This window comes from Cibotium barometz, chromosome 5 (assembly GCF_041138505.1).
Source record: "Cibotium barometz isolate CiBa-2024 chromosome 5, ASM4113850v1, whole genome shotgun sequence".
Classification (NCBI taxonomy): Eukaryota; Viridiplantae; Streptophyta; class Polypodiopsida; order Cyatheales; family Cibotiaceae; genus Cibotium; species Cibotium barometz.
Window position 1 is genome coordinate 39,650,736 of NC_141050.1, and position 128,496 is coordinate 39,779,231.

The window sequence follows — 128,496 nt, forward strand, 5'->3', positions numbered from 1 at the left end:
GCAACAATCTAATTGGAGTACTCTCTATGTTAAGAGAAGAAAAAAAAAAATTTTGCAACAGTCCAATTGAGAGAACTCTCTATGTAAAGAGGAGTAAAGATTGTTTTTTGGTCATTGTTTTATACATTGATACATTGGAGTACTCTCTATGTTAAGAGAAGAAAATATTTTTTTTGCAACAGTCCAATTGAGAGAACTCTCTATGTAAAGAGGAGTAAAGATTTTTTTTTAGTCATTGTTTTATACATTGATACATGCTGCACATAGACCCTAATGAGGAGAAAATTTCATTCTTCAAGGCTAAATTACATGTGCCATTTGAGATGATATATTTGGGCTTGTTGTATTATTATATTATAGCATTTATATGATAGTGATGTGTGGACATAATCTAATAATGGGTTGGGCCACTTTTTTCCTCTTTAGGAGGTTTTTTCCCCTGAGTATATATACGCACTCTTATGAGTGTGTAAGTGACCTTATCATGTCACTTTACTTGTACTTCATTTATTCTCATCAATCTACTTTGAGTGTTCTACTTCCATCTATCTCTCCTTGTTTGTTGCATCTATGTGTATGTTGCTACATTGGTCTCCACTCTAACAAAGTCTTCCAACCATTGATTATTAAATTGAAGACTTTTTGGCTTTGGGAGTGTAATGAGACAATATCTAAGTCTAAGTTGTTGGAATTATCAAAGTCTCAGTGGTGTAAGGGATGTCTAGGTCTTGTTGTGTATTTCCTCCTATTAAGAGACAAAAGATAAGGCCTTATGCCTATAAAAGAATTGTACATGGTGGATGTTTTTCACTCATAATTCTATCATTATGTTGTTGTGCAACCTTGCGTTCTCTTGTGTGTTGTCCTATCCTTTTCTCTTCCACTCACTCTTGGGCACCATGGTTTCTAACATGGTATCAGAGCTAGGATAATAGCCATCACCATGATTCCCTCATCTCTATCACCCCTACATTTCTACTTTGCTACACCACCCTTTTTCTTTCTGTTGATCTCTACATCATGCACCCATGTTCTTCCTACACCACCTTTTGCTTTGTGTTGATCTCTACACCATGCACCCTGTTCTTCCTGTATTTTTTGGTGCCACTGCAAAATGATCCATAGTGTTTTCTGATGCCCTATTTTGAATTGCACTACCACTTGTGCATTTTCTCTTCTCCATGTGACCTTATGATGGAGCATGTAGTTGGCCTGAGCCACCTCCCTTTCTAGCTTTGCCTCACCTTCTCCCCATTTAGCTACCTCTTCTATGCCTCTCCCACCACCTACTCAACTCAAGCAGCACAACCCCAGGCTGCTGATCAACATAAGTAAAGGCAACCAATTTTATGTGTCTTCAGTACCTCTCTTGCCACTTGCTGAGCTCAAGTAGCACAACCCCAAGGCTCCTAGTTAGCGTAAGCAAAGGCCGTCAATTTATGTGAGTCTTCAGTGGCTCTTCTACCCCTGCTAAGCTCCAATCACCATGCAACATGTGTGCTAACTTCTTCTCTACTCTACCAACCAACCACCACATGAGGTAGCCATTATGAGGATCAAGGCATACCCACATGGGGTTGGTCTTAGGAGGCATCCTATTATTAGAGGCACATGTGGAGGAGTATTAGGGACTTTTATGAGAGGTCATGGGATAGCCATGGGCTCAAATAGGTGCCTCCTACATGCATGAATCTATATAGGAAACACTCCTCTATCTCATCCACACATGACTTAAGGCTTGTACTTGTGATTGCTACTTATTTCCCTAATGAAACAATAAGCTTAGTGCTTATCTCTTTGTGAGCGTATCACTCATTCATTTCTTGCATTGGGTATTATCACTCGTTAATTGTGTCTAGGCATGCTTGTTAAGTCTCTAACCAACAAATGGTATTATAGCTATTGTTGGTGTACTAGATTAATCTAACTATGTGCATGCTTAAAATGAGATCCAGAGAGATTAGGTGTTGAGGGATTGTTTGCTTTGTGCAAGCTTAGTAATCCTTGATACTAATAATTTTACAAGACTAATTAAGAGTTTAGAGAGAGGAGAATCTCTGATTTTAATGTTATCATTTTTCTTGGGAGTGATTTTGTGAGGCATTCATTGGGATAGAGAGGTGAGATTTGTGAGAGATTCATTTTGGTGCTGGCCCAAATGGAGTGGTGATAATTAAGTTGCAGAGGTGTGGGCATATCATTGGAAGCTCAAGGTGCTAAACTTGAAGTGGTGAGCAACTACGAAGGCTCGATCAACACTCATATACCCTACATCAAACCTAGTGCAAGCAATGAAGAGCATTCAACATGAAATGGTGGTTACAAATGGTGCTAAACTTGAAGTGGTGAGCAACTACGAAGGCTCGATCAACACTCATATACCCTACATCAAACCTAGTGCAAGCAACGAAGAGCATTCAACATGAAATGGTGGTTACAAATGGTAAACTATGCAAATGCTTCTAATTGAGGTGATAAAATCAATGGCTTTGAAGGGCTGGGAGTGTCTCCAAAGTGATCAAAAGTGGATTCACAAACACATATGTTCAACTCATTATCTAATGTTGATGAATGGCATTAGCAGGAAGGCTTGAACTCAAAACAGTGAGTTATGTTTTTTTGGTATAGTCAAAATGCTCCTAAGAATGCATGGAATCACAAAGATAGAGGCATTCAGAGCTTGAATAACTTATGTGCAAGATGTTTGAAAACAGTCCATATGCATAGAAGTTGATTAAGGTCACTAATTAAAGCACTAGTCAAAGGTAAAAATCTACAGTCAGAACAGGGTATGTTTTTCAGCTTGGTCTAGCCATTCTAGAGCAAAAAAAAAGGCACATTAAAGAACATGGGCATCTTCACAGGCTCAGAGTGCAACATGCAGCTAGCTCAATTGCTACAAATTGCTGAGGTTGTGTCGATTTAATCACCTATTACTCGTTGCTTAAATAGAAGTTACAGAGCCTTGGTAAGAAAAATGTCACGCATCTAACAATCTGACAGAGAGATGAGAAGCTTTAAGGTTGTGGAATGATGGTGGGGGTGTAGGCAAGTTACTCCAATATGGAAAACAAAAGCATAAATGGTTCACTAACCCAATTGGGAGATAATTTACGAAGCGTTCAAAAGTCAACGTTCACTTTTCGGGTATCCATTAATAGTGTATTAATATTTGAGGGCAATTTTGCTCATTTATAAGTGGGGGCAACCAAGTGGGAGAATTTAGATTCCAAGGCATTATACATGGTTTACCTAACACTCAAATACACCAAGTGGCTAACTAAAAGTCTTCAAATAAGGCTTAGGTTAGACTTAGAGGAGTATTTGGTCAAGTTATGCAGCAACACATCTTTTTCTTCGAAAGAAACTTTATAGGATGGACATGGGCAAAGTTGACACAATATCTAATCATGTGAATAATATTAGATGTGTGATCAACTAGTTAAGTGGTGCAAGTGTGGTCATAGAAGAGGAGGAAATAGTTTTTATCCTACTTTCCTCTTTGCCAGCACAGTATGATCAAGTGGTAGGGGTCATTGCAAATTAAGCTAACACTTCTTTCAGTAGTAGCATCTCTTGTAATGGAAGAGACAAGACTTGTGGTAGCTAATGGCTTAATCAATGGAGAAAGTGTTGACAAACCAAGTGTCTACTTCAAAGGCTTTCTCAATAGAAGAAACAAAGAAGAAGAAGAAATCCCTTAAGTTTTACTACTACTGCAACACAAAGAAGGGGCACTTAATGAAGGATTGCTTTAAATGGAAGGAAGATGAAGAGAAGATAAAGGGATCAAAGAAGAAATGTGAGGACAATGCTAATCAGGCTTCGATTAACTTTGGCTATGCCTTTTAAAGACTAATGGGTCTTATTTTGCACATACTTTTTTACTTTGTGTGTTGTGTGTTGTGAGTACATTCTCACTTGATGAGAACATAGTTTTTTTCTTTGTATGTTGTGTGTTGTGAGTACATTCTCACTTGATGAGAGCATGCCTTGTGTGGTGGTTGCTAATAAATCAACAGGGGGAATGTCAGATATATTGATCTATCAACCTTAGTGCCTTAGTGGGGGGCACTATTAATATTTATAGGCTTTTAGCCTAAGGTACATATTAGGAATGTAGAGGGGGCATACCCACATGGGGTTGGTCCTAGGTGGCATCATATTGTTAGAGGCATCCACATGAGGTTGGTCCTAGGTGGCATCCTATTGAGAGGCACATGAGGTTGGTCCTAGGTGGCATCCTATTGAGAGGCACATGTGGGGGAGTCTTAGGAGCTTTTATGAGAGCTCATGGGGTGGCCATAAGCTAGAATAGGTGCCTCCTTCATGCATGAATCCATATAGGAAACACTCCTCTATTTCATCCACACACTTGAGGCTTGTACTTATGATAGTTGTTACCCTAATAAAACAATAACTCATTGGTCTCTTGTGTTGAGTATTCTCACTCTTTACTAGAATTTAGTCATGCTTGTTAAGCTCTAGCTCTAACAAACATGATGCAAATCCAAGATCCAAACTAGTCAAAATTATGGCGATAATGAAATGAGAGAACTATTACTCTTATCGGACTCAGCCTTCAAGACTCGCTTGTGTATCATATCGACTTCAAGTATACTTCTAAGAAGATTTGAGTGAAGGTAGAACCAATCTTTGGTAATCGTATCACTAACTCTAAAGTTTTCCTCAAGCTCAAATTTTATGATATGAAGATAAATGAGAATGAAGAGCTAAGTGATCATTTGGGTCATTAGTGCAATAGCTTACAAGCTTGAATTGTGAGCTCGATGATGCCGATAAAATGGTTGTGCTCATCAAGAGCATGCAGTTTCCAAAAAACTCTAGAGGTTTTACATCTTGTTGCTGTACCTTTGATGATATGGTATCACTCTTAATTAAAAAAGATAGGAGGAACAAAGAGGGACAAGCCAACATTGATGTTGATCAAGCCTTCATAAGCACAAATAGAAATTGGAAGAACAACAACAAGATTCTATGCAGATTCTATAAGTGGTTTGTTTTAAGAAGAAAGAGTAGGAACAAGTATGACATCATGGAAATCTCCTTGAAGAAGATGTTCTAGACTCTTCTCAAGAATATGGGGCTGATAAAAAAGAAATTCATGCTAGAACGCCCCCCCTTCTAGCCCCACCTCTCTCTCTCCCCTTCTAGCCTCCTTTGAGCCCCACCTCTCTCTCCCCCTTCTAGAATGCCCCCCCTTCTAGCCTCCTTTGAGCCCCACCTCTCTCTCCCCTCCCCCTTCTAGAACGCTCCCCCTTCTAGCCTCCTTTGAGCCCCACCTCTCTCTCCCCTCCCCCTCCCTTGACTCCTCTAATTACGAGAGGCCAACATCCCTCCCCCCTCCCCCGCCGTCATCCTTCGACCCCCTCCTCGTGCCTGTAAGAAACAACATACATGCCTCCAGTTCATGCTACTCGAATATGAGGACGATAATAGGCAATATTCAAGCCAAAGAGAGATCACAATTGATGCCTCATTTTTTTGCTCCATTTGCAATGGCCACAGTTTTGTGACCCACGAGAGAGAGAGAGAGAGAGAGTGAGATTTGCATGACAAAAGAGAGGGGGGAGAGAGATACATAACAAGATCCTTTGAAGTATGAAAGAGAGAGAGAGAGAGAGAGAGAGAGAGAGAGAGAGAAATTTCTTACTTAATACTACAAAAGGGAGCCGCTATGAAGATTTTTCTTCTTCTTTTTTTTTGGGATATTACATCATGAAAGAAAGGATGGTCAAGATTTTTTCTTCTATCGTTGTACATTTGTTAACAATTGCTAATTAAAAGAAGACTTGTCAAAAGTTGCTGAGAAGAAAGATGGCTTTGGAGAAGTTAGAACTGTAAGAGATAGTTGGGAGGAGTGCAAATATGAGGTAGGTGGCGATCAATGTTCTCATGTGTCTGTGCATGCAGTAGTACCATGATCTTTTGCCACAAGTGCATGCTTGGTGCATGCATGTAGCAAAAGTATGGTTGGCGCGACGATGCGCGACTGGGATCAACTAGAAGAGACTGTAGAGGGGGATGGGGAGAATGGGACTCAAAAGATGAAATGAAGAGAGAAAGAGAAGACAAAGGAGATGAAGGGGTAGCGAAGAGGTGACAGCCATATTGGATTGCCTCCCATCTGAATGCTCAGCAATGCTAAGAGAACTTGCGCAGTAGTAACATATGTATTAACATCTTATTGGAGTTAGTCAAAAGGCAAGTTGTTTTGTTCTCCATGAGTAGCGCAATATTGTTTTGCTCCAGGAAATTGCCTAGTAAAGCAGAGATGGGTAGATGACTTCAAGACGAAGTATTTCATGATAGGGTTGTCTCCCAAGTCTATTATCTCTCAAGAAAAAGTTTTTCAACGTGTTGTTTGTTAAAGGGCAGATGGCAATTGATTTGTTTGCAAAAGCTCCATTATTTATAGGGTCAAATTTGATACATGCTATACCTTTTGATCCCACATTTGACGTGAATTGGAACCTCAGGGAATAGTGCCCAGTCTGGATTGATATATTTATGGGATCAAAGTTGATACATGCTATACCTTTTGATCCCACATTTGAATCGGAGACTCGAGGAATCGTGCCCAGTTTGGGTTGATATATTAGACCTCCCCCCTGACTGAGATCGGATTTGAAGGAACTGGAAAGTGCTCTTGGCAGTGTATTGTTTGTGCCTAATGATGAAGACAATAGTCACCACTCTAACAAAGTCTGTGTATCTTGGAATACAATGGTTGAAACTCTGAAATCACTTGAAATGGACCTAGGGGAACTAGGGAAAATGGAGCTGAAGTTGAAGTTTGGAAACTTCCCAGGAGCTTGTTTCATATGTGGGAACTTTGGTCATATTGCTAGGAATTGTGGATTGGGCAATAATATGAAAATAAATAAAGAAGGGAATAAGGAAGAGGGGTCAGTTGGGGGAAGCAAAGTTGAAAATCCAGGTATACAGGTTAACAAAGGTGAAAATGTAGGTATACAGGTTGACAAAGGTGATAGAGGAAAAAAGAAGATGAGTATGGAGGAAAAAGAAACTGAGAATCATGGATGGACTAGGGTTAGGGACAGATCCAAGGGGAGGAACAACCTTAGACAAATCAAAGGGGGAGCTAGAAACAATCAACTTAAAATGGGAGGGAAAGGGGTAGAAGTAGGCAAGTATGTGGAAGGGCTCAATCCTCCTATATATTTTAATCCTTTTAGCCCTCTTGGGGAGGATAGTGAGACCTCCTCCATGGGAAGGTTAAATTTGCAAGTGGATACCAATTGGAGTGAGCTTCAAACATGGGCTGGGTAGCTGAGGATAGAGACAGGAGGGGAAGAAGGGCTGGAGATAAAGATGGTTCCTATTATTGATTTAGAATGAATAAGGGAAGCAAGATTAGGGGATGCACTTGGAATGTTAAAGGGTTGAAGGACAATAAAAAAATGCAACCTTTTGGGGGGGGACGAAAGATTGGAATCTGTCCATAATGGCTATCCAAGAACATAATCTAGTTGATACTAAAGGGGGGAGGAGAGAAAGCTTCAGAGATTGGGTAGTATTGTATGGGGGGGTAAAATCAAGGTTTGGTGGGGTTCTGTCTATCATTAAGAAAGATTTAAATCCTATTACCATTGCCAACCATTCCAATGGCAGGATATTAATTGTGGAGATTCAGTTAGATGGAGAGAAGCTATGGGTAATCAACATATATGGGGCTCATAATCACAAAATCAGGGGGGAAATATGGGAGTGGGTCTGTAAATTGGACATCCACCAATGCCCTTGTATTCTGATGGGGGATTTCAATGTGGTTGAGAAGCAACTAGACAGATGTGAAGGAAGCACAGTCATGATGGGACAAGAGAAGAAGAAATGGGATAATCTTAGAGGAAAACTAGGGTTGACTGATGAATGGAAACTAGGACCTTGGGGCTCTGACTTGGGACACACCTACTTCAGTCTTCAGTATTTGGGGTCATCTTCTAGACTAGATAGAGTTTTCTTTATCCATTAGGCTTCATGGGTGCCTCTTACACAGTTTCTCTCAAAGTGGAAACCTCTTATGTGCATTCTGATCATATGCCTTTAATGTGGGACTGGCAACTAACTCAATGGGGGGAGGACAAACTAAGAAACTTTCCAGTGAGAAAGCTGAGGGTGAACAACCATTTTCTTAAGGATGATCTATGCATTCTCCTTTTACAAAAGAGGCTATTAATAGGTTGAAGAGCAAGGGAGAGACAAGGGGGTCCTGAAGAAAGTTTTCAAATGAGATGCATGGCATCATCAGAAGGGTAGGTAAATTGAGAGGTCATCAGAAAAGACAGGAAAGGCAATATTGGGGGAATATGTTGGATGTATTACAAAAGAAGAGGCAGTTAAATGGCTTGTCTAGGATGGAGATGTTGGAATGTCAAACTCACCTAAGGGAGGAAGATGACAAATTTGCTAGAGAAAGAGAAAAAGTGGATAGATGGATAGTCTATAACAGTAGGAGAAAAACAACCAAATACTTGTTTGGGCTAGCCAAAGAAAGAGGGAGTAGAGAATTGCAAGGACAAATTAGAGATGAGAATGGTTAGGAATTAGGGGATATTCAACAAATTGCTTTGATGAAGTGGGTAGAGTTTTTGGGTACTACTCTAAGTCTTAAGGAAGATACCTCTCAAGAAAGGTTTCAGGAAGAAACCAAATTTTTAGACTTGGTCAACAAAAGCATTAAAGCTAATAGATCTAGATGGCTAGATAGAGATATTGAGATTAAGGAATGTTGGGAAGCCTTGAATAAATTGGGCAAGGAGAAATCCCCAGTTTGGGATGGGCTTCAAGTTTAAATTTTTATGGCCTTCTGGACTCTTTGAAAGACTGGATATGGACTACTTGTAAAAAGGCCTAGGGAAGGGATGATAAAGTTAATACTTATTTTAACCATTGGAGGCCTATTACCTTACTCAAAATGATTTACAAGACCTTGGCAATGGTCAAAGCTCTGAGAATTAGCCCAGCTCTACAAGAGGTGATCTCTAAAATAAACAATATGGGTTCATCAAAGATAGATCTATCTATCATAACATATTTGTAGCAATGATAGGTAAAGATATAACTCAGAGGATAGGCCAGGAATGTGTTATCTTCCAACTGAGGGCTTATGATCAAATACATTGGTCCTTTGAGGCAAGAGTGATGAAGAAGCTGGGATTTGGTTACAAGATTGCTTCTTATATTTATGCTCTTACAGTTGGAGCACACTCTAAGTTGTTATTAAATAGGAGACTAGTTGGGGGTTTCAAAATCAGAAGATCTGTAAGACAAGGCTGTCCTCTAGCTCCATTGCTATTTGCTATGGCCTCTCATCCTCTGTTTAGTAGCCTTAGAAGATGCTAGTGGCCTCAGTCTCAAAAATGAAACTTAAAAATGGAGAACAACTAATTATCCAATGCTTTGCTGATGACTGCTTGTTATTTTTGAACGCTGACAAATGAGAATGTGAGAAATGCTCTGCAATTAGTACAGTTGTTTGCTAAAGCTTATGGATCTAAGTGCAACATTCATAAATCTAGAATCATAAGCTTGACTGAGGAGGATAATTTTGATATGGAAAGATGGGGCTGTGATGTCATAAAAAAGGGAAGGATTATTACACCTAGGTTTCCTCTTGGGGTGGGAGTGAGCAACAAGGACCTGACAAAGTGGGCTATTGAAAGATTTTGTGCTAAGCTTAGGAAATGGGAAGGGGTCAGAGTGTCCTTTCATGATAGGATTGCTATTGTAAATACAATCCTTAATGCTATTGTAAATACAATAGGATTGCTATTGTAAATACAATCCTTAATGCTTATATTTTGTTTATCTACCCTATAAATAGAGTTTAAGAAATGTCATTGGAAAAGAATTATTGCTCCTATCAGAGACTTTCTGTGGAGGAATGGTAATAATGGAAAAAATACTCCTTCTTGGCTGGCCTGGGATAAGGTTGCCCTCTCAAAAACTTGGTTTTTTGGGGATATTGCACCTACCTACTTATGTTAAGGCCAGAGCAATAGTTAGTCTCCCCAAATTCCTTCAATAAGAAAGAATATGGACTAAGATACTAAGAGAGTAGATAGAAGATGCAGAAGTGTAGCTTAGAGGAAAATCTAGACTAGATTGGAAGGAAAATGGTCTGGACTAGATTGGAAGGAGAAATTAGTATCATTTCCCCCCTCAAAAATGATGAATTCTTCCTTTTGTAAATTCGTATGCTCAAATTGGAAAGAATCAATGGGCCTAATTAGCTGAAATGGGTGTACCAAAGCTTCAAGGAATTCCTCATTAAACCCAAACATCTAGTGGACTCATAAGTTTAAACCCCCTATATCCCTCCTTGATACAACGATCTCCAGAAGATTAACATAGGTTTAAGGAAACTAGGGGACATTTGAGACTTCTCCCAAGCTGGCTGGAAAGAACTACAACAAGTTGAGAGGGAGTTCAAATTACAACATAGAAGCATCTTGGTTTCAGGATTGGACCTATTCAATGGAGCCAAACTAGATAGAATCAATACTAAGAAACTGTATGAAGAGATGTGTAAGGGTGAAATTAATGTTAAATATTGTAATAAAGTCTGGATAGTCAATTGGGGCTTGAACACCTGGAGGAAGAGGTGGAATCTGATTTAGGAATCATTGATCCCAATGAAAGCTCAAACTTTTATGTTGAGAGTATGTTTGTTAGTTCTACCTCTTGGGTTTAAACTTCTTCAAAGGAATTTCATTGTTGGTACATGCCCCAAATGCAAAACAACAATTGAAGAGGAGAGACATATAAGAATATGGCACAGCGGAAGGAGATATCAAGACAAAGCACAATAGACAATGCAATAGATACACAATGGAGAGAATTTAATATTCTGATTATACCAAAGAGGTACAAGTGATGGTGCTGTCCACCCATGCACTCTCAAGTAGAGCTTAGATGGCGATCTAAACAGACTCTGGATGGAGGATGTATGAAGTGTAGAAGGGGGTGGATACTCACAAGCATTGGATGCCTTAGCTTATGGCAACCATGTCCATATTTAGTACTATAGGCGGTGTGATAGACGCGTATACAATGAGGGCAGTTACACTGCATAGACATGGTTACTGCTCGCGTATCAAGAACACGGCCCACCAAACACCGCCCACTAATGATGGACCTCGTATCCGAGGGAATATTCCTCATACTGTTACCTCGAGGGCTAACACTCATACCCTTGACCATCTCCTAACCATCATCAATGGTCACAATAATGACCCCATCGGCGTCTAAGCCGGGTTCCCACTAAAGACATTTCGACCATGGCTACTCCTCATAATGGGGGCCTAACAAATGTGCATTATACATCAAAGTGAGATACATGCTAAGATGCGGGCATTGAGTGTATACTAACAAGACATGCCTTTTGGGACTGTCCTATATTAAGGAGGTTCTGGGGGGAAATAGGTAAATGGGTAGAAGGCAACTTAGGGGTTAGGGGATATTAGGGGGATTGGCTACTACTGGGGAGATTAGCTAAGGAGGCAAATGAGATTAATCTAATATTTTATATTATATGATACTGTTGCTTGTGGGAGATTTGGGTTTCTAGAAATATGTTGATATTTAACAAAGGGGCCAATCATGGGGTGGACGTGATAGAAATGATAGAAATGATGTTCAAATGTGTGCACTTTTGCTAGTCTGTATACTATATTGATAAGATGAATAATAATATGTATGCTGAGTGTTTCTCACTAATTTCCCTCTCAGCACAGAATGGCAAGACAGCGGTCTAAGGTAACAGACCAGTCAAGCAATGCCATGGGAGGCATGTAGCCACCCACCAGAGCTTCTAGATTCAAACACCAACTCTAGAGTGGTCATGGGCACACTCAGGACAGCGCTCCACTTGTGAACTCCACACACTCTCACTCCGCTACGTACCTCTCTCACTCTCTTTCACGTGCACAACATGTTTATTAAAACAAAGACATAGCACTCTTATTCAACACATAGCAGAGTGTACACAGAGATATAATGAATGGCAACATTTCTCTTTGTTTAATGTATTACTTCCAAAATTAGTATAGGTTCACTACAGAGCAACTACTCGACACAAGGCTACGACTTCCTAAGAACTATGACTATGTAAGGCTTCACATCACTGGCTGTCAACTACTAGCTGTTGTGAGCTAATTGCAGCATGCAACCTTTAATCTCGTGCATCTTGCTAACCTTGTAGTAGTGACTAGCCATCCTTTTAAGCTTAGACTTCTTGATCTTAGCAACGGCTACTTTGGTGGTTACAGCCCACCACCTTCACACATGCAGTACCGAGGTGGTGCTCACAACGTGGAAGGTGGTTCGACTGAGTGCTCTCTCGCCACTGAGCCGATGGGCGCAACACCTGGTAGGTCCGGTGTTGGAGCTTCTACTCCAGAATCGTTCCCTTGACAAATTTTTCTTAAAACTTGATGAACATCTCTGGAGGAGTGCAATCCGGAATGTACACATTATCTGAGTACGTGGCATATTTCTGCATCCTCTTCAGTTTTGTTGCCTACTCTTCTGAGCACCCAAGACCTTTGTGTCAGTCTACGGAGTCTACAGGTCAAAAACTCTTACCACTGGTCGGAGTGGGGTATGCCTTGGAATTTCCTTTTTTGCCATGTGGATAAGCCTCCACTCCACCTGTGCGGCTTCTTCGTATTCTGGTCGGATATTCTGGAAGTGGGCTTTGTGTCTTTTTCGCATCTAGATCTTCGGTGCCCCGCTTCCAGACATCAGCATGGTTAGTGGTTGCATCCTTGGTGGGAGCACCTTCCTTCCCTCCAAAGTCTGAGAGAACAAGTACTAAGAGCATGGATGCTCCGGAAGGAAGGGGTTTCTTGGTCAGTATGGACCTTATTCTATCTCCATTTTTGAAAGTATGGTGGCAGCTCCTTGTAAGCCTTCAACAGTTCTGAGAACATTACATGTGAGCCTTCAAAGAATGGATTATCTGTGCTGGTCCATCGGGCTATTGAGCTGTTGGCTAGTCTATCTTTCAGGTACTCATTTTCTTTGTTTAGAGCTTGGTTGGCATCCTGCAACTTTTGGACCTCAACTAGCAGCTGGTCCATCGGGCTATTGAGCTGTTGGCTAGTCTATCTTTCAGGTACTCATTTTCTTTGTTTAGAGCTTGGCCACTTCTGCAGCTACTACTGTGAATAGGTTGGTATCTGGGAGTTGGTCATCCACTCCATCTAGGGAAGGTTCAACAGAATCCAATCTAGAGAGAAAGTCCACCACCGCATTCTCTTTTCCGTGCGTGTGTTGGATGGTGAACTCAAACTCTTGCAGTAGAAGCATCCATCTTGCCATCTTCCCCACAAGAAAGGCTTTGTTCACCAGATAAATCAGGACTTGATGGTCCACATGGAAGACGAACTTGTTTCCCAAGAGATAGTGTTGGAACTTGTTCACATCATAAATCATTGAGAGAGCTTCTCGGTTTGTTGTGCTGTAGTTCCTTTCCGTTCTTGTGAGAGCTTTGCTAGCATAATGAATGGGTTACATATACCCCTCTTGCTTCTCCTGCATCAGTGCCATGCCCACTGCTTTGTCTGAAGCATCTACATACACATGGAACATTTTCATTCCAGTCTGGGGTGGTTACCACTAGTGCAGTTGACACCATTCTCTTTAGTCATTGGAATTCTTTTTGACATTTCGGTTTCCATTCATACTTTGCATCTTTCTTGGTAAGTGCATACAATGGGTTAGCCACTTGTGCTAAATATTTTAAAAATCTAGCATGCCACTTAACCTTACCAAGGAACCTCTCTAGTTGCTTAATGTTCTTTTAGGAGTAGACATTCTGTATATGGTCTCCGCTTTGGCAGGATCTATGGCCAAACCTTGGGCTCACACTATGTGTCGTAATAGTGTTCCTGATCTTACTGCAAATGCACACTTGGCTGGATTTAGCTTAAGCCTTGTATCTCTGCAGACACAGCCTCAAATGATCGATGTGCTTTGCCTTATCTTCAGACACGCTGAAGTTATCTATAAAAGATTTCATGAAGTCTGTCATAGAAGGTCTCTTGCACCATCCTTGGAAAAGTGGTAGGCGCATTCTTCAAGCCAAACATGATGATAGTCTCGCCACCACGAAGACACCCCACTCAGTGATGAAGGTTGTTTTCTCCCGGTCTTTTGGCACCATTTTACCTGGTTGTACCCACTGAATCCATCCAGAAATGAGTACATTTCCTTTCCAACTACCTTATCTAGCAAAGAGTCTGTAACCGAGAGTGGAAAGGGATCCAAGGTAGTTGTAGCATTCAGCTTGTGCAGTCCACACAAATTCTGATCTTCATGTTCTTTTTGGGAACTACCACAATTGGGGATATCCAAGCAGCTTTCTCTACCAGTTGGCACAATGAAACCTACTCTTAGTAGTTTGTTAATTTCTTCTTTGACTTGTTTGGCATAGTTTGGGTTCATTTTGTATCTTTGATGTCTGACTGGTATGGCTCCTTCTCTTAAATTGATGTTGTGCTGGAAAAATTTAGGGTCAATGCCCATACGACCAAGCAAAGACATCTTGGTATTCTTTCAGTAAGGACACCAACTCTTGCTTGAATTCTTCTTCCAGTTCCAGACTAATCTTCACAGGCTTTTCTTCTTTTTCATCTTCTAGATTCACCTCTTGTAGTCTGCCTGGCCTAAGTTACTTTTGCGGCATTTTCCATTTGGTTCTCTTTTTGCTTCTACACCCAATCACAGATCTCTTGAATTTCTTCCTCTTGCTCCAGATTTCAGGCCCATTCAATCTCTTCCAAGGCTTTCTCTTGCATGGTTTTGCTCAATTTTGTTCTCCTTGAGCCCTCTGGTTTTGCGGAATCTAATTCTTTTTTCTTCATTTCTTTGGCTACTTCTTCCTCGTTTTCATCTTTTGCCTCCGCGTAGTGCCCCATTCATCCACATGTAGCATGTATAAGGGCAGTAGGTCGGGATGTTCACAGAGTATTATGTCTTCTTCATCATCATCAAAGCCTTCTGAAATATTGAATGTCTCCACATGAACTGGCCTTTGAGGAGCAGGTGCTATTGATCCCTTACATTGAAAAGATCAACATGGACTTTCCACTTCCGCTTTCTAATATAGATTCTATTTCTACCCCAGTCCTACTTTACTTTGCCATGTCTCAACCAGGGCCTTCCCAATAATACCTAGTAAGTCCCAATGTGGTTTTCAGTGGTTAATGACCACCAAGTTGACCTTGGTGGTTAATGACCACCAAGTTGACCTTGAAGTCTACTTGTTTGATCTTCATTTGGACATATTTGATAATTCCTTTAGGAACAACCATTCGATTATCTGTCATTCTTATGTTGCATGGAATGGGCTCCCATTTGAGACCCAATCCCAATGTAGTTTCCTTAGTAATACTCTGGATCCACCATTTAGTACTACATCATTGATGATGAGCACGTTGTCCATTTGGATTGTGACTTTGGCCACTTCATCATCTCTGGATGCTGGGGGTTCCTCAACTTGCATTCTATTGCATTTTGGGGTTTCTTCTTCTTTTGAGTGTTTCAATTCCTTGCTTAGTCCTTCAATGCCTGCCATTAAGATTTTGGCCTTGAATCTTGGACATAAGTCCATCACTTGTCTCAACAGAACCTGTCTATCCAGTAGCATTGATACTATATTGGTTTGCAACCAATCAGCATCCTTCTTGTTTTCTTCCAAGCAAATTTCATTATTGTGCTCTCTTGTGCAGATTTTCGGTTGCTTCCGAGAGATTTGCGATGACTTCGCATGAGCCATCCATCCTTTTGCTTGCCTTGCCTTTTTTCTATTTCCTTAGTGATTTGAATCCTCACCTTCTCCTGCTATTCCTAGTCCATAGCTGCCTTCTTGCAAGCTTTGGATGAGTCATGATTATCTAGCATAGTTATTACTACACTATATTCTTTTGCTTTTGCCCTTGTGACTGCCAAGATGTCTTGAACCTCCATCTGTATGTCATCCGCCTACATCATGTTGGCACTTGGCGGATTTTCTTTGAGTTGCATCAATTCCGCCTGCCTTTCTTCATCATCTTTCTTCTTCATGACACATTCCACCTTGGTGTGCCCAGGCTGTTGACAATAGTAGCATGTGAAGGTTTTAGAACCATCGACATGTCTTTGGCTTCTTTTTCCTGAGTAATTTCCACGGCCTCTGCTCCCATACCTTCCCATTCTTGGGGGGTCTTCTTTCTACTCCTCCCATGCTATTCGCCATGGGAGCAATGTTTTCCATGTTGTACCTGCAGTTCCATGTACTATGATTGTACATGTTACAAATGGTACACATTGGTGGCACTGTGCATTCTTGAGGTGGCCTTCTTGTTTTGCATTGAGAGAAGAACACATTTTTGCGAAATTCTGAGCTTTTTCTCTTTTTCATCTCTTGCATTAGTTGCTTCACCTGCAGCACAAGTTCTCCAGGGCTCATTTTTGCCTTCGCGGTTTTCTTCTTTTTGTCCTTCCTTTCCTTTACTGCCCCACTGGAGTGTCCTGTGAGGTGTCACTTGAATCATCCTCCTTAGTTGTGACACTTTTCTTGGGCTTCCTCTTTTGTCTTATTTCTTGGCTTCTTTTTTCTACCATGTTGGCGAGCTCAACTAGTTCCTCAAACTTCTCTTTCGTTTCTGGTTGCTTTGTGCTGACTGCTGCATGGATGTCCGGCTTAAGCCCTTGGACAAACCAATCTGTAACTATTTGCATTGAGGGTCGGGTTTGTTCCACCACTCTCTACCTCAAACTTAGCAGTTTTGTTGCATAGGCCTCTACATCCATGTCTTCTTGTCAAAGTTCTCTCGTTTGATCATATAGTTGAGTTGCAGATTGTGTCTTGCGGAATCTCCCCAGAAAAGTAGTCATGACCTCTTCATAAGTTTGGAAATGGTTGTCTTGGTATCTTGACACCCACTCCATGGCTCTATCTTTGAAGGTGTTCATAAAAGCATCTTTGGGGATTTCACTCAACTCTGGTTCTTCCACATCCCGAGGTCTAGCCCACTTTCGAGTACTGCTCAAACCTCCTTCATGCAGATCTGCATCTTCCCCTTTCTCTCCTGAGAACACTGAGAAATTTTTGGCTAATGACGCCATGGATTCCTTGAACCTTTTCCGAGGGTTTTGTTGTTTTGTGGTTGTTCTTCCTGGTTTTGTTGCTCCACCCTTCTTGGGCTTTCTGGACCTGGACTGTGGATACTTCTAGCTCTTGGCACTCCTTTTCTTGATCCAAATTGTGCTTGAAACCTGACGCTCCCTCTTGCTCGTGTACTATCTTCCTGGTTGGAACGGTGCGAGACACTCCTAGTTGCGAGCTTCCTAGAGGGTTTCTTGGAAGGCATACTTCTCTCCATTCTCAGGTTTACAATCATCCGGAAGGCATGCTTGACTCCATTTTTGCTGGTTGGGTTGTGTGGTGGTGGAAAGCATGCTTAACTCCACTTTTGCTGGTTAGGTTGTGTGGTGGAAGGTTCTCCACACTTGCCCAAAAAAGCCCCTCCATGCTATGGCTTCTCCGCATACTTATTTCAAGGATCTAATTCTAGCAAGATCAGCTTGTGCGGAACCAAAACTCTCTTTTTCAGAGTTTCCTTTGCCTGAAGATATAGAATGCTAATCAACGGAGACTTTTTGCTCCACCGCAGTTTCCCAAAAGAATTTCGGCTTAGTGCGGTAGAGGTTTCCCTCAACAGGAAGTTTTTATAGTGGAGTTGCGGTAGAGTTTTTTCCAATAGGAAGTTTTCTAGCAGAGTTGCAATAGAGTTTTTTCTAGTAGGAAGTTTTCTAGTGGAGTTGCAGTAGAGTTCCCTAGTAAGAAGTTTCCCAATGGAGTCGCAGTAGAGTTTTCCACGGAGTTACAGTAGAGTTCCCCACAGTAGGATCGCCAGGTGTTTCTCATCGATTTCCCTCTCAACGGAATGGCAAGACAGCAGTCTGAGGTAACAGACCAGTCAAGCAATGCCGTGGGAGTGTAGCCACCCACTAGAGCTTTTGGATTCAAACACCAACTTTAGAGTGGTCATGGGGACACTCAGGACACTGCTTCGCTTGTGAACTCCACACACTCTCACTCTGCTCTCACTCCGCTACGTAACTCTCTCACTCTCTTTCACGTGCATAACATGTTTATTAAAACAGAGACACAACACTCTTATTCAACACATAACAGAGTGTACACAGAGATATAATGAATGGCAACATTTCTCTTTGTTTAATGTATTACTTCCAAAATGAGTATAGGTTCACTACAGAGCAACTGCTCGACATAGGGCTACGACTTCCTAAGAACTATGACTATCTTAGGCTTCACATGACTGGCTGTGTCAACTACTAGTTGTGAGCTAATTGTAGCATGCAACCACTGCAACCTTCAAACTCGTGCATCCTGCTAACCTTGCAGTAGGACCAACCATCCTTTTAAGCTTAAACTTCTTAACCTTGGCAATGGCTACTTTGGTGGTTACAGCCTGCCACCTTCACACGTGCAGTACCAAGGTGGTGCTCATGACATGGAAGGTGGTCCGATTGAGCGCTCTGTCGCCATTGAGCCATTGGGCCGCGCAACACTGAGGCAGTTCAGGTATTATAGTCAGGGATTAGGTGATTCAAACCCTTGATGATGAGATGTTAGTACATACTTGGATATCCTAATGTTTCTTGACTGTTGGCAGGTTTATACTTGGGATGATGTCAGAACCAAATACCCTAAATTTGGGCCCAGATCTAAAATGTGGTATCTGAAGGAAAAGCAGCTAGTGGAGATATTTATGGCCTTGATTGAAAACCCCCTGGGAAGAAGACCAGTGGTGGTGAAGATATGGACAAAAGGGGAGTACTTTGAAGAACAATCACCCAAGGGTTTCATTTCTGAAGTGTTGTTGACTGCTTGTATGCAGTTGGGTTTTCATTTTTCTTGGGAAAGATCCTCCTTTGTATGGGAAGATGAGATGTGGGATATGTTATGTGATCTTCTTAATGGGAATTGGGACTAGAGGGAGTATACAAGGAGAAAGCTTTTTGTAAAAGCCTGTGAAGATAAAGTTGTAGATATTAATATATTGATAAATTATTGTTCCAAACAAAAAAAGCTTTGGATTTTACGTTTTTTCCAACAACGAAACCGAAGGGAAAAAAACAATGTGAATGACTCAGGAGGGCATATTCTCAACAAATAGATTGAAAAACCTATGTAACTAAAAATCTATCCCTTTACATAAAATCAGAGGTACCTCAGGTGGTAGTAGACCTGGCCGATTTTATACTGCACAGCCCGAGTCGGTGAAGTCCTTCGGAAGGGTTGCGGTCCCTTTTGCCCTCGGTTTGCAATGCTTCATCCGAGCTACGCACAGGTCAGTTCATTGCTTGGTTTGCTTTCTTGTTAGCTGATGCTGTCAAACACATAATTTATGCCGCCCCAACATACACGCATCTCCATCGCCCATTGATGAATGCATGCACCCCACCTTCCACCCCCCTTAATCACTGCTCCAATAAATCAGGGAGGGAGGGATGTATGGGTGTTTGAGAGCGTTTGACTAGTACAAACCTAGCTGTCCGTTTATAATGTTACGAGAGAGAGAGAGAGAGAGAGAGAGAGAGAGAGAGAGAGAGAGAGAGAGTAATCAAGCCAGTAGACCCTACAGCAGTGTAGCTCATTTTTGCAAGTCGTGGGCTGGTTGGGACCTGTTCAAGCGGGCCGACCCGTTAAATGGGTCCAAAAGTGCCCTATAAAAGGGACCAGCCCCTTGCTTCATTTCTCATTTCTCAAGCATTGAAGCACAAGCAGGTACTGACTCAAGGAGCAACATAGATCACCACAGGACCTGATCCTACTTTTGTACTTCATTTACATATATCCAACAATGCAAGCAAACACACCGCAAGGTGGGGGCTCTTAAGTGGGTTAGTTGGGACCCATCAAGCGCACCTCTTGCACTCTCTCCTCTCTTCAATCAAAGCTAATTGCACCAAAGGATAACATCAACAAGCATGCCTTAATTTGCAGACTTCTCACGTTGCTTAGGCTTTGATAGGGCTGTGCAAGGCAGAGGTGCAGTAGTTTTTTTTTAAATGGATGGTTTGTAAGAGCTCTGGGATTTCTGTAAGAGTGGCCCACTAGGAGTAACCAAGAATAGACCATTGCATCAGACGAGACCTTTTGAACATCACATCTAATGGAGTTCATAGTGATAGCCCCCAGTTCCACACCAGCTATGCCCCAAAAGGATCCATGATTCTTTGGATGACGTAGCTCCTGGAGACCCAAAAGGGTTCATGAGATTAAGTAGATGCAAAGTTCACGGGGAGGAGTGGCAATGCAATGCCGAGGTTGCTAGACGTGCGTATGTGTAACATGCGGAAGCATGATGAATAAGATTGGTACTTCAATGGACAGAATTCAGCATTCTTTTGTGACGAAGATAACGCACAAGAGAGAGAGAGAGAGAGAGAGAGAGAGAGAGAGAGAGAGAGAGAGAGAGAGAGAGAGGGTATTGCCCTCTGTAGGGCCCCCACCATAAATGGTGTATTTGCTTTATTAGAATGATGAACAAGTAACGCAAATATCTGGAGATCTGATGATCTGATTCTTGACCTTCAACCTTCACCCTGGCTGTAGTTTTCCCCTTGGCAGTCCTGATCGGTGGGTAGATGCAACAGCTGGCCTGTTTATTAATATCCCCACATGACCTGTTCTGAATGCCTTTTTCAGGCGCCTCTTTGCTGTTTGTGCTGGCCGCCCTTTCCATGCTGTCCAGCCTGGCTGCTAGCAGCCACTATGCCCTGGCTGCCTGCTGGACTGCCTGTGGGGTTTGCCGACAGGCTGTCCAGGCCACCTAGGCCTGGTCCAGGCCATCGAGGCCTGGCTGCCCTGCCTGCCCAGCCATGCTTGGCTGTTGGGCAATGACCATGGGCACCAAGGCCCCCAAGATAGCCCACAAGGGTGGCCTAAGGACTACCCTTCTCTAAGTAAAAGGATGTAAACCCCTTTCTGGGGTAGCCCAAGGGCTGCCCCCCTTCTTCTGCATGCAACTACAGGCGTCCTACACAGATGCCTGGTATCTGGCTAAACCTGTCCCGTCGTCCTCAAGTTGTAGCTTGATACGGATGAACTCTCCAATCTTCTCAACCATGTTATTGGACTCATTGATTGTAAGCTTCTCTAGATGTAACTTCAGATTGGCAATCTTCACTGTCGAAACTCTCCCATACCCCCTCGGGATCTCCGTCCACATCTGATGAGCGTTACTCCAAGTAGAGAAAAACTAGGCCTGTATAGACGGAGTCATGCAATGGATGATGATAAGACGGGTCCGAGCATCCAATATGCTTATCAAAGCAGGGTCCGCCAAGTGAGGTGTGGAGATGGACATCCACACACCGGCTTCTTCTAGCAATAACTGAGTGTAGAAAGACTAAGTATGATAGTTGGTTGCTTTAAGCTTCGTGGAGTCACTAACTTGGGGAGGATTGTAGGATGGTAAATGGGTAGGGGTGGGAGCAAGACCTGGAGGAGAGAAACTTAGAGAAGAAAGATTGGGAAGAGGAGCCACTTGGGGAGCGGGAGTAGGGGATCCAGGCAGTGAAGGTGCTAGAGTATCATCTGGAGAAGGAGCAGCGGTAGAGAAATATCTTGAAGCCATGTCCTTTGACAAGAAACCTTCTCTGAATCAAGAGGGCTGTAAAAAATAGCAAATTAGCCTCCTCTCAAGCTGTGCATAGCAAGAGGAGAGAAAGAAGAAAGGGAGGGAGGGTGGGAAAAGAGAAATAAAGAAAGCAAATCTCTAAGGAACCCTGTCCTCAGCACCTAGAAGAGAGCTTCAGCCTCCAAGAGAAAAAACACAGTAGTCTCAAGGGACAGATGTAGAAAACGCAGCAAGTTGATGAAGCCTCCGCTCCAATCAGAAAAACACAGCACCTTCTGCCTGCACATCAGCTTTTGGCTCTGATACCATGAAAGAAAGAGCAAACACAGGTTGTAGGCCCAAAGCACATAATGTAGAAGGTTGGGAACAATTGATTATCGCTGAAAATGAGCACGAGGGAAGCCCGTAGGTGTTTACAAGCATAAGAGACTGTTTCTACAGCCAATGACCTCTAGCAGATATGCAAGAATGAGATGAAAAATGAGGTGAAGGGTGTGATCCCTTATATACCTTCAATATGTGCTAGTTGGCCAGTTGTAGCATGCCTACAGCAGTCGTGATCATAAATATGCCATAAGTAGCATAAAAAAGCTCATAAAATGTTAGAAAAAAACTTAAATAATGTCATGTGCATGGTCAATGCCATGGACAATCTTCAGACGCTGATCCAGAAAAGGCAGCCAGATAAAGACTTTGAAGAACCAGAAGTGGAGCAAGGAGTGCTGTTTGGTGGTATTGGAGCATGGCAAGGATGAGGCAGTCGGCTGCAGGAGGTTGTCAGCTGAATCTGATCCAGAGGCGGCGGCCGTTGCTCAGGAGAGTAGTCGGCTGCTGCAGGCACTCCAGAGGACAATGCGGCGATTGACACCTAATGAGCAAAGATAAGTTCACCAGTCGGGCAGCGCAAAAAAAGGGACATTTAAAGCATTTAAAGTATACAAGACTGGCCGACCAGTAGTCGGCCAGTACACCAAAGTGTCCAAGACTACTATAAATAGGCTAGGAGGCTCATAGTTGTATTCATTCAATCCTCTAGGGATTGGGTCTTAGGGGTCCAAGTAGGGACCAGATTTAGGGGTATTCACCACCTTTTATGAAGGCAGCCTAGGGCTGTAGCAAAGTACCCTTTTTGTACTATATGAAATATACTGAATTTCCAACATCTCTCTCTCTCTCTCTCTCTCTCTCTCTCTACTCTCTCTCTATATCTGTGTTTTGCATCTCTCTCTCTCTACTCTCTCTCTATATTTGCGTTTTGCATTAGCATGTTGCGAGTAGTGTTTAGGGCTTAAAGAAGACTCCCAAAGCTTCCGCGTGTTACATTGGTATCAGAGCATCTCGCTCAGCAAAGCTAGACACTGAATCAGTCCCATTTGATGGTGTACAGGTCCAAGGTACAAGAAAGTACACGGATACGAAGCCCAAGGCAAGGAACACAGATCGGGAAGAGCTCCCAGGAGGTTTGTTGGTGGTGTTCCACAAAGCCAAAGGACTAGGTTCTCAGGCAACGGTCCCAAGGGAGGTTTATCCTCCAAGGGTGATGTGAGAGTGCCAGACTCATTTCTCAGGAAGTTTAGAGTCAGGGCAAGAATGGATTGTGGACTAGAGGAAACAAATGCATAGATCTACGTCTGAGACAGAGTGGTTTGGAGAATAGGTTGGGCTTTCAGAGAAAAGGGTTGCGAGGGATGGATGCATGACAGAGGGACTTCGGGAAAAGGATTGGGATGATGACAGTCATCCAAGAGGAAGTTGGATTCCTGTCATCAAGTTTAGCAGAGGGGGATGTCATGTGCATGGTCAATGCCATGGACAATCTTCAGATGCTGATCTAGAAAAGGCAGCCAGATAAAGACTTTGAAGAACCAGAAGTGGAGCAAGGAGTGCTGTTTGGTGGTATTGGAGCATGGCAAGGATGAGGTAGTCGGTTGCAGGAGGTTGTCAGCTGAATCTGATCCAGAGGCGGCGGCTATTGCTCAGGAGAGTAGTCGGCTACAGGCACTCCAGAGGACAAGGCGGCGATTGACACCTAATGAGCAAAGATAAGTTCACCAGTCGGGCAGCGCAAAAAAAGAGACATTTAAAGCATTTAAAGTATACAAGATTGGTCGACCAGTCTTGTATACTAGACTACTGGCCGACTGGCCAGTACACCAAAGTGTCCAAGACTACTATAAATAGGTTAGGAGACTCATAGTTGTATTCATTCAATCCTCTAGGGATTGGGTCTTAGGGGTCCAAGTAGGGACCAGATTTAGGGGTATTCACCACCTTTTATGAAGGCAGCCTAGGGCTGTAGCAAAGTACCCTTTTTGTACTATATGAAATATACTGAATTTCCAGCATCTCTCTCTCTCTCTCTCTCTCTATATTTGCGTTTTGCATCAGCATGTTGCCAGTAGTGTTTAGGGCTGAAAGAAGACTCCCAGAGCTTCCGCGTGTTACAAATAATGCTAAAATATGCTAATGCAACGCCTCATAAAATGACTAGTACAAGCATGAAAAGGTACATGTAGACCCTTTGGAGATGATATATATTCCAACACTTAGAACACCTGACATCATTCCAGAGGGTGACTCACAGTATGGAATGGTAGTGCTTCATGTGTGGGACTCACACATGACCAAGACCATGTAAAGGACTTGTACACCTAGACGCTTAGAGTGGAACCTTGGCTGATTCGTCCTAGATTGGGGCTCACATGGGACTAGTTTCCACTCCAAGTCCTGCACATGTTGTAAAGATATGTCCACGTGGCATCCAAGTGCGGGATGCACGTGACATCCCCTCTTGCTTAACTTGACGGAAGCTGCTGACATCCCTTTTGCTTAACTTGACGGAAGTTATTTGTCAAGCCAAACCGCTGTGTGTGTCCCTCGGGCTTGAAACTTAGTGAGGAACTGCCTTTGTCTTTGGCTAGAGCTGTGCTTGAAGCGGTGCAGAAGGATCTGCTCACGAACCATCAATTTAGTTGCATCGGCTAGCTCGGAGGTAACTTCAATTGCATCGAGATTCGACACCTTGTTGATCTTTCTCTGCTTCGAAAAGGGTTAGAAGCTTCTGAAAGATAACTTTGAGCATCGCTTGCCCACCTGTTTCAGCCAGTGCTTCATTATCTGAAGATATACCCAATCTTCTTCCAAGAACTTCGCATCTCTTCTGTCTTTATTGGCGTGTCCAGTGTAAGCCTCTTGTGCTTTAGCCTGCATGTCTTTGACTAATTCCAAGATCTCTTGGTAAGACTTCGTCAATCTGTTCGCTTCAGGGACTGAAGATGAGGTTTTGGTCAATAGCGACTGGAATGGTCTTCCAAACGTTGCTTCATAAGGAGTCCTGTCAATAGTTGAATAAAATGAATTATTCAAAACTGCTTGAACTAAAGGCAAATAAGATTCCCACTTACCTTGTTAATCGTCAACATAACACTTCAGCACATCAAAGGCTAATGGGTTGTAAATCTCTTCTGTGGGTGAAACGCATTGGAAAAGTTCAATTTAGTATCAAAATTATCAAACAATGCCATCAAAAAGGACTGGTAAACTTGGCATCATGGTCTGACACTATGGTCCTAGGAATCCTACCAATCGGGTACCAATGCCGAATGAACAAATGGGCAATATCCTCGGCGGTCACATTGGTCTTGCATGGAATAAGCATAACAAATTTGCTAAATCTATGAACAATAGTTAAACATTGCGTGTTATGCTCACCCAGATTGGGCGGCAAATTTGTCACAAAATCCATGGATATATCTTGGAAAGGTCCCTCGGTAATAGCCAGTGGTTGAAAAAACCCTGCTTTCTGATAGAATGTGCAGCGGAAGAAGGGAAAGTGGAAACACAGGAGGGAGAGAGAGAGAGAAAGATGGAGAGGAAACACAGGTGAGAACGTGCTCTCAATATCATCATCAAAAGGAATACATGTCCCGAGCAAGAGGGGAGAATCTCGTAAGTGAGGGACTGCAGCTAGACATGCTAGGCAAGCAATGCAAGCAGTAAAATATGAGGGAGGCATGCCGGCTATATATACCTCTACATGAAGGCAGCCGACTAGTGATAAATACCTCCACGACTGGGGAAAATCCCAAGACCATAAAATGGGAAATAAATATGGGTAAAATATGAGTGAGGGGTGACCAGCCCCTCTGACTAACATGGTCAGCCCTAGAGGCTAAAATAGGACACCAAATAGGAAGCCAGCAAGTAGGGGATGATGTCTAACACCCCCTCTCAGCACCGGATGCTGAGCAAACTCCAAGAAGCCAGAGACGCCGTCCTCGATCAAAGATGAAAGACTGCAGAAACAGGTACCAAGAAAAGTCCACAAGCAATCTCCTCAGCAACTCAGCTACAAAAGCAACAGAACAAGCTGGCAGGTACACCATTCCTCTGGAAGAAAACAACCATATAGGCTGCGACGTGCTGCTCCAAATAATGGTTCCAAACCCAAGTGTAAGAACACTCCCCGAAGTCGAATGTCGTGTATCCAGCCTAGAGAAGGTATGAAAAACCTCATAACCAACCAAGATCAGATCCTGTATATAACCAATCCTAGGAGAAGCAAACTGCTCCTCATTGGAACCCTCAAAAGAAATAGAGTCAATCTGCTCCAACTCTGTACCAAGAGTAGCCAAATGCTGTATAATAGCACCCTTCTCGAAGGTCGGCATCGCCAGATGTAAGAACTCAACTGTAGAGGGGTCCATCTGCTCAAACTCCATAACATGAGTTGCCCAATGCTGTACATAAGTACACGCCACTGAGGTGGGCATCGCACGATGAAAGGACTCCCAATCCCCCTTTGAAAAAAGATATCGTCGGACTGGTACAAGCCCAACCTGATTCTGATCCAAATCCAAAAAAAACTCTGAAAGTACCACTGTGCCCCAGGCACGGTTAGCAACCACAGATCCAAAGCATCCCACCGGGTCCAAAAAACCATCCTCCAAAACAACAAGCCATCAGAACTGGCAGGGAGAGGGGCATCCTCAGAAGCATCACAAAGAGAGGCAGAGGTAGACTCCTCACAATGAGGAAGGGAAGCAGGAATATAAACTGCAGTGGCAACAAAGTCCTCAAAAGCATCACGGATAGCAGAAGACTGTTCCAGAAGTAGAACCAGATCCCAAGAATCAGCAACAGATAAAAGATCCATGTGAAAGGATCAGACCGCAAAGGGCAAAACACCCTCCTTGTTCTGCAAATACTGCAAAGAACACAAGCTCGGACAAAATAAGCTCTGCTCAGTATCTTTGAAAAGATCACTGTTCTCCTCCAAATAACTGTAAACTCTTGTCAAAGAAGAATGTCTCCACAGATACAACACAGCTCCCGAAACTAATCCTCAAGTGAAGTAGCTGGAGAAAGGCCCCCTTTGAGTGTAGAAAACTCCTGTGGGAAGCAAAACGCAGCCAAAACACTGCTATCCAGCAAAAATAGCACTCCACCGCCAACAGAAGGCAAGGAACATGTAGAAACCGGGAAACTGTGTAGGCCAGGAACAAAACACAAGTATAGATGCTCCAAAATCAGCAAAACACTGACTGAAATCAGAAATTCAGAATCCTCCTCAAGTACCAAACTGCCTCCAAAGCCACAATCCAATCAAGAAACCCCCTCTGCAAGTGATCTGTGTCCACTGGAGAAGAAAACGCAGCCAAACAAGGGCTACAAACCTGAAAATTCAGGCCAACCAGTGTCCACACCTCCTATGAGGAAAAACGCAAGGTACCTTCGGGTCCAACAGATGAAGCCCAGTTGAAGGTAGAGCTACCAGCAAGATCGGTTCAGAAAAAACGCAGCAACCATGGCTGCAAATCTGAAAACGCAGAGGTATAAGGGGCTGAATATGGAAACGCTGAAGAAATAGGTACACCCAAGCCTCAGATCAGCAAATCAGCATCAGAAACCTGTAGAAGAAAAAAACGCAGCAAATATGCTGCTACTGGCCTGTACAAAACAGGCGACCAGCACTAAGGGGGGGGTATGAATGCTGAGAACTACTGCAAACTGCTGTAGACAGCCACCTGAAGAAAAACGCAGCAACCTATGTGCTGTTGTCCTTGCTGAAAACGCAAAAACGCAGGTCTGTCCAGGGGTGGAAAAAACGCAGATACGAAGAGGTATAGGAGGGAGCATCCAACGCTGAAAATCACCGGCGCTCTGATACCATGATAGAATGTGCAGCGGAAGAAGGGAAAGTGGAAACACAGGAGGGAGAGAGAGAGAGAGAAAGATGGAGAGGAAACACAGGTGAGAACCTGCTCTCAATATCATCATCAAAAGGAATACATGTCCCGAGCAAGAGGGGAGAACCTCGTAAGTGAGGGACTGCAGCTAGACATGCTAGGCAAGCAATGCAAGCAGTAAAATATGAGGGAGGCATGCCGGCTATATATACCTCTACATGAAGGCAGCCGACTAATGATAAATACCTCCACGACTGGGGAAAATCCCAAGACCATAAAATGGGGAATAAATATGGGTAAAATATGAGTGAGGGGTGACCAGCCCCTCTGACTAACATGGTCAGCCCTAGAGGCTAAAATAGGACACCAAATAGGAAGCCAGCAAGTAGGGGATGATGTCTAACACTTTCTTCCTATGAGACGCTTTCACTTTCTGACAAATCTCATAGTGTTGCACATGAGTGAACACATCTCGCCTCATTCTTGGCCGATAGTACTGCCTTTCTATCTTCTCCAAAGTCGAGTGTATGCTCTTGTGACCACCGGTGATGGCATCATGGGCATCATGGAGAAGAGCCATCCTGAACGACTTCATGACACAAAGGTAGCCTTTGTAGAAAAGCCATTCATCTCGTATCAAAAAGTGGCATAGTCCTGTGGCGTCCAATGCCTGTTTCCACTGAGTACCAGATTCCTCGGAATCCGCATACGTGTGCTTTATATCATCTAGTCCTGTACCAACAAGGTGTAGTCTAGTGGTCTGAATCATAGTCACTGTTCCTTTTCTGCTCAAAGTATCGGTCACTGGATTGGCCTTTCCTGGAAGGTAATCGATCATGCTACCAAATTGGTAGAAAATTTGGCTGTAGTGGTCACTCCATTGTGCACTTGGCATCGTCTGAATCCAACGCAATGCCTGATGGTCAGTACGAACCTCAAAGTCTCGTCTATAAAGGAAATGCTTCCAATGTTTCAGGGCCTAAATCATTGTGAGGAGTTCGCGATCATAGACTGAGTAATTCTTTTCTGCGGGTAGCAACTTACGAGACATGTAAGCTGTTGGAATGAATTCTTGCCCTCCACTTCTGACACGGCCGATTAATGGTTGTCTTTCGTGTGTTGCGCCTCCATTCACTTGGTGCTCCGCGTTCCGCGTTTATTCATGGTATTAGAGCATCGTCGACTCTTGCTGCTCGGCTTTGGGCATTGCATCCTTGGGGTGTTGGAATGAATTCTTGCCCTCTGCTTCTCACATTGCCATGTGGCAGTCTATTATCCCACAGTGGGTTGGGGTCAACTTAACCCCTTTATATAGGGCAAAATGTCCCTTGGTTTCCCTTCATCCCTCACCTTTATTGGTGGTCTCATGGGACGTTTTGGGGGGGGGGGGGGACTTGGCCAGTTAATGGCCGTCTTCTGCGTGTTGCGCATCCGTTCGCTCGGTGCTCCGCGTTCTTTCATAAGCTATTGGATAGCCATTCTGTTGTAAAACAACTCCAATCGCGATGTTACTCGCATCGGTGATTACTTGGAACGGCTGATCCGATGAGGCTAGCGCTAGACAAGGAGCCTCTGACAAGGCCACCTTAGGTTCTTGAATGCCTCCAAAGCTCATAGAGTCATTCGGATCTGTTGCCTTCTAGTCTTGACACCCTTGAGTAGATAAGATCCGTCGAGAGGGCAGAGAATCTGTCGATGTGGGTGGAATATGCTTGGCATATACCCACAAATGATCGGATATCATAAGCTGTCTGCAGTATCTACCAATTGACTATCTCGGCCACCTTGGCCAGGTCAAGTTGGATGTCCTTGGCACTAAAAATGTATCTAAGGTTGTAACTTGGTTGAACACAATGCTAATCAATACACTTAAATACACTAAGATTTGATGGACACTTGCTCAAATACAAGAAGTAAATTGCCGAATTGACAAGAGACATACAATGAGCCGGAACGGCCGACCCCTCCCTCATAAAGTATATTGATCTTGGGAGAATCAAGTACATAGTGTCATGGGCATTTTTGACGAGATTTCCATACCAATGCATATGAATACAATATTGCAAACAAGTGGTTGTCGATGTAGACTTGCAATCCACACTACTCTCTCAAGTGCCCATGTTCCCTACCATCTACTCTCTATTGTTCCACCAACACATGGTAGCAACAATTTGCGAGAGAGCACGTAGGACAAGAGAACACTACACAAGGCACTTATAAATTAGTGCTAACTCCTAAGGCTAGGTTTATGACCAATACTTACCACTTGTCACATGCCACATAACCATGTCAGCAGACAGTTTCACACGCACGGTTCGCGAACGGGCGTCCCCTTACCCGGAACTACACATTGGTCAAGCAAGTATGAAAATAGCATGCAATTTCAATTGCAAGCAAGCAGATAAAGATGCTATGCAATGCAGCATTGGTATGGACAATCCCCATTCATGAGACTATACCAAAATAGACGTACTCCAGGTAAGTACACGAAGTACCAGACCCAATGGAACACCAATCCACCAGGCATGTACACAGAGGCACAAGTCCCAACAGAAAGCCAAGTCCACAGTATCACATGAGTGGCATCAATTCCCGGCATATACAACTGCCATGGACACCAGTCCAATGTACATTCATGATGAGAAAGCACGGGTGGACCAATTGGGTGGCCAAATGGTGACGAAGGTAGTGAACCTCGAACAGATAAAACTCTGACTTTTTCTCATTGACATAGAGCTCGTTTCTTTCCAGCAACTTCAAAACTTTCTCTACATCAATGTCATGCTACTCGACTGCAACTAAAAATACAAGGGTGTGAGTACACACCCCTTTGCGTTAGCAAGTCCTTGGCTGTCCTGGCCCTTGATTGCCTTAGCTCTTGGTGAATTATGAGATAACACAATGGGTTGGGGCCTCCACTATTTATACTACCAATAAAAGGCAGTCGGCTGGCTATTATCCAGGCGCCTAGTGCCTAGCCATCAAGGGAGTGATGCGCAGCTTTTATTTGATTTTATTCAGCATTTATTGCTGTTTATTCCAGTCGTGGGCAGAAATATTAATGTCACATACGGAAGCTTCTGTGGCCAGATCATTATTCAACGGAAACACAACACTCCCACTGGATGCTTGATGCACAAAGAACTGGAGAAAACGTGAGAGAAAGCAGTTTCCTAAACTACTCAAAAATCTTATTTATATGCTTGTCTGTTACAATGTCATGATGGAAGCTGAGCTTCCCTTGAAAAGGTAACTTGTAATTCTACCTAATGACCCAAGTCCCAAGTGGGCACTTGAATGATTGACTAAAAGACCTGGCCCTCTTTATATAGGCCCTTGTAAATCTGGCCGACTGGACCAAATCTGGCCGACCAACATTTAATGCTGTCGACCAGCACATTCCTGGCGTTTTCCTCTTGTCGGGTTGCTGCTGGCTGTCTACCGACTGCACGCTGTACTACTGAATGCTCCACGCTGCCCTTCACAGCCTTGTGAGGCTGACACTTGGTCCACGCCTTATTGGTCCCACTCAGCCCTAAAAAGGTGTCTGAACCTGTCCTAGTGCTTGTCCAGATCAAAAGAAGCATGTCCACGTGGCATGCACGTGACATTTTACGTACTTGATTTTTATACGAGATCATGTTGAGGAAAATAATATACATGTAAACACTCTTAGTAATGATAGGTTGAAATTTTTGCAAGAGCACAATGATTGTTTTGCTGATGAGTTACCAAATGAGTTGCCACCCGTACGACTAGATCATCACATTGATCTTGTGCCGGGTAGCTTACCACCTAATAGGCTAGCCTATCGTGTAAGTGCATCCCAAAAAGAGGAGATCATGAAGCAGGTGAATGAGCTTCTTGAGAAGGGTTTGGTTCAGCCAAGCTCTTCCCCATATTGTTCACCCGTCCTCTTGGTTCAAAAGAAGGATGGATCCTTTCGTATGTGTGTGGATTATAGAGCTTTGAATAAGGTTACCATCAAGAATTGGTTTCCGATTCCATGCATAGACGACATCCTTGACAAGTTGGATGGATCGGCATGCTTTAGCCGAATTGATCTCAAGAGTGGATATCATCAAGTGCGTGTAGTGCCTGAAGATGTACACAAAATTGCTTTCAGGACAGCATTTGGGCTTTATGAGTATCTTGTTATGCCTTTTGGTCTTACGAATGCCCCGGCTACATTCAATAGAATGATGGATCGCATATTACGTGGGTACAAGAAATTTACAGGTGTCTTTTTTCATGACATCCTAGTCTTCTCGAAGACTGAAGAAGAGCATAAGGCTCATTTGGCCATTGTTTTTGAAGAACTCCATAAGCATAAACTCTTCATAAATGCAAAGAAGAGTGAGTTCTTCTTGTCAGAGATACATTATCTTGGGCATATTGAAAGAGTGCACAGAGCGGAAGCAGAGTGGCACTAGAATGTGCTGAACAGAGAGTGCAAGAGAGAGAGAGAGAGATATGGAGCAAACTATGCTGAATATACTGAAGCAAAACAGTCCCAAGCAAGAGACACAGATAGTCTCATAAGTGAGGGAGCATGAAACCGATCCCGTCAGGTGGGAAAGACTCCATTGGACATCCACACTCTTAATAGCACAACTTCAAAATCACAAATTTGAAATGGACAACTTAATACAACTTGAAATTTAAATGAAATGAAATGGAAAGATGGACACCAGCACTGGGGCCGGAACGGGCCGACCCCCCCCTCAATATATGATATATTTATTGGGAGTATTTAATGAATACAATGCTCCATGGGTTCCAAGAACCAGATGATGTCCATGTACATATGAAAACAGTACCAAACAAATAGGCTCGAAGTCGAATTTCGATGTAGAAGCTCGAATCAGAACGACCACTAGTGTGGTCCAATCTCTACGGTCCTGTGCTTTCACTGGACTCCGCGGAGAGCGCCTCACTGGTGTTCGGAGACCACGCACAAACAGGCGCTCTCGTACTAACGCCTGGCTCTCCCGATCTCAGCACCTTTGGACCGAGGTTCGCCAATATAGCTTGGACAACCCGGCACCGAACGGGTGTTGGCCGTATAGGGAGTCGGGAATCCCTTACCAGATTTAAACACAAAATTCTTTATTTAAATCTGAAATTCACTTACTTGTGGATAGCTGATAGAGAACCAATACCCGTGGTATGATGAAGCCACCCAGGAGATGCGAAGTCCCCTTGTAGAACGCCAGTGGAAAAGATGTAGCCACCCTTGTTGAAGAAACAGTTGCCTCGTGGTGAACCACCAAGACAAGTACCACCACAAAGGGCACAGCCGCCTTCTGTGAGAGAAGAAGCATCCACTTGCAAGGGAGGAGATGCCTGGCTGCAGTGTGGAGGAGCTCAAGCAGAGTCGCCTGAGGGCAGTGTTCTACTGGCTGGAACACAAGCGCACAGCCACAGCCGCCTGTAGGGGCATGCGTAGCTTGGAGAGGTGCAGCCGGTAGAGGATGGGCAGCCAGCAGGTACTGTCGCCTGGGGAAGTAGCCGCCTGTAGGAAGGGAGATGAAAGGAGAGAACACACGCAGCTGCCTGCAAGAAAACAGGCGCAGCCACCTGTATGGGAGGAAGTGCAGCCGCTGTGCAGGGGAGGCAGCCGCCTGTTGGAGAAGCAGCTTGCTGGAGGATACGTGCAGCCTGATGAACACCGCCTGGTTGCCTTGGTTGGTTAAGGCTCAGCTGCCGCCTGTAGGCTGAAACGCAGCCTGCTGAATGTGGCAGGCGCAGCCTGTAGAGAAGCAAAAGAAGTCGCCTGCTGGAGATAGCAAGCGCCTGGTTGAGGAGGGAGAAGCAGCCGTACAGCAGCATGCGCAGCCTGTATGGAGGAGGCAGCAGCGAAGAGATGGTCGCTGGTTCCCCCACGCAAGAAGGTGATCGCCCGGTTGATCTCACGTAAAAGGGTGGAAGCGATGATGTCTACGCTTGATGGAGAGAGTCTTTTTTATAAAAATTAAGGTGTAGTTTACTCTACGCTTGCATGTGGGTGGGGAGTATGGGTAGGTGACCATGCCCACCCCCACACTCACTTAAGTGGGGCTCCCCACCTTGGCCCCTAAGTGGGTGCCCAAAGGGGGTGCCCACATTTAAGTGAATGTGAACACTTAACCTTATAAAACTAAAGGTTAGAAATAAAATAATAAAAACAACATGTGCGATATACTTACCACCTGTTCACATGCACTAAAGCTCGTCAGAATACAAAGCAGACTTCACTCACTGGCAGGCGTCCCCGCTCAGTAAGTAACACGTCAAGCAGGCAAACACACAAATACATGTCATGCGAAAACAGTTTCAAACATGCAAAATATGTGTGCATGTGCAAATAGTAACATGGACATATCTCCCGTTCATGGAACAAGTACAAAATATCTGTCGGCACAAAATTGGCACGACATAAAAACATAAAAACCTGGTCTTCCTATGGAGTGACAGTCCCATAGGTAAGACACAGTTCCAGGCACGAGTCTCCCTATGGTGTGACAGTCCCATAGGCAAAACACGGCACGAATACTGGTTCTTCCATGGCGTGACAATCCCATGGGTCGAACACAGTCCAGGTCATACACGGGTGGCATTGGTCTGGCTCCCGTCCATACGACACCATCCTGCTAACACACGGGTGGCACCAGTCTGGCTCCCGTCCATGTCAGCAAAATACTGGCCTCTTCACACGAGACACCGGCCTGGCCTCAAGTGAACGAGACGCAAAAACTGGAGATGGACCAAATGGTCGGTCAATTGGTGACATCCCCCTGGGCTTCTAAAGAGTTGACCTCAACTGAAAAGCCTCAAGATATGCCTGCAACAATTGCGGATAATTTGCAAAATAATCCTCATTTACCCACTTGGCATCAATAGGCAAATAATTCTTAAACTTCACAAGGTATCTCCTGGAAAGCTTTCCTGCAGGTAGCTTTCTCTCCTTGTGAAAAACAATCTGTTCTGGCTGGAGGATTTCCTCAAGCTCTTCAATCTCTGGCGGATCTTCTGTGACAGGCTCATCAGGATCTGGCCCCACATATTTCCGAAATAGACTCACATGAAAAGCATTGTGAATCTTCCAATGACTAGGTAAAGCAAGCCTGTAGGACACTTCATTGATCTTCTGAATCACCTTGAAGGGTCCATAATAGCGAGAAGAAAGCTTAGGATATGATCCTTCTCGTCCTGGCCTCTTCCAAAGCCTAGCCTTCTCAAATTTCAGCAATACCCAATCACCTTCTTTGACTTCCATGTCCCTTCTATGCTTGTCAGCAGCCATTTTATGCTTATCCTGAGATCTTGCAATGGCTGTCCGCACCTGACCAAAGGCAACATCCAAGTCGCGAACATATTCATCAGCTGCAAAAATCTCATCCTTAGTACGAAGGATGGGTGGCAATACCACTCTGCCATAGAGAATCTCAAACGGAGCCTTTCCCGTGGAAGCATGGATCGTATTGTTGTAGGCAAACTCAACAAGTGGAAGATCCTTCTCCCATGCACTCTTTTGATCTGCCACATAACACTTCAATAAATCCAACACGGCTGAATTTGCAGCTTCACTTTGGCCATCCGTTTGGGGATGATAAGCTGATGAAAACTCAAGTTTAGTATCCATATTATCAAACAAAGCCCTCCAAAATAGGCTTGTAGTCCTGGGATCTCTATCCCCAACAATGGATTTAGGCATACCATGATGCTTGAAAATATTAGCAAGAAAAAGCTTTACCATATGATCAGCTTTGATGGTTTTCTTGACGGGCAAGAAATGAGCTTGCTTGCTAAACCTGTCCACAATAGTCCAAATAGCATCATTCCCATGCTGGGATCTAGGCAAGTCCATAATAAAATCCATAGTGATACTTTTCCAAGGTTGCGAGGGAATAGGCAATGGCTGAAGCAAACCTGGAGACTTTTGCCTGTCAAATTTCACCTTTTGGCAAGTAATACATGCACGCACATAGGTCTCAATGTCTTTACGCATGCTCGGCCAAAAGAAATACCTCTGAATCATGCGTGTAGTAGGCATAATACCTCTATGACCAGCATAAGGTGGAGCGTGACATTCGTCCATAACCTTTGGACGCAAATCCTTTACCACACATAAGCAATTATCCTTCATGAGATAACCCTCGTTGATAACATAAGAGGCATGTGAATGACCAGCCATCAAATCAGTCCATGTATGGCAAAAATCAGCATCCAAATGATACAAATCTCTCATAGCAGATAAGTCTCCATAAGAGGCTACTGAGACTGCAGCAACATAAGGCCTCCTAGATAATGCATCGGCCACCACATTTTTCTTTCCTGGAGTATGCACAATCTGAAAATGAAACATGGAAAGAAAATTTGCCATTCTCATCTACTTCTCTGAAAGCTTGGTTTGAGATAGAAAGTATCTCAAGCTTTGATGATCTGTCTTGACTACAAATTCAGCCCCAAGAAGATAATGTTTCCATATCTTTAAGGCATGAATTACAGCCAAGAGCTCTTTCTCATAGATATCCATATGAAGTTCAGCATCATGCAAACGACGGCTTTAGTATGCAACTGCATGCCCTTCTTGATTTAGGACAGCTCCTATGCAATCACCACAAGCATCACATTCAACCACGAATGACTTGTGCAAGTCGGGAACAATCAATACTGGACCACATATGATCGCATGCTTGAGCTGCAAGAAAGCATCCTGTTCCTTTGAAGTCCATTTGAAAGCAGTTTTCTTCTTCGTGAGATCATGTAGAGGAGTGGCAATCATAGCAAAATGCCTTGTGAAATGCCTGTAGTACGAACATAATCCCAGAAAACTATGTACTTTATGTACGTTTTGCAATTCGGGCCAATTCCGAATAGTCTCTATCTTTGCAGGATCCATTGTAACTCCATCTTTGGATACAATATGACCCAGATAATGAATCTCTGAAAGGAAAAACTCACTTTTCTTGGCATTGACGAAAAGTTTATGCTTCCGCAACTCTTCGAACACTGTGATCAAATGAGTTCTGTGTTCCTGCTCATTCTTGGAGAAAACCAAGATATCATCAAAGAAGACTCCTGTGAACTTGCAATGGGGTCGGAATATCCTATCCATCATACGATTAAAAGTAGCAGGAGCATTGGTGAGACCAAAAGGCATTACCAAGAATTCATATAGTCCGAAGGCTGTCTTGAAAGCAGTTTTATGGACATCTTGTGGCACCACTCTTATCTGGTGATAACCACTCTTCAAATCAAGTCTGCTAAAACAAGCTGAGCCATCAAGCTTATCTAAAATATCATCAATTCACGGAATTGGGAATCTGTTCTTGATGGTAAGCTTGTTTAAAGCTCTATAGTCCACACACATACGGAATGATCCGTCCTTCTTTTGAACAAGAAGCACAGGAGAGCAGTAAGGTGAGGAATTGGGCTGAACCAAACCTTTCTCTAAAAGCTCGTTTACCTGCTTCATGATTTCTTCTTGTTGTGCAGCACTCACTCGGTATGTGGGTTTGTTAGGTGGAGAACTACCTGGCACAAGATCTATGCGGTGATCTTCGGGCCTTTGGGGAGGTAATTCACCTGGCAACGAGTCAGCAAAACAGTCGTTGAATGCATTACGAAAATTCAGCCTATCATTAGACATAGCATCCACATTTTGATGATTTGGCACAAGACTATCACACACAAAAACCAAGTACGCTGAAAGACTCTTTTTCATTGCTTTATTAATTTGGATGTGTGATACAAGTGGGATGGAATCCCCTTCTTTGCCAGCATCAATAAAATGCATGCGGCCTTTATGCATAAAAGAAATCATATTGGACTTGTAGTCTTTGCGGGGCTCAAGCCTATGGTGCCATGGCTTGCCCAACAATACATCACATCCATTCAGTGGAGCAACTAAGAAATGCTCATTGTCAAGGTAGCCCTGGATATGGATGCGCAACTTCCCTATCAAAGGGGTAACCTGCACCTCTTTACCAATAAATGCAGCTTCGGCTTCAATCTGAGGTCCCATGTTTTCAACCTCAATACCCAATGCAGCTGCCATTTGCATAGAGATGAAATTGTCAGTTGCACAGTCATCAAACATGAAGAGTGCGGGCTGATCCTTGATTTGCTCCCAAGCCTTGCAAACCATACGCTCTTTTGCATCATGACGTGTTTTTCCTTGCACATCAGGAACTGCATGTACATTAGCTTTGGTGTGCTTGTCCTCGTGCTTTGATTTGCGATCTGGGCATTGTCGAAACATGTGGTCTTTGCTACCACAAGAAAAGCATTTTCCATCCTTGGCATATTGCTCTCTTTGCTCCGGGGTTAATCCAAATTTGTTCTTCCTTGGGCCCTGTTCTTTAGATGTGTTATTTTCAGCTTTACCACCCTTGTAGGGCTCCCGGAAGTTCTTTTTAGGTGGCTGTCCATCCTTTTGCTGATTTGGGACAGCCTTGTCCTTTCCCTTGAAACCTCCTTGATCCTGCTTAATCTTGAGCACCAATTGCTCCGTAGCAAGAGCAGAAGCTGTGAGTTGTTGCAACGTATGTTTTGGGTGCAATTCAATGCCCGATCGATATGCTGGTTGCAGTCCAGAACGAAACTTCCTCTTTCTTTCATCCTCAGTGATTTGCATAAAGGGAGTCACTTCCAGCAACACTTTCCAGAATTTGTTAACATACTGTTGCACACTTTCATTATCTCTTTGTTCCAGCCTGTCCCACTTTTGAGTGAGAGTTTGCTCTGCATTTGGTGGCAAGAACTGAGCATAAAATCTATCCTTGAATTCCTTGCAAGTAGAAATGGGATCCTTGGTGATCTTTTCAGTGATCCACCAATGAGCAGCAGTCCCTTTCAAAAACATGCTAGCATGACGCACCTTTGACTTTTCTGTGAAATCCTCATCGCTAAAAGCAATGTCGAACTGTGCCACAAATGCTAACACCTTAGAAGCATCATGTTCACCATGAAAAGCATCAAATTTAACGGATTTGTCACCTGCTTTGAATTCCTTGAGCTTCCTGGCATGAGGCTCATGGTCTTCTCTTTTTCTTTTCCCCTTATCCAACGGGGTAGCCCTGTCTGCATGGGCTCCATGGGCCGTCTTAGAAATTTCATGGGGCACGGTGGCATGTGCTCCACGAACTTGAAACTCAGATGCATGTGACTTACCTGCATATGGCAATGTCTCTCCATGAGATAGCTTAGAAGGCAAAATTTTTCTGGAAGCAGACCTGTCACCATGAGATACATGTCTTGCATGCATGTGACTTTCATGCCCTCCATGAGCACTGGCATACATATATCTGTCAGGCTTAGTGCCTTGTGGAGAAGATGCATGTCGAGAGGTGACTGTCACCTCTTCCTTATGCATAAAAGATTTCAGCCTTTGAGATGCGGGATCTCCATGCTTCAAACGAGGTGGATTTCTGAATTTCAGCTCTCCGTCATCCCCCTCTTTGATATCACCTTTGCGAAGGAGATAGGCAAGTGCCAACTCCCTTGGTTTCTTGCCCACTTCACGAGCCATTGATTCAAAAGTTACATCCACCATTGCGTCAGCCTTCCTGGCTTCAATAGCACTTTGCAGATGGGGATCTTCATGCAAAAACTTTAACTCTTGCTCTTGAGCCTGCAAAAGTTTTCTCATATGTTCCATTTCAGCCCTCATAGCATCAGGCTCTTGTTCAAGCATAACTGTCTTTCTTGGAGACAGTTGACCCTTGGATTCACTATCAATAACCCTTTCAAGGGGCTTGTGTCTACCTCGCAAGGCATCAGACCCACGAGAGGCACTAGATGGACCCCTCGAATTTGGCACTTCCAAAGGGTTGCCTTGGCTGTCCATTGTGTTTTAAGTTTGCTGAAAGCGGGATGTCCAGTACACAGGTTCGTTTCCCCACTAGGAAGAGGGAAACAACCGTGCTCTGATACCAATGAAACCGATCCTGTCAGGTGGGAAAGACTCCGTTGGACATCCACACTCTTAATAGCACAACTTTAAAATCACAAATTTGAAATGGACAACTTAATACAACTTGAAATTTAAATGAAATGAAATGGAAAGATGGACACCAGCACTGGGACCGGAACGGGCCGACCCCCCCCTCAATATATGATATATTTATTGGGAGTATTTAATGAATACAATGCTCCATGGGTTACAAAAACCAGATGATGTCCATGTACATATGAAAACAATACCAAACAGATAGGCTCGAAGTCGAATTTCGATGTAGAAGCTCGAATCAGAACGACCACTAGTGTGGTCCAATCTCTACGGTCCTGTGCTTTCACTGGACTCCGCGGAGAGCGCCTCACTGGTGTTCGGAGACCACGCACAAACAGGCGCTCTCGTACTAACGCCTGGCTCTCCCGATCTCAGCACCTTTGGACCGAGGTTCGCCAATATAGCTTGGACAACCCGGCACCGAACGGGTGTTGGCCGTATAGGGAGTCGGGAATCCCTTACCAGATTTAAACACAAAATTCTTTACTTAAATCTGAAATTCACTTACTTGTGGATAGCTGATAGAGAACCAATACCCGTGGTATGATGAAGCCACCCAAGAGATGCGAAGTCCCCTTGTAGAACGCCAGTGGAAAAGATGTAGCCACCCTTGTTGAAGAAACAGTTGCCTCGTGGTGAACCACCAAGACAAGTACCACCACAAAGGGCACAGCCGCCTGCTGTGAGAGAAGAAGCATCCACTTGCAAGGGAGGAGATGCCTGGCTGCAGTGTGGAGGAGCTCAAGCAGAGTCGCCTGAGGGCAGTGTTCTACTGGCTGGAACACAAGCGCACAGCCACAGCCGCCTGTAGGGGCATGCGTAGCTTGGAGAGGTGCAGCCGGTAGAGGATGGGCAGCCAGCAGGTATTGTCGCCTGGGGAAGTAGCCGCCTGTAGGAAGGGAGATGAAAGGAGAGAACACACGCAGCTGCCTGCAAGAAAACAGGCGCAGCCACCTGTATGGGAGGAAGTGCAGCCGCTGTGCAGGGGAGGCAGCCGCCTGTTGGAGAAGCAGCTTGCTGGAGGATACGTGCAGCCTGATGAACACCGCCTGGTTGCCTTGGTTGGTTAAGGCTCAGCTGCCGCCTGTAGGCTGAAACGCAGCCTGCTGAATGTGGCAGGCGCAGCCTGTAGAGAAGCAAAAGAAGTCGCCTGCTGGAGATAGCAAGCGCCTGGTTGAGGAGGGAGAAGCAGCCGTACAGCAGCATGCGCAGCCTGTATGGAGGAGGCAGGAGCGAAGAGATGGTCGCCGGTTCCTCCACGCAAGAAGGTGATCGTCCGGTTGATCTCACGTAAAAGGGTGGAAGCGATGATGTCTACGCTTGATGGAGAGAGTCTTTTTTATAAAAATTAAGGTGTAGTTTACTCTACGCTTGCATGTGGGTGGGGAGTATGGGTAGGTGACCATGCCCACCCCCACACTCACTTAAGTGGGGCTCCCCACCTTGGCCCCTAAGTGGGTGTCCAAAGGGGGTGCCCACATTTAAGTGAATGTGAACACTTAACCTTATAAAACTAAAGGTTAGAAATAAAATAATAAAAACAACATGTGCGATATACTTACCACCTGTTCACATGCACTAAAGCTCGTCAGAATACAGAGTAGACTTCACGACTCACTGGCAGGCGTCCCCGCTCAGTAAGTAACACGTCAAGCAGGCAAACACACAAATACATGTCATGCGAAAACAGTTTCAAACATGCAAAATATGTGTGCATGTGCAAATAGTAACATGGACATATCTCCCGTTCATGGAACAAGTACAAAATATTTGTCAGCACAAAACTGGCACGACATAAAAACATAAAAACCTGGTCTTCCTATGGAGTGACAGTCCCATAGGTAAGACACAGTTCCAGGCACGAGTCTCCCTATGGTGTGATAGTCCCATAGGCAAAACACAGCACGAATACTGGCTCTTCCATGGCGTGACAATCCCATGGGTCGAACACAGTCCAGGTCATACACGGGTGGCACTGGTCTGGCTCCCGTCCATACGACACCATCCTGCTAACACACGAGTGGCACCAGTCTGGCTCCCGTCCATGTCAGCAAAATATTGACCTCTTCACACGAGACACCGGCTTGGCCTGAAGTGAACGAGACGCAAAAACTGGAGATGGACCAAATGGTCGGCCAATTGGTAACAGAGCAAAATATGTACAAGACTGAATGAAACAAGAGAGGCCAGCACCCACTATTTATAGTGAGGGAATGCTAGCCGACTGGAGCTGATGGACATGGCCGACTGGTAAATGCCAGAAAGGCTGGGAAAAATCCCGGAAAAATAGTAAAAAAGGGGTGGCCAACCCACAAGCAAGGGCCATGCAAAAGGGGACCAAATGGGTACCATAAAAGAGCAGAATCTGGGAATGAATGTCCTAACACCCCCTCTCAGCACCAGATGCTGAACAAACTCCGAGAATCCGAAGATGAGGAGCCAAGGATGCCTGAACCGGCTTGGTGAACAAATCTGCAGCATTCTCCGCGGAAGGACAATACTCCAAACGCAAATCTCCAGCAAGAACCCGTTCACGAACATAGGGATACTGAATCTCAATGTGTTTCGTACGAGCATGAAACACAGGGTTCTTGGCGATGGCGATGCAACTCTGATTGTCACACCAAAGAAGAGTAGATCCGGTAGGAGGACAGCCGAGCTCCTCCAATAATCTCCGCAACCATATCGCCTCACATGCAGCATAACAAACTGCACGGTACTCCGCCTCGGTAGAGGAAAGCGCCACAGTAGGCTGCTTTTTACTGCTGCAAGAAATGGCTCCAGACCCAAGTGAAAAAACACAACCAGTGGTCGAACACCGTGTATCTGGATCTCCAGCCCAGTTTGAGTTAGACCATCCAACAAGAGTGCGTCCTTGGCCATAAAAGATGCCAAAATCCTGAGTGCCATGCAAGTATCGAAGAACTCTAAGAGCACACCGCCAATGCTGTTGATGGGGCTTGGATGAGAAGGAACTCAATAAATTGACTGTGAAGCATATGTCCAATCGGAAGTAGGTCAACCATACCAAACAACCGACGAGAACCCGATACTGTCCCTGATTAGTCCCTGGAGAAGCATCAAGTGAAGAAAGCTTCTCATCAATATCCATAGGAGAAGATACTGGTTTGCACCCAGTTATCTGAAATCTGTCGAGAATCTCCCGAGTGTACTTCTGCTGAGAGAAGAAAATGCCTTTCGAGGTCTGCCAAATCTCAAAGCCAAGAAAATAATGCAAGAGGCCAAGATCCGTCATCTCAAACTCTGTCTCCAAAGCATCCATAACAGAACGGATCCGCATAGAATAAGAACCTGTAAAGATGTGGTCATCAACATAGACCACGATGATAACAATCAACCCCCTCTCAAGGAGGATATAAAGGTTCGAATCTGCATGAGAACGGCGCAGGCCGAGCTTCTGAAAGAACTCATCAATCCGTTGGTACCAAGCCCGCGGAGCCTGCTTTAGACCATATAAAGCCTTCTTCAGCCGGTACACATGATCCTGTTTGCTCGGAACAACAAATCCTGGTGGTTGATCAATATAAACCTCCTGTGTAAGCTCTCCATTCAGGAAAGCCGACTTGACGTCCGTTTGGAAAACAGGCCATCTATGATGTCGTGCAAGTGCATGAACGGTATGAATGGTAGTCATCCGGGCCGTCGAAGCGAAGGTCTCATCAAAGTTGACACCAGGGCGCTGAGCATAACCCTTGGCAACCAACCTTGTCTTGTGCTTGTCCAAGCTGCCATCAGCTTGGAACTTTGATTTGCAAATCCAACGCACACCAATCACCTTACGCTGCTGCAGAGGCCGAGGAACCAAAATCCAAGTGCCATTCCGTTCGATAGCATCGAGCTTTGCCTGCATAGCATGATGCCAAGGCTCATGTGAAAGAGCCTCGTCTACAGAAGTGGAATCAGAAGGACCATCAATGATTGTAGACATAAGAGCATAATTAACAAACATGTTGCCCTCATGAATTTGTTTCCCTGTAACTCTGGAAGAACGCCGAAGAGAACCAGGAGGAGGAGTAGAAGGGAGCTCACGCAACCCAGAATCACGAACTGTCTGATAATACCAACCAGGTACAGATCTGCTCGAACTCGCCGGAGGAGGAGCAGGGTCATCATCATCTGACTGAGTATCCTCAGCTGGAGGTGTAACAGAAACAGCGGGAGCAGGGGGAGGAGGAGGAGGTGGAGACGGAGGTGAAGGAAGCAGAAGCTCCCCACCCCCCATGAAGATGTAGGAGTCTCGTCGAACACCACATCACGGCTCACAACTTCTTTACTGGCCTGAGGATCATAAAGATGATATGCCTTGGACACGGTGCTGTATCCGAGAAAAGTCATGCGCTGAGACTTCGAGTCCAACTTGGAGCGGTGCTCCTTAGGCACATGAACATACGCCGTATACCCAAATATCCGGAAATGAACAACGGAGGGCTTATCACCATGGAAAGCCTCATATGGAGTTTTGTTGGGAAGAGCAGCAGTAGGAGACCTATTCTGAATGTAGACAGCAGTGGAAGCCGCCTCAGCCCAGAAACGTTGAGGTAATGAAGAATGCTAAAGCATAGCACGGGCCATCTCCATGATGGTCCTATTCTTCCTCTTGGCAACTTCATTCTGTGAGGGAGTATATGATGTAGTAAGCTGTCTCCGAATGCCATGTGTCTTGCAATATTGCTGAAACTCCTGGGATGTGAACTCACCCCCTCCGTCGGTCCTGAGAGCCTTGACCGAGTGACCGGTCTCTTTTTTCCACCTCAGCTTTCCAATCATAGTAGTGATGAAAAGTCTTATCCTTGGTCTTCAAGAAGAAAACCCAAGTATATCTGGTAAAATCATCCACCATCACGAGCATGTACAACGCCTTACTCAAAGACGCGGTACTCATAGGACCACATAAGTCTGCATGAATGAGAGCAAGTGATGTCGAAGATCTGTGTGTCGCCTCCTTCAGAAAGGCGGCTCAGTGTTCTTCCCCTGTAAACAAGAGGAACAAGCAGAAGACGGAGCCTTGATGGTCGGTAATCCCTCAACCAACCCATCCTTCGAGGCTCGCTGCAGAAGCTGATAGCTCAAATGGCCAAACCGAGCATGCCAAAGAGCAGAAGCACAACAAGTATACGCCAAGTACCTGCTAAGAGAAGAATGCCATCATCCTTCTTGGGTTGAGACACCGCTGTTGAGGAAGAGTTCTTTGTTGCTTCATCACGCTTCTTCTTGTGACATTGGGGTGACTTGTGACTGAGAAGTCACAAGAGCAAGTATACGCCAAGTACCTGCTAAGAGAAGAATGCCATCATCCTTCTTGGGTTGAGACACCGCCGTTGAGGAAGAGTTCTTTGCTGCTTCATCACGCTTCTTCTTGTGACATTGGGGTGACTTGTGACCCTTCTTGCCACAATAATGACATTCAATGTCCTTATTCTTTGAAGATTTGTTGTCTTTATCCTTGTCAGAATCCTTGGAGTTCTTGTCAAAACCCCCTTTTCCTTTCTTTTGTTGAGTCTTCCCTTTATCTCGTGCTGCCAAAGCTCCATCAGGGCCACTGGAGGTGCCAGTCCGCTCCTCAAAGCGAGACTCAATCTGCATAACGGAGGAGAGAACTTCCTCCCAAGTAATTGGAACAGGACGAGGAGAAGAAACCAGAGACTGAAAGTATGCATCAAACCTCTTTGGAAGTTTGGAGAGCAGCCGAATAGCCATATCCTTTGTGGAGATGTCCTTGCCACAAACAGCAAGCTCGTCTCGGAGATCTTTCATCTTCGTGATGAAAGCAGATAAAGATGGAAACGCAGAAACTGATAAGTTCATAAGTTGCTTTTCCAACGCCAAAATCCGACCCGGAGACTTAATCTCATAGAGATCTGCAAAAGCCTTCCAAACTTCATGTGCAACATCTGCTGTACGCACATGAGAGAGAACAGCATCCTGATAGTTCAACATCAGAAAGGAGAAAACGTGTCGATCATTCGCACCACCGGAAGCAAGGGTGGGAGGGGTGGCATTGGCCGGTGTAACAAGCCAATCCCATAGATCCACGCCACGCAAGGCCGATTTCACCTTCACCTTCCATAGGGTGTAGTCGGAACCATCCAACTTGGGAGACTTAGCAAACATATGAAGAGAAGTCGATGCAGCCATCACAAAAGCTTGGGCTCAATCTAAAAAAAAACGCACAAACTCTGAAGAAGAGGTGTCCTCCATAGGTACCAAGAGTGCCACCAAAGCCTGCAACACCACAAGCCCCCTCTGCAAAGGGAAAGGGCCACTGGAGAGGAAAACACAGCAAAGAAAGGCTGCTGTCCTGTAGAAAACAGGCCGCCTATTGTCCAATCTCCAAGTGGGAAAGAAAACGCTGGTCAACAAGTACCTGATGGCTGAATTGATGAAGCCAATCCAAAGAAAAAGCGACCAGCAGGGTGCTGTCCAGAAAACTTAGCAGCAAAGGCTATGGATCTGGAAGAAAACGCAGAGGAGAAGGTGCTGAAAACAGGGCTGAATCTGGGGAAGCAAAGCGGTTGCTAGACCGGGAGCGATGATACCATGAAAGAGTGCACAGAGCGGAACCAGGAGTGGCACTAGAATGTGCTGAACAGAGAGTGCAAGAGAGAGAGAGATATGGAGCAAACTATGCTGAATATACTGAAGCAAAACAGTCCCAAGCAAGAGACATAGATAGTCTCATAAGTGAGGGAGCAAAATATGTACAAGACTGAATGAAACAAGAGAGGCCAGCACACCCACTATTTATAGTGAGGGAATGCTGGCCGACTGGAGCTGATAAACAGGCCGACTGGAGCTGATGGACATGGCCGACTGGTAAATGCCAGAAAGGTTGGGAAAAATCCCAGAAAAATAGTAAAAAAGGGTGGCCAGCTCACAAGCAAGGGCCATGCAAAAGGGGACCAAATCTGCACCATAAAAGAGCAGAATCTGGGGATGAATGTGCTAACACATATTGTGTCCAAAGATGGAGTGCGGATGGATCTTGCAAAGATTGATACAATTCGGCCCGAATTGAGTTCGGTGCATGAGATCAGTTTTCTTGGATTATGCTCTTACTACCGCAGCTTCATTCGGCACTTTGCATGGATTGCTTCTGCTTTGCATGATTTGACAAAGAAGAAGGCCGTGTTCAAATGGACTAATGTAGAGAGGGATGCATTCCTCAAATTGAAAGATGCAACTACTCATGGTTCAGTGTTGATTATTCCGGATTTGCAAAAGTCTTTTAGTGTGGAATGTGATGCATCTGGAAATTGCATAGGAGCTGTCCTTAATCAAGAGGGACATGCCGTGGCTTATGAGGTCGTAGATTGCATGATGCAGAGCTATCTCTTGGCATTTATGAGAAAGAGCTCTTGGCTGTAATTCATGCACTTACTATATGGAAACATTACCTTCTTGGGGCTGATTTCACTGTGAAGACAGATAACCAGAGTTTGAGGTATTTTCTTACCCAAACTAAGTTGTCAGAGAAGCATGTGAGGATGGCCAATTTTCTCCCTATGTTTCATTTTCAGATCTTGTACACCCCAGGAAAGAAGAATGTAGTGGCAGATGCATTGTCACAAAAGCCGTATGTAGCAGCTATCTCGGTTGCCTCTCATGGGGACTTGTCTGCCATACATGATTGATATCATACGGATGCTGATTTTGCCACTATTTGGGCTGATTTGATGGCTGGTCATGCACATGTCTCATATGTGATCAAAGAGGGTTATCTCATGAAAGATAATTGCCTATGTGTGGTATCTGACATGAGGCAAAAGGTTTTGGATGAGTGCCATGCTCCTCCATATGCTGGTCATAGAGGCATAATGCCTACTACGCACATGATTGAGCGGTATTTTTTTTGGCCAGGTATGTGGAAGGACATAGAGGCACATGTACGTGCATGTATCACCTGTCAAAAGGTGAAATTTGATAGGCAAAAGGCACTAGGTTTGCTACAGCCATTGCCTACATGGGATAGTATTACAATGGATTTCATTATGGACTTGCCACGCACCCAACAGGGTAATGATGCAATTTGGACAATTGTGGACAGGTTTAGCAAGCAAGCTCATTTCTTGCTGGTCAAAAAGACCATCAAAGCTGAGCATATGGTTAAAATATATCTTGCACAAGTGTTCAAGCTTCATGGAATGCCGAAGTCCATTGTGGGGGATAGAGATCCCAGGACTACAAGTCTCTTTTGGCGGGCCTTATTTGATAATATGGGCACCAAATTGGACTTTTCACAGCTTATCACCCTCAAACGGATGGACAAAGTGAGGCTGCAAATTCAGCCGTGTTGGATCTCTTGAAATTTTATGTGGCAGATCAGAAGTCTTCTTGGGAGAAGTACTTACCGCTTGTGGAATTTGCATACAACAACACGGTGCATGCATCTACGGGAAAGGCTCCATTTGAGATTGTTTGGTAAGGTGGTTTTACCACCCATCCTTCGCACAAAGGATGAGATATTTGCAGCTGATGAGTATGTAAGAGACTTGGATATTTCTTTTGCTCGAGTGCGGACAGCCATTCCAAGGTCACAAGACAAGCATAAAAAGGCTGCCGATAAGCATAGAAGGCAATTGGATGTTAAAGAGAATGATTGGGTATTGCTGAAATTTGAGAAAGCAAGACTTGCAAAGAGGCCTGGCAAAGAGGGTGCATATCCTAGCTTGCAACCAAGTACTATGGGCCTTTTTGAGTGATCGAGAAGATCAATGAAGTGGCTTTTAGATTGGCATTACCTAGTCATTGGCACATACACAATGCGTTTCATGTGAGTCTCCTTCGCAAGTATGTAGGGCAAGAGCCCAGTGAAACGGTCATTGAGGATTCACCAGAAGTGGATGAGTTTGAGGAGATCTTGCAGCCAGAGCAGATTGTGTATCACAAGGAACGCAAGCTTGCTGCTGCCTCCGAGAGTTGGAGACGCTCCATGAGCAGCTGGTTCTGAGCTCTAAGAAAAGCTATGGTGTCTGCGGTAGTCGGAAGAGCAAGGTCTCCTTTGGGGGAGACGTCTTCCGGCTGATGAGTACTCTCTTCTGTAGACATGATGCTGAAGTCGGTGGTCGTGTCTGAACGCAATCTGACCATCCAAGGATGCCCTCACACTAGGATACGGTGTGTGTGGACAAGATGAATCTGATACCAATGTAACATGCAGCGGAAGTATTCGTATTGGAGGATCCTGTCACACAAATGCTCACACCGGCTTCTGTATCCTAAGTTTCGCGAGTTTAGCAATACTTTAAGACTTCAAACTTTAAAGAGATATGAGAGAGAGAGAGATGAGAACTGTATACCGTATGGGGTCCCGAACTACCCATTGAAGGGCCCCCTATCCTGTTACCGAGATAGTACTTGCTTTATTATCTTTAAAGAGACTGATGGTGTGATTGACGATAAGCCAAACGCAAGACCTCTGTAGACCAAGTGATGGGTTGAACTGTACACTGTTGTAGAAACACCAAAGATGTCCAATCTCGAGCCTATGCACTCTCCCCAATGGAATGAGGGAGGGATGCAAAGCTAGGGCTGAGAGAGGGGCTGTTTGGGACTGTTCTAGACTAAGTATGAATGCTGCGTTTTTACCTTCACCAAGTGGCTGGAGCAAAACGATGATGAGATGAATGCTGAAAACTGTATGGATGCAGAAAACGCAAGGTGGATTGAAGGTTGAATGCTGAACTGATTCGTTTTGCTGATGCAAGATGGCTGAATGCTCATGCGTTGAGGCGCCTACTGCTGTAGGAGGAAAACGCTGAGAGAAGGAGGCTGAGAACTGCAATCGCTTTGCTCCTTGTGCTGAAGATGCTAAGCGCTTGAATGCTCCTTGGCTGAATACGATTGAATGAATGAATGATGATGCAAGGATTCTATTTATATGGACTCATGGAGCCAGTCGGCCAGCTACTGAGCTGGACGACTGCTCATGTCCAATAATAAATGCATAAATGTGTATAAAATGCTAAAAATGATGGGAAAAATACGAGAAAATTCCAATATCCTGATAAATATTGGATGATATCTGGGGTTCCTGCAATGGTCTAGATGCTATGCATGAATGATGTGCAATATGTAGGATGCTTTCTGATGCAAACCCTAAGGTTTCTACTGACTGTATATGCATGAATGCGTCTCTTTAAGTGGGTTAAGGGACGTAGACTGACTGACTGACTGACTTACTATGGCTAAGAATGACCTACGTAGCTCGTGCATGACTTATCCTAGATTGAGGATTACAATGGGGTCACGGCGTACGACAAATATCATCCTGAATGAAACTAATAGTGTTACAATGTTGCAATGATGATGATGAGCCGGTTCGGCGCTCACGATCGTTAGTTGATTGTATCTAACAAGCGGGAGGGAGGAGGATGCAGGCGGGAGAAAAAAAGGGGGGATGGGAGGGGCGGGGCGGGGCGCACAGCGGGGGAGAGAAGGGGGGGGGGGGAGCTACAACGTATGCTAGGGCAGCGAAGGGGCGCATAGGTGGGGAGGCGAGGGGGACAGCACCGTTCGAGGGAGCAGCTCGGCTCTCACGATCGTTAGCTGACTGTATCTAACAATTCTCCACTAGGAAGATTATCGTGTCCAGAGATGTCATCTTTGATGAATATGCATCTCAACCCATGCTTTCATGTAGGCTACAACCATCAATTGATGCCCAGATGACTTTGATACATTGTTGCCATTATTTGGTACGTGTGTTGAACCTATTGAGCATGCTTTGGCTCCAAATCAGCCTCCTGTTGTTGCGGTTGAAAACCAGCAGCCCAACATTCCCCATATTGCTCTAGATCCTGTTTCTACTCCTATGAAACCAGCCTTACGACTTTTACTTGAGGACTCTTCCGAGGCATTTGATGTTGCCACCTACCAGCAGGCTGTGGGATGCCCTATTTACCTATGCTCTACCCGTCTTGATATTCAGCATGCAGTTGCCTTGGCACTAGGCAATGGCAAGAAGTGAAGCATGTCTTTCGTTATCTTAAAGGCACTCAAGACTTTTGCATTGTTTTATGGCAATGTGTCTTCCTTATGCTTGACCGCCTACACTGATAATGACTGGCGGGATGTTATGACACTAGGGTGTCAACTAGTGGTAAATGTTTCCTTCTTGGAAGTTCATGCATTTCATGGCTGAGCAAGAAGTAGCCCGACAGTGGCCACTTCTAGTTGTGAGGCTGAGTACAAGGCAACATTCACTGCTATTGTGGAGTGTGTATGGCTTCGCCATCTATTGGCAGAACTTGGTATTAGATAGCCGTCTTCTACCACCATTTTTACTGACAGCCAGAGTGTATTGGCAGTGGCGCGAAATCCGATTTTTCATGCATGGACAAAGCACATTGAGGTGCATTATCATTATGTCAGGGAGAGGCACCATGAAGGAGAGAGAACCTTGACTTATGTGCCTACACATGCCAATGTGGCAGATGGGTTTACCAAGTCTCTTTCGAGAGAGAAGTGAAGGGGATTCAGCTGTTAGGGTTAGGGTTTGGAAGGTACTTCAGCAAGAGGCGTGAGAGACAGAGAGAGGAACACGACTTCTCTTGTATATTGAGAGTGATAAAATGAAGTACAATAGCCACATAAAGAAGTGACCTAAAAGGTGTGTTCACATGGTCCGGCCATAAAGTGTGCCAGGTGGACCAAATCACTTATAAACTATTATAAGTGGAACTAAGCTAAAACTGGGGGAAAAAACCTCCACTAACTGAAGTAAAAAGTGCCCCAGTAACCTACTGATGATCACTAGCACTCCTCTGGGTGCATACACAGCATAAAAACCCAACAAACCCCCCTGGAGTGATATGTGATCACTGTACATCATCCACCAAAAGGAAACAAATTCAAAGCAGTGCGGAATGCTTCGAATTTTGGACGTGGTAATGCCTTGGTGAAGATGTCTGCCACATTCTGATCTGTAGGACAGTAGATCAGACTGATATCACCTGCCTGGAGTCTCTCCCGAACAAAATGACAGTGAATCTCAATGTGTTTCGTGCGAGCATGAAACACAGGATTCCTGGCCACGGCAATGGCACTCTGACTATCAGTATAGATAGGTGTAGGCTCCTCCACTGAAATATCCATATCAGTCATGAGACGACGCAGCCAGACACACTCAACGGTAGTAGTGTAGGCTGCTCTGTACTCTGCCTCACAAGACGAAGTGGCCACTGTGGTCTGTTTCTTGCTTAGCCAAGAAATACATGAAGAGCCAAGAAAGAAACAATTTCCACTAGTGGAATGTCTGGTATCAAAATCACCAGCCCAATCTGAATCGCTGCAAGCATATAACTGCATGTCACCCCCCTCGGGATAAAGCAATCCTAGAGACAAGGTACCCTGCAAATACCGAAATACACGCTTCACAGCTTGCCAATGTGACAATCGCGGGCTGTGCATGAATCTGCTCAACTAAGATACGGCATACTAAATATCTGGCCGTGTAGTACACAAGTAAATAAAGCACCCAACAGCCTGAGCATATGTAGTGGCATCATATAAAATACTGTCATCTTGTAGTGACAGTTTTATTCCAGGCTCCATAGGAGTGCTGATAGGCTTGCAATCCTGAAATTTAAACTTCTCCAGAAGTTTAGCAACATATCGAGATTGCAACAACCCAATGCCTCTGTTAACCTGCACAAACTGTATGCCCAAATAGTAGTGTACGAGCCCCAAATCAGACATGTCAAATGTCTGTTCCAGTATCTCTTTAAAAGCTGCAATTTTGTCATCATTTGATCCCATGAGCAAAAGATCATCTACATAAAGGCTGATGACCAGCAAATCTTTCTCTTCTTTCTTTACATACAAAGTGGCTTCTGATGGACTGTTCACAAAGCCTTGAGTGAGCAAGAAAGCATCTATTTTTGCATACCAAGCTCGTGGAGCTTGTTTCAAACCATACAAGGCCTTTTTCAACCCGCATACTTTCCCTTCATGACCATGTTCTGCAAAACCTATGGGCTGATATACATAAACTTCCTCCTCAAGGTCCCCATGTAGGAAAGCAGTCTTGATGTCCAACTGGTGAACAACCCAACCACGATGTGCAGCCAATGCAATGACACACCTAAGTGTCGACATACGGGATGTAGGAGCAAATGTCTCCTCATAATCAATGCCCTTCTTCTGTGCATAGCCCTTTGCAACTAGACGGGCTTTGTACCTGTCAATGGATCCATCTGCATGTCTTTTCAACTTATAGACCCACTTAGTACCAATGGCTTTCTTGCCTTTGGGCAAATCAACCAAATCCCATGTTTGATTCTTTTTAATAGAATCAAGCTCATCCTGCATGGCTTTGTTCCAATGCACATTGTCTCATGCATCCACAAATGAATCAGGCTCATCATCATCTTGTAAACTGGCTGCCATAACCATATTTAAATCCATGATGTGTGCATGCTCATTGGTCCGTGTCTCCCTACGAGTACGACCAGCAAGAGCACCCTCTAGATGGCTGTCCTGTAATGTCCTCAAATACCATCTAGGTATGTGTCTGACCAGTGGAGCCTGCTGCCCCATATTTGGCTCAACTTCTGGCTTAATAGCCTGCTGAATTTCTGCACCATCTTCATGGTTAGCTGGCTGTCCTATACCCTCATGGGTTGGATCACCAACTGTGGAATGAAACTCCATAGGTAGTAGACCTTCAAACACATCATTTTCAGCCTGATTTGCATCATAACCAGCCATGGATATTTCTGATTTTTCATCAAAAATCACATCCCGACTAGTGAATATCTTCTTGGATAGTGGGTCATATAACCGGTAGCCCTTGCTCTCACGGCTATACCCAACAAAAATGCATTTTGTGGCTTTATCATCCAACTTCCTCCTCAACTCTTTGGGTATGTGTGCATATGCAAGACACCCAAAAGTACGAAAATGTGATACGGAAGGCTTGCGGCCATGCTAAGCCTCAAAAGGAGTAATGGAAACCAATGCCTTTGTGGGACATCGATTCAAAATATGACAAGCACACATTACAGCTTCCACCCAAAAGATATGTGGTAGCTTCTTTGCCTTTAACATACATCTGGCCATCTCCATGAGTGACCGATTCTTCCTTTCTGCAACCCCATTCTGCTGTGGAGTATAAGGAGTAGCATACTGATGTTTGATACCTCTACTCTCAAGAAAGGAATTCAACATGTGTGACACATATTCCCCCCCTCGGTCAGAATGGAGAGTTTTAACCTTGCATCCTGACTCTGTTTCAGCAAGTGCTACAAAGGCCAAAAATGCATCATATACCTGTAATTTCTGTGTCAATGGATAGACCCAGCATATACGAGAGAAGTCATCAATAAATGTAGCAAAATAGAAGCAACCTCCTAATGACTTCGTCTGCATGGGACCACAAAGATCACTGTGTATAAGCTGCAACTTTGCAGTCGCTCGTAGAGCCTGATCACGTGGGAAGGAAAACCGATGCATTTTTCCCAAAATACATCCTTCACATATGTGATCTGGAGGCTTCTCCATAAGAGGTAGGTCTGTCAACATGTTATGTCGCTGGATAAGCATAAGACTATCAAAATTTACATGCCCCATGCGAGCATGCCATAACTCCACATCAACCATAGATGGAGTAAGAGTGAATGCATTATAAGCAGACTGATCCACGGGCTGAAATGCATCCAACTGATAAAGTCCATGACATAATGTACGAGTAAGCATCAAGGTCAAAGCATTAGCTTTGTCTTTGACCATGCATTTGTCATCATCAAAGTGGACTTGCATACCACACTGCAAGGTTGCTGCCGTACGTACGTACGGATTCGTACAGTACGGTACAACCGTATTGTACGGTACGGTACAGTACCGTGCTGTACGAATCCGTACGGTACAACCGTACAGTATGGTACGGTGCCGTGCTGTACGGATCCGTACGGAATCATTTAAAAAAAAATAAAAAAGTGGCGTGTGTGGCGATCAGGCGATTGTAGATAAGCGACGAAAATTTGGGCATTTTGTGTGTACTTGCAAAATCGAGTGTCCTGTGTGTACCTGCAAAACTTTGCAGAGCAAATTTCCTCGCTCTCTCTCCCGCCTAGACTTCATCATGCCGCGCAAGACTAACCCGAACTGGGCAATACACACCAATGTCCTGAGGGTTGTTAACACCCCTTCTCAGCAAGGGTCAGGTACTCGGCTATGGGCATGCAAGTATTGCGGGGAGCAGTACACTAGCACCATAACTCGCGTCATCAAGCACATGACAGGTATCGGGTGCACCACAAGCTTTGAGGGACCAATTGATTGCGGAGAATTGTCCTGCAACGGGTGGTGCAAGCAGTGTTAGAGGTGGTGAAAGTACGCAAGATGCTCTCCATGATGCTTTTATTGGAGATGTTACAGGTTCAGGTACACTAGATGAGGGTGAAAGTCTTTTGGCTTCAGCCCAATCCACCACAGGCAGGAAGAGGGCACGTATTGCCGATGATGAGGACCTCCTGCCACAAGATGCGAGAGGTACAGGGGAGGCATCAAAGCAATCCACTCTGCGTTCTTGTATCTCATCACAAGCTTGGGTAAAGGAGCGGCAAAGGGTGGCAGAAATGGATATTTGTCGTACTCTTATTGAGTGTAATATATCCTTCAATGTGTTAAGGACAGACCAATGGAAAAGAATGGTGAAAGCAATTGCGCAGGTAGGGCCTACTGAGACGTGGATAGGTCTTGAGTATACGAAGATGCGTACATCCATGTTGGATGAGCAGAAGGCCTTGATAGACAAGGCGCTCACTCCTGTGAAAGCAGGTTGGCAGGAGTTTGGATGCACTATTATTTCAGATGGGTGGGCAGACATTCGCAAGAGGCACATAATCAATATCCTTGTGTCATCTTGCTTGGGCACCTATTTCTTGCGTGCCGTGGATGCAGGGAGAGCAGGAGACAGGATCACATGGGAGTTCATTTATGGCCACATTCGACAGGCTATCCTTGAGGTTGGGGAGGACAATGTTGTGCAGGTGGTGACCGACAACGCCTCTAACTGCAAGGCAATGGGTCAAATGGTCGAGGCAGAGTTTCCACATATAGTGTGGATTCCATGTGCTGCCCATTGTCTTGATTTACTTATGGAAGACATTGGGAAGCTTGTTTGGGTGCAGCCCATTGTTGCAGATGCTGTAAAGATCACCACCTTCTTCCGCAAGAAGCATCAGGCTCTTGCCATCTTTCGGAGCCATAGCCCTTTGGATATGGTGAGACCCTCCAAGACCAGGTTTGCCTACATATTCTTGGTCTTGGATAGGCTCTACAAGATAAGAGATTCATTATCATCAACAGTTGTAGATCCAAGGTGGCGACAGATGCATCATTCAGAGGATGAGCGTACAAAATACTTGCAGAGGCGGATCCTGGATGATGATTTTTGGCAACAAGTTCATAGCCTTTCAGTTGCACTTAAGCCCGTGTATGTCCTTCTCCGACTTACAGACATGGAGGGCTCAACTTTGGGGCTGGTCTTTCATTTGTTTATGCAAATGAAAGACCATGTTGCTCAGTGCTCCATGATGACTGCTCAACGGTAAGCAATAGTTCTAATTTCTTCCTCTTTCTTTGATTTTTATGACTTCTCGATTCTCGATTCTCATGACATGTCAGGACTGACATGTGTACACTTAGCACTATAACCTAAGACATGTATTTTCAATCTCTCATTTTCAGCCGAGGTGAGATCTTGGACATTGTAGACAAACGGTGGACATTCATGAGCCGGCGATGGCTGCCATGCTCCATCCTCTCTACAGGTCGCCAGAGCTATGGAATAATACTGCTTTGAGCATGAAGCAGTCAGAGTATGTTGGAAGGATGTTCTCAGAGGAGGAGCAACTTCAGATCAATAGAGAGTTCACCACGTACATGAGTGGTATTGGTGCTTCATTTGCGAGACCTGTGTCATTGAGGAAGGAAGCCATGAAATTCCCTTTGACATGGTGGCACTCTTATGGAAGGGTTGGTCTTCCAAACCTTTCACGCTTTGCTCTTCGTGTTCTATCTCAAGTAACTTGTAATTAATCTCTAAAGTATAGTCTTCGGAAGTGAAGCTTGACGTTTTAGCATTAAAAGATTTACAAATTTGCTCGCATTGCACTCATTTTTGCACAGGATTGCTCAGCTGGAGCATGTGAGCGGAACTGGAGCTCATACGCTCTTATACACACCAAGATTCGGAATCGCCTTAGTACTTCTCAATTAGAGAAGTTGGTGTACTGCAGAGCTAACATGAGGCTCGTGCGAAGCTACCATGCTTTGGGGTCACCGAAGCAGGTATAAATTGGAATTTGGAAAGAAGAACTTAGAAGTAGAAATTTTTTTCTAGTTCAATGAATATCAATATGCAATTTGTGGCATGTTATCCAGAGCTTTACATAGAGAGCTTGAGAGCGTGGATCGTTGTGTGACCCGCTCACGTGCACGATCTCTCAGCATTCCTCTACGCCAGGCAGCTCCAGATCCAGGCTCTGCGAGACGAGAGAGCATTCGCAGGGGAAAGCTTCCAGTTCGTCGCACCCAGCAGAGGCGTGCAAATGAGGCTGTCGAACTCATTCACACTCAGATTCCCGAGGCACATGACGAGGATGCACTGGAGCTTGTTGTTACTGAGCCAGAGTTCGATGAAGAGGGCAATGGTATCAATGATGGAGGCATGCTCTCTTCAGAAGACTCATCATCTTCATCTGATGATGAGATTTGAGACTCTTGCGTCTAGACTCTAGAGTCTAGACAACTGTAGTGTTTCATTGTTTAGCTTTTTGCACTTGTGGACCAGGACATGTGCTGTAGACATGTTATTTGTACTCTCTTTTATCATCTATGACTTTCATGGTTCTTGCTTATATCACTATGACTGTTGACATGAGGTATTGTGTAATGGGCTTGGTAACTGATAATTGATTTAAACTTTAAGTAATGAGGTTCAGTCTTTATTTTAAGTATTTTGGTTGCTATGTCTACAAAATATTCAGGTTTCTAGGACTGTTTACAAATGGTACGTATTGTTTACGTACCTTAAAATTTGTTCCGTACAGAAGTACGTTCCGTACGTACTGATAGCGTGCCGTACACTACGTACCTTTCCACCTTGCCACACTGTGCTAAAGAAGAAATGGACAACAAAATCTTCTTTATCCCTGGTACATATAAGGCATCTGTAAGGCGAAGAATAGAGCCATCAATGGCTATGACTTGAATCTCCCCAATGCCACGAACTGGATATGAAGCATTATTGGCACACTGAACGGTTTTGCCAACAGGGGCAAGGCCTACATGACAAAACAAATCCTTGCGAGATGTAATATGCTTTGAAGCACCACTATCAAAATACTAAGTACATGCATGCTCTATCACACTGAGTGCCTGTGAAGACCAAGAGGCATCATAGCTGCATGTGTAGAAACAGTAATCCCTGTCCTCAACAAAAGAAGCAGTCTCCGGAGGAGCTTCAGAGGCATCATTTACAGACATCCTAGATTCCTTTGTCTTCTCTTTGGCAATCCTCTTCCTACACTCTGTGATGTAGTGACCTTGCTTCTTACAGTAATGGCATTTGCCCTTCTTCTTGGGCTGTCCATCACCTTTCTTGGTATCCTGAGATGAACCTGTCAGAATATGCAGCGGAAATGATATCCAAACTTGGGTAGACAAGAGCAAGTAGACTGCAGAAAATAATCAGCACAAGAAACACAGAGAGATGTGTGTAAACTCTTCTCTATACACAAGATCCCGAAGATACTGAATGAGAAAGTGGAGGAGGATGGGGGGCAATATATACAAGCCCATGAGGGCAGTCGGCCAGCACTGGAAAGGGCCCACGACTGAGCAAAACTCCCACGACTGCTGAATATAGCAGTCGGCCAGCATCTGATGCCCCACGCCTGGACAGAACAAGTCGGCCAGCACTCAGACAGCCCACGACTGATACAGATGCAGTCGGCCAGCTTCAGAGTGCTCCTGGCATCAACTGGCAGCCCTCCAGCCACTAGGAAAAAATGGGAAAAATAGGGAAAAAATACGGGGAGTGTGGAAAAATGATATACGGGCGGGCACACCCACAACAGAGGCCCTGGTGTATACAAATAGACAGGAGATGACTTCTAACACCCCCTCTCAGCTTCTGGCTGTGTAACCAACCCCAGGGAGCTGGAGTGCCGCCTGAGCGTAGCCTGAGGTAGAGACTTCGTGAAGAGGTCCGCCGCATTGTCCTCCGTCGAACAATAAAGTAGCAAGATGTCACCCGCCAAGATCTTCTCACGAACAAAGTGATACTGTATCTCTATATGCTTGGTCCGGGCATGGAAAACCGGGTTCCGAGCAATAGCTATACAACTCTGGTTATCACACTGGATGACTGTGGGCTCCCTCTGTGGAAGCCCCATCTCGCCAAGCAGCCTCCGCAGCCATACAACCTCACAAGCAGCACCACAAGCAGCCCGATACTCTGCCTCTGTCGAAGAAAGGGCAATAGTCGGCTGCTTCTTGCTGCTCCAAGAAACCGCTCCTGAGCCGAGGGTAAAAGTGTATCCTGAAGTAGATCTCCTCGTGTCTGGATCTCCTCCCCAATCTGAGTCACTCCAACCTTGGAGCTTGACTCCATTCCCTCCTGTGTAAAAGAGTCCCAGATCCTTCGTACTCTGCAGATACCGCAAGATCCTCAATCCTGCGTCCCAATGAGTCTTCAATGGCGTCTGCATAAAAGAGCTCAACAGCCCCACGGAGAAGCTCAAGTCCAATCTGGTGTTTAGCAACCAGATCAATGAACCAACCAGCTTCCGGTACTGCGAGGCATCAACTGGCTCACTAGGATCTGTAACGGTTAACTTTGTGTTCGGGTCCATCGGCGAAGTAATAGGCTTGCAGTTCTCCATCCCAAAGGCCTCAAGCAACTCATGAACATACCGCTGCTGAGAGACGAAAAACCCCCTCTGGGTCTGCCAGATCTCCAATCCCAAGAAGAAGTGGAGTAAGCCTAAGTCGGTCATCTCAAACTCCTTTGACAAGGTAGCCTTCGTCACTCCAATGTGCTCCACATGACCGCCGGTGAGAATGAGATCATCCACATAAAGGATGATGAGTGTGACCTACACTTGGATGGTCACGACTATTCACTCTAGAGACATGCCTCTTCATCAAGAGCCACACTCCTTCGACGACTGGTCACACCCCTTCGCTCTAGGGTTGCAACTCTTCACCCAATGGTTGCAGCTATTCGTCCAAAGGATGTGTCCCTTCGCCTAGAGTCATGACTATTGGTCATGGGATGTGTCTTTTCATTCGTGTCTCTTGAACTCCTATATAAGGAGCCTGTTGTATCACAATTTCAATCAATCAAACAAACATCTGTGTTCAAGTCTACTTTCAGTTTCAGTCTTAAATACACAGATAGTGGATGAAATACTAAGTAATAACAGTAATCCTCACAGTGGTATCAGAGCAAAAAATTTTCCCGGGCCTACGGTTGTGAGCCTCTCACCCTCTCCGCTCTACTCTCCTCTCGACGTTGTATGGAAGCAGAAGAAAGATGGAACCTACATCTACGAGTATGAGGTAACCTAAACCTTCTTTCTCAATTCACGTATAGAAGACAGATGCACAGATGTGTGTGTGGCGTACCCGGTGAGTATGCAGCGATCTCCTGCTGGTAGCCCTTCGTGAGCCTCTTCATCGGGTTGTGCCCTTTCGTGTATGGGTTGTGCCCTTTCGTGTATGGGTTCGCATCCCTTCACACGCACGGTGGCACCAAGAGATGGCACCTCTTCGCATGACTCCTGGAGAGTAGGGCGCCAACTCGCCTTCAAGCGCATGGATCGCCCCGCCACCCACCAGCTCAAGTTGTGAGCCGCCTTAATCTATTCAGACTGCTGGTGGCATCTTCAGTCGGCGATTCAGCACTGTTCGAAGAGGCACCCCAGTCGGCGATGTGATCCCAGCCTTCGAAACGGCGCATCTTTCCAGTCGGCGAAGCGTCAACTTAAAAAAAAAAAAAAACTTAACGCTTCAGATTAATAAAAAAGCCTTATGATTTAAGGCTCATACACTTAAGCCTTTTTTAATCCACGTGGCTTTACCAGCCACGTGAGCAGTCGGGTGCCAGCACCCAACGGCGGCCAGCGCAAGGACACCCGCTGCCGCCGACCAGCGCAAGGACACCCACCAGATCCAACGCATTTTAAACAAATAAAAAAAAATATAAAAGAGCAAATGGGGCCAGCGCAACGGATTCATCCGTCGGCCAGCCCATTTGCTTCTCTTGCACGTTGTTCCATACACGGTGCGCTCCTCTCCCACGCTGCCACACCAGGGACTCCTCTCCACTCTGGCACACACTCCCCTTCTCAACCAGGTGTCCAATGGAACCCAACAGCAATCAGCCCGTGCCTTACATCTCGTACATAGACGAGGTCCCGGAGGCCATATTGCCCGAAAACTCTCGCGAGACACCCACACCGGAGCCCGCCCCATTACCCGAACCTGTTGCAGAACCTGTTCCGGCTCCAGTTCATGTACCAGGTCCCCTGGACTTTTTATTATACATCAGTCACCGCCACGCCACTCAGTTCCAGGCGTGGGTGATTTGGCATATTTACTTGATGTGTCCAGCACACCATCTTGCTCATTACGAGTTTATTTTGGGACGGTACCCGCACCTTGCATATTTCCTGGACGAGTGCCGTGTGGATGCAGTGAACCGGATCATCTCGCTCCAGCCCTTGGTTCGAGTATACAGCGAGCTCATTGTGCCCGATTACACTCCCTTAACCCCTGCAGAGACACCTCCTCTCGACAAGGTGGAAGACTTCGAGCCTTAGGAGTTAGGCTCCGATTTCTTAGCAGAATTAGGAGACGATTCACTGTCACTCTCTCCTCCAGCAGTACCACATATTTCACCGGCTTCTCCGCGCTACTCCCTCTAGCAGATCCAACATGGCATCTATCTCAGAGGCAGAGGGCCAGCAACAGGACGAGCAAATGCAGGCCATTACATTATTACGCGAGCAGATGGCGACACTTCAGCAGACTTTTTCGACAAGTCTCTCTACCATCAGCAGACGACTCGACCAGTTGCAGCGGCCCCATCCAGCGCGCACACCAGCCAGTGATCCACAACCATCTTCTTCAGAGACTTCGGTAGCAGACAATGAAGATGAACCAGATCCAACTGCCGAGGTAAACAATGCAGAACTCCAACTTCTTTATAAAATATTAATTGCTGCACAAAAAAAGAAACTCGATGTCAAACTGCCTGCCCCTTATAATGGTCGCTGCGACAAGCGCGTGCTTGACCAATGGATATTCAAAATGGAGGTATATTTGACCAATACCGATTTGGTCGAAAGCAAGAAGGTTGCTTTAGCCAGTTCCCTACTCAAGGATACAGCACTTCTATGGTGGCAACGACGTGTTGCAGATGGTAAACACACTCCTACTTGGGATAAATTCCGGCGCGCCCTCCGCAAGGCCTTTGAACCTGCCAGTGCGGACTACCATGCCCGGTCTGCTCTCCGCTGCCTGAGGCAAACAGGATCCTCAGCCGCATATATCACAGAGTTCCAACGTTTAACTCTGGAAATTGAGAGCCTCAGCCCCGCTGACAAGCTACACAGCTTCATCGATGGGCTTGAACCCAACTTACAGGAAGATGTGCAGAAGTTTAACCCTCTCACCATAGATGCTGCTATTGCCTACGTAGAGCGCCTTGGAGATTTACGACGACAACCCAGGACATCCTTCTTTGGCAATCGGTCCTCAAACGGTGCTCGTTTCTCCCAGCCCAATCGCAGAGGAAATTTATCTCAACCTGCGTCTCAATATTCCCAATCCTCTGGTCAGCAATCTACTCGGCAACAGTCCTTTCGGCCTAGATTTTCAGGTCAGGCAGCAGCCTCACAAACAGGATCCTCTTCCAACAACAACAATCGGAATCGAGGACGCAACTGGCAAGATCGCCGACCCAACAATCGCCGCAATTTTCGCCGCGATACCTCAGCAGGTCAGCAAGCCTCTACATCGGCACCTTCAACCTCTCAAGCCAACCCTTCAGGTCTTTGCACAATTTGCCATGGACCACACAGGTGGTATGAGTGCCCAAAGCGTAATTCTCGCCAGAATTCCAACATGGAATGTTTCCCAGAAGGTGAACATGGACATCATCATCCTTCTGCGCCAGAAAAAGGCAAGCAGGTGGTTCATGCAGTGCGAGTTTCTAAAGTTGTCAGTGCTTTAATGCTGAATGCCCACAACCATACTTCAGTGCCTGTTAACCTTTCCAATCAAGTTTTGAGCTTATTGGGATTTATTGGCCAGCATCCTATCAATGTTCTTGTTGATAGTGGATGCTCAACTAATTTTGTGGGAACTACTCTCATCAGCAAGTTACGATTACCTACTCAGCAGAGTGCAGAAGTTTTCCAAGTGGAACTTGCAGATGGTTCTTTCTTGCATTGCAGCAAACGGATTCAGCAGTTGCATTTTCAGATTCAGGACTATCAGGATCAGCTGAACTTCTCTATTATGCCTTTGTCACACTATGACATGATCCTTGGACAGTCTTGGTTATATGAGTATGATCCTTTGATCAGCTTTCGAGATCATTCCATTCGACTTTATCATAATCATCGCGAAATGGAATTACGAGGTCTGTTTAATTCTAAGCCGATTACTGTGGTTTCTGCTATGCAAGTCAAACGCTTAGTGCGTAAACGCGACAGCACTTCTGCCTTAGTTATGTTGCGAGAAGCAGAAGACAATACAGTTGATCAATCGGAATCCTCGCCATCAGATATTTCTTATTTACAACAGCCCTTCTTTCAACCTTATAAGGATTTATTTCCTGACGAGCTGCCAACGACATTGCCTCCTCGACGTTCTGTAGATCATATGATTGATCTAATTCCTGGACAACCACCGCCAGTTCGAGCTCCTTATCGAGTTTCTTATTCCGAATCTCAAGAAATTCAGAGACAATTGGCAGAGTTGTTAGATAAAGGTCATATACGTCCAAGCAAAAGTCCTTTTGGTGCTCCAGTTTTATTGGTCAAGAAGAAGGATGGATCTATGCGACTTTGCATTGATTATCATGCCCTTAATAAGCAGACAATCAAGAATAAGTTTCCCTTGCCTCGCATCGATGAGCTCTTTGATCAGTTGCTTGGTGCAAAGGTATTTTCGAAGATTGATCTGAAGTCAGGCTATCATCAAATCAGGATTCGAATTGGAGATGAATATAAGACAGCTTTCAGAACAAAGTATGGACATTATGAATTTTTGGTCATTCCTTTTGGGTTAACCAATGCCCCAGCTACTTTCATGACTTTGATGAATGACATCTTTGGTCCTTACTTGGATAAGTTTGTCATCGTTTATCTGGATGACATTTTGGTCTTCAGTAAGACTTTAGCAGATCACAAGCAGCATTTGCAGATTGTCTTCGACGTACTCCGTACGAATGTCTTGTACATCAACAAGAAGAAGAGTCAATTTTTCAAAGATCATGTAGAATATCTTGGACATATCATCTTTGGACAGGGTATTGCAGTTGATCCTAAGAAGATACAGGTCATTGTTGATTGGCCTTTGCCACTTACAATTTCAGATGTGCGATCTTTCTTGGGATTAGCAAATTTTTACCACACCAAGGTTCACAAGTTCTCAGATATTGCTGCTCCTTTGACGGCCCTTACAAAGTTAGATAAATTGCAATGGTCACTTGAAGCTGAAAAGTCCTTTAATGATCTTAAGCATGCGTTGACAACTACGCCTGTTTTGGCTATTGCGGATCCAACTCAGCCATTTGACGTCATGACCGATGCTTCGGATAGAGCATCTGGAGGCGTTCTTATGCAGAATGATCGTGTTATTGCTTTTGATAGTCATAAATTTTCGGCTATTCAAATGCGATATCCCGTTTATGACAAGGAATTTTTGGCAATTGTACATGCTTATAGAACGTGGAAGCATTATCTTCTTGGTGCAGATTCAGTGGTTAAGACAGATCATCAGTCTTTGACCTATATCTTTACTCAGCCAGTGATGAATCCTCGTCAAGGACGATGGGTTGAATTTTTGGCAAATTTTCACATGGCGATACTCTATGTTCCTGGATTACAGAATGTGGTAGCAGATGCTTTGAGCCGCATGCCTCGAGCTACGAACTTTGCTATCTCAAATGTGCAGATGGAGATTCCAGCATGTTTTAAGCATGAGTATTTGACAGATAGAGACTTTGGAGATGTCTTTCGAGCTCTCAAATCTCTTCATCCTACTGTTGCAGAAATGAATATGTTTGCCGCATATACAATTACAGATGATTTACTTTATTACTTAGATCGCATTTGTGTTCCTCACAATGCATCTTTGCGGAAACTCCTTATTCAAGAGCATCATGAAGTACCCTTTGCAGCTCATCCTGGAATTAACAAGACATATCGTGTGTTATCAGCAACATACTTTTGGCCTCAGATGCAACAGGATGTTATTAAGTTTGTTAAAGCTTGTCACTCTTGTCAAATTATGAAAGCTTCACGACAACTTCCTCAAGGATTGCTTCAGCCTTTGCCAGTTCCTCAGGAAAGATGGGAAAGTATAAGCATGGATTTCATCACTACTTTGCCGCGTTCGCAGAAAGGCAATGCTCAAATTTTAGTAGTGGTTGATCGGTTTTCCAAAATGGCACATTTTATTCCTTGCAAGAAGACAGTTTCTGCTCCAGATCTTGCAGCGTTGTTCGTACAACATATTTTCAGAATCCATGGATTGCCAAGATCTATTGTTTCTGACAGAGATCCGAAGTTTACTGGACATTTCTGGACTTCCTTATTCAAATCCCTTGGTACGAATCTCTTGTTCAGTTCTGCTTACCATCCTCAGACAGATGGACAGACAGAAAGGATAAATCAAATTTTGGAAGAAATGCTTAGACATTATATTCAGACAAGATTAGCTTCTTGGGAAGAATATTTGCCTCTTGTGGAGTTTGCTTACAACAATTCTCCGCATTCAGTCACTGGAATGACTCCTTTTCAAGCAGCTTATGGTCACGCTCCGCTTGTGCCTACAAACTTTGTTCTTCAACACAAGGTGGCATTAGCAGATCAGTTGATTCAAGAAATGCAAGATATTCTTGTGCAAGTTCGAGACAGACTGATTCATGTTCAGCAGAAGTATCAGAAGTATGCGAATAAGCACAGAAGGCATACTGAGTTTCAAGAAGGTGACTTGGTTTTGCTTTATGTTGCACCGCATCGATATAAGACAGTAAAGTCAGTCTTTCCGAAGTTGCGACCGCGTTTCTATGGTCCATTTAAAGTTATAAAGAAGATTTCAGTTGTCAGTTATAAGTTGGATCTTCCACCATCTTGGGGAAAAATTCATCCGACATTTCACATCTCTTGGCTCAAGGAATACATACAAGGAGATTCATCTATTCCGGAGTTATCTTCTTATGTTCCTGAGATTGAAGATGATCATATTATTCTTGTTCCTGAGAAGATTCTTGACGTTCGTCAGAAAGAAACAAGAAAGAAGCTTACTACAGAATTTCTTGTTAAGTGGATGGACTTGGATGAGTCAGATTCTACTTGGCAGACAGATGAAGAAATGCAACAATATCCTCAACTCCTCCAAGAATTCTTTGGCAGACGACCGACTCTCATTTAATCACATGGGTTTTATTTTAAATGGGAGGGAATGTCACGATTGTGACTTAGTTCATTATACAGTCTCCTTATGATTACAGATACTGAAGTGACATGATTACAGAGGACCCCTACACTTGGATGGTCACGACTATTCACTCTAGAGACATGCCTCTTCATCAAGAGCCACACTCCTTCGACGACTGGTCACACCCCTTCGCTCTAGGGTTGCAACTCTTCACCCAATGGTTGCAGCTATTCGTCCAAAGGATGTGTCCCTTCGCCTAGAGTCATGACTATTGGTCATGGGATGTGTCTTTTCATTCGTGTCTCTTGAACTCCTATATAAGGAGCCTGTTGTATCACAATTTCAATCAATCAAACAAACATCTGTGTTCAAGTCTACTTTCAGTTTCAGTCTTAAATACACAGATAGTGGATGAAATACTAAGTAATAACAGTAATCCTCACACCATCCCTTCCGATCCTGGAACAATGAAGCATGGAGGCTGCTCAACGTACACCTCCTCCTGCAGGTCACCATTAAGGAACGCCGATTTTACATCCATCTGGTACACGGGCCACCTCTGAGAAGAAGCAAGGGCAAGAACGGTCCGAATCGTGGTCATCCGCGCTGTCGGTGCAAAGGTATCCTCGTAGTCGATTCCTGGCCGCTGAGCATAACCCTTAGCCACGAGCCTGGCTTTGTGTTTGTCCACCGACCCATCAGCCGCGTACTTGGTCTTAAAGACCCATTTGACACCAATGACTGACCGCTTCGACGGCCTCGGTACCAACTCCCAAGTGTTGTTCTTCTCGATGGCGTCAAGTTCCACCTGCATGGCTTCCCTCCAAGTATCCTGTGAAAGGGCTTCCTTTACGGAAGTGGGCTCTTTATCCCGCATGATACGAGACATAAGAGCATAGTTCACCTGAAGAAGCTCCGCCGTGTTGCTTTTATCTCGAACTCGATGTGATCTTCGAGGGCCGTCCTCTGTGGTCCACTCGGAGGGTAGCTCCGTGACACCTGACTCCCGAAGGGTGTCCATCAACCACCTAGGTACTCGAACAGATCGTGGAGCCTCCTGTGGTCGCGGGGGCTCAACTCCAGCTGCGGGCTCAACCTCCTGTGATGACTGAGGTGGATCAACTGGAGTGGTAGATTGGGAATAATCATTAGACTCTGGATCTCCAAGGAGTGGCGGCTCCTCGACAGTGGATGCTGGAACATGCTCATCAAAGACCACATCCCGGCTGACAACAATCTCGTTCCTCTCTGGATCATACAACCTGTATCCCTTGGAAAGAGAGTTATACCCCACAAATACCAACTTGCGGGACTTGGAGTCAAGCTTCCCCCTCTGCTTCTTCGGAATATGTACATACGCGTCACTCCCAAAGACACGGAAGTGCGAGACATCGGGTTTCCTGCCAAAATATGCCTCAAATGGTGTCATATGGGGTACAGAAGTCGTCGGAGAGCGGTTTATGGTATGGACAGCTGTCGCCACAGCCTCACCCCAAAGTGGACGAGGAAGATCTCGATGCTCCAGCATGGTCCTCGCCATCTCCACCACAGTCCTGTTCTTACGTTCAACAACTCCATTCTCCGAAGGCGATCCGGTATTGGCCAATTCCCTCTTGATGCCATGATCTGCACAAAACCGAAAGAATATAGTCGAGGAGAATTCCCCTCCTTTGTCAGCCCTGAGAGTCTTGACCTGAAATCCAGACTCTTTCTCCACCATCACGTGCCAATCCTTGAACCGAGCAAAAGCCTGGTCCTTCTGTGAAAGAAAGTAGACCCACGTGAATCTGGTACAATCATCAACAAGCAGCATGAAGTAGAGAGATCCTCCCAAGGATGGTATCTGCTGTGGTCCACACAAGTCAGTGTGAATCAACTCCAAAGGTTTCGAAGCCCGCCTGGAAGCCTGCTTCGGAAAGGTTTCCCTGTGCTGCTTACCACGTATGCAAGAACTGCAGCGTCCTTGCCTACTACCAACATCTGGCAAGCCAACCACCATCTGGTCCCGGAAGGCACGCCGCAAAGCATCCACATTTAAGTGGCCAAAACGAAAGTGCCACAAATCTCCGACCTGAGAGCCTGTCAGTGAGGAGAGTGCAGAGAGCTTGTAGATGCCGTTCTCCACACCGCCTTCCCAAACAACTTTGCCTGTCTCACGGTCCCTTAGAGCAACTGAATGCTCCTCAAATTCCACCCGAAAGCCAGTCTTGCATACCTCATGCACTGACAAAAGATGAAAGCCCAGAGCAGGGACATAAAGAACACGGGAAGCATGCTTGTCCCCCTTGCCGTCGGGAATGATCTCCATCCGGCCCTCACTATGAATCGGAATAGTGGAGTTATCGCCAATAAAGATACGACCTGACTGCCGTTTCAGATCCAGGAAGAAGTCACGGGATGGAGTCATGTGCCTGGAAGCACCACTGTCGAGAATCCATTCCCGAGTATCCTTTGCGGTGAAGCCAACTGCCTCCTCGCTCGAAGACGATGAATCATCGGAGTCCACCATCTCCAAGTGCACAAATGCCGGAGTCTTCGCAGCTGAGGCTGAGGAATCAGCACTCTTCCCTGTCCGCTTAGGGCACTTCCTCCAGTAGTGGCCTTTCTCGCCACAATCATTACATGATCTTTCGGCCTTTAGCTTCTCTCGTTCTGGATCAGGCTTCTTCTCGGAAGACTTATCTGGTGAAGCCTTCCCTTTGCCCTTGTTGGTATTACGGCCTTTCGACCGTTGGCCAGTTAAGGCCTCCGAACCTCCGCCGTGAGGAGGGTTCGTGAAACGTTCCTCCTGGTCCAGGACCTTTGGCACAAGCTCCTCCCAAGTAATGGTGCTGAGCCTGCCACTAGTGATCAACGAGGAATAGAAAGCGGAATACTGACCAGGCAAGTGGGAAAGTAACGTGATGGCCATATCTTCGGACGATATCTCTTTCCCAGCTTGAAGGACTTCCTGCTGAAGGGCCTGCATCTTGTTAATGTGTTCCCGCATCGTCGAAGACTTTGCAGGGTTCATAACCCGCATCTGCACTTCCAAGGATATCCGCTTCATGGGTGACACCCTGTTGTACAAAGAAGCCAAGTGCTCCCATATGCCTCTTGCCAGCGTCATGTGCTTCACATGGTTGATCACCTGCGGTGTGCAATTGAGGAATATAAACGACCGGACCCTGGCGTTGACACGGTCCCACATTTGTGCCTGTGCCTCTCGGTCCTTCCTCGTTGATAATAACTCCCCTTCCTCAGCTTCCGGCCTTGGCACCCCTTTGATAATAAAATCAGCAAGATCATATGACTCCAGAACTGACTCCATCATGACCTTCCAGATGCCATAATTGGACCCGTCCAACTGCCGATCCACTGGGAACGTGGGGAGAGTCGGAATCTTCACGTGCTTCTCAGCCACCTCGAGTAAATCCGCCATCTCGGAGAGTAACCTGAAAGGGTGGGTGGGTGGGAAAAATCAGAAAATCAGAAAATATGCAAGTGGCTGTCCAGCCCCTCTGCCCGCCTTCCTCTTGCACCTTCACTTCTCGTTCAGCCCGAAACAGTCCACCGATCAGCAACCTGTTGCTCCCCCTCTTGCTCAGAAAAAACGCCCAAGATCTCCTAGAGCCTAGGGCTCTGATACCATGTCAGAATATGCAGCGGAAATGATATCCAAACTTGGGTAGACAAGAGCAAGTAGACTGCAGAAAATAATCAGCACAAGAAACACAGAGAGATGTGTGTAAACTCTTCTCTATACACAAGATCCCGAAGATACTGAATGAGAAAGTGGAGGAGGATGGGGGGCAATATATACAAGCCCATGAGGGCAGTCGGCCAGCACTGGAAAGGGCCCACGACTGAGCAAAACTCCCACGACTGCTGAATATAGCAGTCGGCCAGCATCTGATGCCCCACGCCTGGACAGAACAAGTCGGCCAGCACTCAGACAGCCCACGACTGATACAGATGCAGTCGGCCAGCTTCAGAGTGCTCCTGGCATCAACTGGCAGCCCTCCAGCCACTAGGAAAAAATGGGAAAAATAGGGAAAAAATACGGGGAGTGTGGAAAAATGATATACGGGCGGGCACACCCACAACAGAGGCCCTGGTGTATACAAATAGACAGGAGATGACTTCTAACAGAACCACCATCACCTGAATTCTGATTTGAACCCTTTGGCTGAGATTTGCCTTTCCCTTTTTGACCTGTAGTAAATGCTTGTTCAGCACTTGTGTTCATATTCATGTTCTTCCTGATTTGCTCTTCTTGTAGCAAGAGAGCAACAAGTTCCTGATACTCAAGGGGTTCAATAGCATTCCTCATGCTGAGGTTCAAAGAGGTATGAAAAGCCAAGTAAGATCTTGGCAAAGAGTTCAAGATGGTGGACACAAGCTGTGTCTCAGGAATAATCTCATCCACATTGATGAGTTGCTTGTTCAAGTGGCTAGACATATCATCTCCTTCATGCATCTTCTGATTTTCCAGCTCTCTTTTCAAAAATGAGATCGGCGCCTCGTTACGAGCAGCATACATTTGCTCCAAAGTCACCCACGCATTCTGTGAAGAGCCAGCTAAACGAATATGAGGTATAATAGACCTCTGTACTGACAATGCAATAAGTGACAAGGCTTGTGCATCTCTGGCATCCCATGTCTTCTGAGCATTTGTTCTTTGAACAGGCAATGGCTGACCTGGTGCCTGTACCTGTTGTCCTCTTCCACGAGCACCCCCTTGGGGAGGAGTCTCTGGAGCCAATGGACTTGGACGTGGTTCATCACCACTAACAAAATCCCAAAGACCTTTTGCTACGAGCACATTTCTCAGCATAAAACTCCACAAGGAGTAGTTCATGCCATCCAACTTGTCTTCCTTAGACAAGTACGTGAACACATCACTTTGCTGTTGATTTGCCATTATGCTAGTGCACAATGCTGTACCTGTGTATCAAAAAACCCAAAAGCAACTGTACTCCACTGAATACAGCTTACCCAAATATGCCTGCACTCTCAATCCTCTGAATGTGCAACACAATGCACCACTGACTGAGTAGAGCAGCAAAAATGGCTCACACAGTGCCAAAATGCCCAAAGTTACTGCACCCAAAACCTTGCAAAAAACCTGTAGAGATTTCTTTGCAAGAAAATCTGCCTGTATCTGCCAGAAAAGTTTCACAGAGAAAATGCCCAAATTTCAAAACTTGTAAAGCTTACCACAAATGTGACTTTTGCAGGTACAAGTCAACTGTTTGCTGTACGGAACAGTAGACAGGTACAGGTTGACTGCAGGCTGTTTGAAACAACGGCACGGAAACAGGTCGACTGTACGGCAACTGTACGGAACAGGTACACGCAGCAGATACGGTACGGAAACAGCTGTCAACAGGTCAGCTGCAGGTATGCGCAGTAGGTACTGGTCTACTGTACGGAGCAGGTACAGTTGACTGTACGGCTACAGTACAAAGCATGTACGGAACTGCAGGTACTGTGCGAACCTGCTCTGCTGTACGGAACTGTTGCTGGCGTCTGACTGTACGAGCAGCTGCAGAGTTCTGAACAGAACTGGTCGCTTGCAGGTGCTGTACAGAGCTGCAGGTTCTAGGCGTGCAGCTGACGGCGAATGGTACGGACAGCTGACAGCTGAATTGTACGGACAGTTGCACGTGCTGCTGGTCGCCTGCAGGTTTTGTACAGAATTGCAGGTTCTAGGCGACTATGTACGTACAACAGTAGGGTACTGATGGTTGGGTGAACCTGGGAGCTCTGATACCAAATGAAGGGGATTCAGCTGTTAGGGTTAGGGTTTGGAAGGTACTTCAGCAAGAGGCGTGAGAGACAGAGAGAGGAACACGACTTCTCTTGTATATTGAGAGTGATAAAATGAAGTACAATAGCCACATAAAGAAGTGACCTAAAAGGTGTGTTCACATGGTCCGGCCATTAAGTGTGCCAGGTGGACCAAATCACTTATAAACTATTATAAGTGGAACTAAGCTAAAACTGGGGGAAAAAACCTCCACTAACTGAAGTAAAAAGTGCCCCAGTAACCTACTGATGATCACTAGCACTCCTCTGGGTGCATACACAGCATAAAACCCAACAAGAAGTTTGAAGCTTTGAACTTATTACCTCTACCAAGGTAGTCTGCTACACCCTATACACGTTCACACCATTCACTTCAAGGGGTTTGTTAGCTCCGGGAAGTCCTGGTGTGAACACCTCTACCCACATGCACTTTTTACTTTGGCTGGACAGAGGTCTTTTCCTTGGGAACTCACCCTTTTGTGTTGGGCCTTGAGCCTTAGTACTTTGTACTTTCATTTTATTATCAAGTACATTTCCAGCACGACTCTCTCTCACGTTTTTTCTCAAAGCTCGTCTGTGTGTGTGTGTGTCTATGCGTGTTCTCTTGCAGAGCTCCTCCACCATAGCCAACATGGGAACCCCTCCACGCAGGCCTCTCTTCTCAGAACCAAAACAAACCCCCCACCAGGTGTTGACTCAAAGTCATTGCTAACAACCAATTCCATGGCTATAGCTTGTAGATGATGAGCTCAAAAAGTTCTCGAATCTCAAGCTGTTCCAAATCTTGCTGCACAAAACTTTGAGAAAAATCTGGGAGAAAATAATTAAAATCAAGACGTGGTGGACATCGATTGTCCCATAAACAGAGGAAATGCCTGTGTGGTCTCTGGTTGAGTTACCGCATCACCATAAGTGGCGGTAGGCAAAACAGCCCCAGGAGATGTCTCTCCAGGATGGCCAATCAAGGCTCCATGCACTTCCTTAGGCACAAATGAAGACTTCATATGATCAGCCATGGTTCTTTTCTGAAAATACCCTGTATGATACTCAGAAAAGCATATTCTAGTGGTGTGGGACGCTAGGGTCTACCACATATGCGGTTTACAGGTTTTCAATGATGTAAATGTTTTAGCCTCCGATGTGATAGACAACAGAACTGGTGATTGCTGGATAGTAAAACTCATGTTTTATTCGCCTTTGTTCATGGGGTGAAAGCACTAGCTGATGTCCACTTTATTGTTGTGTGTGGCTGTATTTGTTGTCCGGTACCTGTACCTGCTGCTGGGAACTCTTTTGTTGCTAACGCTTGGCACCTGTTCCAATTGTTGGGAGCCCGGTTCTGATTGAGAATCAGCCCGCCGTGGGTTTTTTTTTTTTTTTTGGGGGGGGGGGGGGGGGGGGGGGGGGGATGTGGTGGTCTATGACAGAATTTGTAAACTCACTCAGTAGTTGACCCAGTCGAAAATACAAGAATCGGACTCTCTTTGAGGATTCAAGAACCGACCTAGTAGTTTGATGTAACATGCACTTGATGCGGAAGCGTTTTAATGATAAGATAATGATGCTTAACACTTGCTGAAAACTGAATTGCAAAGATTAGGGTTGAGAGAAACACATGAACATCAGATTGGGTCCTAATCTACCCTCTCAAGGGCCCCCACCTTATAGGTGTATTTGTTTTATTGCTTGCAAGAGAATGAAGTACAAGACTTGACTTACTTGCTGTCCCACGGGAATTGTAGTTGATTGAGACTTGAATTTGCTGCCCCCTTGGCTGTGCGTTTGCTGACCTAGATGCCCCCTGTAGAGGCCTGTCCTGGCTGGCCTGTTATGCCCTGATTGGAGCCTGATCTGGGCACCCCAACTCTGCTTATGCTGGCTTCCCTGAAGATGCTATTCTGGCTGAGAAGAGGCTGCCATTTGGTGTGTTAATCTACAGCCTGCCATATGTTACACCCCAAGATCTCCTTAACACAAGACAAGTGTGATAAATTCCCAAATTAAGAGTCGAACAGGCCACCCCCAAGCCTAGGGGCTAATGCTCTAGTCCTCATAGATCCATACCTTAGGCAAGCTTTTTGCATCCACCCATGGACTATCAGGGGTGGGTCTCACTATGCTGAAAACACAATACAATAGTATTGACAAACTCATAACCCCCCACTTATATAGTGGACCTGTAAGTTATAAATAGCTATAACTTATGGGATTATTAACTCTTGAGACTTAGCTCCTATAACCAGCCTGGTTTCCTAATCCCAAGCCCCCCCTAACCCCTAGATTGGGTCAAGTAACCCTACGTAGTATGGTTGACTTCAAGCACATAACATGCTTCCTCTCCTCGGGCATTTCCACTCTCAGAAATGAATCAATGGAAATCTAGCCAAGTCAAACAACTTACTCTAAAACTCGTCTAATCAATCTACATAATCGTATATACATGAACCAGCTCAACCGAAAGCTGCTATTCCAACAAACTATCTTCATGGAATAAAAAAGACACAATCACAACCTACTTAGGTTCGTGAGGAACACAACAATCCCTCGTGTAGACAACATGTCATGTTAGTGATATGTGAACTCATCTAGGATCAAGCTGGGGCACTTTTTCCCTCTTTAGTAGATTTTTTCCTGCAACAGTGTGAACATCCTCTTATCCACATTTTAGGGTGTACTTAGTATAAGCCTCCTATATGAGGAGTAGCTATTGTGTTGAGCACCCAAACACCCACAGGCCAAGCATTCATAAAGATGCAATATGTTGATCCTCAAGTATACCAAGTATTCATAAAGATGCACGAGCATTCACTCTTTGGGATCCCCCAAAGAATGCTCATATCAAGATTGTTTCCAATACACAACACCACTGATAAATCTCTAGCATGAGCTGCCATCTCCTACACAAGAAACTCTAGCTACACCTAGATCTATATCTTCAAGCACTCAAACTTGGAACATGGGCTTATACCCATACCAAACATAACCTAGCTACCATCAAACAAAATCTTGACAAATCAACAAATGGTCACTTGGTGTTCAATGCATACAGCATTCCACCACTATCTGATAAAATCCTCTTTGCTAGCTAACAAACAGAGGACAATCATCATGAGGAAGAACTCAACTCAACCAATCACTTACTACTCAAAGTAACCAAAAACTTCAAGTTTCCCTCCCTTATTGTGTCATGGTAATCATGATGCAAAATAGCATTAAGTGCTCTAGTGGGACTGGATCGATAATCCAACTAGTCAACACTCATGGCCATTAGTAGATACATGCACCGGGAAGAAGGTACAAGGTGGTCACGAGTAGGAACATGTTCCAGGCACCACCACTGTGTACTGGGCATCAAATGCAGGGTGCCCACAAGCAAGAACAAGTTCTGAGCAGCATCAACAGGCATTGGGCACAGAGTACAGAGTGCCCACGAGCAGGATTAGGTATTAGGCAGAAGCAACAGGGTGCCCACCGTCACCATTTTGGGCATCTCCAGAATTCATGTGTGTGGATGGGCTTTGGATGCCCAAGATCAAGAATGTACAAGCTTTGGGAATGGGGGATTATCCAATATAGAGGACCAAGTGTTCATAGCATGGTCCAGGCACTCAAGACGGTTTCTTGGACACAAAAATGGGCTTTGGAGCTCAAGTGTCAAGTGGAATTATGTATGGCGAACTCTTGAGGATTTGGGAGAGATCAAGCAATGAAACAGGTTTCTACGTGGTGCTTACATGTATTTCTCATGTGGTGGAACACAAAGAGATCATCTCCTAAATTTTAGGGGAAGTTGCTATTTTTGGCAATCTCTGATGGAATCTGTTTGCGTCATTACCTCCGGAATTCAACAAGGATCGAGTATTGCCAAGGCGCCATTGCAAAATTAGCTATCATCTGGGATATTTTTAGAGCCGGAGATTGTGGAATTTTTGGCCTTTGGATTTGGGACATATGGCAGATAAGAGGATAAAAGTGAGACAACTGTCCTCACATTTGTCAAGCCCACTCCCGCGCTTCCCAAGCGAGTTTCTCCCACGAGCAGATACAGGGCATTGTCGAGCTGGTGCATGCATTTTGGTCTTCAAGGCAGTGTTTGTGCACCAAGCACACTTTTGCACACTGCGTTCTCTAATGCATATTGTATTTGCATCATCTTGTCGTTGACAAGCGAATTATTAAGGTCTCATGGGAAAACCTTGTTACAAATGACACCTCAAGTTCTCCAGTCGCCCAAGTGTTGATGCAACAGGTGACCAATCTGGATTCTGCAACAGGATCGATGATGACACCCTTGTCAATGAGCTTACCAGAAGCATATAGTGCATTAACTCGTGCATTGTTGTGAATTTATTTTCCAAGATTGGGCATTAGTTTCAGCTGCAAATTGGTCGCCTGCTGCATCAACAGGCGACTGGAGACCAGGAATTGCTGGCCAAAAGCACCCATCTGCAGCCAGTTATAACTGTCTCCAACTCCCACAATCAGGCCCCCCAACTTATCAGAGATTTGTTGTGCTTAAAAGCAGCCCAGAATGGCCTGAATGAGTGTTGTATGAAGTCTCATGCAGGAGTGCCGGCCTGATGCCCTCTCCTTACCTCTGTGTTGTCTCTCCTCCCACCTTAATATACCCTTGAGGTACCGCAATTGTGTCCGAACACTCATCCAAACGTGATATCTTATGCCTGTCACCCGTGTGCTACATGTCGCTGAGCCCGTAGCTGCCAACGGTAGCTCAAGACCATTGATATATTTCGGCTTCTTGTCTCAAGTGCCGATTACACTCACAGCTTGTGAATGACGACGCTGCTTAATCTGCTTCTCTTTGGAATGCTCATCCTTATTAACTGCTTTTCTCTCTAGACTCTGACCTTGGTCATTGGATCCTTGGCGACGCGCAAGGTTCGAACAGCCATGTGCCAGACATTGCTGGGTATAAGAGTTCGGCAACCAAGCAGGCTGGATCAGTTGTATGGGACCAGGGCTGCTATAAGAGTCCTTCCCATTTTTCATTTTGGGCATTCATCATTCCAATCTCTAGAGATGGTTAGGGTGCATTGAAAAGTTTTGGGTCAGGCGTCAAGAAGCATTTATTTTTTCTGCTTGTTCTAGAATAGTATAACAAGAATCATTGTTTTAGTTTATGACTTATCAGTTTACAAACTTATTTACAGTCATATTTTGAATGCCATGGTTGAAACCAGGGAAAAGGTATACGACTGTTATGCCACTATGTATTAAAAGCCAGCCAACGGTCGGCAAGGCAGCCTCAAGTTGGTGCAGCTGCAAGAAACACATTGACTTACACTCTTGAACACTTGTCGTCAGCACAAAGAGTGGAGCATTCGCTCCTGAGTGGTAGAGAATCAATTTGTGCACTTAAATTCTATTCAGCAGCATTTTCCAGCAGCCAACGAGGCAAGCAAGAGGTTTGAATCGTGCCTATGTTCAACTTAAGTGATTACCGTTTTCTGTTTGTTCTTTTTTCTTTTGGTTGTGTTTTGGTAACTCTCTGTCAAGTAGCCATGGGTGGTCAAGACATGGGAGATGGGCAGATGAGCAGAGGGGATGGTCAGCTTGGCCAACAGATTCGACAGTAGGGGCTGTAGGCTTACCTCTGTGAATGCTTAGCTGTTCATGCAGATAGCTTTACAGATATCCATTACAGCTTTTATAGGCTTGGCCGGATAACAGCCCAAGATAGCGTAGGTTGATTTAGGAAACTCTCACGAGGAGGCACTCTCCAGATTATCAAATTAGAAGGGTCGAGTGTGATAGCTAGCCTTTGAGTATTGGGTTAATACTTGACAGGAGTGCCACCTTGCACAACCCCTCCGGTTTTAAGCCTGGATCAATGAGAGTACTGTGGCTATTGAGCTATGGATGTGTCCAAACTTGGTTCCAGATTTTTTGAACAACCGATTTAACTGGTTGCCTTCTGATTGGTTTGTATTACTTTTTACAGACTACAAGAAGAGATCTTGCTGCACAGGATGAAGATCCCTTTGATCCGCTTACAGACAAGATCCCAGAGAAACCTGTTACATTTGCGGAAGGAGCCTCATACAGTATTGCCATTTTTGCCGGTTTTGCTGTGGCGGCGGCTGCTGCATATGCGGTTTTTAAAGAGCTTATTTTCGAGCCCAAGGAGTGAGTCAACGATCATCTTTTGGCTAACTACCCCAGTACTCAAGTGAACATATACTAATATTCTATGTTTGTCTGCAGGTATAAAGTATTCAATAAGGCCTTGGATAGAGTTCAACATGATAATCAGGTAATTTTTCTTAAAAAACAACTGGTAAATGTCAGTCATCAAAGCTTCCATAGCTTGAAAATAATGCTATGTTGTGGGTATGGGTACAGGTTACGGTTCGCATAGGTCTACCCATCACTGGCTATGGGCAGGATAGTCGCAATAGGGCGGCCAGACAGCGCATTCCACACCGGACTTGGGCGGATGAAGATGGCGTTGAACGAATTGAGGTAACATTTAAGAAACCTAAAACTCTTATGGACTGGTGTCAGAATTGTTTGTAGTGTGTAAAGGCATATGCTTTAACTCCGTGTAGTTTTTAAGCACAGGTACTGATATCAACCCTTTTTCATGCCTACATAGGTCCAGTTCTATGTCCGTGGCCCACAAGGGGTTGGCCGAGTCCATTCTGAAATGTTCAAGGATAAAGCAGACAAGCAATGGAAGTTCACATATCTCATCGTAGATGTTCTCTCTCCTTCGCCTACACGGCTGATGCTCGAGTCCTATGTGCCTACTTGATGGGGACCTCTGTGGACCATTTTGAATTTTCTAAAATATAAAGTGGAATTCTTTTGTATGCATGGTTGCATCAAATTTTGTGCCATTTTGTGTGGTAAAAGTGACCATTTTTAAATCTACACGACATGCCAAAACACTTAGCCAACTAATAGGTCCTTTCTCGCATATGAAGATGTGTGTTGTCAGTGAGTGACATTTTTTTAAAAAAATTGCTTCGCAAGCATACCTCAAAAGTAAGAATTTTTTGTAACTGAGACCACCTATGCTGGAAGCATATAGCCAATGTTGAGGTAATTCGATGGTGACTGTATGGGTTTGCCTTTGTTTTGTAACTGAGTCCACCTATGCTGGCAGCGTATAGCCGATGTTGAGGTAATTCGAACACATACATAGTGACTGTATGGGTTTGCCTTTTTTTGTATGTCATCACATCAATACAGAAATACGTTGCATGTTCCTGTTTTTACTCATGGGCATGAAGGCATGAACATTCATGCCTCGTGTAGGTTTGAATATGGATGGAAGTCCTTGCAGCTTCACAGTCAATGCATGATAAGGTTTTTGGAACTGGGAGACTTTGCACCTTTTGCCGTGAGGTTGGCAGGTAATTTTTTTCTCAGAAGGTGATGGGAGTGAAATTCACAAGCACTCCAGCCTTTATTGATTTGAGATTAAACTGAATTGGCTAATCAAGGATCAACCTAGTAAACTTTGCTTGGCTGCTTGAAGGAAGGAAAAAGCTTTATTCGGATATCTTGATTGCAAGCTTTTCTAAGGATAAAATCACTTGGGGGGAGAGTGTTGAAAAAGCACCAGCAACATGAGCATTAAGCTAGGGGTTTGCCCTAATTAAATGTATGATTCTATAGAAAAAAGGGTTAAGCTTTTCATTACATGTTCGGTTAAGCTTTGGCATTGGCCTTTTGGCCTTCACCCTTCTCTGTTCTTTTTGCACGTTTCACTTCTCTCTAGCTTTTCTTAAGTGGTCTGAAGAAAGCAAAGGTCTAAGATCTCCCTGATGCAGCTTCACCTTGTCCTTTAAAGTCCTCCTTTATGACAACTGCAAAATACCCTCAAATTGTAACTTTACAAGGGATATAATTCCTAATCTAAAAGTAGCCCCTCCTGCTGAATCAACAGTGAAAACGGGTAATTGATCTTTCTATTAAACTACATAAATAGAAGTAATTACCCCAAAAAAATATTGCTCAGATACATTAAGGGTTTGCAACAAAAAAAACAATTGCACACAAATCCGTTGCTCAATTATCAATCCCACTCTCGGCACCGACTTTAAATATTGTCAAACTTGGACCAACAAGTAATGGGGATGTTGATCCATCATCCTATGGTATATGGGCCATAATGATCTCCTCTTCTCTATAACAATAGAAATATCATGCACTTTGCTTAATTTATTTTTTTAAAAAGTTGGATTGATACCATTGCCTTTTCTTGTGCATGTAGCTAATGACTAAACCAAGAGACAATATATACTACAAAACTAAAATCATGTTTGAAACCTAGAATTGAGGATTGGCCTTGTGTGTGACCATTCTCTTGGCTTTTCTCAATTCACCAATATTGTGCAAACTCAACAATCCACATAGGTGTTCCTAATTACACCCTTTCCTCTCACCTTTTAACTTCCCTTACCAATACACTAAGAGTTGAGAAAATGTTGTATCAAATGTAACATCAATTCCTTCAAGATTGTCTTTATTTGTTTGGTTTTAAAAATAGCTTGTAGCTAAATGCAAGCTCCTTCAAGCATATATGTGTACACACACAGACACACGCACATGTGTGTGTGTGTGTGTGTGTATACAAATATATATATATATATATATATATATATATATATATATATAAGAATTTCAACTTTTAGGTCGATGTCTTCTTAATGCAAGCATGCCTTTTGGCTGAAATTTAATTTTATCCATTATTTTTACCCAAAGTATTCATTATATCCACAAATATACCCTCTATCCTACTCCCATTGCGTCTCAGTTATATTATCGTCACTTACAGCTTCTAGTATCCATTGAGGGATACTACTGACGGAGGTGCTCTAGCTCCTTCTTTGAGTGTTGCATCTCTTCCTCCCGCTATTGGATGAAGCTGGTTGTTGAGTTCATGGTAGGATCTATGTTAGGCTCTTCCTCCACTTTACTTTTTCCTTTGTCAACCATGGGCTTGATCATTAATGCCTTTGGTTCTTTAGACCCCATCTGGATGGTTCCTTCATCTTTGCTAGTCGAGCAGGATGGCACTTGCATCTTCTTCCTCCAGACTAGTGGAGACTCTTGTGTCCTTTTCGAGTTCACCTTTACTTTGCCAAGCCTATTTTCTTCTTTTGGATGCCTCCTAATCTCTGGTGTTTTTGTATTCTTGTCCTTTATTTTCTCCGGCTTTTGGATTCTCTTAGGTATCTAGATTTGGGTGGTTCCCTTATAGTATCTCTATCCTGTCAAAATGGCCTTAGGTACCTAGCAGTTGTGGCTTCTCTTTGTCGGTCTTCTTTCCCATTTTGGTTGTCGGCATTGTAGACTATTATGAACTCGAGCTATGGATTTCTTCACTTTCTAGTTGGGTATCCAGATCTATCCATTCCCTTCATAATATCCTTGTGTCGTCACTTTGTGCTTAGGTGTCAAGATTTTTCTATTCCCTTCATAATATCCTTGTGTTTCACTTTGTAGATCTGTCTATTCCCTTCATAATATCTTTGTGTCTTCAAGAGGTTCACATGAACCCATTGGTTTCTAGTTGGTTGGCTTAAATGATGGTTCTTGGGAGTAGGTGGAGAGGTTACTATCTCTCGGTGTAGTCCTCATGGTTTCCTTGACTATTTTTTGAGCTTGAGCCACTTTGAGTATTTGCAAAACATGAGCATTTCTTAGTAGTTGGAGATCAAAGTGGCATCGTTGCTCTGCATCCCTTTGTTTGCATTTGGAGCAATCGATTGCACAAATCTAGGCTCTTCCTAGCAACACATGTTCTTTCGTAACTCTTACAGGCATTTGGAGCAATCTAGGCTCTTCCTAGCAACACATGTTCTTTCATAACTCTTACAGGCATAACATACACCTTTTCAACTACACAATTATTTTTGATAATGATTTGAACTTTTAAACTCCCTTAAAATTTTACCACACTTCCATGGAAACTACGCGCGTTTGAGTTTGTTGGTTCCAAGTCTAGTTTAACAAGAGCTTCCCATGTTTCAAAGGACATCAAGTTATGGCTTGTTGTGGCTTGCTCTTGTGTCAATTAGAGCAATGCTCGTGTTATGGTTTCCATTCATAGACACTTGAATGTTGATCCTTACAGATTTAATATCCAGGTCTTCATCCTCCATGAATGATAGTGTAGCCATATTGGTTGTAGAGTTTTTCCTTGGAACAATAGTTCAGCCTTGTTTATTACGGCGATAGCCTCTTCTTGGGTGAGCCTTTTCACTATGTCTTATTCTTTTTCTCCTCTTTCTTCTTATGGATTTGAGCAAGCATGTCTTGGGTCAAGGGTCCATAATAAATTTTTAGCTTACTTCCATTGAGGTACCCATTGGTCTCTATGCCATCAAGGATCTCAATTCCGATTAACCTCTTGTGGAGTGATTTTTGTTATTCTAAAGGGTCCGAAGTTTTAGCTTTTTTTTGTTTATGACACCTTGTTCCAAGTAGGAGCATTGGGTTACCCTCTTAAGCTCTTTGTCTTTAACATTTTAGTCAAACCATTTCTTATGTCATAGCTTTTCTACCATTAACCCATGCATGGCCAAAAGTTTGGTCTCTTCCAAATTATCAAGGTTAATCTATCGCTCAACCATAGTGTTTTTTGTCAACCTCTCACTGATTATGATTCAAGCTGGGTACTATATATTGCATAGGCAGCATCAACCCCATAGGTCAATTGAAAGGGTGTATATCTAGTTACTACTTTGTAAGATGTTCCATATGCCCATAGTGCAGATATATGCCCATAGTTTTTGTTTGTGCTTTCTACCTGGTTGTCGGCTTGTGGATAGTATGGCGAAGACTTTTTGTGTACTATGATGAATCCCTTCATGAGGCAATCAATTGTTGAAATTTGTGGGGCCATTGAGGGCAAGGTATTAGTAGAGGACCAAGATCAAGAAAATGCAGCCACACCACACTTGGACATTATCCCACATGAGCACATTTGTAAGAGGTATACTCTCCTCATAAAAAGGGGCATTTTCAAGCAATGAAGACAAGAAGCTCTTAATCCTCTCTATGAGTACAAGTTTCCATCTTGTAACCTAATTATGCTTGAGTCAAGCTTGATTAAGTCATTAGGATCATCATTATGTTATTAAATAAGCTAAACCCAGTATAGGATTAGTGTTCTTTAATTATAGTAATTAAGATTAAGCACACCATATCCATGCATTCTTGAGGTACCATGTTTTATTTTTGACATGGTATCAGAGCCTCCCTCTCCTATTTGGCTTCTCCAAATCATTATCTCAAGTATCTACAAGAAGCTATGGAAATTAATTAAGGAGAATGCACCTGCTAATCCAACTAAGGATTGGATTGAAAAACATGAACATGCATTGTCATTAATTGGATTTCACTTGGGCACTAACCTTATTCATCACATTGATTCTAAAATAACGACAAAACAAGCATGGAATGGGTTTAACTTAATATTCGGTTCCAAGACCAAAAATTAGGAAATCTATTTCAAAATAGAATTTTATGGCTTAAAGATGGAATTTCATGAGTCATTAGCATAATTCATAAGCAAAATGAAAAGTATCATGACCCAGTTGGATGGCATTGATGTAACATAGGTGAAAAGGATGCACTTGCCATACTCATAAAAAGCATGCCAGAGAAATATGGTGTACTAGTGACTACTCTAAATAATCTACCTAAACCAACATTTGAGGGTTGTATTTCATCACTACTTGAAGAAGAGAAGCGGCTAAAGAATGGAATACAAAGTAGATCAAGGAAACAAGCAAAACCAACAAGGGCATAAAAGAACGCTACCATTGCTGAAAGAAAGGGCACTTCAAAAGCAAATGTAGGCCCAAACACAAGCCCAAATGTGGAAACTACAACAAACTCAAGCCCAAATGTGAAAACTACAACAAACTCAAGCACAAGGAAGAAGAATACAGACTGAAGAACCAGGAGGCCAACTACGTGTGGAGGCTTCATCAAGCAAAGAGAAGGTCTCCGAATGAGCATCTCTTCTAAAACAAAGTTACATCGACAAGCCTCACCACCTTAGTCCATTATTGTAAAAGGTCACTGATGCGTAGATCTAATCCCCTGTATTGTGTTTTCTTATCACATCTGACCACGTGAGAGTAGCAATTTATTGTAAAAGGTCATTGATGCGTAGACCTAATCCCCTGTATTGTGTTTTCTTATCACATCTGACCACGTGAGAGTAGCAATTTATGCACCCAAAGGGGTGATGATATCTTGTATTACCACACTTGACCACCTTGAGTAGCATGTTGCACTAAGGGAAGCGATGGATCTTTTGTAATTCACATCCAACCACCTTGCAGTAGCCTATACATCATGGCACCAAGCGGAGTGTTGAAATTTGTGGTGCCATTGAGGGCAAGGTATGAGTAGAAGACCAAGATTAGGAGAATGTAGCCACCTCACACTTGGACATTATCCCACATAAGAACATTTGTAATAGGTGTACCCTCCTTATATAAAAAGGGGCATTTTCAAGAAATGAAGACAACCAGCTGTCAAGCCTCTCTATATGAGTACAAGTTTCCATCTTATAACCTAATTATTCTTGAGTCAAGCTTGCTTTGTGTATGTGTTTGTTTGTAAGGAGCTCTCCCTCTCCCTCTCCCACGTATTCTCCTCATAGTATCAGAGTGCCAGTTGTGTGAAGTGCTCAAGAGGCAAACAAGAGGAAAGCAAAGGAAATGGTACACATGTAAGGGTAAATCCATCTCTTTCCCTCTTTGACTTTGGAGCAACACCTTTGGCTAGGAAATACAGGTAGGGAAGTCAATATCTCAGATTGAAGCATCCTCTTGGGTGAAGGAAAAAGACCTTGTTGTGTGTAGTTAACTTTCGTAACTGAAGTGTTACGGGTTTTGGGGCATTTCGGGAATGTTTTAGCCCTCCTTTTTTGGCTCTGTAAGTTTTTTGCATGTACTCAGTGAAAATGTCAATTTTGACAGTGTAAGTCTAATTTTCGGTTGAAGAAAATTTGTGATAAAAATTAGGTTGTAGGACAGTTTATGCAAATATTCTAAGATTTACAGGTTATTGGTGGATGTATGTTCATGTGACTATTCTATGTATAATTGCAATTTATTAGGTGTACAATATCACTATGTTAAAGATTACAAAGTTTTTGTAAGTGTAGAAGTATTTGTAGGCAGTTGGATGTATGTTTGTGTGACTATTCTATGTACAATTGCAGTACAACAGGTGTATGGTATCACTGTGTTAAAGATTACAAAGTCTGTTCTAAGTGTAGAAGTATTTGGTAAGTTGTCACAGGTAATCATGTCTGACAGTCTATCCCAGATTGTGAGCGAGAAGCTAGACATGAATAACTTCCAAGCATGGAAGACTAATTTTATTATGAGAAAAGGATATTGGGAGTTCATCATAGGTTATGAAAAGGAGCCAAAGATTGTTGAAGAAAATCCCACTCCACAATCTAGGGTATATGAAAATAGGTGATGATACTGTGCACTCCATTTCATATATTGATAAAGTGCCATTGCCTATGTAGGATGGAAAAATGAAGTACGTGGTAGATGTACTTCGTGGTTCTAATATTACAAAAAGCCTAGTTTTTCTGTTGGATAGATGGTTGAAAGCATATGCCAAATTATTTTTGGATTGAAGTATTAGATATCCAATGTAGTTATATCTATCTATCTTTTTCACTTTATGTGAAAAAGATAGATAGAGGGATGATACTATTAGTCATCTATATGGATGCCTTGATTATCACTAGTGACAGTGACACTAACATACATGGTGTCAGGATGCTTTTGAAGTAGAAGTTTGAGATGAAAGTCTTTGCTTTGTGGCATTTTCTTGGTATTGAGGTGGTGAGATCACCTAATGGCATTTTATTATTATAGAGGGATCATGCTATTAGTCATCTATGTGAATGCCTTGATTATCACTAGTGATAATCAATACATAATGTCAGGATACTTTTGAAGTAGACGTTTGAGATGAAAGTCTTCACTTGAAGTGGGCATAGTATCTAATTACATTAGATACTATGCCCACTCTTCTAATTACATTAGATGAGTCGCTCCATTGGATCTAAAGCTAGAGCCAATGCAAGTAATCACCTTGGGAGCCAAACTGATGCCATAAGAACCAACCTACCCTGCTAACAGAGGTAGTCTTGGAGGAGGTAGAGTATGCAATGGTTATGGATAACACTAGATCACTTTTGGAAAAGATACATATGAAGACCCTAGAGATTGTGGAGGGGGAGGAGAACACAACCCATAGGGAGAGTGATGATGGTATATTGGGTAAAGTTTTGGATGATTTGGCCATGATAGGTGCTAGTTAAAGGACTTCTCAAAGAGTTGGTGCTAATTGTGGTGTTTATGCTACGGTTTATATACAAGCTTGCAATATTTATATGAGGGTGATGCATCCAATTATTTAGCCGCTATGAGCATGTGGGCATTTTAGGCAAATCATACAAAGGAAGAGATGCTCTTATGTATAGTTGGGGTGATGCATCCATTCATTTAGCTGTTATGAGAATGTGGGCATTTTAGGCAAATCATACAAAGGAAGAGATTCTCTTATGGATAGTTGGGGTGATGAGGCAGTGAATCATCTGGTTCTCAAAGATCACATGTAAATCATGGGTTAGAAGCTGAACATGCATGGAGGTTCCTTGCACCACAAGGCACAAGCTGCACTCACAATGTAATGAGGACTTTGCTCCTCTGCCCCGTTGAGAGCACACACAATCTTGAATCAACAACTATTATGCTATAGCTAGCTTACATAAACGGGGTCGTGGTGTGTCACTCACCTTGGATTTCTCGTATTCTAGATTCTTGTAGGAAGCTTGGTCGTGAAGAGCACTCGAGAGATCGATCCATTGTACACTCCTCGTAGCTCAATCCTCTCACTCACTCTTTCACTCACATAACAATATGCGGGCACACACGAGCTCAAGCAATATGCGGGCACACACAAGGTCAAGCACAAGAGGCAAGGATGCAAGAGAGTAGAGAAGAGCACACCAGATAATGCGTAAGAGAATGAGTGGTGAGAGTTACATTTTACGTTTTGTAGGTGACCTCTACGGTTCACATTCTTGGGTGGCTAAAGAAAAATTAGGTCCTCGAGTTTATTTGGCTACCCTAGCTAGTGTAAACCCCTATTCCAAAGCTACCACTCTCAACCTAGGATCTAGTGGTGCCCTTTATAGACAAGCGACGATCGCACATGAAAAATAAAACATGACAAGATACTTTTAAGTGAAAACTAGCATTTTCAAATGACCTTAACCAAATTGGTTTAAAATTGTAGGACGGTCAACATCGACCGTGTAGAATTCTCTGGTAGTGGTGCTTAACATGCCATCCTTAGTGATGTAGATTCCACCTTCAAAAGATGTTGATGAAGATGAGTCGATGTCATATATAGGAAGGCATTTTGCAATACCTACATAAAACACAAGTCAACAAGTAAAAGATTCTTGTAAAAAGAAACAAGGAATGGAAAGAAAAGGATGTGCATGCATGTAGATTGTTGCTTTTTTGGTTATGACTGGTCACGTGGCATAAAGAGGAAAGTTAAGGCTAATGTAACTTAGGGGTTGGTAATAAGTCTATCCATACTTAAACTGGCCTTAGTCACATGCCAACAGTTATGGTTTAGTTTGAAGGTACTTGGACTTTATGAAGTTAGAAGGTATATGCTAAGCCTATTCATAAGATGGAAATGATTAGATTTTACTCAGGTGGTTTTAAAAGAAAAAAATTTAAATATATATAAAGATTAGGTACCAACTAGTGGGAGACCAAGGCAATGGCCCATAGACCTCCGCCGCCAAGAGTATCACCAAGAGTATCAAAGGACCACCTAGAATATCCTGATTATGATGTTGGCATAGCCTTTGCTTTATTAGCTTATTTTTGATGCAAGGTCCTACCCCATGAGGACCAAGGCATCGACCTCAAGGTACTATGAGGAACCAAGAATCCTACCAGTATCCTACATGGCAAGAGTTATTATCTTGGTCACTTTTTTGTTTTGTTTTTATTTTTTCCCCTCTTTTTTTTCCATTATTAATGACCTAAAGGATTAGAATTTACCTAAAGACTTCACTAAAAGCTAAGTGGGAGTACATGGCATACTCCATCGGCACATTTGGAGGTCAGTCGAGGGATAGATAGATTTATTACTGAATCTAAGAAATAGTAGGCCTTAGGGTTCCTCTAAGTTACAAACATAAGAGACATTAGTCCAACCATAAATTCATTTAGTTTTAATACGTGAATGCACGGAGCTGAAGTGAAGAAAAAATTGAAAGATTAAGTCACCATTTAGGAAACACCTGAGCAATTCAAAAAGTTTGATCCATATCAAGTTGCGTGTGTTGTAAAAATAAATTTGGTGCACCATGATGGAAGTCTTTAGACCATAACTCAATCACTTGTAAAACAGCTTTATCTGGCAAGCTTATCTCGTCAGATAGCCTAGTTCATAAGTCAGCTTTGATTCGCCATCACTAGTGGGTCTTCCTCCTCACTTGGACCCTCTAAGATCTAACCTGATGTTGGATGAGTAGGAAATGGTCTCAACGCATTCTGGCTATAAAATGGCATAGATACTACAAGTAAAGTGGTCAAGAATCTCGTGCTCTGAAAAGTTGTAATACACTCCCTTACTACTACCCAGAATGGACATGGGGTGGGTAAGAGTATTGCATCAAATGATGGGGTGAGTGTACGATAATGCTCTCACCTTCCATCACTTGTCTAATTCCTCAAGGGGTGTTTTTACTTGATCGGGTCCATTTACTGCATAAAGAACACTCAGGTCGTCATGCATTTCCGGCATTACTCCTACCATGGATTGGAGTAACGCTATCCCATAGCATCAAAAATAGGTTCTACACTCTTAGTAAAGATGGGACGATGTAATCAACATATGCCGCTCACATGCATGGCATGGAGCGATGGGGTGAAATTATAGTAAAAATAAGTCAACAAATGCATATTCATAACAAATATCCTCTAAAGATACATAAACATATCGAGAGTGGGTCTGGAAAGATGGTCTGGTAGTCTCTCCCTGATAATACCATTCATGACAATTCGGGTCAAAGATAGGTGCATTTGTGTCATGCCAAGTGAAATCCATTGCTTGATACACCTGAAACATTAAGAGTCAATCTTATAGAAAAAGCCAATACATTGAGATGGTTCATTCTCTTACTCTTATCATTATTGTGCTCCTCTCTTATCTCTTCTTTTTTTTTTTTGGTTGTGGGGGTTAGCTTGTGTGTGTATTTCCTATAAATATATATAGATGTACAACTCCCTTTGCATATAGATGTGAAGAAATATCCGAGAGTGGAGATGTTTGGGAAGGTAAAGATTTAGGCATTATGGAAATGACCCCTTCCTATCGCAGAGGTCATCCTTGGACTTCATGGAGGCTTATGTAAGCTTTCTATAGCCATCCTCTCTTATGTAAGCTTTTTATAGCCATCCTCTCTAGCTTTTATCCCCTTTGGAGTCTTGCTTTAGGGTGCACTTGGTTGTTGATGCTATTGAGTAATTGAGGATTAAAGGTGGTAAGAGACTTCCATAAGCATGTTGGAATTAGGGTTGCAGGAAAGCACACAAAGCTTGGAGAAGAAGAAGCAAGAATGCACACAACACAAAGTGTATTAGATTGTGTCAATGTACAAAAGATAAGTTAGCCCTAGAATGATGGGCGTATATACAAGCCGGGGAAAAAAATATCCTAAAGAGGGAAAAAGTGCCCCGAAGGTCCTAAGTGTGTTCACACACATCACTGTCTATATATATGGCAACAAATCCCCCTTGGGAGTGATGGTGTGAACGAGAGCTGGCACTCATGTATAGGGGAGTGCCATGCCCGAAGTAGATCAATCCACAAAGGGGATCAAGCCCAAAGCTTTGCGGAAAGCTTCAAACTTCTCACGAGGAAGCACCTTTGTGAAAAGATCGGCGAGGTTGTCCTGTGTTGGCACCACATAGGCCAAGCTGATCTCTCCTGCTAAGAGTCTCTCCCTAACATAGTGATAATGCACCTCAATGTGCTTTGTACGAGCATGAAAAACTGGGTTTCTCGCAACTGCCAATGCGCTCTCACTGTCAGTGAAGATAGAGGTGGCAGACTCCTATCCAACACCCAAGTCAGCCATAAGCCGTCTGAGCCACACACACTCAACCGTAGCTATGAAAGCTGCCCTGTACTTAGCTTCACAACTCGAAGTGGCCACAGTAGGTTGCTTCTTGCTCAACCAAGATATGCATGAGCTACCGAGCATGAAACAAAAACCACTTGTGGTGGACACTCTTGTGTCATAGCAACCAGCCCAATCTGAGTCCGAAAAAGCATGCAAATCTGGCGACAACGATCCCCCCTTGGGATAAAACAACCCAAGATGTATGGTGCCACTCAAGTAGCGAAAGATGCGTTTAACTGCCTTCCAATGCTGAGACGCTGGGCTATGCATAAACCTGCTCACCTGTGAGACTGCAAACTGAATGTCCGGCCTCGTAATGCATACATAAATGAGGCAACCAACAGCTGTCTGATAGAGTGTGATATCAAAGTGATCTCCAGCATCATGAAGACTCAACTTCAAACCTGTCTCCATTGGAGTACGAATAGGCTTGCAGTCTTCAAGGCCAAATCTCTGCAACAATGTCTCAATATACTTTGTTCACAAAGCAATACCTCCATCACACTGCTTAAACTGTATCCCCAAATAATGATGCAAATGCCCCAAATCTGACATCTCAAAAGAGGCATTTGAATCAGCCTTAAAATCAGCAATATGACTCTCATTTGGTCCTGTGTGAGCAGCATGTCATCGACATAGAGAGCAATGATTAGATGTACATCATCCACACGTTTAGCATACAAAGTGCTTTCTGTTGGACTATTCTGAAAACCATGTGCAGTCAAATATGCATGTATCTTTTCATACCAAGCTCGTGGAGCTTGCTTTAAACCATATAAAGCCTTTTTCAACCTGCACACTTTGTTTTCCTGCCCTCTTTGAACAAAACCACGAGGCTGCGATACATACACCTCCTCATGCAAATCTTCATTCAAGAACGCAGTCTTTATGTCCAACTGATGTACATTCCAACCATTATGAGCTGCCAATGCACAAATGCTACGAATGGTCGTCATACAACAAGTGCGAGCAAAGGTCTCATCAAAATCAATGCCCTTTTCTTGAGCATAACCCTTTGCAACAAGTCTAGCTTTATAGCGATCAACACTGCCATCTGGCTTTCGTTTCAACTTAAAAACCCACTTACATCCAATGGCCTTTTTACCAATAGGCAAATCACACAAAGACCATATACCATTCTTCATTATAGCATCATATTCACTTTGCATTGCAGCCAACCAATTTTCTGATTTTTGTGCCTCATCAAATGAAAGAGGTTCTTCCTCTTCACACATACTAGACACAGCCAAAGCATAACAATCTGATGCATAAGAGGCATGCTGAAAACCTGAACGAGTACGACTAGACATAGATGCATCAATTTTACTATCACGCAAGGTTTGCACCAGCCCATTTAGGCATACCTCTAGCCTGCTCATTTTTCAGCATGCCTCTTATGCATCGGAGTTTGCATAGGCCCACATACATCACTATGTACAAGATGCAATTTGCGAGTGGCCCGCACAGAACCATCCTTTGGAAACACAGAACGCTGCATTTTGCCCAAAATACAGCCTTCACAAACATGTTTCAATGGTGCCTCAAGAGGGGGCAATGAAGCAACCATATCAAATTTCTACAAACGCAGCAAACTAGCAAAGTTTAGATGACCAAAACGAGCATGCCATAGTTTTGCATCTGAAACTGCCTTTCATCAGAAACTGCATTTGCTGAATCTTCCACACACTTGTCATAAGAATTGAGCCTATACAGCCCATGAAACAAGGTGCCAGATACAATAATCGTATCACCAGAAGTCAAATCATGAACAGTACATCTGTCATCCACAAATTTGACTACAAGTCCAAGTCTAGCAAGCGCAAAGACAGACAATAGATTCTTCTTTATCCCTGGCACATACAAAGCATCTGAAAGTGTGAAAGCACTGCCATTTGCAGCAGTAAGCATAATTTTACCAATGCCCTTCACTGGGTAAGAAGCATTATTGGCACATGTGACAGTATTCCCATTAGGGACAGTCTCAAGAGAAGTGAACATATCACGATACGAGGTAATGTGCTTTGTAGCACCACTGTCAAAATACCATACATGAGAGTCAACAGAAACTGCCAAACATGCATCATGTACAGATGGGTCATACTGGCAATACACGCTAAACGCCCATTCTGTATCCTGCACAACATTTACAGAATTTGCATTTGTAGAAGCATCCGCTATTGTGGCTACATTTGACTCTTTCTTCTTTGCCTCTTTAGCCTTTAGCTTAGGGCACGCAATTCTTAATGACATGATCATTTGCCTTATAATAGTTGCACCTGATCTTTTTCTTTCCTTTATCAAGAGCCTTCTCAGACTTATTGTTGCTACCTATGGAAGGAGAAGAAGTTGCAGACCTATTAATAGGAGAAGAAACAGAGGAAGGGGCTGCCTTACTATTTCTTCTCTGCTGGGCAGCAGCAATAAATGCCTGATCAACTGCACGTTGCCTAGCCCTATTTTTCTTGGACTGCGCTTCTTGCAAGAGCTTGTTGACTAAATTATCATACTTGACAACATCAGGTCTGTCCTCAGTAACAAGTCTCCACGTGGAAGCAAAAGTCTAATATGACTCAGGTAAAGCATCAAGAACAGTCTCTGCATAAGAGAATGATCAGGAATAATCTCACCTGCAGAAATCAACTGTTCCTTGAGATCTTTAATCTCAGCAAGAAAAACATTCATGTCATCATCTTCCTACATAATCTTCGATTCTAGCTCTTTACGCAGGTAAGAGATTTTTGCCTCGTTACGACCTGCATACAAACCAGCTAGAATATCCCAAGCCTGTTTTGCTGTTTTAGCTGAACGAATATGTGGGGTGATGTTACGTTTGACAGAAAGTGCAATCAAGGCATGAGCCTGCGCATCTTTACCATCCCAACAACGAGCTTGTTCAATAGTGGGTAAAATAGCAGCAACAGTAGAGCTGCTAGAACCTGCAACATCCTTAACAGATCCTACATCCACAGAACCTGGACGTACATCCATACCCTACACAATGTTCCACACTCCTTTTGCAACCAAAACATGCTGCATCATGTATGCCCAAAGTGGGTAGTTGCTGTCTCCATCCAGTTTGTCATCAGCAGACAATATGCGAAATACATCATTGCTGTTATCAGCCATGGCCACTGACTGAAACTGATGCAAAAGCTACCTGTAATGACGTAAAGACTGAATAGAAAACAACTCATGCTATGTAGCACGGTCCACAATAGAATACGTATGCCTGTTTTGCAGAAAACTACACTGTCAAAATTTCTCCACAAAATGACGAAAACACCTGTGCAGAACTTGAAATGCAAAAACGGAGCCCGAAATGACCTCAGATGTAATTTCTTAGAACGCAATGCCCAACGGGCTTATTTGCAGAGTATAGAGACCTGCAAGCGGTCGTGAAAGCTCACTTCAATCGGAGAATGTGAGTCGGAGGGTGCCGACGGCGTAGCCCTGGGAGCCGATGCCTGCTCTGATACCAATTGTTGGAATTAGGGTTGCAGGAAAGCACACAAAGCTTGGAGAAGAAGAAGCAAGAATGCACACAACACAAAGTGTATTAGATTGTGTCAATGTACAAAAGATAAGTTAGCCCTAGAATGATGGGTGTATATACAAGTCGGGGAAAAAAACCTTCTAAAGAGGGAAAAAGTGCCCCGGCGGTCCTAAGTGTGTTCACACACATCACTGCCTATATATATGGCAACAAAGCACGGATAGGACTTGCAAGTTCCTGGGGAGTTGTTGACGTTGATGCAAGAACTTGTTTAGCAGTAGCCCTTTCCTCAAGTGTTGAGTTCTCTTGAATTACTTTTGGAAATGGAGTCTGGTCGAGCATTGAAGAACTTGTAAAGGTGTTCTGGGAACTAGAGGCTTGGTCCTAGTTTTCTTTTGTTAAGAGGTAGGCCACCTTTTGAACAGCTTTCATAATCCAAATCTTATGGGATGTTGGCAATGAAGGTTCATCATTTTGGTTTCTCTTGTCTGCTCTGGTATTAGGGTTGGTAGAGATTGTTGATTGGCTGATGGAAGTGTCTATGGTGGATGATGAGGCTATAGACATCTACGTCCTCTTTGGCACACCCAAATCTATCTGTTACCCTCGTAGTAACCTTGAACTTAAAATAGACGAGCTGGAATCCATCGAGCGATAACCTGTGGTTTGGATTGATTTTTGTTGCGTGGCAAGGCTTTTTGATAGTGGGTTGGGGATTGAGAACTAGTGGAGAAGCTTTAGGTACCCACTTAAGGGTGGGTAGTGGCTTTCTTTGCTGATGCCCTACTAGTAGTTAGTTATGTATAAAAGTAGATGCAAATGTGGAGCTTGAAGATGAAGAACTTTGAGATGGTGAAGGGGATGTCGATGTACGACATTGGATTGTGTGGATGTTGAGACTTTGTCTTTGCAGCATTTAAATTCTTGCTGCTGGTCCAACTCATTTGATATAGAGGTAGTGTTTGTGGAGTTTAAATGTGGAGGGTTATGATTTTTTGCCACCACTGAGACACTCCTTACTGTCCAGTTGATTCCGCATTGGGCCACTATCATCTAGGTCCACCATCCAAGAATAACATGTTATTTTAAAGTTCTTGTGGGCATAAGCAAAAAGCTACCTACCAAGTGCCCGTTATCACCAGAGATGGTAGTTTTAAGCAAACCAAGTACTTTGGTATTTTTGGCACTTATACCCTCTATTCTCATGTTGGATATTTCAACTTGAGGTTTACCCAATTGATTCCATGTAGCAAAGGAGAGTAGATTGTGACGAGCACCCGTGTCAACCATAAAATTATAGAACACTTTACGATAGGGGCTAGGCAGTTCAATGGGTGTTCTTAGAGCTGGGATGTGATCATCCATGTTATCGATTACCTCTCCAATATAAGCTTGTGCAATAGGTCCAAGGTTTCCTTCTCGATGTTATTGAAGTTTTGCCCGTCTTTCCCTTGCCTCCCGTTGGGCTTGGATCTTCTTTTGATAGGCCCTTTCCATGGTGGCTTTCTTGTCATGAGAAGCACGTAAGGATTATTTGGTAAGAGGTACATAGTAACTTTTAAACTTACTACCATTTAGGAAACCAACAATTTCAACTTCATCAAGAGTCTCAACACATATATTACCTTGTGGAGTAACTTCACAAACCCTAAATGGTCCCTATCCAGTATATTTGAGGTTTTTCTTTTCACTATGGATCCCATACATAAGTACAAGATCTCCCATCTCGATCTCCTTGTCCTTGAGATTTTGGTCGAACTACTTCTTTCTTCGGTCCTTTTCTGTGAGCATGTTTTGCATTACAATTTGTCTTTCCTCTCTAAGTTGTTCTAAAACAATCAACTGGTCAACCAATTCATTACCATCAAGATTTTCAGTTATAGCTGCCCTTAAGCTAGTGATCATGGACTCCTAAGGCATTATTGCCTCAAGTTCATACACCATCTTAAATATTGTGTAACCAATTACAACTTTGTATGATGTGTGATAGGCCCATAAGGCTGTGACCTTAGACTCCTAGTCACTATGTTGAGCCTCAAAAATCTTTGTCAATATCAAAATAAGAACTTTGTTGGTGCTCTCTGCTAGGCCTTTTGCATGTGGGTAATATGGTGTTCATTTGCAATGTGCAATTATGAATGTGTTAGTGAGATTTTTGATAACATCGTTGATGAAATGCTTACCTTGATCACTCACTAGCTCAAATGGATATCCAAAGTGGGTAATGATGTTCTCATAGACAAACGTAGCAGTTGCCATGGCATTCTCTTTTCATGAAGCTCTTTCTTCAACCCATTTGGTTACATAATCTATGGCAAGAGTGATGAAGCGTGCTTGTGCAAATCATTATCTCAAGTATGTTCTCATGCACAAGAAGCTATGGAAATGAATTATGGAGTATGCACTTGCTAATCCAATTGAGGATTGGACTGAAAAATGATGAATATGCATTGTCATTAATTGGATTTCACTTGGGCACTAACCTTATTCATCACATTGATTCCAAAACAACAACAAAACAAGCATGGGATGACTTAAATTTAGTATTCCGTTCTAGGGCCAAAAATCAAGAAATCCATTTGAAAATAGAATTTTATGGCTTAAATATGGAATTTCATGAGTCATTAGCAAAATTCATAAGCATCATGACCCAATTGGATGGCATTGATGCAAAAATAGGCGAAAAGGATTCACTTGCCATACTCATAAAAAGCATGCTAGAGGAATATGGTGCACTAGAGTGACCACTCTAAAGAATCTACCTAAACCAATATTTGACGGTTGTAATTCCTCACTACTTGAAGAAGAGAAGCGGCTAAAGAATGGAATACAAAGTATATCAAGGGAACAAGTTTTCTACACCAACAAGGGCATAAAAGAATGCTACCATTGCAGAAGGAAAGGGCACTTCAAAAGAAAATGTAGGCCCAAACACAAGCCCAAATGTGGAAACTACAACAAATTTGAGTACAAGAAAGAAGAATACAGACTGAAGAACCAGGAGGCCAACTACATGGAGGCTTCATCAAGCAAAGAGAAGGTCTATGAGATGAGCATCTCTTCTAAACCAAAGTTACATCGACAAGCCTCAACACCTTAGCCCATGATACCTAATCCTCTGTATTGTCTTTTCTTATCACACTTGACCACATGAGAGTAGAAATTTATGCACCTAGAGGGGTGATGACATCTTGTATTACCACACTTAACATCCTTGACCACCTTGAGTAGCGTGTTGCACTAAGGGAGCACTAGCCTGGGCCCTCAGAACTAGACATAATTACAATCACTTGCCTCAATCGGTGAAGCTCATTCTCCCAATGGTATAAGGGATACCATGGGTCGATCCCGGGCTTTGCTAACAATGCCGCTCGGCTACACAAGCACGAAAATGGAGTTACCATCAAAGCTAGGAGAAAAAATACCTGTACTCTTTCTCTTAAATATATCAATTTCAATACAAAATACAAACCATTGATTACAAAATATAACATCACTTCAAATAGTTACTTCATAGAATTTCTAACATTTTTCAATGGAAAAAATCACATCTTCTTTCTTGATTTATTGATATTAATATTAAAGAATAATTTAAATCTTCTTTTAAATGATAATCAAGCTAACCTGGCCACCGTTCCCTTGTGGAGCTTGCAATGGGAGGGTTGGAGCCGCATTAGAAGCATTTTCTCTAATCTCATTGTTGCGTCTTTCTCTCGAGGTGACATTTTGGCATTTCCAGGATGGGGCCATCGTGATTACTGCCTTGTAGTGCTCGACGCTGTGATCACACTGCTTTACTAGTTTTGGGACCTCAACCTCCACCCCCGAGGATCACACCATTGAACCAAATAGGTTTTGAGGAACCTTTTGAGTTTCCAGAATACAAGGTTTACTTGGATAATTTATCACATGTCAGTAAGGACTCCACAGAGCTTTATATGTAGTTAATATGCAAGAGGCAGAGTGAAACTAGTATACCAGCTAGCTGTAGTAGGAAGAGGTCCAGACATCAAGAACTCTATTGTTAAGAGGATGTCTCTTCAATGCTATCATTATCCCAAGGACTACAACAAGTCTCTCAGTGTTCCATTACAAACCAACCAATCACCCAAGCGACGTCTTCTAGCATTCCACTTGCAAACTGTAAATTGTTGTGGCATAGATCATTGGGTCAAAGATTTCCCAATGAAAGTGGTAGCTGCAAATCAGCAGAATGGTCCTACCATCACAGCTCTCAACATGATTGGAGTGGGTGGTCAAAATCAAAATTCGATTTTGAGAAATCCTAACCCCCTTGTGAATGCAATAACGAGGATCATGGATCAAAACACACCTGTTGGGAAAAGAAAGGATAAAACAAGGCTACTTCGGTATAGCAGGATCCAAAAACAAGAGGGGCCATAGAATAAAGAAATCCATAAAAGGGGGTAAAATTGAGAGAATGGAATGAGTGAACCTAAGAACACCCAATGAACCAGTCTACATGAATGATATTGATGAGGATTTTGATTCAATGAACATAGTCACACATACTCAGGAGGAGTTAGAACCAAGACCAAAACAATTAAACATCTATAACACTATTTATCTAAACAACCTAAAGCGTGTTGTAACCCACAAACCATTGGATATACCTAGTGCCATCCTTGAGATCAATGAGAACTCACCTGTCTTAAGTATGGATTCTGAATGCTTTAGGAGAATTTTTTAGTATAAGAACCTTGAACCCATTTAAGATGTCGAAATTCCTATAGCTTTTTGGATGGATACTCAGGCTACAATCAAATTTCAATTGCACTTGAGGACCAAGACAAAACAACTTTTATCACTAAACATGGTGTGTAAGCTTACAAAGTTATGCCGTTCGATCTAACCAATGCACCGGTCACATTCCAAAGACTTATGAATATTTCTTTAAAGGAATTTGTAAGAAAGTTTCTTGAAAATTTCTTGGATGATTTATGCATTAATTCGCCTTGGAAAGAGCACCTAGCATGCCTAAAAAGGGTGTTTAAAAGGTGTCAATTTTATCGCATATCCTTAAACCCTTATAAATTCCAAGTTTTAGGTGAAGCATGGAGTTATTCTTGAGCATATAGTGTCCAAAATTGGGATTTTCATTGATGAGAACAAAATCAAGGTCATCTTATAATCATTCCCACCAACAAACTACAAGGGAGTCCAAAGATTCATGGACCATGCTGGCTACTACCGTCATTTTATTCTTTTCTATGCAGAAATAGTTTGTCCTTTGTACAAGATATTGATTGTATTTATATGGAGTGTCAACAAGCTTATGATGAACTGAAGTAAGCCTTGGCCAGTGCTCCAATCTTGTGAGCACCTAACTAGGATGTCATCTTTCATGTGTACATTGATGCCTCCAATTTTCCAATTGGATGTGTACATTGATGCCTCCAATTTTCCAATTGGGATGTGTCCTAGCACAGCTATGGGATCACAAATTGGACTAGCAATGATTTATGCTATAAAGAAATTTTGGCATTAACGTGCTAAAAAATCGTTTTCTATGTTGATCATCAAGCCTTGGTGTATCTGGTGAACAAACCATGCTCCATGGGAAGGATCACAAGGTGGTGATTCTTCTTGAGCTCGATTTCATAGTAGTTTGTGAGGCCTAGCAAGAAACATGCCATTACGGATTATCTATTCCACATACGTAATGGCGAAGCACTAATTGGAGTTAAGGATGAGTTATCGGATGCTACACTATTCAAGGTAGAGGCTATTATAGAGTGGAGCAAGAATATCGTGAACTTTCTAGCTTATGGTTTTCCAAAAGAAAAAGAACAGAGGAAAGATTTAGCAAGAAAGTGAGCCTTACCATCTTATTGTCAAAACTCTTTATAGAAGAGACAAGGATGATACTTTTAGATGTTGCCCCCACAGGAGGATGAATACCTCATGATCATGGAACAAGCACACCAGGGGGTAGTAGGTGGACATTTTGTGACAGAAATCATAGCCAAAAAATACTCCACTCGAGGTACTGGTGGCCAACACTTTTTAAGGATTGTGCACTATTTGTAAAAGGTTATGATGAGTGCCAATGTTGTGCCAAGACAAAAAATAAGTACATGATGCCACTACATTTTGTCAAAGTTAACCAGACTTTTGAAAAATGCAGCTTAGATTTCATTGGCCCTATTAGTCCTGTTGCACATGGCACACAAGCACGCTTTATCATTCTTGCCATAGATTATGTAACCAAATAGGCTGAAGCAAGAGCTTCATGAAAGCGAATGCCATGGTGACTCCTAAGTTTTTATATGCGAACATCATTACCTGCTTTGGATGTCCATTTGAGCTAGTGAGAGCGATTAAGGTAAGCATTTCATCAATGATGTTATCAAAAATATCACTAACGATCGCACTTTGCAAGTCAACACCATATTATCCACAGGGGCAAATGGCCAAGCAGTGAGTACCAACATAGTTCTTATTTCGATATTGACAAAGATTGTTGAGGCTTGACACACTGATTGGGAGTAAGGTCACAGCCTTATGGGCCTATCGCACATCATACAAAGTTGCAATTGGTTACACACTATTTCAGATGGTGTATGGACTTGAGGCAATAATGCCTTAGGAGTCCATGATCCCCAGCTTAAGGGCAGCTATAAATTGTATCATCCGCAGTCAAAGCGTATCTTGATTAGTCGAGATGTTGTTTTTGTGGAAGATGTTGTGCAGCCTTTGTTATCATGTACCAAAGAGATAGGTGTGAGCTCACGGGATGTATTTGATACATTGTTGCCTCTGTTTACAGGTGGGAATTTAAATGTAAGTCCTAATGAGGTAAATATTCAGCCTATGCAGATTTCAAATGACATCATAGATCAGCCTATTTCTGATGCAGATTTACAGGATGTAATTTATGAGGATAGGGCTGAAAATGAGCAGGCTAGAGGTATGCCTAAATGGCTGGTGCAAACCTTGCGTGATAGTAAAATTGATGCACCTATGTCTAGTTGTACTCGTTCAGGTTTTCCAGCATGCCTCTTATGCATCAGATTGTTATGTTTTGGCTATGTCTAGTATGTGTGAAGAGGAAGAACCTCTTTCATTTGATGAGGCACAAAAATCAAAAAATTGGTTGGCTGCAATGCAAAGTGAATATGATGCTATAATGAAGAATGGTACATGGTCTTTGTGTGATTTGCCTATTGGTAAAAAGGTCATTGGATGTAAGTGGGTTTTTAAGTTGAAACGAAAGCCAGATGGCAATGTTGATCACTATAAGGCTAGACTTGTTGCAAAGGGTTATGCTCAAGAAAAGGGCATTGATTTTGATGAGACCTTTGCTCCCACTTGTCGTATGACTACCATTCGTAGCATTTGTGCATTGGCAACTCATAATGGTTGGAATGTACATCAGTTGGACATAAAGACTGCATTCTTGAATGGAGATTTACATGAGAAGGTGTGTGTATCGCAGCCTCGTGGTTTTGTTCAAAGAGGGCAGGAAAACAAAGTGTGCAGGTTGAAAAAGGCTTTATATGGTTTAAAGCAAGCTCCACGAGCTTGGTATGAAAAGATACATGCATATTTGACTGCACATGGTTTTCAGAATAGTCCAACAGAAAGCACTTTGTATGTTAAACGTGTGGATGATGTACATCTAATCATTGCTCTCTATGTCGATGACATGCTGCTCTCACAGGACCAAATGAGAGTCATATTGCTCATTTTAAGGCTGATTCAAATGCCTCTTTTGAGATGTCAGATTTGGGGCATTTGCATCATTATTTGGGGATACAATTTAAGCAGTGTGATAGAGGTATTGCTTTGTGTCAGACAAAGTATATTGAGACATTGTTGCGGAGATTTGGCCTTAAAGACTGCAAGCCTATTGCTACTCCAATGGAGACAGGTTTAAAGTTGAGTCTTCATGATGTTGGAGATCACTTTGATGTCACACTCTATCAGACAACTGTTGGTTGCCTCATTTATGTATGCATTACGAGGCCGGACATTCAGTTTGCAGTCTCACAGGTGAGCAGGTTTATGCATAGCCCAGGGTCCCAGCATTGGAAGGCAATGAAACACATCTTTCGCTACTTGAGTGGCACCATACATCTTGGGTTGTTTTATCCCAAGGGGGGATCGTTGCCGCCAGATTTACATGCTTTTTCGGACTCAGATTGGCCTGGTTGCTATGACACAAGAGTGTCCACAAGTGGTTTTTGTTTCATGTTCGTCGGTAGCTCATGCATATCTTGGTTGAGCAAGAAGCAACCTACTGTGGCCACTTGTAGTTGTGAAGCTGAGTACAGGGCAGCTTTCACAGCTACGGTTGAGTGTGTGTGGCTCAGACGGCTTATGGCTGACTTGGGTGTTGGACAAGAGTCTACCACCTCTATCTACACTGACAGTCAGAGCGCATTGGCAGTTGCGAGAAACCCAGTTTTTCATGCTCACACAAAGCACATTGAGGTGCATTATGACTATGTTAGGGAGAGACTCTCAGCAGGAGAGATCAGCTTGGCCTATGTGCTGACACAGGATAACCTCGCCGATCTTTTCATAAAGGCGCTTCCTCATGAGAAGTTCGAAGCTTTCCGCAAAGCTTTGGGCTTGCTCCCCTTTGTGGACTGATCTACTTCAGGCATGGCACTTCCCTATACATGAGTGCCAGCTCTCGTTCACACCATCACTCCCAGGGGGGATTTTTTGCCATATATATAGGCAGTGATATGTGTGAACACACTTAGGACCGTCGGGGCACTTTTTCCCTCTTTAGGAGGTTTTTTTCCCTGGCTTGTATATACGCCCATTATTCTAGGGCTAACTTATCTTTTGTACATTGACACAATCTAATACATTGTGTGTTGTGTGCTTTCTTGCTTCTTTTTCTCCAAGATTTGTGTGCTTTCTTGCAGCCCTAATTCCAACATGGAGGAGTTTTAAACTCAAAAATAATAAGATATTTTTATCTCTCCTGGATCAAACCAAATAAAAAAGGGAGCCAAACTGGTCCAAATCTTGTCCAAATTTAGCCAAACTGAACCTGGAAAATTCTAAAAACTAGTTGGACTTGGTTAGAGGTCTCCCTCACCTATAAATGGACCCTTAGCCCTTTGTAAAAAACATGAGAACTATACCATGCCAGTATTATACTGAAATAATGATATTTTCTATTATCCTCTAAAAATCCTCTACAATTTGGAGAGAATGGAGTTTCTCTCTCTCTTCAACCTTCTTTGGAGCCTTCCTCAGCATACTAACCAATTGATTGGTTGGGGGCCTTTCCAATGACTAAAGAATTAAGCAAAACAAGAGGTAAAGTGTGAGTTTATGGTCTTTTTCTTAATCTCTAAATGATTTCACTTCTCAACCCCTCTCAAGCTTGAGAAGTATTCAACTGAATGGCTCTTTAATGCAATTGAAGATCTCTAATGAATTTTAGTGATAAATTTTATAAAGTTTTCATTTATGCTTAAATTAAATATTTTTTAAAAGCATATCTCTCTCTCCCCCAAAGAATGGTCATTTCTATGACCTATTATATATTCAAATGATGCTTCTCACATGAAGCAATTCTCAAATCTAAAAGTAAATTCTATGCTTGTCAAATTTGAGGCCAAAGAAGTGGCTTTTTAATGCTTTTATGCTATTTAATTTATAGAAAACGACACATCTGGTTTTATGCCTGTAAACTTATATTTAGGTGTCATACCACCATAAACAGTTCTAATGTGGGGGTCTTGTTCATAATGCAAATGAGTAATGTAAATAGTAGTTGTTTGGTGCTTTAGTCCAAAAATAATTTGGCATATGCTTTCAATCATCTATCCAACAAAAAAACTAGGCTTTTTGTAATATTAAAATCACGAAGTACATCCACCAAGTACTTCATTTTTCCATCCTACATAGGCAATGGCACTTTATTAGCATATGCAATGGATTGCACAGTATCATCGCCTATTTTCATATACCCTGGATTGTGGAGTGGGATTTTCTTCAACAATATTTGGCTCCTTTTCATCACCTATGATGAACTCCCAATATCCCTTTCTCATAATAAAATTAGTATTCCATGCTTGGAAGTTATTCTTGTCTAGCTTCTGGCTCACAATCTGGGATAGATTGTCAAACACGATTACCTGCGATGATGACAACTTAATAAATACTTCTTGAAAATACTTCTACACTTAGAACAGACTTTGTAATCTTTAAAACAGTGATACCATACACCTATTTTACTGTAATTGTACATAGAATAGTCACACAAACATGCATCCAGCTTCTTGGTCACAATCTGGGATAGATTGTCAGACATGATTACCTACTACGACAACTTACCAAATACTGCTTGCAAATACTTTTACACTTACAAAAAACTTTGTAATCTTTAACATAGTGATATCGTACACCAGTTATATTGTGATACTGTACACCTGCAATCTTTAACAAACTTTGTAATCTTTAGCACAGTGATACCATACACCTATTATACTGCAATTGTACATAGAATAGTCACACAAACATACATCCACCAATAACCTGTAAATCTCAAAATCTTTGGATAGACTATCCTACAATCTAATTTTTATTAGAAGTTTTCTCCAACCAAAAATTAGGCATACACAATCAACATTAACACTTTCACCGAGTACATGCGAAAAACTTGTAGAGTGAAAAAACGAGATCGAAACATTCCCAAAACACCCCAAAACTCATAACATTTCAGTTAAGAAAGTTAACTACACACAATAAGGTCTTTTTCCTTCACCCAAGAGGATGCTTCAATCTGAGATATTGACTTCCCTACCTATATCAGCTAGACAAAGGTGTTGCTCCAAAATCAAAGAGGGAAAGAGATGATTTTACCCTTACCTGTGTACCATTTCCTTTGCTTTCCTCTTGCTTGCCTCTTGAGCTCTTCACACAATTAGCACTCTAATACCATGAGGAGTATATGGGGGAGAGGGAGAGAGAGATCTCCTTATTACAAACAAACACATATACAAATCAAGCTTGACTTAAGCACAATTAGGTTATAAGATGGAAACTTGTACTCATAGAGAGGCTTGAGAGCTACTTATCTTCATTGCTTGAAAATGCCCCTTTTTTTATGAGGAGGGTACACCTTACAAATGTTCTCATGTGGGATAATATTCAAGTGTGATGTGGCTACATTCTCCTGATCTTGGTTCTCTACTCATACCTTGCCCTCAATGGCACCACAAATTTCAACACCCCCCTTAGTGCCATGATTTATAGGCTACTTCAAGGTGGTTAGATGTGAATTGAAGATCCATCACTTATCTATGGAAAGCTTTGTGTTCTGCTCCAATGGGACTGAAATAGGCTTACAGCCTATCATACCATACTTAGACAATATGTCCAAGCCATACTGCCTCTGCAATAACAAAATGCCCAAGAAATATTGTAGCTCACCCAAATCCTACATCTCAAAATTCTACTTTAAAAGCCTCCTGACATCATGTATGTCAGCATCACTATCACAAGGTGATAATCAAGTCATCCACATACATGACTAATAGCATGATTCTTCTAGCAGTTCTTACATCTACCTCTTCTATTGCCTTCACCACCATTGGTGTAACCAGCTACTCATCTCATCAAAGACAACATCTTTGCTTACTCGCATCTCTTGAGGGGTAGGACTAACATCTATTGAGTGGTAGGGCTATAACATCTATTACCTTTCTGCTCCATAGCATAACCAATAAAGATGCACTTCTCTACCTTTGGATCCAACTTTGTTCTTACTTCATCTCGAACATTCACATATGTAATACACCTAAATACTTTCAAGCCTGACACATCCAATTTTATGCCTATAAACTTATGTGCAAGCATCATACTATGAACAACTACTGCAGTGGGTGTCCTCTTCATAATATACATAGCAGTTGCTACTACTTATGCCCAAAAATAATGTGGGATATTCTTTTCAGCCATCAAGGCATGTGCCACTTCTGTAATGTGCCTACTTTTTCTTTCTACGATAGCCTTTTGTTGTGGAGTGTATCTGCATGTAACTTGTCTCTTAATTCCCTGCTTTCTCAAGAAATCGTTGAACTCATTGGAGAAATATTATCCCTCACCATCTAATCTTAGGCATTTTATTTGCATTCCTTTTTCCTTCTCGACCAAGGCTTTAAATCTTTGAAAGTAAGAAAACACCTCACTTTTCTCCTTATGAAGTAACCCACACTTTCTTAGTGTGGTCTCATCAATGAATGTAACATAATACCTGCACCCTGCAATTGTTGCAGTCTTGGGCGGTCTCCATACATCTAAATGTATAACTTCTAATGACATGCTTTTCTTATGGGAAAGCATGTTTGGCCTGCTTACGAAGTAGGCATGCTTCACATACTTTATGCATACTATCAACCTTAAACTTTGGCAAACCTACAACAATATTTTGGGCCTGCATAGACTTCAACATAGTTGTTGTATATTTTGGGCCTGCATAGACTTCAACATAGTTGTTGTATATTCACATAACCAATGTGCTTGTGCCATATATCAATATCTGCAATGATATATGCTCCATGTGCAAACATGGTTGTTGCCTTTACCTTAGGCATGTTCATATCCAAAGTAAACATTCTACCATTTCTATTACTCTTTGCCACCAAGCAACATTGATTTTTAAAGTCTTCTATAAAGCATCCTTGAGGATTAAACCTAACATGTAGACCCTGATGAACCATTTGTCCAACAGAAACCAAGTTCTTTGTAATATTTAGAACATGAAGTACATCTACCAAGTACTTCATTTTGCCATCCTACATAGACAATGGCACTTTACCAACATGCGCAATGGGATGCACGGTATCATCACTTATTTCTATATAACTTGGTTTTTCCATTTTCTGTATGTCTCTAAACCACTCACCACCATGACTGGTCAAGTGGTTAGAGGTGGCAGAATCCATATACCATATATCTTGAGATCTTGATGTTAGAATTCGTGGTGCTCATGCTAGGTCAAGTATGTGGAGGAGATGGACTCACAAAATACAAGAAAATATCTTGCTTATTAAGTTGTTTATGAATACAACTAGGCTTCTTGCTCCATACAAAATGCCTCCTAGCTTCACCTTTAAATAGGTGAGCTAGTGGACCTTAAGTCCATTCACACACACACCCTTCTCCTACCCTTTTACATGACCTTAGTCTTTTAATAACCTCCCTCAATACCAACTATGAAAGAATTGGAATAGGTGGTATTGGACATAGGTTGCCTTTATAACATTAGGCGTACAAGGATGTCATGGTGGTGTGGTTATCTAGGACTTACAACTATGTTCCTAGAGCCTTAGAGGCTAATACAACTATGTTCCTAGAGCCTTAGAGGCTAATACAATGATGCCATCTAAGTCTTTATTTGATGTCGATGAAGATGTACACCTTAATGATGGTGCACCCCACTCTTTGTGCTTGCTTGACCTCTTGTAGTTGACATGCTTTAGACATACATGCCATTGCTTCCACATGCTTTCCACCTTGACCATTCTCACACAATGATCAAAACAAGGCTGCCACCCTTGCTTAAGTGGTTTGCACATAGATGTTCCTTCAACATGCTTGATGCTTCCTTGAATACCATACCTCCTCCATGGGCAATGAGGGTCTTCCTTCTTAGAGTAATGGTTATGAGATAGATTTATATGGGAAAGGGAAAGGGAGGGTCTTACCACTTGCCTTATGGATTGGTTAAGGGCAGTGTCTACTCCACAATTACAACAAAAGCTTTTATGCATGTTGATTACATGATACCCATTAGGGTTTGAAGGTACAAGCTTAATGAAAGTGAGTAAGTGGTTGAGGTAAATGCTCAAACCAATAAGGTAGATCATCCTTGGCTCAAGAAGGAGAGGGCATGGCTCATAATGTTGCCTATGCCTCTTACAAAGACAATGCCAAGAGATGCTTAAAAACATGACAAACAACAAGGTAGAGCACTTAGTGATGCTATGCTCAACCTTACAACTCATCTTAGAAGATGAAAATGTTGAATATGTAGCGGAATAACATGCCTTGGGCTTGGGAAATGAGAGCATATGGCTTATGACATGCCTATGCCTCTTACAAACAAGAGCCTCAAGGGTGATACATAACAACATTAAAGATGCACACTTAGTGTATATGTGCCCAACTTTAAACCACTCAAAAAAACTGAGCTTGTTGATGAAAAACCAGAAATCTTCAATCCTTTGGCTTATGGGATGAAGACAATGGCTTATGGTTGCACCATTTTTCCTTGAAAGCTTGCCCAGGTAAGCATAGAAGCGGGTCGATGAAGACTTATAATGTGGCACCTATGGTGTGTGTCCGACCTCCAATATTGATGAAGAAGAGCCTCCATAGTGTTAAAGACCTCCTCCTTTGATGGTTAAGACCACATTAGTGTTAAGCAACACTTTTTTTGGTGATTAAGATCGCCATTAGTGTTTAAAAATACGATTAGTGCTTAAGAGCACATTTCTAGTGTCTAATGACACTTGTAGTAGTGATTAGATTCACCATTAGTGTTTAATAACACTCTTAGTGTTTAAAAACACTTTGGAATAACTCCCCTTTGCTAGATTAGAAGTCTCATTAGTGTTAATCAACACTATTAGTGCTCATAAGCACACTTTGAAGAGCTTTGAGAACTTGACGATGGTATTGATGAAGCTTGATGAGAATGAGGCTCATGAATACCTCATGGTTGGCCACTGCTTCAAAATCAAGAATAAGATCAGCAAGCCCTCACAAGATTACTTAGGTGATTAGAGCAAAGTGGAGAGGATTAGAGCAAGAAAAAGCATAATTATGAAGCTTTAATGGTGAGCTTCAATGGAGTTGAAGGAGTGCTACCCGGTTTTTTCACTGTAGCAGACGAATGGATGCACCATTGAAGCTGAGATTATAGCTGTAGATGCTTGAGACATTGGGCTTCAAAAGCCCTCAACACATGTAGCTTATAATGGCCTACAGGTGGCGAATCTCTGTACGGCCTCCAGCATAGCAGAAAATCGGCGCCGGCTCCCTTAGTGAGCAATGCCGTAGTAGCACAGCAGCATTTCTTTCGATTGACCGTATGAACTCAAACGCCCGAACCTCCTCTTCATTTCTCTAGTTGAAGTCTCCCCAAGATACTGCCTCCACGAATAGCTAGAGGTCCTCCACCAGTAGGGGGTTGAGCTCCACAAATGAAAAGATAAGGAAGATGACCTATTCTACACCACAAAAGGGACCTACTCAACCAAGGCTCTAGATACCATGTTAGAATTAGTGGTGCTCATGCTAGGTCAAGTATGTGGAGGAGAGGGACACAAAATACAAGAAAATATCTTGCTTGTTAAGTTGTTTATGAATACAACTAGGCTTCTTGCTCCATACAAAATGCCTCCTAGTTTCACCTTTAAATAGGTGAGCTAGTGGACCTTAAGTCCATTCACACACACACCCTTCTCCTACCCTTTTATATGACCTTAGTCTTTTGATACTTGACACATCTCCTATTGTGGAATTGAGCATGTTCTGCATTCACTTCTGTCGTCACCACCTTATTTACTACATGATGCATAGTTACCTTACTCTAACTTTCCACTTTTAATGTCATTCTGGGAATGAAAAACAGTTATGAGTGAGTGCACAACCCTAGTGTAGCGCAAAACTTCTCACATGACTTATAGGACTCCATCAACGATAGCAGTAGAGTTACTACCTCATCCCAAGACTTTCAAAGCATAGATATTAGGCTAGTAGAGCAAGCAAGAGAGAGAAGAGGGATAGCTCACCATTGCGCATCCACGTAAGGTTGAAAACCTTATCCCCTTTAAGTGGTTGTTATGGGCTTAGCATGTAAAATCACTGAATACTTGACATGAATTACAAGAGCTGAGTATAAGTTCTTAAACCGCTTACTTGTCGTACACACGTGTATGTTCCAGGTACAAAGGTAAAAAGAACCATCCTTATTATAACGTGATGTTGCACAAAGAATTTGTTGTAATTTTCTACTTGAATCTTTAACTCATGAAGTTCATTGCCTAATCTAAATAGGAAGCTAATGAGGCAAACTAACCAAGCTACTTGAGTGCACTTATAAGAGTATTGTCTACAAAGTTGTCAGGACCAAGACATTGTATAGTCCATAGGCATGTCTCCATGGTAGTTTATTAAATGTTTTTACAACCTTATCATGGGCATCATGTGCTACATCACCAACACAGGCTTTATCACCATTGGCACAACCATCATCAATCTTGGTGGAAAAGCTTTCACAAATCTCTAACCTTTATAAATTGCCAATATGAGCAGACATGTGTGATGTGTGAGTCTAAGGAAGAGTGTCTCTACAAGTGTGTGGGTATCCTCCCTTGACTACAAGTTAAAAATAGGATGTAAATGCAGCCAAATGAGCACAAAAAAAAAGTCAAATGTGTGTTAAGTGTAGTAGCAAAGAGTATAAGGTCTACACCAAAGGCACAATAAACAAGAGAAAGCCAAATGGTAGACACTCAATCGGCACAAAGTTAGGACGTCATCAACAAAAGGAACAAAGAATTGGAGTCAACGTCATAGCATCAACCAAAGAGGCTACCACAACATCAACATCGACATCAACAAGTCATAAACAACAAGAATAAGCATTCAACAAACCTTACTACCCAAGCTATTTTGTTATAAAAACGGGCCACCAAATGAATAGCTAAGTCTATGTGTTTGTAAGAATTCTTTACCACTATGAGTAGCCAAAGAGCACCTAAGGGAAGTGATGTAAATGTAAACACTCCTAACCACTTGCTAAGAGTAGCTATTCAGGCACCCAGGGGGGAGATGACCCATGTCCAAATCCAAATTCTCATCCACCTAACCACCCAACAGCAATATAGCATTGAGGGGGTGAGTGATGATAATTTATACTACCACACTTAACCACCTTGAGTAGCATATGCCACCAAGGAGGAGTGAAGGATCTTTTGTAACGTCACATCTAACCATCTTGTAATATGCACCAAGGGGGGGTGTTGAGAAATGTGGACTCAAATTGGACCCTTTAAGGATTACTACACATTCTCTCTGGTGCATGGTGAAAATTTTACAAATTAACTCAGAAGTGAGCGGAGTTTGGACATTTGGAATCTACTCTTTGAGACCTTTACAATGATATATAGAATGATGGGCAATTTTGCATATTCAAGAAGTCCCCAAATTCCACTTCATCACCAAATTTGGGGACTTCTTGAATATGCAAAATTGCCCATCATGCTATATATCATTGGAAAGGTCTCGAAGAGTAGATTCCAAATGTCCAAACTCTGCTCACTTCTGAGTTTATTTGAAAAAATTTCACCATGCACCCATTTTTGTAGAGAGAATGTGTAACAATCCTTAAAGGGCTCAATTTGAGTCCAAATTTTCCCTAATGGCATAAGGAAGGTAGGGAGTGAGTAGAAAAGTCAAGCACCTATCAATGAGCCACATGAGCAAGCAATATTTATCCCACATGAGCTAACAAAGCCAAGTTACTCTCCTCATATAAAAGGGATTCATTTCAAGCAATGGAACAATAAAGCACATCTCAAGTTTCTTTATGAGTATAAGTCTCAATCTTGTAACCTAACTAGCTTGATTCTAAAGCTTAATTAGCACTCAAACACACTCATGAATTTTCTTCATTTCTATCTACCTTATATTAGTGTAATCATTAGTGTAAGATTAGTGTCTCATTAGGATGTCGTTTGTCATTAGGAGAGCTCAATCCATGTTTCTCAACATGAGGTGTTATTTGGTTCTTGTATAATACCTCTTTTGCACCATCCCGATGATTTAGGGCAACAGTATTTCAAGGGAGACATCACTGATTATGCTCACGAGAGCAGTAGAGGGACGTGGGGACCTCGTCTCCACATGATCACCATGACTTTCCTCCACCCATCCCATTACCCATAAGCCCAACAAGGTGGAATCCTCATGGCCACCCGATATTCGATTGGAGGCCCTAATTCAACCTGTAATGCCTCATATGTCCCCCATGCTTCCTTATATGATGCCCTCATCATGGGCACAATGTCTTGGACTAGCAAGGTCACTAGTCCCACTTGCACCATTTGGTAGAGCTCCCCATATGTAGCCACCTTACTTCCATCTCATCAGTCACTGTGGTTCTCTCTTTGATGTAATCCATCTCTTGTAATGCCAAAAAATTGTTCATTTTCACCATGTTTTGTTGCAATTTTGTACACTTAACTTGGTGCTATGACATTGTAGTTGAAGTTGGTATGACATTGTAGTTGAAGTTGCTATGACATTGTAATTAATTGAGTTAACAAGAGAGAGAGAGAGAGAGAGAGAGAGAGAGAGTTTGTGTGAGAGGGAGATTATGTTTTTTTGTGCCCACATAGATATTCGATATTTTTATATGCTTTCAAAAGTTATTTTTATATGATATTTTTGAAACCTATAAATATTAAAAAGTTTTTCAGTAACCACTACTCTTATTTGAGGGATACATCCCACCCCACCCACCAATTATTTCTTTATATTGGCATAGGTTGGGCATACACTATTTTCATAGCTTCATCCACCAATCCCTCCAATAATACGATGTTTGCAAGCATCTTAATTAAATCTCTTACATCTTTCATGCACCTCAAAGAAAAAGAACCAAAATTGGATGCCCTTTTGGAGGCATGGACAACCACGTTAGAAGTGCAGGAACTCTACACAAGAAGCTCACAACAACAGAGAAGGTGGTAGACCTTGCAGCAAGAACATGCTAGAGGTGAAAGCGAAAATGGTCATTGGGATGTGGAGAACCTTTGGCATTATTGAAGAGGAAAATGAGGCTCCTCTTTGAGGAGACATTGCCACCTTCATTGTGAATTTGGGGTAGTCAAAGTAGTCAAAGATGATAGTTGAGGTCCAATAGTATTATAAGGTCTCAAATGCTTTCTTATATTGTTGCTTGTGTTCAATATCTCGTAGGTGGTTGTCATAATATGAAAAACTCTTGTAATTTTCTTTGGAATATAATCGAAGCATCATCTTTCTATGGTGTCTCTTTAAAAAAGTCGCTATGAAATTGTAGTAAAATAAGAGAAGAGAGAGAAGAAGAGTAGAGAGAGAAACCGATCGTCTTAAAACCAAAAAGCTCTCTCTAAAAATTGTTTACCATAAAAATACACCCTTATGTAAAAATACTTGTCCATAGCATCAATCTAGTTAGGAATGGCTTTGGTAAGGTTATTGTCTTCACCTTGAAAGGGGAGAAGCACATCTAGACACATGGGGATACAATAATCCTATGTGCTAGAATATAGTAACAAAGACCTCTATAGGCTCCATAGTAAACTCTAAGATCATGCCTTAGAGGCCCATAAAGTGTCACCTCCAAGACTACACCAATTTGGATCAAAAGTATCACAAGGTGAGATGTTGTTTATCCATATCTCACTGCTAGCCATAGCACTAATCATGTGTCTCTAATACCATCGCACTATCTTTGGAGAATACAAGTAGGGAAGTAAAGCTCCTCAAAATGCCGAGTAAGAGTAGCTCTCTCCTCTGTTCCCAAAGTGAAAAAGTAGATGCTCAAAGGAGAATGTGATCATGTTTTACTCGTGAGATAGCTAAGAATCCTAGAGAGGTACAGTTGGAATCATTTAATGAAACCGAGTAAAATACTGTAAGCTTTATTTCAAAAAAATAAACCGCCCTTTACAGACCCCTATCCCTCAATAACTCTATAAATCTACATCGGGAAGACTGCTATGAGGGTAGGATATCCCACTCATAGCCTCCATGTATCAATATCCCAATGTTCATTAGCTATCCAACAACTTCTCACATAACTAAATTGGAATAGACCTTACATTGATGAGAAATAAACATGATTCCTCCAAGTAAGTGTATTCTTCATAATTCACATCCAGAGGCTCAACATAATGTCCTAGCCCCTCAATTATGAAGTTGACCAATTCTACAAAGATCCGCTAAATTCTCTAAATCTAAAATTGATTTCCATTTTTTCCAAGTGTCTAAGTCTTTTAAACAGAGATTAGGTCTCCTATTTGGAAAAACACCTGTAATCTTGCATCCATCTTACCCACCTGCTTTCCAATGTTTGATCCGTCGATTTTGACCAGATCTATAGACTCAACCTAGCTCTTATCCCATGGGTCTAGATTGTCACCCCTACCACTGGGCCTATGGAGCAAGTGTAACCCAAAATTAAAATTCCCTTTTTCATTATTCATACACACAAATGTATATAGAGTTCACTCACCCACTCCATTGAAACTTCTCTTTTCTTCAATAAAACATAAACAATACCTTAACTCTCTAATACATAAATCCAAAAACAAATGTCTTGAATGTATCATCATAAAAACACTATAGATCACTACAAAAACCACCAAAAATAAATGAATGTATCATCATAAAACATTGCAGATTGCTACAAAAGCCACCAAAGTATCTACTTGACTCCATGACCATGATCCCCTCAAACTTGGAAGCTATGCACTATTAAGCTTGAATACTCTCAAACCACTGTGCTGATTGGAGGAGCCCAACAAGTCTCACCTCTAGCTCTAACATCCATGAAAACATCCAAAGGAGTCACTTCTGATAGATTCATACCACTTTAAAAAACACAAACACTCCAGGAGCCATATATGATTGATGTATATGTCCAAGCCACCAGACCTCCCCTACTCGATACACACCCAAGCCACTTTATGTCCCTCACACCAATTGTGTTAGGAGTGCACCACATCCGATCGAGATGGGTCAAGGTCCCAGAGACAACTCATAACTTGGATAATGCCCTCACAGTATAGCACGAACCTATGTGGCACCTTCACAGGTTCATGCTATGACGTGCAAAGATCGTCCGAGTATAAGACATGATTTAGGCAATCTTGCATCAAACATGCAATCAGAGACTAGCAAGACTAAGACTATGTAAACCATCACAAGTCCGACATTCTCTGCCCTCCAATCGTAACTTTGAGTGAAAATCCTCCAACCGTATGATTCTTGGCGAGATCTTCATAATATCATGAGCCAATTATGGTCCTTGGGGTTTATCCAACTTTTTGAATCCTAACCTTGGACTTTTTAGCATGTGGTTGCTAATTTCCTTATTCTACTTAAGAGAATATCCTTTATTTGTTCTAAATCTTTCTAACGTTTTTTTATCAAATTAAGGATCTAAATCAATAAAACGAAAATAAAAAGCTATCCTATACCTCTATAAGGGTCTCATATTTTACACATGGAATCATTTATCTCAAATTCTTACTAAAGTCATTCTAAGGTCTTATACGCATCTTCAATAATTGATTCTTACATCCTCTAGAGAGAGATTATTCTTAAAAATTCACACAAGTTCTATAAAATTTAATAGTTTCTACATGCCGACTGCACTATGTTGTGTACTTTACGTATATAGCACTTGGGGATTACAATGCGAGAGGCATAAAGTTGCAATTCAACATTGCGTAGGACTTTGTTTTTGCATCTCCCACCGCAATACATGTATCTCATGTTAGAAGATGGATGAGAAGAGGTGAGTGAAATAGTGGATTGTACTTATTTTATATTTTAAGTGAACCACCATGAATTCCCTAATGGTTACATGAGTGTGCACGTAGGTCTCTATTTTGGTCATCATCACCATCTTTACGCACCCATCATGCTATGTCTAGTCGACCAAAGAATGACAGGTGAGGCGGCAAGGTAGCTACTGATCACCCAGGTTTTGAGGTGGATAACAATGTCTTCATAGAACCTAAACCCCATACACCATAAATTAAAAGCTAGGGTGGTGAAAAAAGTGCACAGGCTAGAGCACAAGCATGAAGTTTAGGGATGATGCACACGTTAAAAAATACGATGTGCATGTGAAAGATAATTTTGTTGTACATATCCAAATTTTGCAGATACATAATCCAAGAAGAAGCCTTATCTTGTATACAAGCACTTGTACTTCATATATTTGCATGTTCTTAGCTTGAACTAGAACGAGAATATGTTTATCCACCAACCTATCCTTTCTAACTTGGAGCTCTACAAAGCCTTGTCTCGTAGGAGAACTTACTCTAATTTAGACATTGAATGCATTGAATTTCACATGCAAAATTTAGACATTTCACGTCCTATAGTATTTTGGGACTTTTGTAAACAGTTATCATTAATGCATTCTTTTCTTTACCATTATTTATTTGTCTTAGAAGCAAGCTCATTGTAGAGGGTTTGACTATGCAATATCTTGTTTTGTGCTACCTTTATGCTAGGCAAGCAATTGAGAAAAATTGTGTGTGTGTGTGTGTGTGTGTGAGAGAGAGAGAGAGAGAGAGAGAGAGAGTTGGAAGGAGGGAATCTTTTTGGAATCTACTCGCTTGATTCCAAAAAAGGGGTCTCTAGAAATGGTTATAATTAATGTAGTAAGATGGCTCTTTGAAAATTATAGGAACTACACACTTAGGGTGGAGAAGTAATTCAAGTGGGAGAACATAAAATCATACTTTCATCACAAATTTGTTCACCAAGCTACCAAGAAGATAACATGAATAAGTTCTTGGAGCTCTCTTAGGAAGGGGAAAGTCTCCCTGGAGCTCTCTTAGGAAGGGGGAAGTCTATAGAGAACTACCATTAGGCTTATGTAAATCTTATCCATTTTGCCCCACCAAATGTAGCTCTCTTAGGAAGGAGGAAGTCTATAGAAGACTACTATGAGGCTTATGTAAATCTTATTCATTTTGCCCCACTAAATGGATGAGATAACTCTTCTCCATAGATTATCAGAAAGCTGGATCCGCTGATGGATACCTTGGTCAAGAATTCAAAGTAGCCGACATCAATAGTAGAAGCAATTAGGATAGCTAAAGACTTTGTTAAAGATTTTCCCAAAGAGACTTCTCAATCAAGAAATCTATTGCTAATTGCTCCTAAGATATCCTTAACTCAAGTAATCTAAACTTTCCCAAACCAAGCAGAGGTCAAGGCTAGAATCAAGGCTCTGAAAGTATGGGGCTAAAAAGAAAAGACTCTTGTATGTCTGAAGGATCTTTGTAGTAACAAAGAATGTCTTACACCCTTGAATCGGTATGATCCATTGATCAAAGTATAAGATCATCACATGAAATCTATATGGAAGGATAGAAAGGTTGATCAGGATAGACAAAGGCAATATGCTAATCCAAAGAGATCTAGTCAAGAGTTTGAATTATGCATTCAAAAGAGAGAAAATGTGCAAAATGATGTGTATATGCATAGAAAATAAAAAATAGGCCACGGGTGTGCATGTGCACATGTGCACACTTGCACTTAATAAGGTAAAAACTAGGGATATAGAAAAATTAACTAAAAAGATAATAATTTTAATTAAGCTAATGGTAATATCGATTTAAAAATATTAGGCCTAAAATTACTTAGGTTCCTATGCAAAAAATAGTAATTAAATAAATCTAATGTGTGTGTCTACATTAAATTTAATTTATTTACGCTAAGGGTTAAATCCTTTAGGTTTAGAAACCATGGTTTAATAAAAAACAAGGGGTTTTGGTTGGTGAGTGGTATTCAAATTACCCATGGTATATTTTAGTTCAAAAAAGATAAAGTGCATAAGAATCGAAAGGTGAAGTTTAGCCCCTAAAAATCTATGGTTTGCATGAAATTAAAAAAGAAGAAGGAATTGGCTATCAATGACCCATCTAACTCATGCACATGAAGAGGCTCACATTCATTCAAATTAAGTATAAATACCTCCCCCCCCAAAAAAAAAAGAATTTCATGAATTTTTTGAGAGAGATAGATGAGTGTACTTTGCTCGAAAATTAGTGGAGTACTTGCAAAAATAGGTCTAGGTCACATTACTACATACTAGAGATAGATGAGTGTACTTTGCTCGAAAATTAGTGTAGTACTTGTTAAAATGGCTCTAGGTCACATTACTACATGTTAGAGTAGTCAATTCTTGTGTAAGTGGTGGGAAATTGTGATTGTACATCCTTGGAGTCTTGGTCAACTCCGCAATGACAGCATTGAGAAAATGAGTACCCCGATCACTAACCAATTCCACTGGGCACCCAAACCTAGTCATAATGTTGTGATACAGAAACCTAGCCACACTGTTGGCGGTATTATCTTGCAAAGCAACAGCTTCCACCCACTTCGTACAGTAATCAGTAGCCACCAAGATATAACGACAACCTGTCCGCTTGGACTTAGGCTTGATTGGCCCAACAAAATCCAAACCCCACTTCTGAAAAGGATCTAAGGGCAGAATCGGATTATCCGCCATGCGGTCTGAAGCTCCAGGCTGCCCCAACTGTTGACAAACCAAGCAACTCCTAGCATGATTGTGTGCATCCTTCAGCACGGTAGGCCACCAAAGCCCAGATTGAAGAATCTTCTTACCTGTAATGTCTCCAGAAAAATGCCCACCTGCAATGCCACCATGAGCCTCTTGCAGAACTGCTGATTGCTCAAATTCTGGGACACAGCGACGGATAATCTGATCTATCCCCCTCTTGTACAGAGCACCTGCAATCACCAAAAAAGGTTTACTCCGGAGTACCAGCTTTCTCCGTTGATCAGTGGAAAATTCCACTGGCATGGTGCCATCTGTCAAGAAACTCAACATCTGATCATACCAAGAATCCAATATCGCCACAGTAGCTGAAAACAAAACCGAATCAGGTAAGTGATCATCCACCCCTTCAGCTACTTCCCCAATCTCCAACCTACTCAAATAATCCGCTACAGCATGCTCCTTTCCCGGGGTATGTATGATCAGAAAGTCAAACTCCTGGAGTAAAAGCATCCACCTAGCTAACCTACCTGTCAAGTGTGGTTTCTTGACCAGATACAATAAGGCCTGATGATCTACATGGAAAACCAGTTTATTGCTCAACAGATAATGCCGGAACTTGTGAAGAGAATACACCATCCCCAAAGCTTCCCTCTCCGTGACGGCATAATTCCTTTCAGCACTTGTCAACATCTTGCTAGCATAGTACACTGGTCGAAACCAGCCCTTAATCTTCTCCTGCATAAGGACAACCCCTATGGCAATGTCCGAAGCATCTACAAAAACATGAAATGGTAACCCCCAATCAAGAGGTAGCACTATCGGTGCCACCACCAACATCTTCTTCAGAATTTGAAATGCCTTTTCTTGAACTGGAGACCACACAAAATCCACTCCCTTCTTGGTCAAATGAGTAAGGGGTGCACACACATCTGAAAGATATCGCAAAAACCTACTATGCCACTTAACCTGCCCCAAAAACCTGCTTAACTCCTTAAGATTACGTGGTGCGGAAGCCTTCTGAATGGCCTCAATCTTCTTAGCATCAATCAAGATGCCTTCCTGGGACACCACATGGCCCAAGAGAATCCCACGCCTTACTGCAATAGCACATTTGAAGGGATTAAGAGCTATGCGGAACATCCGACAGCGCTCCAAACAGAGCCTCAGGTGTTGTAAGTGCAAAGCCTTTTTACCAAAGACACTAAAATCATCAAGAAAGGCTCGCATAAAATCCAGCAGAAAGGGCTCAAATGCCTTCTGAGCCACAAATGAAAATGATGGTGGGCCATTCTTTAATCCAAAGCTCATCACCGTGTAAGCAAATGCTCCCCACTCAGTGATAAAGGCCGTCTTATCCACATCCTCCGGTGCCATCCTTATCTGATTATACCCTGAGAAACCATCCAAAAAACTATACATCTCATGACCAGCCACAGCATCAAGGAGGGTATCATAGAACGGTAACGGAAACGGGTCAGTAATTGTGGCAGCATTCAACTTCCTGTAGTCCACACACACCCTGATCTTGCCATTCTTCTTTGGCACGACCACAATGGGAGACAGCCAAGTCACCTCATTGACCTGCTTGATAAACCCTACCCGTAATAGCTTATCCAGCTCCTCCTTGACCTGCTTGGCGAAATTTGGATTCATGCGATACCGCTGTTGGATAACAGGAACAGCATCACTCTTCAAATTGATGCGGTGCTGATGTAAAGCTGGATCAATGCCCTTCATATCAGAATACTCCCAAGCAAATACATCTCGAAACTCCACTAACAGTTTCTGCAAGTCCTCCTTAAATTGACCTTCAACATGCACACTGACTCGAACCATCTTAGGATCGGATGCAGTACCTAAATTCATGTCCTGTAATTCATCTTCCTCCACCCGGATGGACTTCTGCAAACGCCGTTCATATTGCTGTTCAGCTGCTATAATGGCTTCCTGCTCGGGTACAAAATGCACCTGCTGAGCCTTGGTAGCTAAAGCTTCTTCCACAGCCCTCTGAAAAGTATGGCCTTCCATGATCTGGCCTGGAACCACCTGGATCTCCTGCTCGGGCACCACACTGTCTTCAGTCGGGACATCCGATGACTGTTCCACACCCTCGACACTCTGCGGAACTGCCGATACAGGGTGTCCAGTATTCTGATACCTGGTGACAATAGCTTCCACATCTACATCAAAGACCGGTACTACCGTTGGATTTGCTTGCATATATGCCTCCTCCTCATCTTCACCTACATCACTTGCCAAATGAATGCCCTGAGCACATAAAGGCTTCTGCCCCTGCTTCAAGAGAACTTTGGATAGCATGGATAAGCGAGTTGTCTTCTTGCCCTGCCTGATCACCACAGTATTATCCTCCCAATCCTGCTTGACTCGGGCAATTTTAAACCAGGGGCGGCCTAGCAACATGGCATAGGCAGACCCGCTATCCTGCATCCGGAGCACCACAAAATTCACAAGAAACGACAGACCACCCACCTTAATGGATTGATTCTTGAGAATCCCCAAAGGTTGAAGTCGCCTCTGATCTGCCATCCTTACTTGAAAAGGTGCTGGTGCTAACGCTCCCAACTTCATACGGAGGTAAACGGTCTCCGGTAGAATATTGACTCCGGAACCCCCATCCAGTAAAACCTCTTCAAACTTGTGCCCGTGGAATGCCACCTTAATCACTGGGACTTGAAAATCCACATCTGCGGACTCAGCTTGAGAAACTCCCACAAACGGGGCTTGATCCTCCACCATCTTTGCTGGAACTGGCTCCTGCAGCTTCCCCAACAGCTGTTCCCGGAAAGCCGGTACCATGCTTAACAGCTGATCCAAAGAAATCTGAATAGGCGCATGCATGAGTGCATCAAATAGATCCCCAGAACCTGGTACTGTTTCAGTTACCTTAGGAACTGGATCGGAATGGACCACCGCAATCTTTCCTGGAAGTGGATCACAAGGTGGCTGGGCTGGAATCGGTTCCTCCGACAACTGTGCCTTAAGCAGTGGCTCCATCGGTTCCACCGGGAGCTGCTTCTGCTGGAGTTTCTGAACCTGACTGGAAACTTTTCGACGAACCACCTCCTGGTCCTCCCAACTGATAGGTCCCTTACCCTTTGCACGGGTAACAGCCAAAGTATCCACTAAATCTTGCCCCTTACAATCCCCAATGAGCATACCCGTGGAGCACTCACCCTGCGCATCAACAGAGCTAGAAGCTTTCAGCACTTGGAACTGCTGCGGCACACCCTGAAGATGTGAAACCCCCGTGCTAGCCCCCACTGCTTTATCTCCCACCATCTCTATCAGGATGGCATTGGCTTGAGCTGGAGGTCTCTGCTGCTGCTGGTCCTGGGGAGGTCCCTGACCCCGATTCCCTTCATTGAATCGAATGACAGGTCTCCCTCTTTCCTCCCTATGCTTACACCATAATTCACAGGCCGGACCAATTCGATGCCCGTCTTTTCCACAATAATCACACAGTGGCACACCCTGAGGTCCCCTCTGAAACCCTTGCTGCCCCTGCCAATTAGGTCTTGGAGCATATGGTCTTGGAGGCCTATTATAGGGAACATGCGGAACGGTCAGAACCACCGGATTAGCCTCTGCAACTTGCTGAGGTGGTGCTCGCTGAACCACATTGGGTGGCACCTTGCCTCTGTAGTTGGGGTTGTACCAACAGGCACTCGTAAGATGACCGTCCTTCTCACAGATATGGCAGTACTGTTTCTCCTTGGGCAAGACTGCTGCATACCCTAAGGCTTTAAGTTTGTGAAGAAGCTTTTTCTCCTTCTCCTCCCTAACCTGTTTCTCTTTAGCTTTTTGCTGCTTAGCCTTCCTTGAGGCCTTTTTCTTCTCACTTTGCCCCTCATCCTCCGATTCATCAGATGAGCATACCGACTCGGCCTCACTATCCGAGTCTGACTCAGTCGAACTACCCGACTCTAAGTCATCCTGCTTCCTGCCCTTCCGTTTGTCCTTCTGAATGCCCAGGCGCTTTTCCACCCGAGAGGCAGCTGTCACGAGGTTATCAAAGCCGCCGGCAATATCCACATTTGCAACAGCACTCTTTAAGTTCCTCCGCAATCCTTTGACAAAATAACTGGCAAGCATTTCATCCGAGGGTCTTTCATTACCCTGCAGTCTGGCAGCCAATCCCCGAAACTTCTGAGCATAATCCTCCACTAACAGATGCTTCTGTTCCATGGCCTTGATCTTTTTGACGATATCAGTAGGAGTTTTCTCCTTCCTGAACCGGGCCAAAAACGCATCCTTCAAAGCATTGAAATCTGCAAAGTGGGCCAAGCCATATTGGCTAAACCAACTCATTGCTACCCCCTCCAGGGTTGCGGCAAACTGCTGCAATTTCACCGGATCTCCAAAATGGGCAGGGTACCCACTGGCTTGCCATCGGGTCTCGAATTGAGCCACGTGATAGTCTGGGTCTTCCTTAGGCTTTGCCTTAAATTTAGCAGCCTTAACCGTTGGATTGGGTGGTGGTGCAGCCATGTTCACAACTCCTGGTAGTGGATTAGCTGGTGGCGGATTCTTCAATGGATCAAATTGCAACCGTCTCTGACTCCGAACAGGCGGTCTGGACAGAAATAGGGCACCAACAAATTGATGCAAATGCCGCCGGGCTTGCTCCGGGCTAACGACATTCTGCCCCGGCCCTTCTGCAAGTGGTGTTGTATGCTCGACAGCGTCCGCCTCGTTCACGCCGGCCTGCGCCAATTGGCCCTCAATTACGCCAGCAGAAACCGACGTAACTGCCACAGGTGGCACGTCCGCAGCATCACCGCTTCCACTGCTAGAAGCTTTCGACCTGTCATATCTGCGCTTCCTGGCTTGTGCCCTCGTGAAATGAATGGGACTAGTTTGCCTCTCCCTATCTGACATTCATGCAAGACCCAAACAGCACAGCACAACACAACCCCATACCCAACAAAGACAAGACAATGCTGAGTATGCGAACACCGCAGGATCACCAATGTGTATCTGGGCACTAAATGCCTGATACTTGGTAATGGAAATATCATAAAAGAACAAACACTAGCACAAAGACATTCCCTTTAGCAGAAAATCATAACAGTAAAACGGAATACAAAACATCATGCAGAAAATACGCTACACACGATAACCCTGAACAGATGATCAGAATTCATTGATGTCATAATCATGTAAGGGATTACATTTCCGCTTCTTCATCTTCTACAATGCTGAATATCCGTTATGCGCCTTCTCATGACCAACTAACTACATCTCTTCATATCTCTCCCTTCTCACGAATTCCTAAGCAACTACCCAAAAGGATCATTCACATACATAAAATTCGGATATTCCAACTTAGGTAAAGTTAACCCCTAACAACCAAGCTACCAAGAAGATAACATGAATAAGTTCTTGGAGCTCTCTTAGGAAGGGAAAAGTCTCCCTGGAGCTCTCTTAGGAAGGGGGAAGTCTATAGAGAACTACCATTAGGCTTATGTAAATCTTATCCATTTTGCCCCACCAAATGTAGCTCTCTTAGGAAGGAGGAAGTCTATAGAAGACTACTATGAGGCTTATGAAAATCTTATTCATTTTGCCCCACTAAATGGATGAGATAACTCTTCTCCATAGATTATCAGAAAGCTGGATCCGCTGATGGATACCTTGGTCAAGAATTCAAAGTAGCCGACATCAATAGTAGAAGCAATTAGGATAGCTAAAGACTTTGTTAAAGATTTTCCCAAAGAGACTTCTCAATCAAGAAATCTATTGCTAATTGCTCCTAAGATATCCTTAACTCAAGTAATCTAAACTTTCCCAAACCAAGCAGAGGTCAAGGCTAGAATCAAGGCTCTGAAAGTATGGGGCTAAAAAGACAAGACTCTTGTATGTCTGAAGGATCTTTGTAGTAACAAAGAATGTCTTACACCCTTGAATCGGTATGATCCATTGATCAAAGTATAAGATCATCACATGAAATCTATATGGAAGGATAGAAAGGTTGATCAGGATAGACAAAGGCAATATGCTAATCAAAAGAGAGAAAATGTGCAAAATGATGTGTATATGCATAGAAAATAAAAAATAGGCCACAGGTGTGCATGTGCACATGTGCACACTTGCACTTAATAAGGTAAAAACTAGGGATATAGAAAAATTAACTAAAAAGATAATAATTTTAATTAAGCTAATGGTAATATCGATTTAAAAATATTAGGCCTAAAATTACTTAGGTTCCTATGCAAAAAATAGTAATTAAATAAATCTAATGTGTGTGTCTACATTAAATTTAATTTATTTACGCTAAGGGTTAAATCCTTTAGGTTTAGAAACCATGGTTTAATAAAAAACAAGGGGTTTTGGTTGGTGAGTGGTATTCAAATTACCCATGGTATATTTTAGTTCAAAAAAGATAAAGTGCATAAGAATCGAAAGGTGAAGTTTAGCCCCTAAAAATCTATGGTTTGCATGAAATTAAAAAAGAAGAAGGAATTGGCTATCAATGACCCATCTAACTCATGCACATGAAGAGGCTCACATTCATTCAAATTAAGTATAAATACCTCCCCCCCCCAAAAAAAAAAGAATTTCATGAATTTTTTGAGAGAGATAGATGAGTGTACTTTGCTCGAAAATTAGTGGAGTACTTGCAAAAATAGGTCTAGGTCACATTACTACATACTAGAGATAGATGAGTGTACTTTGCTCGAAAATTAGTGTAGTACTTGTTAAAATGGCTCTAGGTCACATTACTACATGTTAGAGTAGTCAATTCTTGTGTAAGTGGTGGGAAATTGTGATTGTACATCCTTGGAGTCTATTGGGAAAATTTTGTGGATTTTTTAGGAGGAGAAGATCTCACCTTTTGTCTAGTGGCTATAGTGCATAGTGCATCCCTAAGCCTTGCTTAAATACTCATAATTTGACATTTTCTAGTTATTTCTCATTAAAAAGTTATAGTTTAAACCTAAATTAAATTATCAATGTAAGTTAATAATTTTTGCATACCTAGTCCATAGACTACTAAGGTCTAGCTTTATTCATTTTTATATTATTTTAATGCTAGAAAAACCTCAGAGAAAACTTTTTTGTGATTTATTTGTCTTGAACCTTAGATAGTCTAGATGTGGATACTCAGATCCCTACCTTAGGATAAAATATTAATTTATCAACTCATAAAAGAAGCCTTAGGCTAACTTTATTTCTAGAGAGAGATTTTTAGAGAGTCAAGTTTGTGTCAATTATGATTAGATTAAGCCAATTTCTCTCAAAGGAGGCATAATCTTAGAGAGAGAAGGTCTAAGGTAGCCTCTATGTCAAGAAATTTAGAGTACATTATTTAAAAGTAGGGTTGTATCTCTGAAAGAAGTTTAGAGAACCTTAAAAAGAATAAATTCAATGAATTTTATAGTACAATTTTAGAGAGAGAAAGCTAAAAAACTCTCTCTCTCTCTCTCTAAGGTGTGAAATTTGAAAAATGAAGTAACAAACCTTATTTTGAACTCTAGAATTTAAAATTATAGAAGTGTGAATTATTAAGAAAAATCTCTCCCTAGAAGACAGAAGAATCAATTATTGAAGATGCGTATAAGACCTTAGAACGACTTTAATAAGAATTTGATGCAAATGATTAGATGTGTAAAATCTTAGACCCTTATAGAGATATAGAGATATAGGATACCTTTTTATTTTAGTTACTAATTTAGATACTTAATTGAATCAAAAACTTATAAACCTTTAGAATAAATAAAGGATATTCTCTTGAGTAGAATGAGGACATTAGCAACCATATGCTAGAAGTCCAAGGTTAGATGAAGGATTGAGAAAGTTGGATAAATCCCAAGAACCAAAATTTGCTTGTGAGATTGTGAAGACCTTGCCAAGAATCATACGGTTGGAGCATTTTCAATTGAAGACGACTAGAGAGTAGAGAGGAGACAATGTCTCGTTGGACTTACAACGGTTTACATAGTCTCAATCGCATGTGATGCATGATTGCCTAAATCATGCCTTATACTATTTGGCATTATATTCATTTAGGATTTTATTTTTTGTGGAAGCTTGTGAAGATACCATACTAGTTCATGTTATACCATGTGGACGTCATCTGAGTGATGAATTACATCACCACAAAGACAGACGCCCTGAAACCTTGACCTATCTCGTTCGAACATGGGTATCGAGTGTGGGTGCAAGATAACGGCCCACTCAATACTTGGAGTAGACAACAAGGGTGCACCATCCTAGCATCTTAAGAAAGGAGAAGCGAACCATGAAAGCTTGAGCCATAGGCACCAAGGTAATTGTATTATGATCAAGAGTCAAAAGATGTACAAACTATCCCATAAGTGACTTATATAGTCAATTACTCCTAGGACCTTTCACACATAGGCTGCCCATAAACCCAAGTCCTATGCCCCATATCATGTGCTTAGGCCCTCATCCAACTTGTGCATGTGTAGAACAACTAAGCACATAATTTCCTACATTACTAACCATCCCCTCCTACAACTATTTTGTCCTCGAAATCGAAGGATGGTTGTGCAAAAAAAACCAAAATCGACCCACAACATGTGGAGTCATAGACCATAGTAAGTGCCCAACAGTCCATGATCCTCATAGACCATAGTAAGTGCCCAACAGTCCAAACCCCACCTAGTCGTGGCCACCGTCACAAATTGCTCCAAATACAAAGGAAAGGGTAGTAAAAGCATGAAGCACCAACTCCCAACTAAAACCAATGCTCAAACTACACAAACACTGGTATGGAGGAAGAAGACAACTCAACAAGATGGGTTGAGTGTGGCCAAAGCAATAACCAAGTCGCTGCTGCCAACATCAAATGGAAAACCACGAATGTTGATGCACAAATAACATCAACATCAAAACGTCCTCATAGCCTCCTAGATCAAATGGAAAACTCCATGGACCAACTCCGAAGCTGTAAAACACGATGTCACCTAGGTCGAAAAGATGATGTAGCCATGCATTTGCTTTGCATGGAATGATGCTTGAGCATCTCGTGCTTGCTTTGAGTGGATCTAAATAATAAGTAATAGCTCTAAAAAATGAGGCTTTACACTTCAAATCGTGCATTTAGCCAAACAACAAAATCTCCCAAGAGACAAGCAATTTAATGCAAGAGAGATGGAGAACAACTGAATTATAAACTAATGGCATCTACCCACCCCCGCACTCCGACAAAGGAGCTTTGATTGGCAAAACACAAAATCTTGATGTAAAAAACTTTGATAGACAAAAATGCGAATGCCAATTCTCATGAAGGTGCCAACAAAATGGGTTGTCTTTATATAGCCAAAGCTTGCGACCCTCCCCCTTTTCAAGGCCCACTTTGTCCATTTCTCTCTCCTCTTCTGTAAGGCTCTTCCCCCTTTTTTTAATATATAAACTATGTATATATTCCATAAAGAGACCTTATTTTTTGCACTATCCACTCTCTAAGAGACCTTTTTCTATATAAACTATCCACTCTCTAAGAGACCTTATGTATATATTTCATAAAGAGACCACATTTTTTGCACTATCCACTCTCTAAGAGACCTTTTTCTGTATAAACTATGTATATATTCCCCCATTTCTCTCTCCTCTTCCCCCCTTTTTTCTATATAAACTATGTATATATTCCCTAAAGAGACCTTCTTTTTGGCACTATCCACTCTCTAAGAGACCCTTCATGATGGTGCCAACAAAACATTACTAGTCGTATGGGTTGTCTTTATATAGCCAAAGCTTACGACCCTTCCCCTTTTCAAGCCCCCCTTCGCCCATTTCTCTCTCCTCTTCTGAAAGGCTCTTCCCCCTTTGTTTCTATATAAACTATGTATATATTCGAATCCCGATTTCTCTCTCCTCTTCTATAAGGCTCTTCCCCCTTTTTTCTATATCAACTATGTAAAGAGACCTTCTTTTTGGTACTATACACTCTCTAAGAGACCCTTCATGAAGGTGCCAACAAAACATTACTCGTCATATGGGTTGTCTTTATACAGCCAAAGCTTGTGACCCTCCCCCTTTTCAAGCCCCCCTTTGCCCATTCCTCTCTCCTTCTTCTATA

General features: G+C 43.0%; 1 protein-coding gene across 1 annotated transcript; it reads left to right on the forward strand.

The window, feature by feature from the left end:
• Positions 1-19,273: 19,273 nt before the first annotated feature.
• LOC147638472 (putative mitochondrial import inner membrane translocase subunit TIM21) lies at positions 19,274-79,272 on the forward strand. Its single transcript, XM_086798383.1, has 6 exons — positions 19,274-19,409; positions 77,582-77,806; positions 78,343-78,527; positions 78,606-78,654; positions 78,744-78,863; positions 78,997-79,272. The coding sequence occupies exons 1-6, from the start codon at positions 19,386-19,388 to the stop codon at positions 79,153-79,155; spliced, it is 762 nt and encodes a 253-aa protein (XP_086654509.1). The 5' UTR covers positions 19,274-19,385; the 3' UTR covers positions 79,156-79,272.
• Positions 79,273-128,496: the final 49,224 nt, after the last annotated feature.

Bases quoted from the DNA above. Each gene is read 5' to 3' on its own strand.
- LOC147638472 (XM_086798383.1), top strand. From the start codon at position 19,386: ATGCTTCATCCGAGCTACGCACAG. The intron at 19,410-77,581 runs GTCAGTTCATTG...GGTTGAAACCAG, and splicing joins TTCATCCGAGCTACGCACAG to GGAAAAGGTATACGACTGTT. The intron at 78,528-78,605 runs GTGAGTCAACGA...GTTTGTCTGCAG, and splicing joins CTTATTTTCGAGCCCAAGGA to GTATAAAGTATTCAATAAGG.